The sequence below is a fragment of the Alosa pseudoharengus genome, unplaced genomic scaffold (genome assembly GCF_046254945.1).
Source record: "Alosa pseudoharengus isolate Yale_2024_CS ecotype anadromous, Long Island Sound unplaced genomic scaffold, YU_APseudo_1.1 YU_APseudo_1.1_scf_13, whole genome shotgun sequence".
NCBI lineage: Eukaryota > Metazoa > Chordata > Actinopteri > Clupeiformes > Clupeidae > Alosa > Alosa pseudoharengus.
The window spans coordinates 35859384-36003562 of NW_027468598.1; the positions used below are offsets into that span (position 1 = coordinate 35859384).

Sequence of the window (144179 nt, forward strand, 5' to 3'; positions counted from 1 at the left end):
AGAGAACAAGATTTTACTAATAACATACATCATCTTCAATTATCACATACATGCCACATAAGTCATAATTTTACAGTTATCAATACAAAGAACTTTTAATCAGTACAAAATGTATGCACTTGAATCTTAAAATATAAATAACATACAAATACATATATTTTTAAACCCATGTAGCAACCCCAATCATTATTGCATGGTTACCTGGCAGTACAAGTAAGCCATTGCTGCCTACCTTGGCCTTGTTTGTGCTATGGGCAAGAGGCCCGAGGAGTCAGAGTGGAGGAGGGAGGGCGCGTCAGCTATAAATGGAAAAAAAAGGAATATTGAGCCAACATACAGGGCATAGCTAACGTAAAGGCAGGGCCTGGTTACGGCAAGACAGAACAACAGCTGTAGGCGTCATTGCTGCGCTACGAACACAAACACTCAACTATGCTACTTGCTAGGCTCATTAGCATGCATCGCCTACCTTGATGAACATGGGTAGCCTACTAGTCAAATGTCGGGTGGAATAAGGCAGGATTCCAGGGAGCTTTCGTCACACTGCAGTGAGAATGGGCCATACAGAACAGCACAATCAGCCAACATCCTTAAAACCCACCATAAAGCTAAACAGTATGCATCATCCCCCCCTTACCGTCACTAACCAAGCAGCCCAAGGTTTGTTTGTTGGTTAGCAAGAGAAACAAACATAGCTAAAGCCCACCGACTACGATACTGCAGTTTAAGGTGAATCACAACCGCATACGTTAGCCTAGTATAAAAGTCTACCTACCGATGCCCAGCGTGAATTAAGCACAAGAAAACGCTCCTGTCCTCCAGGGTAGCCTACTGCCAGCGAAGGCAACTTTCATCCTACGAGCCTCACAGAACACCATTATATTTCCAAGGAGTGATGTGCCCATTGGTTCCGTGTCATGTCCACAGGTGGGCACAATTAGTGTGCGCCTAATCAGTAGGCGTGCTCAAACACACTCCGGCGTTGAATGTTCACCGTCCCGGTGAACCGTCTCTGGGTGGCTCGGGGGGCAAGGGGTTGGAGCGTTACGGAGTCCTGACGTTGCATCATGGCCCAGTTCATGGAAAACAGACAGCGGTAGACGGTGGGGGTTGGAGTGCTGGCCAGCCGTACTACCGCAAGAGCGTCTAATGCTGGGCTGATGGTCTAAGGCTGCGTCATCCAGGTTTGGCTCTGGGGACAAGTTCTGTAGGGCCTCTGCTGAAAGGTCCAGCTGGAGGCATCAAGGAAGGCTCCCCTGGAGATGGACTGGTACAGTTGGGAGCAGGTCCTTCCCCAGTCTGCTCCATGTCAAAACCCACTGGGACCTCGGCTATAGGGTTACCACTGCAGGATCCATCATGTCGCAGCGTTGAAGAGTGCTCATTTGACAGTGGGGGTGGCCTTATGCTGTTGGGGTGCAGGGGGTGAGACAACACGTCGTCCGATCCGGCACTGGCTGAGGGATTGTTCTCCTCTGTAAGGATTAGACTTGCAGGGGTGACTGCAACAGCCCAGAGGTCATCTTCAAGCTCGTCAGAGTCGGGCGCCCCACTGGGGGCTGAGGGATTTGAGCGGAGGGTAGCAGCAACAGGGGGTCGGGTAATCATTACTGGGGCTACTGCCAATGGGCCATCAGCATCTGGCTGTGGTAGGGAGCTGTGGGTTGCATCGTTGGGCCGGCCATTGGGTTCACCAGGGACCAACTTTAACTCTGCACGGTGAAGCACTTTTCCTGGGCCCTAATCACCCACAGGCCGAACTTTGTACAAGGTTCCCACCTCATCTAGGCACTCTAATACCTCATGGATGGCAGGGTTCCAGATGTCTTGAATTTTATGCCGGCCCTGGAGATGGTTTTTGCGATACACAAGTGTACCTCTGAGCAGGGTGGGGGCGGGCTGGTTGTGATTCCGGTTGCGGTAGGCAGCAGCACTTTCCAATTGCTGTCTGGCAGTGCTATACACAGCTGAAAGATGTTGTGCCATCCAGTCTGACGGGTCTTGGTAAGGCGTATCCTCTTCAGAAATCCCCAATAGCTGGTCCACTGGGAGCCTTGGTTTCTGCCCAAACATGAGCTCGTAAGGTGAATGTTGGGTGGAGTGGTGTTGTAGGCGAAGAGGAGCTGTGGCCACTTGCGCTTTCTTTCTGGAGGCAGAGTACGTAGGAGGTCATGGACCGTGCGATTGAACCTTTCGCACTGCCCATTTCCCTCAGGGTGGTAGGGGGAGGTACGGCTCTTTCGAACTCCATACAATCAGCAGAGCTGGGTTAATAACTCACTTTCAATACATCGCCCCTGATCTGAGTGAATACGCTGATTGTCATGTAAGCCAGTCAGGACCTCCTCCCTCAGGACTACTGGTAATAGCAGTTGGAATACTTGGGCCCTAGAGGGAGGAATCTGAATTTCCCGATACAGTACACCTCCACGCTCCCTGATTCGAGACCATTGTTTAGTTAGTTCTCGAAGTCCCTCCGGTGCGGTCCTTAGCTCTGCCGTCCTAGGTGGGTGACCCCGTCTCCAGAAGTGCATGAAGGCAGAGATACAAGGGTCGGTGGCCTGCAATGCCTGAAGGTCCTCTTTGCTGCGCGAAGGTGCTGCGTCCACTTCCTCTGACCTTGCCTCCTGGGGGCCCAACCCAGGAGTCACGCCAATCTGTGCACATTGTAAGGGGACTGGAATACCTTGCACAAGTAGCTCCCGCTCCTGCTGCAGTGGTCTGGCCACCTTTGATGCCTCCCCACCCGGGGGCCCAGCCCAGGTGTTGCAGCTAAGGTGATGGTGCTCACCTCTGATGTTTCCAACCCTCGGGACTATGATTTCATAGTCGAACAGGGCCAGCTGAGACACCCATCGTTGTTCGACAGCTGCCAATTTTGCTGACCGCAAATAGCTGAGGGGGTTATTGTCCATATATACAGTGAACTTGTGGCGAGGAGATACTCACGGAATTTCTCCATTACTGCCCATTTAAGGGCTACAAGCTCCAGTTTCATCGAGCTGTAGTTCGACATGTTTCTTTCACTAGGACGTAGCCCCCTGCTGGCATATACAATGGGCCGTCTGTGCCCGCCCTGTTCCTGCGACAGCACTGCCCCCAGCCCGGAATTGCTTGCATCCGTCTCCACAATGAACGGTCGAGTGAAGTCTGCATACCCTAGAACAGGTGCATGGATCAGCCGATTCTTCAGGTTTAAAAAGGCATCTTCACAGGCTTGGCTCCAGTGTTGCTCAAATGACCCCTGAACCCTTGGGCCTGGTCTCTTCTTGGTCCCCTGTAGAGCTCCAACCAGCTTGTGTAGAGGGGATGCCAGACCAGCAAAGCCCTCTACAAACCGTCTGTAGTAGGAGGCGAAGCTCATGGCCGCTTCCATTCTGCCACGGCCCAAATTTTTTCTGGGTCTGTGGCCACCCCCGCAGCAGGTATTATATGTCCCAAGTAGCTCACCTCGGTTTGGAAAAAACTACACTTTTTGAGCTTCAACTTCAGGTTATGCTGCTGAAGTCTGGCCAAAACCATCTCTAAGCGTTCAAGATGTTGACAGAAAGTGGTGGAGAAGATAACAATGTAATCCAGGTACAGTAACAGTGTGTGGAAACTTAATAATGCCAAATAACGCCAAATATGCGCTCCATCAGTCGCTGGAACGTTCCTGGAGCGTTACATAATCCAAAGGCATTCTATTGAACTCAAACAGCCCAAACGGTGTGCAGAAGGCTGTTTCCTCTTTGTCCTTTTCGCTCACCGGGACTTGGTTATAACCACTAGCTAAGTCCAAAGTGCTAAACAAAGTGGCTCCACTCAGGGCATCCAAGGACTCCTCTATCCTAGATAGTGGGAATGCATCCTTGCGTGTTTTTGGAGTTAAGCTGGCAATAATCCACACAGAGTCGAATTGAACCATCTTTCTTTTGCACCACCACAATCAGTGAGGCGTAAGGACTACAGCTGGGCCGGACTATGTTCTGGTCTAACAGCTCTTGGACATATCGCTTGACTAAGTCATACTGCGAGGGTGGGAGGCGGCGATACCGTTGTCGCACAGGGGCATCATCAAGCAGGGGGATGGTGTGCTGGACAAGAGTGGTGCATCCCAGATCACTGTCATCCCGACTAAAGGTGCCACAGTACTTCTCAAGCAAAGCCTGAGTGTCCTGTTGTTCTTTGTCAGGGTGGGCCAGTCCAGTTGTGAGATATTGACACCATCATTGGCCTCAGCATTGACTGACTGAATGAAGACTACCTGCTCGCCATGAGCTTGCTGATGTTCAAAGTGGATGGATGAGTTTGCAGCTGGTGACATGGCCATATGCAGTTCTCCAAGCATGGTCTTCGGCCGAAGCCACTGATCATGGTTCCCAATATTAATAACTGGCACCTGAACGCTGCCACAAGTGATTTAGAGGTAAGCTGTAGGCACAAGCAAATTGCCCGGCAGTTGGCCATCCGCGAAGGACACTGGTTCTAAGAGAGCTGAGGACAGTGTGGACCCCAGACCCTGGTGGCAAGTGGCTGGAACTAACTTCATGGACCCAGCCGGCACTCGTACTGCGGGGCCCTGCTGTACTCTGACCTGGCCCACCCTCCCCGTCTCTAGGGCATGTTCCAGCTGTTGGCATTCTAAAAAGGCTTGCTGCCACCCTCTGCCTGCCTGTTGGACATCAAGAGATTGAAACAGGGCACTTCCATGGTTTACAAATAATTCTTTGAAGCAATTCCGAATGATGTTCATGCCAAGGATGCCAGGAACGGAATCCTTTTGGGACTGGGCAGTTGGGTCAGCTGGGCTCTTGGTAACCAAAATGCCCATTTTAGGAAGAGTCCGGCCAAGCAGATGTACATCTAACTCGAGATACCTCAAGTAGGGTATCTCTAAGCCATTGGCAGCCTTTAAAGTAAGCCAATTACAGGGCTGTAAGCCCAGCTGAAGGCGGGGGGTGCAACTGATGTTCAAAAAATTTCTGTGTGATTGTGGTCACCATTGACCCAGTATCTAGTAAGCAGGCCACCGCCACACCCCCAATCTGAGCCTCTACGACCGGACATCTGCCAATGAGCTGTGATGTGCCTACTGAATGGGAGCCCAAAGAATCCCCACCCAACGTTTGGGCCATAACATCAGGGGGCACTAGTTTTCCTGCGGTTGCTGGGCAACAGAATTAGAGCCTGCCGCCACCTGAGAACTGGTAGAAGATGCTGGGCAGAAACGAGCTATATGGCCAGGCTGGGAACATCGTAAGCAGATGGGTTTCCCCTCAGCGTTAAACCGATAGCGAGGACCCCGGGTCGGCGTCTAGATGGCGGTGGGCCAGAAAAGGAGGGGGTGTCCAAGCGCCGTAGGATGCTATCCAATTGAGCCTGTTGTTTTCGAAGGCTCTCTTTTACTTCTGCCAGTTCGTTAGTGGGCTGTACCCTCACTGCACTGGAGGCTGCCTCCAAGTCTTGTATGGCATGGGTGCTAACGGAGTGGGCACGGGGTCTAGGGCCACTGGAGTGCTCCCCCTCTTCTACCCAGCGTATGCTTCACTGCGAACATCCAGGAAAGTGAGGGTAGGATGAAGTCGGACTTGACGACGCAATTCTCGCTTTAGCATACCATCTCGCACATTCTCCACAAATTGGTCACGCAGGACTACTTCTGGGTGGGCAAAACAAGCTGGATCTCTCCTCTTCACTGCTTCTAGCAGGTGCCAAAGTGCATGGGAATACTCCCTCAAAGACTCCCCCTCAAGCTGCCGCCGCTGGAAGAACTGCTTCTGGAGGCTAATGTAAGACTGAGAACACCCATAGATGCTAAGAAGTATCGAAAATATCTTGTCAGGCTCATCCCTTTCAACTACAGGACGAAACTTGATCTCGGCCCTGGCCTCTCCATCTAAGGGACCGTTCGTTATTTATAAACGGGGTCACCGGAGGAAAATAGGGGAGGGTCATGTCTTTTTATTCTTTGTTGAGGGGAGGGTCACCTAACTTTTTTTTGTCTAGGAGGGAGGGTCACCCATCTTTTGTATTAATGAAAACATTCTCTCTCCTGCCAACAAAAATGTGTTAGGCCTACGTTCCAAGTAGCAGTGCGTAATTCTGCTTCATAAAGTTGAACAAATACATTTGGTCATATAAATAGCCAGTTTATGGTCTACAGTGTAGTTGGTAATTTGTGGTAGGCCAACTTGGAGTGAATATACAGGGGGAATTCTTTGTCTAGCTGAGTAGCCTGGCAGGTGCGCACGTAGGCATAGCCTACGGCCGAACACCGCAAGCGCTAATGAATCTTGCTCTCACGACAACCACGTCGTTAACTTAAATAGGCCTAGGTTAACATCACTCTGAGTTCGCATTCAAGCAAGCAAAACGATGATTTGAATACATCTGTTTCACTGGAAGGGCAAGGGGTAACAACAGGACAACACAGAGACAGGCCAGAATGCAGGACTAATGTTATGAGTAATGAGTATTACAGTAATATGGGATATTCTACGGGAAAATATTAAAACGGCAAGACAGCAGGGAAACGTTAAAATGATAAGCTCCCAAATTGACGCTCGTCTGAGAAATTGAGTTTTGGATAATGTTCAGCTTCGGCAGCTTTACAATGACTGAGGAAGCCTAGAGACGAGTCCATAGCAACAAGTTCATGTGTTGAATTTGTTATTACCCAGTGTGCTTTGTTGAATGGTCTCAATGCTTTATTGTTTTATTTCATGTGAATACTTACTAGAGGAGTAACTTTTCAAGTAGGCTAATGCAGTTGCAGGAAGTGTGCATTTAGTGTCCATGCTTATTGTGTTTCCACAACAATGTTAGGGAGTAAATCTACTAGAGCTTAGATCGGGCCCAAAAAATCAAGCCCGACCCTACCCGACCCCGTGCACATTGTGCCCGAGCCCGACCCGGCCCGACACATTAACTGTAATTATGAGCCCGAGCCCGATTTAAACCCGACATTTTTTAAATACGTGGGCCATTATAACTGACGTTCTCAACTACAATTCTGTTGTTCATCTTAAAGTCTTTTTGCTGTCATAGGTGAACATCGTGCGCACTCCAAACTGCTCGAAGTTATTTCTCCTGTTTTCATTTTTTTTCTTTACATCTTAAAGCTTCACGTTGCACTTAAGCTACACAATAGCCTAGGCCTACAGCACAGCATGCCCGGGTGATGCGTGCGAGTGGAGAAGCTGCGCATGACACGTGTTGCGCAGATGACATTACAAATTACATTTTGTAACTCTGAGCCTAACTTGTAGGCTATAACGTTGTATACACCTGTTACTTAAGCCTAATTTGATAAATATAAGCTATAATATTTCTGAGTCTGACTATGGCATAGCTTTAGCTCCCCACCCAAGTAGGCTAATGATTAAAAAAAAAAAATGCTTGATCAAGGACCCGGCCCGGCCCGAGGATAGTGGCTGGAAATATCGGCCCGACCCAGCCCGCGGGTCGGGTCGGGTCAAATTCGGGCTCGGGCTCGGGCAGAGAATCTAAACTCTAAAATCTACTGAAATGGCCACCATCTTGGTGAAGTGTGATGTGTAAGATCAGAAAGCAGAGGTTGATTTTAGGATGGTAGCATATGTTGATGTGTTATCATAGCGTGTAAGAGCGTGGGCGGAAGACATCGACAATAGGCCGGGGAGGGTCATGTCATTTTTGAAAATGCTGCTGGAGGGTCGTTGAAAATTATATTGCAGGCAGGGGAGGGTCATGCAACTTTTGATAGAAGCACTCAAAATCCCTCCGGTGATCCCGTTTATAAATAACGAACGGTCCCTAATAAATCAAAAACAATCAAAGCTTGCTCTGAACGAGACATGGGTCGTGAAGACAGATGTCGACGGGCCTCCTCCACCCAGTCCTCTGCTGTTAGGGAGTCGTGAGACAATTTCCCAGAAAATCTAGGGCATTTACGTTCACGAGGTATATAGACTAGGGCTTGAAAACGAAATTATTTTTCAAACGTTCCGTTCCGAACGGTTCAGGTGGCCTATGTTTAACGTTTTCGTTCTTGCATGCATTCCGCCACCAACATATCGGTCCTGAACCGGTTCGGAACGCAAAATATTGTTCGTTCTTAAAGTTCCGGCAGTGTTTGGCGGGCCTATCAAGTGTATTTTTGTGGACTTTACCTTAGAATAGACATACTCATTATTTCCCCTTGATTTAGCCTATACCGTTAGCCTGGCGAGCCAGACCCACATTAAAATGTAGGGTCTGGGCACTCACCGTTCGCAGTGCTCAGTCCGAGGGGCGGGATAATCAGTTGTCTTTCAAATTCCCTCTGCACGCAATATGACGCAATAGGATATTTGTTTTCAAGTAGCAGGGAATTCAAGCCAAACCGTTGCAACTCTGCCATCAATCATTATGTTAAGCCCACCAAACGACTCTATACACGATTTCAATGTCCTGATTAAGTTTCGATTTCTGGAGCTCACAAGCCAACGGAGAGTTGCTAGACTAGCCCTGGCAGCAAATGTAGATTTCTAGATTTCTAGGCTACCTATACCGTAGCTATGCCCAAAAATAATAAATCACAGGCGGCATCCAAAAACATTCAGATGGGCTATCCATCCCATAGCCTACAGACTTACTGTAGGCCTAACCTATGCCTATAAATAATTTCTTATCAAAAATATTTCTGGATACGTGCTAAACTCCTTACCTGGTTGTAGCCTAAGTTTTATCCATATGGAGATCTTCAAAGGCTTCCGCTATAATTCCAACCCTGTTTATAAACGAACCTGTCTGTTGCTGACAAGGCCTATCTCAAATTTCCCGTTTAACTCTTCTACATAGAATAGGCTATAATTGCGCAAACATTTCAAATCCCGACTTTAAAACAAGGAGTGGACAGGCAAAATAGGCTATTACGCATAGGCTACAAACAATTTCCATATCAGTTTCAGTAGCCTACGCTACGAGCTGGCCTAAGATCCGAAGTGGCAGACGGATAGGTTACATTACAACAGCAAGACAAAATATACACATTTGGACCAAAGGTCCATTTATTAGTTCTTTTTTTCAAACTGCAGAAATTAAATTATTAGGCTGTTCGCCTACAATCAAACGAGTAGAACACTTAGGATATGCTTTTGGGAAATAACCCTTGTGTGAAAGAGAGAGTGTGGGCCCACATTGTTTTTTGTCCTATGTGAGTGATGTTCGAAAGTATCTAATATGATTGAATTGGTTGCCATTGACTGGCCTTAAGCCAGGCTAAACGGTTTAGCATTGTATTGACAGCCTTATGGATCGTTTAATATACAATTGACTTGTCCCAAAGTCAGATTAGATTAATCCAGAATTTAAATTTATCTAGTATTTATACTATTAATCATACTCTAGTATTTCTAAACCTAAACTTAGCCTATCTATTCATACTTAAATATTTATAAATATAGGCCTACCTATTTAATTATACTGTATACTACTAAACCTAAACTTACTTAACTTAATCATATTCTGTTATTATAAATTAAACCTCTTAACTCTGCTGTTATATTGTTTTTATTGATTGTTTTTTTTAAATCCTGTTACCCTATTCATACTTATCTAGTCAGTTGGTAACTGATTGTAAATTAACTATACATAATTTATATCTTCATTGTTAAACATACAGTATTTATATTTCACATTTATATATGTATTGTTATTTATATAACTTTACCATATCCATACCCTTTTTATAGAAATAAATTAACAGCCATTGGTATCAAAACTGGTCTTGATGAGTGGATATTTATGAATTGTTCAGAAATGCTCATACTTGGGAATTTGATTTAGCTAAGCTCTTAAAAATATTGACACAAAAAGTAAGGAGAGATCCACCTTAACAGAACAGGCCTTTTACCTTAAGTGAAACTGTAAAGAGCATTACAAAGATATGAGAGTTTTAACAAAGTTTGATTGAGAACAGTGTCACAGTGCCTGCTATTTCCTCTGTCCCAGGATGTGTATCGTGCTAACAAGCTAAAAGATGCAGTGTCAAACTCACATAAGTAGAAGCCCTTTCAAAGATCAGCATCCTCATTAATGACCTGTGCTGAAGTGGAAGGCCATTGTCCAAATATCTTGAACTCAGAGTTTCTCCCGAAAGGCTTTGCACAGCAAAACGTAGATGAGGGGGTCCAGGCAGACGTTGGTGGTAGCGAGCCACTCTTAGTCACCTTCAGTGAAGCCCACTGACAGGTAATCTTGTTATCCACCTGACGGTGAACGTAAGGGAAGCGTGTGATGTGGTAGGGGGTGAAGCAGACCAGGAACACCGCCAGGACGATACACACTCGAGCTTTGATCTTTCGTCTTCCATCTACGTCTGTGCTCCCAGATATTCGGTATGACATGATGACCCTCTTTGAGATGCACGTGTAACAGAATCCCATGACAAGACACAAGGAAAATCACACTGCACTCGAAAGTTACTACTTTATGGTACCGTTTCCCAAACTTACTCTTTATGGACATGCACACTTCTGCTGTGTCATTTGTTGGCTGTTATTTGTAGGCTGTACATTGTTGAACATCATGGTAGGTATGGTATTCACACTGAGCAAGAGAGTCCAGATAATGATGACGGCCACCCTGCCAAACAGAGCACTTTGGCCAAACAGTTTCCCAGCGGGTCGAACGATCTTGAAGAAGCGGTCAAGGCTGATGAGACCCATCAGTATGATACTCATGTACAGACAGAGGTAGAATAGTGAGCTAACATGGCAATCGAGCTTCATTAATCCGTCGGAAGCTCCAGGCAAATTACTCAGCGCCTTTAGCGGGATCATCAAGGTCATCAGAAGGTCAGCCACCACAAGGTTCTTCAGGTAGACAATGAATGCGGATTTGGCCTTTAGTTTCCAGGAGATGCAGACTGTCACAATATTTAGCACAAGAGCAGGGATGAACAGCGCAAAATAGAGACAGGCCATCACCAGGTTGAAGAAGTTCATATCGAGTCCACAGATCACAAGCAGAGGAGATGCCATGACTTCAGAGTGCTGTCTGGTGTGTTTGAATGTGACCACAAAAGTGCAAGTGCAAGCAAACCCTTGGTGTGGTTGGTGTGAAATTGGTGACGGTACGTGTCTTTATCTCTGTGTTGTTTATAAGCACTCTAAGAACGCTAAGCGTTCTCACCCACACCTATTTACGTAGCAGACATTGCATGACTTCTGAGTGCTGTCTGGCGAGTTTGAATATCTGTGTAACTCTTTATTCCTCTGGTCTATGATTACATGGTGAATAAGACAATAGTTGAAGTGAGAGGTGGTTGTGGTGGTGGTGGTGGTGAGTTATGCCTTGGATTCAGTGCTGTCCATAAATATCCTGTCCTGCAGCTCAAAACTAATTTTCTGTGCCTGCAATATGGGTGTGCAGAAATTGACTGTTTTTGCAGCCAGGCATGCAGCATACATTGGGCAATCGTGTTGTCTTGTTTGAACACACTGCTCGGTCACATTTTGTTTTCATTGTGTTGTTCAGCCTAAATTGCATAGTTCAACCAAACACTACCATGTTGTCTACATAATAAGGGCAACTAACATATTCTGACAGTTGTCTGAACCACTACACTACCAGTTGTCTTGACTAAAATGAATTAAGTTCAGTGGACATGTGGTGGTTGTGAAGATGATCACGTAGCTGACCAATGTGTTAGAAACAGATGCAGACTGAGCAGATAAGGAAGGTGTGAGAGAACCATGTGATCTCCCAGCCCCAGGGGTGACATAGGGGTTAAGAGAGAGAAAGGGTGGGTAAGGGAGCATGAACATACAGGAAGCATTTTGTGGGGGCAGCCGTGGCCTACTGGTTAATGGTTGCCAGTTTGATCCCCGACCAGTAGTCCATGGCTGAAGTGTCCTTGAGCAAGGCAACTAACCACTCACTGCTCCCCGAGCGCCGCTATAGCAGGCAGCTCACTGCGTCAGGATTAGTGTGTGCTGAGTGTTTTTCACTAATTCACGGATTGGGATAAATGCAGAGACCAAATTTCCCTCACGGGATCAAAAGGGTATATACATGGATTTCTGTGTCACGAAAACATGCGTGCGCAACTAAGGCAGAAAGCACCATAAAACAGCATAGAGCAAGGCTCTCCATGAAAAGAATAAAATGAGTTTTTGTGCTGAAAACTGCACCAATTCGAAATCACGATGGTTAGAGAATGTTCAATATGTTCAATATCCCTAACGGAATGCATGTCTTCGCCAAAAATGACAAAATACTGTAACGATTTGATAGCGACACACACAGTTGTCCAATCAAAAGGTTTATTTGCTGAGAACGAGAGCAGGGACACAGACACAGATCACAATGCACACAGGGCAGGTCAAGAAGACACACACACTACACCAACAGGGGAGGTCGCAGCCCCCCACACAAAAAGGATCACACATGAGGGAAAACTAAAAGGGAAACATGTCACAATAAAGACGCTAACATTACACTCAAAACTAAGGAGAATTAACGACATAAACCCCCCAAATGTTCGCTCTCGTATCCCAGGATGCCCTGCGCGGGAGAACGCTAACACTGTCTTTTTGCGCCGACGCTACATAGCTCCCCCAACAAGCCATTGCCGTCCTCGGCAACAACCACGAGGTAGCCACATGCTAGTGTCGGCGCCCGCCACTCAGTCCAGTGCGACAGTACCGCCAAATCACGTGGGGTGCACACGCCGCAGGAGCTCACTCAACGGGGCGCCACGCTGCTAGCAATCCAGTTCGGGCGTGCTAGCAGTCACGTGTCCGACCCCGCTCGTCACCAGCTCCCTCTCAGCAGCCGCCCTCAGGCTGCACTTTCCGCGGCGTGTCACCACAGCACTCCTCCTCTCCTGGCGGGGCCCTAGGTGGCCTTTCCAACCGTCGACACTGTACCAAGCACCGGGGTTCGAGGGGGGCCAGATGAAGCTGCACCAACGCCACTCCGCTCCGTCGAGTCGCCGACCAGGACAGACAGGCACCGACTCCGCAGCAACCGGACCGCGCTGAGCTCTCCCGCTGCAGCTACCGTCTTCGGCGTCCCTCCTCGTGTTGCCTCCTCGCAGAGCCGTCCTGCTCTGCTCCTGGCCCGTTCCACTCCTTCGCGGCCTCGGCGAAGGCACGACCCCCGAGATGGCCATGCTATCGAACTCCACACACAAACTTTTTTCAAAAGGCGCCGGCCAACAGGCCAACTAGAACGGGCGCCCACACAGCACGGTGCCTCTCACACGCACCCAAAAGTTTTAAAGTTCAGAGTTCAGAGGGCATTTCCGTCGAAGCCGCCCCACCGTCGTGAGTTCGCTGCCCTCAGCGGCTCCGCCAACCGTCCATCGTCTGGGAACCTCTTCCTCGCCGCACTCCCTCGGCTCTGCTCACGCATCGCGGCTCGCAGTGGAGTCAGCGCCCAGGCCAGCGTCGTCTTCTCCGCGACCGCTTCTTCCGGCCAGATCTCCTCCAATGGCAGCAGGCAGGTACCGGCGACAGCTCCTCTCCTCCGGCGGTAGTAACGATAGAAGGCCCGAGCTTTTTAGTAGCCCTTACAAGGGCTCTCTCTGGATCCTCTTGCGTGGGCTTCCACCCAGTGGTGAGGTCTCCCGCTCCCAGCTTCTCTCGCTGAGTGGAGGCCATGTCCGAAAGTCGCTTCTGACACCAATGTAACGATTTGATAGCGACACACACAGTTGTCCAATCAAAAGGTTTATTTGCTGAGAACGAGAGCAGGGACACAGACACAGATCACAATGCACACAGGGCAGGTCAAGAAGACACACACACTACACCAACAGGGGAGGTCGCAGCCCCCCACACAAAAAGGATCACACATGAGGGAAAACTAAAAGGGAAACATGTCACAATAAAAACATTACACTCAAAACTAAGGAGAATTAACGACATAAACCCCCCAAATGTTCGCTCTCGTATCCCAGGATGCCCTGCGCGGGAGAGCGCTAACACTGTCTTTTTGCGCCGACGCTACAATACAATGTTATATTAATAATGCAAATGAACGGCAAACTCTGAAATATAGCCTAAAATGAGATGTTATTATCATTGAAACAACAGGGGTATACAAAAATTCCGATTGTAGCTTACAGCAGCCGACTATTTAGGTTAAGTTTATAACGTTGTGGACGGCCACCAAGCGTCTTCTGCCCCACGGCTGCACGCGCATCTAGTTTTGTTGGTAAACGGGAAACCCGTGTATATACTTATACTTAACAAGCAATACAGGAAGCCACAACAGTGGGGGAGTTTTTAGATGGGCAAGCTGACGCCTTGTCATCTGATGTCTGAGATCTAGCGCTGCAGTTCCCACGGCCTTGACAGATTTTCCCTAGAGCTGATGCCTTTTCATCGCCTCTCTGAGACCTGATTCTGACTGCAGAGGATATCCTAATATGGGCACCACGCCCTGGTCAAAATCTCAATCTTCTACACACCCAAAGGCTGCAATGATGGCATCAATATTAAACAACAACCATTGTTGATAACACATAGGAAAGCAAAGTTGAAAATGAGGTCTTTGTTTCTCCAAAGGGACCTCTCACTACTTCCTCCCCTTCCCTGTGCAATTTAAATTCTCCCAAACGCGCATCTCGTCGGTCATTGGTTGAAACACTTTATTTTGCCTTTGAGTGGGTTGCTAACCCTTATTGGTAGCATCTGTTTTTGTGTACAGATCTCGGAGCCTAGGCTGCCTACAGAGACACGTTTTCTGACGGCCTGCTTATGGGGCAGACAGCTAGCGGATCGGTAGGAAAGATTAGATGAATGTGATCATTTATGTTTGAGCCTTTTTTGGGCCTGAAATCGCCGATACAACCTTTAAGTTGACCTCAGCTTGGATTAGAGGAAGGCTATTTCACAGCTGAAAAACATGAAATAGCTGTCCTCTTGTCTCAGCCCAAGTCCAATTTAAGTTCAACATAAGATCTAGTGTTTCCTCTATGTTTATTTCAGCATGGCGGCCCACCACAGTTTAATTAATACCCCCACGGTATCCAGGGTTGCCAACTTTGGGTGTTTGGCTGGAGTGAGATTTTGTGAAGTCGTAGTGCGTGTGCGTTAAATTTTTCCCTAAACCTAATTTTAAAAATGTCTGTCCCCAGACTTTTTTGCTATGTACAGTATAATCCATGATTTAAGTTTCTTCAAAATGTACAATTATTGATTGCACTTGAAAACAAGACCAGTGTTTTAACCCTGTGGCATGGAAGGATTATGAGCCACTGGGCCCCTGGGCACAGACATGAAAAGGGCCCCCCTGAAAAAGGTAGTAGCTTAGTAGAAAAAAATGAAAAATAACCCCTTAAATGATGACTTCTGGCGAGTTTTGTGGAAAGAAATTGACAGATTGAGACTTATGAATGTGTGTATGAGTGTACGTATGTATCAGGGATGCAAATAGCCTAAAATATTTTTTTCCACCCACCATTGTGGCTGGTGGATTCCAAAGTCTACCAGCCACTAGAGATACAGTATGAACATTTGATGAAAAATTATGACCAAAATGATCACGGTTATTGGTATTGCAATATGATTAAAATGTGGTGACTTTTCTTCTAAACCTACCATCAATGTTGGACAGAACTCATAATTGGCCTGCCCTCCATGCCCAGTAGCAACAAATTTAAAGGTCAACAGAACAGCTATAGTGTCATAAAAGCCGTGTGGCTCCTTTAAGACCCAATCCACTGGTGTGAGTTCTGGAGCCATCCAACTTTATCTAACTCTATACTATCCTACATCATCTGATTTTAATATTATGTTTAGGCTACAGTATATTTAACATTTAACATTTATTTTCTATTTGGCCTGTTATGAACTTATGCATTGACCAATATAAGCACACTTTTTAAGACACTTAAATACATGCATGCTTAGCATTTTGTGAAAACAAATCATTATGGCTACATCCACAAACTCTTAGCCATGAGCTATATATCCTCTGATTTTAATATTTACACATATGTAGGTTTTGAAATGGTAGCACAGGTAAGCACAGCTCAGTTGTAAGACACTCAAAGCCCAAAATTGGAGACCATATAGAAATGTGCTACCATTTCAAAACCGGATTACTCTGGAACGGCTTATTGTACTTGTGATTGCATTACACCTTTGTGTTCGGTAAGGTCTGCTGTTTATGTTTACGGTTTGTCATGTGTGGAACGAAAAGTTTGTGAGATATTCCTCCTATAGGAATTGAAATGAGCGCAGAGCTATAGTAGCCTAATATGATTATTTCTTGAAAGTTAATTTATTTTTCTCGCGAACCGTTTATCGCAGCAAATAGCGGCTATAGCACCTTATAAAAGATGAGAAAAAGTTATTTCATGTGATGTCTGTGAGGCTACTTCGCGAGTAGTTCCTATAAGAATGGGCGGCCACAATTTATGTCGGTCTGCCTCATGTCTAAAGCAGCATGTTCCGTGAAGGTGCCGCGGACCGGATTAAAATAGCCTGGTCAGCGAATCAACAATCAGAGAAAACTGCGCTGAGAACGTTGTAGGCGGATATTAGACCTACCTGCTGTTGGTCTAGACATATCTATGCCTTAAACTCGTATCCTGTCATTTAGAAACAATGCTGTGGTCTAGTCTAGTCATCAACAAAAAATGAACGGATTGCAAAAAAAAAAAGAATGGATTTGGCGTGACATTTCTTGAGTGTGCGTGAGAGCGTGAGATTGGTGCTGAAAGCGTGAGTGTCACGCCAGAAGCGTGAGAGTTGGCAACCCTGCGGTATCAGAATCAGGGCAGACGCACATTGTAGTTGCAGTTGCTTTTTAAATAATCCTGCCGACGTATCCTCCACTGCTGGCTGCCGCTCACATTGCAATTTAACAACAAGTAGCCTAAAACTAGTTAGAGGTTATGGCCCGTCCAGTTTCACTTCACATATATTGTATTGATGTAGCCTATTTAAAACATTAACTTTCCTCTCAGTGTTTCCTCTTCATTTAGCGGTGCCACTGCTTCAGAATTAGGGGAAACGCAAAATATTGTCTGGAAGCATAGTAGGCTAAATGCCCTCCGCTGGCTGCTGAAAATTGCAGTTTAACAAAAAACAGCAATGCTCATTCGAGGTACCTGTCTAGTTTTATTCCATAAATATATTGTTTTTATAGACTTTAGTGGCATGCGCAATCAAGAGCTTCCATGTGCTACGCATGTTTGTCAACATCGCAAAACCTAAAATTTTTGCACAACTTGGTGGAAAGGTGTAGCACAGGCTAAGGTAAACCCATTCATTTCTGAAGATGATCGTATTGAAAGTACATGTATTTCCCATATCGTAGCCTATTAGCTTGCTCGTAACAACAGCAAAAATGAAACTGGAGAGTGGATGTCTCCGCGAAGACACCACTGTTACATTAGATGTGCACTCAATCGCGAATCGACGCAGTAAAAAAGCAACGACTGGTAGTAACGAATTTAAATGGCAAAACTTGGCCAAAAACATTTTGTATGCACTCGCGGTGATGGCCTAGTAGACCTAATGTGAATCATGGACTATAAAGTAAAGGAGATTTGCACCAAATAAAGGCAGTGTTGTGGGTTGTGATTCTACAACATGTTGGCACAAAACTTAATTTCTGTCATAAAGGAAGTAGCCTAAGCTAAGCGTTTCTCTTTTTCAACGTGAACTACCGGTAGCCTATGTTCAAGCGTTCAAGTCAAATGACATGTGGTTTAATGCATGGGTTAACGTGATGTGAGTCAGACAGAAGATGGGCCTGTCTTCTCTCTTCTCTCCTGTTCCTCTCAAGTCACGTTAGGCTAAATGCTGTGATTAGCAACTAGAATTAAAAAAAACATCCCGGGAGTGACACCCGACCCCCAGTTTATTCATACTAGCCTTGTAACCTTTTTTTTCTTGTGCGTGGGGGGGGGAGGGGGGGGGGGGGGCTATGTGTATGGCATTATTAAATTAAGAAAATAGCTTACCAAATAATTAAATTAGCTTTAGTTTGTCCATGATGGACTTAGCACCATGCCTCCTATGTCATGCAGCATCAGAGCCTGTCTCTTGTCCTCCCTGATTTCCTTAACCTGCCCCTTTAAACTCTTAAATTAAGCTCTGGTAAGTATGTATTAATCACCTAACTTAAAGAAACGTAGATAGCTTAATTAAACATATACAAAAAAATAAATACTTTCAGGGTCAATGTAATTATTTTTCCTGCTGAAATGATTGAGCACAGGGTTTCTCAGGACTGTTGGTTATATTTTTGTTGTCTATTTCATTACATACATTTTTACTTGCAGAAAAACATATTCAGAAAATATTTAATATTAAATTAAATAGCCTAAAGAAAAGAAGGTTTAGCATTTGTACCTAAAATAACATTAAAAGTTACAGGATACTGTAGGTTATATAGTAGGATTATATATAACAGTCACCAAATCATAAATACTTCAAAATCCTTACAAAAGAATACAAAGAAAACTCTGTCTATTGTTTGCTGTTTCCCATGCTGTGAATCATGCTAACAAGCTAAATGACACAGAAGGAGAAGCCCTTTCAAAGATGAACCTCCTGGCTATTGACCTGGTAAGAAGTGGAAGACCATTGAGGAAGTATCTTGAATTCATAGAGTTTCTTCCGGAAGGCTTTGCATAGCAAAAAATAGATGAGGGGGTCCATGCACACATTGCTAGTCGCCATCCACAGAGTGATGCTCTTAGCCACCTTCAGGGAAGCCCAGTGGCAGTTAAACTTGTTCTCCACCTGATGGTGAACGTAAGGGAAGCGTATGATGTGGTAGGGGGTGAAGCAGACCAGGAACACCGCCAGAACGATAAACACTCGAGCTTTGATCTTTTGTCTACAATTGACGTCCCTGTTCCCTGATTTCCTGTGTGACTCAATGACTCTCTTCATTATGCCTAAGTAGCAGAATCCGATGACAACAGACACAACAAGGAAAATCACACTGCACTCGAAAGTCACTATTTTATGGTACCATTTCCCAAGCTCACTCTTAATGGACATGCACACTTCTGCTGTGTTATTTGTTGTAGGCTGTACATTGTTGAACATCATGGTAGGTATGGTATTCACACTGAGCCAGAGAGTCCAGATAATGATGACGGCCACCCTGCCAAACAGAGCACTTTGGCCAAACAGTTTCCCAGCGGGTCGAACGATCTTGAAGAAGCGGTCAAGGCTGATGAGACCCATCAGTATGATACTCATGTGCAGGCAGAGGTAGAATAGTGAGCTAACATGGCAATCGAGCTTCATTAATCCGTCGGAAACTCCAGGCAAATTACTCAGCGCCTTTAGCGGGATCATCAAGGTCATCAGAAGGTCAGCCACCACAAGGTTCTTCAGGTAGACAATGAATGCGGATTTGGCCTTTAGTTTCCAGGAGATGCAGACTGTCACAATATTTAGCACAAGAGCAGGGATGAACAGCGCAAAATAGAGACAGGCCATCACCAGGTTGAAGAAGTTCATATCGAGTCCACAGATCACAAGCGGAGGAGATGCCATGACATCAGAGTGCTGTCTGGTGTGAAGAGAATGAAGGTAGATCCAAGGCACTCTGCTGATAAAAAAAAGTCCTTTATTGAGTGGTCACTGACGCAGCGACGTGTTTCCACTCAAACAGAGTCTTTATCAAAGTGGTGACTGGTGTGCTGTCTGGTGTGTTTGAATGTCCTGTGAAACTCTTTGGTCCGAGGTCACATGACTATGTGACATGAAAGTGTACGTGTGAGCAAACCCTTGGTGTGGTTAGTGGGAAATTGGTGACAGTACGTGTCTTTTTCAAAAAACACTCTGTCCAGCAGCTATTTAAGCAGCACACATGTGTCCACACGTGTTGTTTGAACACATAGCTTGGTCAAATTTCATTTTCATTTTGTTGTTCAGTAGCAGCACTTAAGTAGTGGTTATCAGCCTAAAGCAGATCTAGTCCCACCAAACTCACTACCATGTCATCTCTATATAATAAGGCCAACTAACACGTCAGATTTCTCATTAAAATAGATTAAGTTCAGTGGGAATCTGGTGGTGGTTACACTGTAAACAGATGAAGGCTCAGCAGTTAAAGAAGGTGCTAGATGAGCATGGGAGATGACACAAAAGTCAATCGAAAGGTCCTTTAGGCCAGCGTTTCTCAAACTATGGGCCGCGGACCGGCACTTGTCCGCAATGTGGAGACTGCTGGTCCGCGGAGCCGTGGAGTGAAATTAGGCCCGGTGCTTCGTGTGATAATGTGCTGTGCAATTGATCAAGGAACTGCGGACCAGAAAAAGAGTGTTTCTGCAATCAGGAGGAAATGCTAATTCAATGTCATTAAACATAGAGCAGTTTAATTAAGTGGTGGTATGAGCGTTCATTCAATGCATGCGTGTGCGCGACAGAAACTGAAATTACCTGATAACGTTGGTAGCAAACCTCTGCTTCAACCTGTCGGAAGGCTATTTAACTATTTATCGGCATTGAATAGAACTGTGGATTCTTGCAACTTCCATAGAAACAGAGCAGAGACTGTATAATTCACTGTCTAGCATTGAGTAGGCCTCTGAGTATAGTCAAATTTGAATATAACGTGGCCAAAAGCTATTGTAGTCTTATTAGTCTTCCTAATTAATCTCCAGATCAGAGATTTACGCTTATCTGCTCCGCTGTTTACCATACACAAAAGCTGGTATTATGTTTCCTGAATCCTTACATTCAGGCATTGAAATGAAATTTCTTTAAAAAGCATGTACTTTTTTTCTCCATTTGCCTTCCAGTGTATGATGCTTACATGAGGGAAACATTCCAAAACAATAGCACCCATATAGTTGCTGTTCTTTTGAGAAGTATTTTCATGCAAGCATCATGAACTAGTGCCAGAATTACATATCAGTCAATTCTCAAACATTAGGCCTACTTCTCTCACGTGGCTTTCAGAAGTAGTGGTTTTAAAGACTAAAGATTAACTTCTAAAACTAATCTTAAGTTAGTTTTTACATTATACATCTCTTCATGGCCTTGAAACAGCTTGCATGCATCTCTACCCCCTGTGGTTCTTGTCCGATATAATGAAATAATTGAGCTCACCAGCTTCCTGTAGCAGAGGCACAGCGCTACCATGTATACAGCCATGGCATAATCCTTTTATCTCACTCGCCATTTGTCTTGTAACATGCAAAAAACACCTCTTGCCAGCTAATTGTTGGAGCAGAAGTAACCCAACGGAACACTTTAGTTACACGTCCAATGTAGCCCCCTGCGAGTTTCCTTGGCGACTGGGCAATACTGACTCAAGTGACTCACACAACCCGGATCAATTTAGTGAGTGACTCAGAATAACCTGAATCCTTAAAAGAAACCGAGTTTGCCAGCTCTAACCACTCCTCAAATTGAGGCACTCCCATGTATTCAGCCATACACCATTTATCTCACTCGTCTTGTAACACATAAAAAACCACCTCATGGAAAAAGGTTAAATAGTTGATTTTTTTTCAGAGTGCAATAAAGTAATGTTCTACCTTTCAAACTATCTACCATAAGAAATGAAGATCATTTTATTAAAAACTTAAGATTAGATTATCAAACACGGTTATTACCTGTGACACATGATTCCTTGCTGCCTCCCATAAACAACAATGTATGCATTCATATAAATATGAAAATAATAAATGTAAGGTTTGAAATAAAGGAAGGTTTGAAAGGTCTGAAATACTTCAGTTAGGAAATCTGAACTGGATGAAACGCATATAAGAAATTATATTTTATATTTCATTATATTTCACATACAAATAGTATACTATACAGAATACAAAATAATATACATACATAAAAAAAAAAATAGATTCCCCTGAAATTCAGAACTGTTCATCAAAATAAGTGTTCATGTCAAGATCGCAAATGAAAGGTCAAAAGAATAGTTTCTGCAAAACAATATGAAAGATGATTTAGTTTGCAAAAATGTGTGTGTCAATATAACAAACCCAAAGATGCAGCCTCACAGTAAGGAGAAGCTGTAAGCGCAGTACTGAACTCCCTTTCAAACTGAAGTGTCTGTGTTCTCCTGGGCTGCTGTGGTAAACCAGTGCCCAAATATCTTGAGCTCATACAACTTCTCCCGAAACGCTTTGCAGAGTAAAATGTAGATTAGGGGGTCCAGGCAGACGTTGGTCGAGGAGAGCCACAGAGTGAAGCTCTTAGTCACCTTCAGGGAAGCCCAGTGGCAGTTAATCTTGTTCTCCACCTGACGGTGAACGTAAGGGAAGCGTGTGATGTGGTAGGGGGCGAAGCAGACCAGGAACACCGCCAGAACGATAAACACTCGAGCTCTGATCTTTCGATTACCTTCCTTGTTTGTGCTTCCTGAATTTCGATACGACTCAATGACCTTTTTTGCAATGCACGTGTAGCAGAATCCAATAACGACCAACATAACTAAGAAAATCACGTTGCATTCAATAATTATGGCATGATGGTACTGCTTCCCCAGGTCACTCTTCATGGCCATGCACAGCTCGGCAGTGTTGTTTTGGGGATTTCCGCTCGTGAGGACCATGGTGGGTATGGTGTTCACGCTGAGATAGAGAGTCCAGATAAGGATGACGACCACCTTGCCAAACAGGGGATTGTGGCCGAACCTTTTCCCGCCTGGCTGGACGATCTTGAAGAAGCGGTCGAGGCTGATGAGCCCCATCAGTATCATGCTCATGTACATGCAGAGGTAGAACAGCACGCTGCTGAACTGGCAGGCAAAGGCACGCAAGCCGTGAGGGGCCCCGGGGATCTCGCTGCCGGCCTTCAGCGGGATGATCAAGGTCATCAGAAGGTCAGCCGCCACAAGGCTCTTCAAGTAGACGACAAACGCAGAATTGGGCTTCAGCTTCCAGGAGATCCAAGCTGCCATGATGTTCAGCAGGAGAGTGGGGATGAACAAAACAAAGTAGAGGCATGTTATCACGAGTTTGACCGTCTTCAGATCTAGCCCACAGTCCCGGAGTGGAGAAAGTGATGCCATGACTTCAGAGTGCTGTCTGGTGTGTTTGAATGTCCTATGAAACTCTTTGGTCCATGATCACATCTCGACGTGACACAAAAGTGCAAGTGCGAGCTGAGCAACCCTTGTTGAGTTGGTGTGAAATTGGGGACAACTTCCTCAACCCCAAATGAGGGACACTTCACTTCCACTTAAATAAGTAATTTTTTAAAAATATACATTTCTTTGACATAAAGAAATGACTTAATTGACATCATTTCACTGCATTTCTTACTTCCAGTAACTATATGCATGTGACAATAAACTTCCTTGTATCCTTGTATTTCTTAAGACCAGCCAGCTCATGCTCCATTCAAATACAGCCTATGGCTAGTCCACAAACTCTAACAATGTTTGTGCCACATTTATAGCACAATATTAACAATGATAAGTATACTATTTAAGTTGGTAAACAACCTTCATTACTTTGGAAATAGAAGTAGGCTATGTAATGGCATGATGCTAGCTAGATATTTTCTGTTTACAATTAAAAGAGAATTAGGAACCTGGTAGCCACCTAGCTATCTGAGTGGAATGTGTTTCGATTAGCATATCATGTGCTGTCCAACTAAGTGTTTCGATTAGCATATCATGTGCTGTCCAACGTTCTCACCCACACCTATTTACGTAGCAGACGTTGTGTGGCAGGCGCGCGGGAACCTATTTTTGACCAGGGGTGCTGAATAACAAAAATAATGGATGTCCGACGATTTAGATTAGATTAGATTCAACTTTATTGTTATTTATCTTCCTTACTGTTACTGCAATATGGGTGTGCAGAAATTGACTGTTTTTGCAGCCACGCATGCAGCATACATTGGGCGGTTGTGTTGTCTTGTTTGAACATGCTGCTCGGTCACATTTTGTTTTCATTGTGTTGTTCAGCCTAAATCACATCTAGTTCAACCAAACACTACCATGTCGTCTGTATAATAAGGGCAACCAACATATTCTGACAGTTGTCTGACTAAAATTAATTAAGTTCAGTGGACATGTGGTGGTTGTGTCAAGCTGACCAATGTAAACAGATGCAGACTGAGCAGATAAGGAAGGTGTGAGAGAACCATGTGATCTCCCAGCCCCAGGCGTACTGGGGTGACATAGGGGTTGAGAGAGAGAGAGAAAGGGTGGGTAAGGGAGCATGAACATACAGGAAGCCACAACAGAAAGGTGGAGTTTTTTTGGCCTTAATGGAGATGGGCAAGCTGACGCTTTTTTTATCTGATGTCTGAGATCTAGCTCTGCAGTTCCGACGACCTTGACAGATTTTCCCAAGAGCTGATGCCTTTTCATCGGCTCTCTGAGACCTGATTCTGACTGCAGAGGATGTCCTAATATGAACACCACGCCCTGGTCAAAATCTCAGTCTTATACACAGCCAAAGGTTGCACTGATGGCATCAATATTAAACAACAGATGTGTATTTTCTTTGAAAGTGAATAAATAACTGTTTAAAACCATTGTTAATAACACACCGGAAAGTAAAGTTGAAAATGAGATCTCACCTGTTTCTCCAAAGGGACCTCCCACTATTTCCTCCCCTTCCCTCCCGTGCAATTAAAACTCTCCTAAACGCGTATCTTGTCGATTATTGGTTGAAACACTTTATTTTGCCTTTGAGTGGGTTGCCAACCCTTATTGGTAGCAACTGTTTTTGTGTACAGATCTCGGAGCCTAGGCTGCCTACAGAGACACGTTTTTTGACGGCCTGCTTATGGGGCAGACAGCTAGCGGATCGTTAGGAAAGATTAGATGAATGTGATAATTTATGTTTGGGCCTTTTTTGGGCCTGAAATCACTGATACAACCTTTAAGTTGACCTCAGCTTGGATTAGAGGAAGGCTATTTCACAGCTGAAAAACAGGAAATAGCTGTCCTCTTGTCTCAGCCCAAGTCCAATTTAAGTTCAGCATAAGATCTCAAAATACTTTGTTTTCTTCTCAATCTATTCATATCTGGCCTTATTTCTCCTAAGGGTCCCTCTGGAGAAACAAGTGAGATTTAAATAAGACGTGATTTATTTCTCATGAGGCAGAAAAGATGTTTTTGAGACAATACATTTTCTTTTGGGAAGAAAGATGTGTTTCCAGTTCACCACTGTTTACGGCCCTTGGATATGGAAAATGGACTTATAGGGCCTAGACCCATTCTAAATAGAGAATTGGTCTGGTGTTAGCAAGGCTATGTGTATGGCTTTATTACATTAAGAAAATAGCTTACCAAATAATTAAATTAGCTTTAGTTTGTCCATGATGGACTTAGCACATTGCCTCCTATGTCATGCAGCATCAGAACCTGTCTCTTGTCCTCCCTGATTTCCTCAACCTGCCCCTTTAAACTCTTAAATTAAGCTCTGGTAAGTATGTATTAATCACCTAACTTAAAGAAACGTAGATAGCTTAATTAAACATACACACAAAAAGAAATACTTTCGGAGTGAAAGTAATTATTTTACCTGCTGAAATGATTGAGCACAGGGTTTCTGTATCAGGTCTGCTGGTTATATTTTTGTTTTCTATTGTATATTTCATTACATAGATACATTTTTACATGCAGAAATGAATAAAACATATTCAGATTCAAATATTAAATGTTTCTACTTTTTACATCAGAAAATATGGTTTAGCATTTGTACCTAACATAGCATGTTAAAAGTTATATTTAAAATGTTAATATATAAAAGGTTATATAGTAGGATTATAACAGCCACCAAATCATAGATACTTCAGAATCCTTACAAAAGATCATAATATAAAGATAACTCTGTCTATTGTTTGCTGTCTCCCATGCTGTGAATCATGCTAACAAGCTAAAGGATGCTAAACTCACAAAATGAGAAGCCCTTTCATAGATGAACCTCATGGCTATTGACCTGGTAAGAAGTGGAAGACCATTGAAGTAGTATCTTGAATTCATAGAGTTTCTTCCGGAAGGCTTTGCATAGCAAAAAATAGATGAGGGGGTCCAGGCACACATTGCTAGTCGCCATCCACAGAGTGATGCTCTTAGCCACCTTCAGGGAAGCCCAGTGGCAGTTAAACTTGTTCTCCACCTGATGGTGAACGTAAGGGAAGCGTATGATGTGGTAGGGGGTGAAGCAGACCAGGAACACCGCCAGAACGATAAACACTCGAGCTTTGATCTTTTGTCTACAATTGACGTCCCTGTTCCCTGATTTCCTGTGTGACTCAATGACTCTCTTCATTATGCCTAAGTAGCAGAATCCGATGACAACAGACACAACAAGGAAAATCACACTGCACTCGAAAGTCACTATTTTATGGTACCATTTCCCAAGCTCACTCTTAATGGACATGCACACTTCTGCTGTGTTATTTGTTGTAGGCTGTACATTGTTGAACATCATGGTAGGTATGGTATTCACACTGAGCCAGAGAGTCCAGATAATGATGACGGCCACCCTGCCAAACAGAGCACTTTGGCCAAACAGTTTCCCAGCGGGTCGAACGATCTTGAAGAAGCGGTCAAGGCTGATGAGACCCATCAGTATGATACTCATGTGCAGGCAGAGGTAGAATAGTGAGCTAACATGGCAATCGAGCTCCATTAATCCGTCGGAAGCTCCAGGCAAATTACTCAGCGCCTTTAGCGGGATCATCAAGGTCATCAGAAGGTCAGCCACCACAAGGTTCTTCAGGTAGACAATGAATGCGGATTTGGCCTTTAGTTTCCAGGAGATGCAGACTGTCACAATATTTAGCACAAGAGCAGGGATGAACAGCGCAAAATAGAGACAGGCCATCACCAGGTTGAAGAAGTTCATATCGAGTCCACAGATCACAAGCGGAGGAGATGCCATGACATCTGTGCTGTCTGGTGTGAAGAGAATGAAGGTAGATCCAAGGCACTCTGCTGATAAAAAAAAGTCCTTTATTGAGTGGTCACTGACGCAGCGACGTGTTTCCACTCAAACAGAGTCTTTATCAAAGTGGTGACTGGTGTGCTGTCTGGTGTGTTTGAATGTCCTGTGAAACTCTTTGGTCCGAGGTCACATGACTATGTGACTCGAAAGTGTACGTGTGAGCAAACCCTTGGTGTGGTTAGTGGGAAATTGGTGACAGTACGTGTCTTTTTCAAAAAGCACTCTGTCCAGCAGCTATTTAGGCAGCACACGTGTCCACACGTGTTGTTTGAACACATAGCTTGGTCATATTTCATTTTCATTTTGTTGTTCAGTAGCAGCACTTAAGTAGTGGTTATCAGCCTAAAGCAGATCTAGTCCCACCAAACTCACTACCATGTCATCTCTATATAATAAGGCCAACTAACACGTCAGATTTCTCATTAAAATAGATTAAGTTCAGTGGGAATCTGGTGGTGGTTACACTGTAAACAGATGAAGGCTCAGCAGTTAAAGAAGGTGCTAGATGAGCATGGGAGATGACACAAAAGTCATTCGAAAGGTCCTTTAGGCCTTTATGGTTGAGATCATATGGACAATCAAGTTGCCTGTAACAAAGGGAAGTAGCTCTTGCCTTTGAGAAATACCTTGAGTTAAAAATATTTATTCACTATTAGCCAATAAATCGACCAAAATGGGACATCCATAAATGGACACCAGTTCAGTGTTTTTTTATTTGCTAGTTTGGTTGTTGTCTTTTATGCTAGTACTTTGGTGTTAGATTGTCCATAGTTATGTTTAAGGACATGTCAAATACAACTGATACAGTACATTTAAGATGTCTTTAAGTGGAACACACTGCAAGATTACCTTATGAAAGCACTTCCCCTTTCTGCTCAAACAATTCATAAGGAGTCCCTTAGGGCTGCAGCTATCGATTTTTTTTGTAATCGATTAATCTAGCACTTTATCGATCGATTAATCGGATAATTTTTTTTTGCATTTTTAAACAACCAAAACAAATAATGCATAACGAAAATGACATGGCTGTAAAATGATCAAGCAATTGGCACAGAGGTCATTATTCTAACTCCAACATTTGGCTCCAAAACTAAGCCCATTTATTGCAATTTACCCATTTAGTGTTTATAAGTGCCAGTGACAACAATTAAATAATGTTCAAAATGCTCTCTGTAAAATTGCAGCCTCTTGTGCATGACTTGAGCAAAGCTGTCCATACTATGTTGTGAAGTGCTGGGAGGGAGAAGAGGGAAAGCAATTTAATGTATTAATATGCACAACAAGTTTCATGCTGTAATCTAGACTTGACATCAAAGTAAATATCTGTTTTATGTAGATTTCTACACCTGCAGCATTAGGCTACTAACAAATAATGTTACCATTAGGCTACTAAAAAATAGCCTACCATTAGGCTACTAACAAATAATTTTACTATTAGGCTACTAAAAAAAAAAATTCTGGGGTGAGCCTATTTGCTATGGCAACCCATCAACCTGTGTGTGTGTGTGTGCACGCGTGCGGTGCGTGAGGGAAGATGAGGGTGCATGCATGTGTGTATAAAAATGGGTTCTTTTTTAGGCATACTGTCTTGCAATTGAACGTGAATAAGTTTACTACTTAAAAACATAAAAAGCTAAACATTATATCACGACATCGCTACAAATACAGTATGTGATTAAAATTAGCCAACATCAATGTAGGCTATAGGCTACGTAGATATGATAGATAGGCTAGATAGATTGATAGATAGCCTAATTTATTGACGCTTGGTGAAACAGCATGGAGTGCATGTTTTCGGTTCAGATGCTTGTTCTTTTCCTTTTTTGAGTAGGCCTATGTAATGATCCCAAAACTTTAGACATTCTCTGACATTTATGGACATCTTGACTCCACCATCGCGCCAGCTAATTCAGAACATAGACATAATCTATGATTCAGACTCTATCACGATTCACGCGCTAGCGGTGTGCTTCCCGAACAACGGAACAATAAAATCCCTGCGCGTATAGTGCGCGTCATAGGAATTTAACGAGGCTTCGAGGCAGGGTTTTTGCCTCGAGTAATTTTTGTAATCGAGTTATTCGAGTAACTCGATGAATCGTTTCAGCCCTAGAGTCCCTCAACATTAGGAGTAATGATTATGAAAGCTTGTTTTGTAAGTGAGAGTGCTCAGACAGTTGCTCAATATGTCAAAAGTTAAAGAAGAATTCCGGTGATTTTCACACACATCTCTGTTTGTCTGTTGGTACGAAAGAAAATGAAAACAATTGGTGCTACCTAGCTTGAGTTGCTGCAGCCAACAGCTAGACTCTGCGGCCATTTTTAACATCAGTATTCGGTGACCTCGACACAGAGATCTACAGTACAGGACAACATTTTGGACACACCTTCTCATTCAATTTGTTTCCTTTATTTTCATGACTATTTACATTGTAGATTCATCAAAACTAATAATGAACACATGTGGAATTATGTACTTAACAAAAAAATGTGAAATAACTGAAAACATGTCTTATATTCTAGTTTCTTCAAAGTTGCTATTTTTTTTTATTATTTACCATATTCAGAAAGCCATAACTTGACAAATATTCATCTGTGGGCCAAATAACTTTGCATTCATTCTCAGTTTTGATGCCTTCAGTAAGATTCTACAATGTAAATAGTCATGAAAATAAAGAAAAACACATTAAAGGTGTGTCCAAACTTTTTATGAACTAGTATCAGAATTACATATCAACCAAGTCAACTCTCTACTACTAATGCTACTTTTTTTTTATCTCACATGGCTTTCAGAAGTAGTGGTTTTAAAGATACATCTCTTCATGGCCTTGCCACAGCTTGCATGCATCTCTACCCCCTGTGCCTCATATTCGATATGAGGAACTACTGTAATTGAGCTCACCAGCTTCCTGTAGTTGAGGCACAGCGCTACCATGTACTCAGCATACACCATTTCTCATTTGTCATGTCTGACATAAGAAACACCTCTTGGAAAAGGGAAAAAGGATAAATGGTTGTTTTTTTTCAGAGTGGGTCTTTAAAAGAACAATAAAGTAATCTTCTGCCTTTCCAACAATCTACTTTAAGAAATTAAGATTAGATTATCAAACACGATTATTACCTGGGAGAAATGATTCCTACTGCCTCCCAAAAACAACAATGTATGCATCCATATAAATATGAAAATAAAACATGTTTGTAAGGTTTGATGATTAACTGAAATACTTCAGTTAAGAGATCTGAACTGGATGAATCAAATATAAGAAATGATATTTTGTATTTCATTATATTTCACATATAAATAGTATATTATACAGAATACAAAATATACATAAAAGATCACAAATGAAAGGTTTAAAGAATATTTTCTGCAAAACAATATGAAAGACAACAGAGTAATTTAGTTAGCAAAAATGTGTGTCAATATAACAAACCCAAAGATGCAGCCACACAGTAAGGAGAAGCTGTAAGCGCAGTACTGAACTCCCTTTCAAACTGAAGTGTCCTCTGTGTTCTCCTGGGCTGCTGTGGTAAACCAGTGCCCAAATATCTTGAGCTCATACAACTTCTCCCGAAACGCTTTGCAGAGTAAAATGTAGATTAGGGGGTCCAGGCAGACGTTGGTCGAGGAGAGCCACAGAGTGATGCTCTTAGTCACCTTCAGGGAAGCCCAGTGGCAGTTAATCTTGTTCTCCACCTGACGGTGAACGTAAGGGAAGCGTGTGATGTGGTAGGGGGCGAAGCAGACCAGGAACACCGCCAGAACGATAAACACTCGAGCTCTGATCTTTCGATTACCTTCCTTGTTTGTGCTTCCTGAATTTCGATACGACTCAATTACCTTTTTTGCAATGCACGTGTAGCAGAATCCAATAACGACCAACATAACTAAGAAAATCACGTTGCATTCAATAATTATAGCATGATGGTACTGCTTCCCCAGGTCACTCTTCATGGCCATGCACAGCTCGGCAGTGTTGTTTTGGGGATTTCCGCTCGTGAGGACCATGGTGGGTATGGTGTTCACGCTGAGATAGAGAGTCCAGATAAGGATGACGACCACCTTGCCGAACAGGGGATTGTGGCCGAACCTTTTCCCGCCTGGCTGGACGATCTTGAAGAAGCGGTCGAGGCTGATGAGCCCCATCAGTATCATGCTCATGTACATGCAGAGGTAGAACAGCACGCTGCTGAACTGGCAGGCAAAGGCACGCAAGCCGTGAGGGGCCCCGGGGATCTCGCTGCCGGCCTTCAGCGGGATGATCAAGGTCATCAGAAGGTCAGCCGCCACAAGGCTCTTGAGGTACACGACAAACGCAGATTTGGGCTTCAGCTTCCAGGAAATCCAAGCAGCCATGACGTTCAGCAGGAGAGCGGGGATGAACAAAACAAAGTAGAGGCATGTTATCACGAGTTTGACCGTCTTCAGATCTAGCCCACAGTCCCGGAGTGGAGAAAGTGATGCCATGACGACAGTCTCCTGTATGACAAATGCCCACAGTGTGATTGCTATTATAGCTCCTTGGTCAATGGGAGATCACGTTACTGTGGCATATTTCAGTTAAAGCCACCTAACTATTGCGAAGATGTGGAAAAGCACGGTGCTATTCGTGATGACATCTGTGAAATACTTTCGTAATTGGCAGGGACACATCCTGTGCTCTTAGACATCCTGGTCTGTACTCTTACAAAACGACACCAAATGTCTTCACATTCACCATTAGTCTATAGCACTGAGTCTTAGATGTGACCAGTATATCAATATGTATGATAAGTTTAGACTTTTGCGATGTCTTTATCCACTGTTATCTAACAGACCTGACAAATGAAATAGCAATCTATCCTCAATTCACAATCTATCACAGTGTCAGCGTCATTGGTAGGCCATAGGGGGCCAGGGCCATCCAGCCCCCCCCCCCCTCCCCCTCCCCCCAACTGAGTTCTCTCCCAAAAGAAAAATTATGCGTTTTTGACTGCAGAATGGCCCAATCTGTCAGAGGAGGCTCGCTGAGGCGCTGTGAATGCAGAAGACAAGACACAATCCAAGTCAGAAGCAGAGTCGGATATCAGAAAAGCAGGCAGGTACATTTAGGGTTGCCACCTGTGTCTGACAAAAATCCTGGACATTTTGACCATCGACCTTTTTGTTTGTAAGCAACGGTGCCTTTCGCACATCTAACCCAAGATAAAAACCGTCATTCTAAGCGACAATTGTATAGCTAAAATTAGTAAGAATGACAATTTCTAGTTATTTGTTTAGTAAATTGCTTTATTTAATAGCAGACCTTTATTATTTTGTTATATTTTCAACAGTTTTTAGTTGTGGACACCTGGGGGCAGTATTGAGAAAAAAGGGGGAATACATAATTAGGTTCTGCTTTTTTGCTTATGTGGAATAAACTTTCCTTTCTCTGTCTCTCCTTGTCCCACACACTCTCCGTCTCCACCTTACCATTTCTAATTCCACGGTGCGTGCCCCCACCACCACCACCCATGTTATGCACAGACTGGAATCAAACAAGATTCAGTATTTACTGGGATGATCTGACAAATGAAACTAGAACTGCAGGGTTTAAGTACACCAAGTAATTCAATCAAACAAGGAACAGGTGAAGAAAACAGAGAAGTGGCGGGAAAAGGACAAGGACAGGAACCAAAAAAGGAGATGGGCGGAGCTGTGAGCACATGACAACCAACACATGGAAACAAAACAAACGGAGAACTGTCAGAACAATGACAGATTGGGGGAGACCAGGGGTGGGTAGAGTACTATTCACCTTATTCCGCGCGCATACATGGGGGCGCTAGCTTTGCCCACATTGTCTCCGAACTTCCGTTTGAGCAGTAGCATCCATTGCGATACATTGAGATAGCAGAGCTCTATCGAGATGACGGGCATCATATGTTATGGGTCATCCTAAAGTTAGGAACGTTTATTTAGGATTTTGGTGACTTAAGACATTTCTGTTATACACCTTTCCTATCTGAAGTTAGGAAAACACAGACTTTGGAGCGGCTGTTCTGTAATGACTTTCTAAACTAGTTACCATAGTTACCAAACAGATACGGATTTGCGAGTTTCTCCATGATACAGCGGCCACTGCCGCATATCGTCTACCCACTCCATAGGGGTGAATAGCCTTGGGTAGCGAAGTACAATTGCAAATCTGACCTCCTGATGGCATTTGTCGTTTTCCTCCCAAGATAGCCTCTCTATCCTCTTCTGCTGTGTTATCCCAATGAAGCTAACTAGACGTAGCTAACCGACCGGAAGTTTAAAGACAATGTGGAATTTTAAAAAATGGGCGGGGCTGAATAAGGTGAATAGTTACTAAAGTATGTACTTTAGTAAAAGTACATTTACTCCCTTCAAAAAGTACTAGTAAAAGTAAAAAAGAATAAGAGAGTTAAAGTAAATATTCCCAACTGAGAAATCTAGTCAAGTAAAAGTAAAAAAATACTTTGTCAATAAATTACTCAAGTAACAAGTTACTTTTTTGTACATTTTTATATTTTTGATGGCCCTTTAAAGGGATAAAAAAGTATCCTTTACGCCTGTTTGCTTTTCTCCTCTGTAGGCTAGTCATATAAGTATAAGTAGGCCTATATATACTCTTTTGATCCTGTGAGGGAAATTTGGTCTCTGCATTTATCCCAATCCGTGAATTAGTGAAACACACTCAGCACACAGTGAACACACAGTGAGGTGAAGCACACACTAATCCTGGCGCAGTGAGCTGCCTGCAACAACAGCGGCGCTCGGGGAGCAGTGATGCGTTAGGTGCCTTGCTCAAGGGCACTTCAGCCGTGCCTACTGGTCGGGGTTCGAACCGGCAACAAGTCCGAAGCGCTAACCAGTAGGCCACGGCTGCCTCCAATATATATAGGCAAACATATTTTAACAGCCCACTTCAAATATATTTTATTTAATATACTTTAATATTATTTGACATACTTTTGTAAGCTATCTTGTCATAGCCAGAATAAGCATTAAAGGAACACGCCACCCAAAATCAGTAGTAATATATTGTAATGTTTCACCAAGAGCCAGAGTTTCATGAACTGGTTTATTGTCACCAAAGCACACAAAGCAGCATATAACACACAGCAGCCCGTGTCAGGCCCAGAACTCAAAGAGGCAGAACTTCCTCGAACCGTAGCCTATATTCCCCGGGGGTCCCGCCCCCCTCTCGCCAGGCTGCCAACCATGAGCGTGCCCGGGGTTATGCATAGCACGGTCGCTACAATATGTTCTTACCTTAACTTTCACGAGTTGAGTCGTACCTCTCCCGCGTCGATATGTGCACTCAAACGCTCTGGCGCGCGGCGCGAATGTGTTAGCATGTTGCTATGCTAGCGGGCTCTGCCGTGGCCGTAGAGAGAATAAGATGGCATTAATCAAACACATACACGTTTTCCCTACTTAAATACAGTTGCACAAGTAGTTGATTAAAAATGTTAGGGCACACAACATGAAACGTGATGATTTTCCAAGCGAATAAACAGGAGAACTACAATGTCTGGCGCAATAGCACTTGGGAGTACTTCGACCTAGGTAGTAATATTAATTAACACCTAATTGTAGATCCTATCCACCACAGAGTTTAGAATCCATGCTTGATCGACCCCTCAGCCTCCCCCTCCCCTCTGAGCGAGAGAGAGGCACACACACTAGAGATGCGCTGATGGGCTATTATTTCAACCATAACTGCATAGCAAAACTTAATCCATCCATCAGCAAAGTTTTTTTGACCAGGGCTGTCCCACTGTGAAATTGTGAAGTGCATGAGGGCTCACTCTCACCCTATTTGTCTGATGAATTAAGAACAAATCCATAAGAAAGACAGGGCCCTGGGAACATAGGACCCTTTTTCATGTTCCCATTATCTACCATATTAATCTAGGGAACATACGACCATGGAAACATATATAGGGATGACCCCTGTGGAAAGACAGTACTGGACATTTAGATGAAGGATCACTATTTAGATGTCCTTTACTGTACTTCGTTTAAAAATCGGAACACCGATTCTAACACGGGTTCTAATACATTTAAACTGGTATGCCGTGGTCCACCTTACCAGAGACCATGTTGTGGTCCGCTTGATCACAGAATTTATAGTTTCCCCTATACCCACCTCGTTTTAACCACTACACCTGCTTCCACCATAATTCCTGGTAATAAATTGTATGTTTCAAATTATGTTTCTCCGTTTCTCATAGATCTTTCACATTAAAATGGTGGCCCTAAGAGGTAAAACACCTACTAAAGATGCTTGTTTTTTGTTGCTCATTCTAGCAGTTTAACTAACTTCGTGTGACACTACCGTTCGCTAAGAAGGTGGAGTGAGCTGACCTGAGGCTGCGCAGCGCTGAAGGCAATATGTAAAAGTGTTGAAGGCGGGACAGACAGACGTAAGAAAATAGACCTTGCAAAATGCAAACATGCGTGCAATCAAACAACTGCATATAGGCCTATGCCATATACAAAAACGTGACATTATTGCGAATTAAATTTAATTTAGTTTGCATGCATTTTTTTTTTAAACTCATGTCGGAGGCTACGGCCCGGTTAGGAATTTCCCGCGGCCCGGTGGTTGGGGACCGCTGAAATAGACCACTGTAAATGTTAGTTTAAACACTCAAACTTTTCAGGTAGGCTAGCACTAGCCAACAGGCTAACCTTTAGCATTTCCGACATTGTATGTCATTACATAATGCAGCTAACATTAGCCTACATGCTGCAACACAGGTATGAAATATATTATGTTTTAGTGAGTGTCCAAAGGGGTGAAAGCCACTTTAAATCGGGTCACATTATTGACTGTTGTGTGTCCGAGAGTCAGTTTGTGGGTTTTGTAAGGGTCAGCAGCATGAGGGACAAGACCTAAAAAGTTGTGGTGAGTTAAGCAGGGTGGATGGTAACGTTAATGCTGCTAGCAGTGCTAGTTAACATTAGCTAGGCTACTGTAGCCTTCATACTGTATGATTCATATCAATCATTAACCTAGGAATACTTCGTGCATTTAATGAACATTTTGTGTAATAATTCACGGCAAATTAATAAACTGAATATGGTGGTCCAAGAGCAGACCATGCACCAGTCCATGCATCAGCCCGACTGAGCAGTGATGACAGCATAGGATGAGTCAGGTAACGTTACGAAGCACTGCCGTTAACGTTAACCGCTTTCACACACACACACGATATAAAATACACGATGATAAATATAAAATTCAATATCAAAACACTATTATTTACACGATTACTCCTGAAATAACTGCTATTAACTGCACATTCACTATATAAAAATCACTGTTTGGAGGAAAGGGTTCGCGTGCTGTAGCCGGTTTTGAAATAATTTTGCGCGGTTCGTGCATTGCTTATATATTATTCAGTGAGGAGCGGTGGTTTATGGGATGAGTAGTTCCTTTGCTCGGAAATGAAAATATGTACACAGTCTTGTACCTTTTTTTGGATTTTCTCTTCGTTTTTTCACTCGAAATGATATGTTGTATGCTTATGAGTTATGCCGTAGCTGGTTAGCCTAAGACATGCTGTAAAACTCTTTAGATACGGATTTTTCCAAACGTCAATGGGACAAATGAATGGGAATCTTACATCCGGCACCTAACCGCGTTTTGGCTGTGGGCGGGACTGTGCAGCTCTATTAGTGGTGCATGTGTGAGCATCAGGTAACAGTCAGGAAATGGACAGTGTTGGTGGTTAAGTGAGAGTGCAAGAAACTTAAGGCAAAATATAGGCCTATGTAGAATTGCACTTTAGAAGAAGTATGCGATACACTAGTGAGGAGAGCTGTTGAATTTGGCTCACATTTTTTCCAGTGTGTTGAGGAAACACTCCAATTTGCCAATATAAGAGACTATCATCTCTGTTCAATGGAATCTTCGAGATACTGCTGATCTGAATTTGACCTATAGTTTATTAAACAGAGTAGGAACCCCAGCAATGCTACACAGGGTTCACAAAGTTATTAGAAGGAGGGGTTAGGATAGGAGTAAGGAAGGGAGGATGGACAAATAGAGAATTGAGATGCACCCAAGTTTGCTCACATGTTGTGAATGTAAATTAGTGTAGGTGGCTCCAGATTCAAAATACCACATGGATGGGGAGCACCCTTAAAAGAAAAATCTGTCGATTTTTTTTTTCACATAGATCTCTGTTTCTCCAGGTCACTGAGTACTGTTGGTACAAAAAAAATGAAAACAACCCCCTGTGCCTCATGTCCGATATGGGCAGCTAATAGAGCTCACCAGCGACCAGCACCCCACCCACTCCTCTAGTTGAGACACTCCCATTTACTCAGCCATGGCATACACCATTTATCTCACTCGTCATTTGTCTTGTAACACATAAAACCACCTCATGGAAAAAGTTTAAATAAATGATTTTTTGGGGGGGGGGGGGGTGTATTTAAATGAATCATTTTCTACTTTTTCAAAAATCTACCTTAAGAAATTAAGATTAGACTATCAAACACGATAATTACCTCCAATTGTTACCTCCAATAAACAACATGTATAATGCATTCATATAAGTAAGTAAGTAAGTAATTCATTTTAATTTGTATAGCACATTACATTACAAGTGCTTCACAGTTAAAAAGACATCGCTTAAAAGATGATTCAAGCACCAACTACAGCTGACACCTCCAGACACAACCAAAACAAAAGAGACAGACATATAAACAGACAAAATACAAGTGGCATCAAATCCATAGTTCCACAGGCTGAACAAACTGTTAAAAAGCAAGTCTGAAATATGATTTTTTCCCCGTAAGGTGTGATAAAGAAATTCAGAACTGTTCATTAAAGTAAGTGTTCACAGGGGCGTAGCAAGCATGAGGTATGTGGGTGTTATAACGTACACACTTTTGCTGGAACACGATTCTATCCCCCACACTTTTTGTCAGATTAAAACTAAAGTAAAAATATGGAAATAAACGCTCCCGTAAAGAGTTGGAACCGTACCTACCATAACACACACACACAGAGACACAGGTCTGTTGATTTGATTGAATGGTCATCTAGCCAATCACATCAAGTTAGCGTCAGTGAAGAACTAGAGCCGATCTGATCATATTCAAAGTGTGCGTCTTTCAAGCAGGGCTCCGAACCGGTTCAAGGACCGAAAAACGAAAACGAACGGAATTTTACGAGGAGCGGAAACGAAAACAAAATGGTCTTCAACTGTTCCGGAACAGAAACGTTATTCTGAAATCCACAAAACCGGTTAATAACGTTTTTTTTTTCGTTCTCTATATATTTTATAAAATTTCACAAAAGCATATCCTAAGTGTTCTACTCTACTGTAGGCGAACAGCCTAATAATTTGATTTCTGCAGTTTGAAAAAAAAAAACAGAATAAATGGACCTTTGGTCCAAATGTGTATATTTTGTCTTGCTGTTGTAATGTAACCTATCCGTCTGCCACTTCGGATCTTAGGCCAGCTCGTAGCGTAGGCTACTGAAAATCTGATTTGGAAATTGTTTGTAGCCTATGCGTAATAGCCTATTTTGCCTGTCCACTCCTTGTTTTAAAGTCGGGATTTGAAATGTTTGCGCAATTATAGCCTATTCTATGTAGAAGAGTTAAATGGGAAATTTGAGATAGGCCTTGTCAGCAACAGACAGGTTCGTTTATAAACAGGGTTGGAATTATAGCGCAAGCCTTTGAAGATCTCCATATGGATAAAACTTAGGCTACAACCAGGTAAGGAGTTTAGCACGTATCCAGAAATATTTTTGATAAGAAATTATTTATAGGCATAGGTTAGGCCTACAGTAAGTCTGTAGGCTATGGGATGGATAGCCCATCTGAATGTTTTTGGATGCCGCCTGTGATTTATTATTTTTGGGCATAGCTACGGTATAGGCTAAATCAAAGGGAAATAATGAGTACGTCTATTCTAAGGTAAAGTCCACAAAAATAGACTTGATAGGCCCGCCAAACACTGCCGGAACTTTAAGAACGAACTATATTTTGCGTTCCGAACCGGTTCAGGACCGATATGTTGGTGGCGGAACGCATGCAAGAATGAAAACGTTAAACATAGGCCACCTGAACCGTTCGGAACGGAACGTTTGAAAAATAATTTCGTTTTCAAGCCCTGCTTTCAAGGCTGTGCTGCTGCTTGGGTCTGCATTATAACTTCTGCAGTGAGCAGATTTGAGGTAGAATTGAAATGATAATTGTTACCCCATTATGCTAATTTAGTAAACCAAAATTCACTGTCTGACAATTTTTATCACAATGTAGAAATGCAGGGAGTCAAAGTGAAAGCGGGGGTGCGCGCACCAAGGCACTTGTTGTTTCTGCAGAAAGGCCCTTGGCTACTGTTCTCAGAGCATTATGCTTTCTCTGTCTATGATCTGCATCTTTTCTCAAACTATGGGCCTTCTCAACAATTAGCCTACTGGTCCACGTAGTTGCGAAATTAAGTTATGCCCGGTGCTCCACACGTCTGATCATTTGCAGCAAGATTGAATGGTATGGAACCGCGGACTGAAAGAAAAATAAACTAGGCTAAAAGTTTCCCCCAATCAGAAATACTTATTAATTTGGTGTCATGAACTATATAGACATAGCCCAGTCAGCAAACATACGTCTCCAAGACGCTTGGAAAAGATCTGAACAGCTTACATCGTGTTCCATTTAGAACGTAATATTTGATCTGATCTTACAAAGTCGGCGGCATTTCACTGTCAATGTGTGTCGTAGTTCTACATCTACTGGAGATCTTAATGTCTTAAATACTGTGTTGCCCCCTGCAGGTAACCCCCAGAACCTAGTCAATGTCAGACGTTTCTCAGACACAACCTTAGGCCCAGGCAGTTAAGACCCACGATACCCCCAAGAGGTTATTGCAGGTAGCAGGGACCTACTGTCGAGCAAAGTTGCACGTCTTCCCTCTGTGGCGCATACAACCTATTACCCCTATTTTATATATATCCCCCTTGGAAGTTGATCAGGCTTCTTCTTTACTTTTGAGCACTCTAGAGATGTTAACAAAATGCGGCGCATATCCACTTGCAGATTACAATGTTGTAGAACATATAAAAAGAGTACCATATTTTAAGTCGCATCAGTCAAAAAATGCGTCATGAGCAAGAAAAAAACATATATAAGTCGCACCGGACTATAAGTCGCATTTATTTAGAAATGTATTTCACAAAATCCAAAACCAAAAACAGAGACTATGTAACTGGATTATTGAGGCCAAAAAGATTAATGAAGATGAAGGAGTGAAGGCAGCCAAGAGGAGGGCAGGAAGGTAATTGCAAAGCAAAAGATTCACTGAAAGAAAATTCCATGAGGTGCACCAAAATGTATCTAAAATGTGAATACAACAATGATAGACCTATAGGCCCGACCAGGGGCGTCACTAGACCTTATTCACTGGGGCACGTGCCTTAGTAAAAGTCTCTAGTGCCCCAGTAAAATTCTAGCGCTGCTCTCACTGGAAACGGCATTCATGAGCGCATCTCCGTGCCTGCTTTAGTCATGACTCGAGCCTGTCACTTACCAGCCAATAAAAATAAAAAAGGGAAAAAAAGAAAGGGGCCATAATAGCCAATCAGAAAATAGCACCTCTGTAGCTGGGTAAGATTGAACGCAACATCCAATGAAAATCGTTCACATGATTCTTCCGAGTGTTTCGTTGTATTGTGGAAACTGCTGGAGCTCATCACATCACTTTGAGCGCAGAGTAAGTCGTCCCCTGTTTTAATGTTACAACAAATTCACAGCTTGTTTGACAGAAAAAATGACAAGTTGATCGCTGTTAGAGAATGTTGCCCACATAATTAGCATCTGTTTTTCAATGCTTAGCGTCATTGTAGCCTAAATTTAGCAACAGTTTACCAGCTAGTGCTCTCTCCCTCACACACACACTCACACCATGCGTAGGCTGCATGCACACATGCGGAGAATTAATAATGATTTACGTATACTGTAGAGAGAGTCCTGTAAAAGTAACTTATACTGTTTGTGAAGCTGTCCTACTGTAAAACTAAACATAGCCTTCTGATAAACTATTCAGAGATGTGAGGACAGTGAGGAGAGATGAGGAGGATGAGGGAGGTATGATAATTGCCCACATTAACGATAACATTAACATTTATGTTGGTAGCCAGTGCTGTGATTTGATCTATGGTTTAATGGCAAACTTAAATAAGTTTGCTGCATTTGCAAATGTAGCCTATAATAATCTACACAGAATCAGAGTCTGTGTTTTTTTTTTAATGTAGGCTATTGGGAGTTGGGGGCCTGTGCCCCAGCAAAGCTCTAGATCTAGAATCGCCCCTGGGCCCGACGGTAATTGTAAAGCAATTTACAAAAGATTCACTGAACAAAAATGCTGATGATACATGAAAATTTAGCTAAAAATGTGGAGAATACAATGCAATCAAGCATTCTGGGTGATGTGGAGTCACAAGCTGGCAGCAGATTAAATGCTCACGATAGAAAAAAAAAGACTTTTTTAAAAGGACGTGACCGAAGCTGAGGCAAGCCATGGCAATAGGCCTATAGGCCCGACGGTATTTGTAAAGCAATTTACAAAAGATTCACAGAACAAAAATGCTGATGTGGTACATGAAAATGTAGCTAAAAATTTGGAGAATGCAATGCAATCAAGTATTTTGGACGATGTGGAGATACAAGCTGGGAGCAGATTCAATGCTCGAGAGAGAAAAAGATGCGGGTTTAAATGGACGTGCAGACCGAAGCTGCAGCAAGCAGGTGATATTTAGAAATGTATTTCACAAAATCCAAGACTAAGAACAGACAGACTACGTAACTGTACACATTGAGGCCAAAAATATTGAGAATTCCACAGGGAATGTTAATGAAGACGAAGGAGTGAATAGTGGCAAGAGGCAAGCCGAAGGCTGCTGACAAGGCCCGACGCTAATTGTAAAGCAATTTACAAAAAAAAACACTGAACTCAAATGCTGATGTGGTACATGAATATTTAGCTAAAAATGTGGACAATGCAATCAATCATTTTGCACGATATATTGGCACAGGCTGTCAGGGTTACGAATATAGGACCCATGCGCAAGACTCTTTCCGACAGAAAACTGCCATAATTTGACGATTTAGGTATGCACGTGTGTTAGTGCAAGCACTAATCTCTGACTGAAAGTGCACAGGACTTGTGCATTTAAGAGCGCTCTCTCGCGGCTGTAGACGTAATGTTTCACGTAGGGTTCATGTCAGTTAATATAAATTAACATTTAAAAACATGTTCAATTATATATTTTTTCATATATAAGTCGCACCTGACTATAAGTCGCAGGACCAGCCAAACTATGAAAAAAAGTGTGACTTATAGTCCGGAAAATACGGTAAAAGGAGTAAATCCACAAATAGAGGGAAAGAAAATACAATAAAAATAGTAAATCCACAACTGGAGAAAAAGGTCGGCCGATTGTCGTTCAGCACTCGCGGTCGGAACAGCAGGTGTGATATCTGCGACAGGTTCTACGGAGTTTCGGTCCGCGACTCAACCTGGCACAAAGTCCAACACTTTGCTTCTCAACGAAGTACGGAGGACAAATTCTAACAACCGCACGCGACATCATAAGGCAAAAAACCCAGCGAGTTGAAGGAAGGAAAAAAGAAGAAGCAGCCTATACTAGGTAGCCTTGTCCTCCCCCACACATTCCTAAGGCAAATCAATCCAACTTTCCCACGACAGTTTAGAACCTTCTAGAAGATGCAGGAACATTCCCACAATGCAGGAATATTCCCACGATAGCTGGGAACATTCTCACGGTAGCTGGAATATTCCCACGATAGCTAAAACATTCCAGAAGTCACAGATCTTAACCAACAATTTGAAAATACACACGTTACTTCTCCGGGTTACATTTCGGAGATGCTAACATTACATTCAGTAGCCTAGCCTACTGTAGGTTTACAGATAGTTTCAGAAGTTACACAAACAGTTTACATTCAACAACAATTATAACAATGTGACACATTACATTTAACAATGTAGCCTTTTACAGTCATCAAGAGAGATCGGTTGCATTTTAACAGGTTACAAACATTTATTACATTAACCCTTATCCAGAGGTGGAAAGTAATGAAATAAATTTACTCACGTTACTGTATTGAGTAGTTTTTATGTATATTTTGTATTTTTTAAGTAGTTTATAAAATCGTTGATTACATTTTGAGTGAAGTATTGTACTTCGCTACATCAAAAATCCCATCCGTTACTTGAGTAAAAAAAAAGTTAAGACTAACGAAAACAGAAAGGGAGAGAAAAAAATCGCGCCCTAAACCACTAGCCCAATGTTTCCCAAAGTCTGGGTCGCGACCCAAGGGTGGGTCGCAGGAGATTTTATTTGGGTCGCCAGCACAATTTATGTTGTGTTATAGGCCTAACTGATACCATTGTCATTTGATACCAGGAAAGCTAACAGTTTTCTATTAGGATGTAGTTTGTTAACTACCACAGTCACGGTTTTGTCATAAAAGCTCATGAAACTGGCGCATGAAACTGGGGCCGAACGCATCGCAGAGGGGGTGCCAGAGCATGGATATCTACCCCTCAAAATGAAACCGTTCTGTGGGGCGCCATGCCATGTACCTCGCAGTTGCGAACTACAAGGGACATGAATCCGCCTATTTGCACGAACATTAACAGATACCATCAGATACCACAGATTAAAGATTATACCGATTAAAATCTAGACCATGCTGTCAACTAAAGCAGACATCCATAGACCGGACATAAGGCCATTCAATTTGCATGTAGATTCGATTTTAGATGCAATCTTTAAAGTTAGCAACCTCCTCACATTCTTATTTCTGATTTAAAATGCACAACAGTGCATTATATTAGGCTACAATTTAAATGGACATTTTAAGCACTATTCCTCTCGTTTTCTACCTCGCTAACTCCAAAGTAAAGGCCCATTCTTCCGGCTATTGCGCAAAAGCCTCTTGTTCTGATATAACGACTATACAATATAATATAATACAACAATACAATATAACGACTTGAGTTATTTGCTGTTTACATCGGAATTGACGTCCACAGTGTTATGGACCCATTTGTCTGCAACGCAACGTAGCCTACAACATTTTTTTTTAGAAATACAGGAACAACTTACTATGCAGACGAATGACGACTGCGCAACATCCGAAATTTCCCCAATCTTTTCAGTAGTCATTTCCAACTTCTCACGCTGATGGTGCTCAAAATGCAACACAACCGTGTTCAAAGCAGGATCTATCTATCTAGATCCTAGGCTATAGCAATGTATGCTTGGGGAAGGCATAGACAAGTTGGAGAACCTGTGGCCTAAAACAATATTGGTGGTGAAATGGGTCGCGATGGTCTGTCATTTTTAAAAAGTGGGTCTCTGCACTTGGTACTTTTACTTGAGTACAATATTTTCGTACTTTTTCCACCTCTGCCCTTATCTCACAATGTAGGCTAATCTGGATACAATTATTTAAACAGTTTAAGGCACTTTACACATTTCACAGTTACTAAAGTAATACTTGTCTTGATACATTTCATTCATCATTCATGCAATCTCACATCTCATCCTCGTTCTCACGTTAATTCAAACACCTCACGGTTTATTATGAGGTCACGGTATGCTGTTATGGCTCCATTTCCATTCTTTATTCACATTCAATAATAATCTAGTATTTATGAGTTCAGGGCAATCTGGCCAAGTAATCCAGCACATTGTTCATCATCTGTAACAACACATTCATCCACTTCCACACTTTCAGGTGAACTTAATTCAAGAGTAGGCCTAGGTTGCAAGGCCACTGGTTTAACATTACGATTCAATTCCTGATCAGTTTCTTTCCTAATTTGCCTAATCATATTTCCTAGGTCAGACAGATTACCTTGATAGCTAGCGCTGAATCTAACCTTTCTGCGTTTTTGCCTTGTAAGACGTAGGCTATTGGTTTTGTGCTACCGCTCTGCGGTCCATACGGATGGTGTTCAGGCAACACGTCAATACGATTGCGTTCCTTTTAGAACATCTTATTTTGATTTTACAAACGACACATTTGAGTTCTACATCTGAGAACTAAGATTTCCAGTATGTAGAACTCAAATAGAACGCTTATAAGCGCTCATGCAATGTGTGCGTCCCTGCAGCAAGTGAAACTGGAGGCACTGTAACGTGGGCTAGAAGCAACAATAGTTTAAACAACATTGTGGCTTCCTGTAACTATCAATGGAAACAGCTTAGAAACTGCTAGTGCTAATCATAATCTTTAAATTGACATTAATTAAGCTGGCTATATGCAACCCAATTAATTTATATCCCCTTTGCATATGTTTGGGTAAACTTCAAACATTTTTGAATTTGAGCTTACAGTTCTGTCATTATTATGTGTGTTCTTTACATTAATTTAATAGGTATTATAGTTAGGCATATTAATAGTCCAGTGATACCTCGAAATTAGGCTGTTGTCTGTTAGGCAATGTATTGTAGCCTGCTAACCCATATGCACAAAACATAATTTCTGAAATGATTTCTTCATTTATAACATGAGATATGTTTCCATGTAAGTTAGTGTCAAATAGTGAAGTGATAGCAGGTAGATCATGTACTGTAGGCCTACATGTCACACGAGACACAGATGAGGGGCGCTGCTTGTTCTGTCCCTCCCAAACTGCATTAAAATGGTGTGTTTAGCAATCAGAATTTAAAAAAATATTCGGGGGAGAAACTCCCTGACACCCGCCAATATAGTCCGCACCCCTCTCAGAAAATACTTACAACGTCCCTGTTATTTATAATTTGGCCAGATTGTTTTACTTCCCTATTCCACAACCCCCACACTTTTAAAAAGCTTGATACACCTCTGAGTGTTCATGTCAAGATCACAAATAAAAGGTCAAGAGAATATTTCTGCAAAACGACAAGCAAGCAACAGAGTAATGTAAGTTGCAGAAACGTGTGTGTTGTGCCAATACAGCAAAGCCAAAGATGCAGCCACACAGTAAGGAGACGCTATGAGCGCAGTACTGAACTCCCTTTCAAACTGAAGTGTCCCCTGTGTTCTCCTGGGCTGCTGTGGTAAACCAGTGCCCAAATATCTTGAGCTCATACAACTTCTCCCGAAACGCTTTGCAGAGTAATATGTAGATAAGGGGGTCCAGGCAGACGTTGGTCGAGGAGAGCCACAGAGTGATGCTCTTAGTCACCTTCAGGGAAGCCCAGTGGCAGTTAATCTTGTTCTCCACCTGATGGTGAACGTAAGGGAAGCGTGTGATGTGGTAGGGGGCAAAGCAGACCAGGAACACCGCCAGAACGATAAACACTCGAGCTTTGATCTTTCGTTTCCCCTCCTTGTTTGTGCTTCCTGAGTTCCGGTACGACTCAATGACCTTTCTTGCAATGCACGTGTAGCAGAATCCAATAATGACCAACATGACTAAGAAAATCACAATGTTTTCGATAACTATGGCATGATGGTACTGCTTCCCCAGGTCACTCTTCATGGCCATGCACAGCTCGGCAGTGTTGTTTTTGGGCTTTCCGCTCGTGAGGACCATGGTGGGTATGGTGTTCACGCTGAGATAGAGAGTCCAGATAAGGATGACGACCACCTTGCCGAACAGGGGATTGTGGCCGAACCTTTTCCCGCCTGGCTGGACGATCTTGAAGAAGCGGTCGAGGCTGATGAGCCCCATCAGTATCATGCTCATGTACATGCAGAGGTAGAACAGCACGCTGCTGAACTGGCAGGCAAAGGCACGCAAGCCGTGAGGGGCCCCGGGGATCTCGCTGCCGGCCTTCAGCGGGATGATCAAGGTCATCAGAAGGTCAGCTGCCACAAGGCTCTTCAAGTAGACAACAAACGCAGATTTGGGCTTCAGCTTCCAGGAGATCCAAGCTGCCATGATGTTCAGCAGGAGAGTGGGGATGAACAAAACAAAGTAGAGGCATGTTATCACGAGTTTGACCGTCTTCAGATCTAGCCCACAGTCCCGGAGTGGAGAAAGTGATGCCATGACGACCGTCAAATGTCGACGATGAGATTGCTATTATAGCTCCTTGGTCAATGGGAGATCACCTTACTGTGACATATTTCAGTGAAAGCCTCCTAACAACTGCAAAGATGCGGAAAAGCACGGTGCTATCTTTGATGATATCTGTCACATACTTCTGTAATTGCCAGTGGGAGGGACACATCCTGTGCTCTTAGACATCCTGGTCTGAACACAACAACAACAACACCAAATGTATTCACATGAACTACAGTATTACTCAATGCCGAGTTTTAGATAGATAGATAGATAGATTGATAGATAGATAGATAGATACTTTATTGATCCGCAGGGGAAATTCAAGAAACATGTTTTAGAAAAATGTGCATGATGCATGATAAATTTTAACTAAAAATAAACTAAATTAAAATGCAAAAGTTACCATAAGGTTATTCCGTGTCAAATCAGATAAGGTTGTCTCAGATTTTGTTAAAACTTTATCAAGAATTGGGTCTTAATGTTATTTTCAGCCCTTTAAATTACATCAGTTTTACAGCCTGAAAATCACATTATTTTGGAAGAAATTTTTGGCCATTAATATCACAAAAGTATTATTCATAGGTAGCCCAACCTTTGTAGGGTGGAAGAAAAACATGTTCTCAGTATGACTGGCCCATTACAAGTTTGTATGGCATTTTCATTGATTTTCTACAAGGCTAGATTTGGAAAAAAGTTACATTAATATAAACTTGTTCTTGTACGCATTTTGTATCAATCTTTATTTATTTCTTGTCATACTATATTTCATTAATGTTGTACCAATATTTGAGATCACCACATATAGTAGGCTTGGAGATTTAAGGATTAAACAAAGGGAGGTTGTGTTTTTCGGTCAATTTCATAGGGTGAGAATGGTATGTGTGGTAGGTAGCAGGCACTTAAAAATCAATTTGAAAGTAGCTCAGTGTACAGTATGGGTGTTTAGTGTACAAAGTGCCAATGTTGTACTATAGATAAATAGAGTCCAAACCATTGTTTTGCTTCAGGGACAAGAATAGCAACACATTATTATGCAATGTCTAAGTAAGTGTGTTTGTGTATTCATGAAACATAGTATATTACTGGCACTTTATACAGAAAGGGATTATGAACTGAACTATTACCACATGTTCCTATTAGCTACATACCATTTTAGTCCTATGAAGATTATCACACCTTGTTTTATACTTAATATCTTCATGTGCATTTGTTACAGACCTCAAATACCAACACAAGGAGACTGGACTGCATAATCAATCTTCCCACACCTGCACACTCATCTGCACTTTTTTTTTTCCTGCTGCTGATATGCCAACTCCACCCCCACTGTGTGTGTGTGTGTGTGTGTGTGTGCGTGTGTGGGAGTGTGTGTGTGTTCACCCCGATTTCTTCCTGGACTATGCATAGTGACACTTTGAGACACCTGGACACTTTGAACACTTTCTCCACTTTTTCCAGACTCTTTTTAGCTGATCTTTGCTATGTACCACTCTGTACACAGCTGTGGCACATGTGATGAACCACTTTTTTTCTTCTCATCACAACCACAGCTGTGTTTGTGCTGTGTGTGTGTGTGTGTGTGTGCGTGTGTGTGTGTGTGTGTGTGTGTGTGTGTGTGAGAGATCTAACTTTGGCTAGATGTATGTAAGTGTGTGCTGTATGTGCAATGATGTGTGTAATGTATGTGTGTTTGTTTATTCTGTATGTATGTATGCTACTGGACACCTTAATTTCCCTCGGGATTAATACATGATACTCTAATCTACTCTACTCTAAATATTGGCTCAACATTAATAAAGTATTGATTTTACAGACCAAATAATGATGGGTGTCATGTGGATACTAAAAAAGTAGTTTAGAAGACCTTAAATGTCACCAGTTTTGCATTTTGTTTCATATCTAGGGCCTCATATAAATGTAATGGGCATGCAGTACAAACATTTAAAGGTCCAAACATATTGAGACCCTGTCTGTCTTCCACCCTACAAAGTTTGAGCAGGCTGGGAATAATAATTTTCAAGATATTAATGGCCCCCAAGATAAGGCATTTCTGAGAGTGTAAAAAGGTACAAAATCGAGGGTGAAAACATGTATGAAAACATTGGAATTTAACAAAAATATTTTGCAGGTCTTAGTTTTGGGACCTAAGTATTAGGTAGACAAACTTTGAGCAAAATCTGAGACAGTGCAGCAACCATTTCCCTGGATTTTGTCTGATTTGACACGGAATGACCCCATATTTTCTAACGTCTTCATCCACTATTATCTAACACACCTGACAAAGGAAATAGCAAGAAACATACCGTATGCTACAAAGACTACTAGTAGGCCTAATCTATCCTCAATTCACATTCACATACTCACACAGTTTAAAATGTAAATGAAACATCATTACATTACATTACATTTGGCTGACCCATTTTTAGCCAAAGCGACTTACATATGTCAACTATATTACAAGGGATAACATTGTCCCCGGACCAACTTGGGGTTAAGTGCCTTGCTCAAGGGCACAACGGTGGAAGCTGGGAATTGAACCGTCAACTTTCAGGCTACTGCACACTAGCCCAGTTCCTTAACCGCTACACTACCACCGCCCCATCATAAACAAACAAACAAAAAAGTTCAACTAGGAACTGAAATGTCTTAAAGGAACACGCCAAATTTGTTTATTCGCTGTCTGCCCCGGAGATAGATAAGATGATACATACCCTTCTCATTTCTGTTCATGCAGTAATTCAGTCTGACAAAGGGCAGAACCAACTAGCCTATAGCTCTCAAAAGTGTCAAAAGAACTCATTTTCCCATTTGCATATTTATACAGTTTTAAACAGATTTAAACAAAGATTCATCTGATTTATTTTTATGTAATGCAGAAGAGTGGTAGTCTTTTGGAACCTAAGCAGAAGCTTGAGGAGTATTTAGAGGGAGTGCACAAAGATAGGGAGAGGTTCAGGGAGATGGTACTTCCTGCTGATATCCCACCTATTGGTGAATTAAGTAGCCAATGCGACGATAGTCCACCAAGGTGGAAAGAGGTGCAAGAAGTAATAAAACGTGCAAGGGCCTCTTCAGCCCCGGGACCTAATGGAGTGCCCTACCGGTTGTATAAGAGTGCACCAGATGTTTTAAGATTTTTATGGCAATTAATGAAGATAGTTTGGAAAAAGCAGAGTATTCCCAAGGCTTGGCGGAGGGCTGGGGGAATATTTATTCCCAAAGAAAAGGACGCAGTGGAGATTAATCAATTTAGGCCAATTAGTCTACTGAATGTTGAAGGGAAGGTTTTCTTTAGTGTGGTGGCACGGAGACTGACAAATTACCTTGAAAGGAATAAACTAATTGATACCACGGTGCAAAAAGCTGGAATTCCTGGCTTCTCCGGGTGCTTAGAGCATACCAGCATGATTTGGCACCAAATTCAATTAGCAAAGCGTGAGAAGAGAGACCTGCACATTGTGTTCTTGGATTTGGCTAATGCTTTTGGGTCTGTGCCGCATAGTCTGTTGTGGGAGGCCTTTGATTATTTCAGAATCCCAGGTAGCATTAAAAGCCTAGTAAAAGCATGCTTTCTGGATATTCAATTATGTTTTACTACAGCTGATTACACCACAGGTTGGCAACAACTTGAGATAGGAATCATGGCCGGATGTACCATCTCCCCACTTGCTTTTACAATGGCAATGGAGGTCATTATTAGGGCCTCAAAATGGGTAGTGGGCGGGGAGAAGTTGCAGGGAGGGCCACGCCTCCCCCCGATTCGGGCTTTCATGGACGACATGACAACCTTGACGACAACCGTTCCATGCACCAACAGGTTGCTGGGTAAGTTAAATAGTAATCTGCAATGGGCCAGAATGAAGGTGAAACCAAGTAAGTCTAGGAGTCTCTCAATTATTAAAGGGAAGGTAACAGATAAGAAGTTTGCTATAAATAAGGAGGTGATTCCCACAGTTCTGGAGAAACCAGTGAAGAGCCTGGGAAGGTGGTATGATGCAAGCCTTAGTGATAAATCACAGGTTGAAGACTTGAGACAGGTCACTAGGCAAGGTATTGCAAAAATTGACAAGTCGGGGCTGCCAGGTAAGCTCAAGCTGTGGTGTTTGCAGTTTGGTTTGTTGCCTCGGCTAATGTGGCCATTGACAGTTTATGAAGTTCCTCTGTCAAAGGTAGAGAGGTTGGAAAAAATGATCAACTCCTTTGTCAGAAAATGGCTCGGAGTCCCACGCTGCTTAAGCAGTGTAGCCTTGTATGGGAAGGGTATTGTAGAGTTGCCAATATCTAGTCTGACAGAGGAATTTAAGTGTGCTAAGGCTAGATTGGAATTGACTCTTACTCAGTCCAAGGACCCAGTGGTGAGGAAAGTTGCACCCTCAGTTAATGCAGGGAGGAAGTGGAACCCAGAGCAGGCAGTTAAGCAAGCTCAATCAGCATTGAAGCATAGAGATATAATGGGCCATGTGCAGCACGGGCGCGGGGGTCTAGGGGTGGGTGCAAGTAAACCCTTGTGGAGTAGGGCTTCTGCAGGAGAAAAGAGGAAAATGGTAGTGGAGGAAATGCATAAACAGGAGGAGGCTGTAAGATGTACTAAGGCAGTGTCGCAGGCAAAACAAGGGCAGTGGGTGAACTGGGAAGGGGTGGAAAAAAGACAGATTAAATGGAAAGATCTATGGGGCATGGAAGCTAGTAAGATCAGATTTATGTTAGGTGCTACATATGATGTGCTCCCATCTCCCAAGAATTTAAGTCAATGGTTTGGTGAGGATGATAAATGCATACTTTGCTCGTGTGTGGGCAGTCTCCACCATATCCTATCAGGATGCAAGGTAAGTCTCACCCAGGGGCGGTATACATGGCGTCATAACCAGGTATTGAAATGTGTGGCAGCGGCAATAGAGGATAAAAGAAGAGAAGTCAATTCATTAGCAGCTAGTAAAGGGGTAAGGCAAATTAACTTTGTACGTCAGGGGGATAAACCTTGTTCCGCGAAGGCCAGGTGTAAAACCGGCCAGTTGAAAAATGGGGCGGGCTGGGAAATGAAGGTTGATCTTGGCCAGCAGATGGCGGTACCTCCACATATAGTGAGTACTAAGCTACGTCCTGACGTAATTCTATGGTCGGATTCAGAGAAGATAGTTTACTTCATTGAACTCACTGTTCCTTGGGAAGACAGAGTGGAAGTGGCCAATGAGCTGAAGAGAGCTAAATATACTGAAATAGCAGAGGAGGCAGCTAAGCGAGGTTGGAGTGCACGATTAAGGCCTATTGAAATCGGTGCACGTGGGTTTGTGGCCAGATCTGCTATTGGCTTGCTGTCTGAATTGGGCATTTGTGGTCGAAGTCTAAGGCAGGTGGTTAGTAACATGTCCTTAGCAGCAGAACGGGCAAGCGAATGGTTGTGGGTAAGGAGAAGTTACCCTTCCTGGGGCGCAAGCTAAGGTAAGCTAACTGGCTCATTTGTTTTGGTGGTGGGTAAGGAGAAGTTACCCTTCCTGGGGCGCAAGCTAAGGTAAGCTAACTGGCTCATTTGTTTTGTGTTTGTGATGGACTGTGCCTAGGTTGATGGTACTTGGCTAAGGTTCTTTATGGTTTATGGTTCAGTCCACATCAACGGGACGGACCGACCTAGCCAACTTAAACCATGCCTAGGTTGGTTAAGGGTATTTGGATGCTTGTTGTGGTAATATGGGGCAGCATGGGGCGTAAGCTAACTGCTAACTGCTGGCTAATTTGTTTTGTGTTTGGGATGGGGCCTAAGATAATGGGCTAAGCTAACTGGCTAATTTGTTTTGTGTTTGTGATGGGCTGTGCCTAGGGTGATGGTACTTGGCTAAGGTTCTTTATGGTTTATGGTTCAGTCCACATCAACGGGACGGACCGACCTAGCCAACTTAGACCATGCCTGGGCTGGTTAAGAGTATTTTGAGTATTGGATATTTCAATGTGGTAATATGGTGGTAGCATGGAGGGGAGTGTCTCCAGGACGCTGGTTTCACTGTTAAGCCTTCATGAGGTGTCGTGGGCCTAACTTAACGAAACATCGGTGAATGAGGGTGCCCACTTGATAACCCCAATGACATGCCGCATACTATATAGGCTACTGCTGTTGGATAGGCCATTTGCATTGTGCTTGTGACCATTTGTTGGCGGATTTGTGGGTAGTGTGCTTTTTAAAGTTAAACTTGAGCAGGGGCTTCTGAATGTGTTTTTACCTTGGATTTTGGCACAAGGGATTTTAACATCTAATCCTGTGTATTAATGTAATGCTGAAGCTAGCGTAGGCTAGTGACTGCTGTGAATAGGGCAGCTGGCAACTAGGGAAAGACCTTGTGACAGCACGGAAAGACGGCTGACAGGAGGGAATAGACCCCGCCGGGGCTACAATGGGTTAGCAGCTCATTGTGGCAGTAGCCCAGGCTTCACTAAGCTATGGGCTGCACCCTACTAAGCTACAGTACGACATAATGAAAAAATACCCCTAGAGTCAGCGAGAGCAGGGGCGGAAGATGACTCACTTGTGATAGACATGGTTACTGACCCTGGAACGAATTTGATTACGAGTAAGGAAAACATGTTTGTGGAAGCCACTAGTTCAGAGAAAACTGAGAAAAAGCTGCAGATGTGTGTGTGTGGTTGGCAGAAGGTTACAAGTCTAAAGGGCCTGAAAATTCATCAAGGGAAAAAGAAGTGCTTGGTAGAGGGAACACAGGGTCCCCGCATTGATAGCTATTTCTTAAGAAGTGCATCAAGTCAGTCGGTTGAAGTCCAGCGACAGGAAGAAACCCACAGTTCGCAGGACATCAGTACCCCTGTTGTTGAGGTAAGTTCTAGCACTGAGGCAGAGAGAGAGGCCAGTCAGCTAAGGAGGGAGAAGATTAATGGTCATAGGCCTGGGGTTAGATGGCCAGGCGCAGCAGAATGTAGAATGTGGGAAGACGTTAATAGTGATTTGGTCAGTATCCTGGGTCAGCTCAAGGGGACGGCTGAAAGCAAATTAGAGAAAATGGGAGACATTATTTATAGCTATGGTAAGGAAAGATTTTGGACTATTGAGAGAAGGACAAAACGGCTACATGAGGTAGTTAAATCTAAGCGCCAGCAGGAGATAGATAAACTTATCAAGGAGAGGAGGCAGCTTAAGAAGCAGTGGAGAAAAGCTACAGATGATGAGAAGGAAGGTATTGACTGTCTACAGGCAGATGTGAGGGAGCGGTTAGTAGTGCTAAGAAGAGCTGAAAATATTAGGAAAAATAGGAAGAAGAAATCACGAGCCCGACTAGCATTCTATAAAGACCCATTTAAGTTTGTTAAGTCTTTATTCGTAATGCAGAAGAGTGGTAGTCTTTTGGAACCTAAGCAGAAGCTTGAGGAGTATTTAGAGGGAGTGCACAAAGATAGGGAGAGGTTCAGGGAGATGGTACTTCCTGCTGATATCCCACCTATTGGTGAATTAAGTAGCCAATGCGACGATAGTCCACCAAGGTGGAAAGAGGTGCAAGAAGTAATAAAACGTGCAAGGGCCTCTTCAGCCCCGGGACCTAATGGAGTGCCCTACCGGTTGAATAAGAGTGCACCAGATGTTTTAAGATTTTTATGGCAATTAATGAAGATAGTTTGGAAAAAGCAGAGTATTCCCAAGGCTTGGCGGAGGGCTGGGGGAATATTTATTCCCAAAGAAAAGGACGCAGTGGAGATTAATCAATTTAGGCCAATTAGTCTACTGAATGTTGAAGGGAAGGTTTTCTTAAGTGTGGTGGCACGGAGACTGACAAATTACCTTGAAAGGAATAAACTAATTGATACCACGGTGCAAAAAGCTGGAATTCCTGGCTTCTCCGGGTGCTTAGAGCATACCAGCATGATTTGGCACCAAATTCAATTAGCAAAGCGTGAGAAGAGAGACCTGCACGTTGTGTTCTTGGATTTGGCTAATGCTTTTGGGTCTGTGCCGCATAGTCTGTTGTGGGAGGCCTTTGATTATTTCAGAATCCCAGGTAGCATTAAAAGCCTAGTAAAAGCATACTTTCTGGATATTCAATTATGTTTTACTACAGCTGATTACACCACAGGTTGGCAACAACTTGAGATAGGAATCATGGCCGGATGTACCATCTCCCCACTTGCTTTTACAATGGCAATGGAGGTCATTATTAGGGCCTCAAAATGGGTAGTGGGCGGGGAGAAGTTGCAGGGAGGGCCACGCCTCCCCCCGATTCGGGCTTTCATGGACGACATGACAACCTTGACGACAACCGTTCCATGCACCAACAGGTTGCTGGGTAAGTTAAATAGTAATCTGCAATGGGCCAGAATGAAGGTGAAACCAAGTAAGTCTAGGAGTCTCTCAATTATTAAAGGGAAGGTAACAGATAAGAAGTTTGCTATAAATAAGGAGGTGATTCCCACAGTTCTGGAGAAACCAGTGAAGAGCCTGGGAAGGTGGTATGATGCAAGCCTTAGTGATAAATCACAGGTTGAAGACTTGAGACAGGTCACTAGGCAAGGTATTGCAAAAATTGACAAGTCGGGGCTGCCAGGTAAGCTCAAGCTGTGGTGTTTGCAGTTTGGTTTGTTGCCTCGGCTAATGTGGCCATTGACAGTTTATGAAGTTCCTCTGTCAAAGGTAGAGAGGTTGGAAAAAATGATCAACTCCTTTGTCAGAAAATGGCTCGGAGTGTAGCCTTGTATGGGAAGGGTATTGTAGAGTTGCCAATATCTAGTCTGACAGAGGAATTTAAGTGTGCTAAGGCTAGATTGGAATTGACTCTTACTCAGTCCAAGGACCCAGTGGTGAGGAAAGTTGCACCCTCAGTTAATGCAGGGAGGAAGTGGAACCCAGAGCAGGCAGTTAAGCAAGCTCAATCAGCATTGAAGCATAGAGATATAATGGGCCATGTGCAGCACGGGCGCGGGGGTCTAGGGGTGGGTGCAAGTAAACCCTTGTGGAGTAGGGCTTCTGCAGGAGAAAAGAGGAAAATGGTAGTGGAGGAAATGCATAGACAGGAGGAGGCTGTAAGATGTACTAAGGCAGTGTCGCAGGCAAAACAAGGGCAGTGGGTGAACTGGGAAGGGGTGGAAAAAAGACAGATTAAATGGAAAGATCTATGGGGCATGGAAGCTAGTAAGATCAGATTTATGTTAGGTGCTACATATGATGTGCTCCCATCTCCCAAGAATTTAAGTCAATGGTTTGGTGAGGATGATAAATGCATACTTTGCTCGTGTGTGGGCAGTCTCCACCATATCCTATCAGGATGCAAGGTAAGTCTCACCCAGGGGCGGTATACGTGGCGTCATAACCAGGTATTGAAATGTGTGGCAGCGGCAATAGAGGATAAAAGAAGAGAAGTCAATTCATTAGCAGCTAGTAAAGGGGTAAGGCAAATTAACTTTGTACGTCAGGGGGATAAACCTTGTTCCGCGAAGGCCAGGTGTAAAACCGGCCAGTTGAAAAATGGGGCGGGCTGGGAAATGAAGGTTGATCTTGGCCAGCTGATGGCGGTACCTCCACATATAGTGAGTACTAAGCTACGTCCTGACGTAATTCTATGGTCGGATTCAGAGAAGATAGTTTACTTCATTGAACTCACTGTTCCTTGGGAAGACAGAGTGGAAGTGGCCAATGAGCTGAAGAGAGCTAAATATACTGAAATAGCAGAGGAGGCAGCTAAGCGAGGTTGGAGTGCACGATTAAGGCCTATTGAAATCGGTGCACGTGGGTTTGTGGCCAGATCTGCTATTGGCTTGCTGTCTGAATTGGGCATTTGTGGTCGAAGTCTAAGGCAGGTGGTTAGTAACATGTCCTTAGCAGCAGAACGGGCAAGCGAATGGTTGTGGGTAAGGAGAAGTTACCCTTCCTGGGGCGCAAGCTAAGGTAAGCTAACTGGCTCATTTGTTTTGGTCGTGGGTAAGGAGAAGTTACCCTTCCTGGGGCGCAAGCTAAGGTAAGCTAACTGGCTCATTTGTTTTGGTGGTGGGTAAGGAGAAGTTACCCTTCCTGGGGCGCAAGCTAAGGTAAGCTAACTGGCTCATTTGTTTTGTGTTTGTGATAGACTGTGCCTAGGTTGATGGTACTTGGCTAAGGTTCTTTATGGTTTATGGTTCAGTCCACATCAACGGGACGGACCGACCTAGCCAACTTAAACCATGCCTAGGTTGGTTAAGGGTATTTGGATGCTTGTTGTGGTAATATGGGGCAGCATGGGGCGTAAGCTAACTGCTAACTGCTGGCTAATTTGTTTTGTGTTTGGGATGGGGCCTAAGATAATGGGCTAAGCTAACTGGCTAATTTGTTTTGTGTTTGTGATGGGCTGTGCCTAGGGTGATGGTACTTGGCTAAGGTTCTTTATGGTTTATGGTTCAGTCCACATCAACGGGACGGACCGACCTAGCCAACTTAGACCATGCTTGGGCTGGTTAAGAGTATTTTGAGTATTGGATATTTCAATGTGGTAATATGGTGGTAGCATGGAGGGGAGTGTCTCCAGGACGCTGGTTTCACTGTTAAGCCTTCATGAGGTGTCGTGGGCCTAACTTAACGAAACATCGGTGAATGAGGGTGCCCACTTGATAACCCCAATGACATGCCACATACTATATAGGCTACTGCTGTTGGATAGGCCATTTGCATTGTGCTTGTGACCATTTGTTGGCGGATTTGTGGGTAGTGTGCTTTTTAAAGTTAAACTTCTGAATGTGTTTTTACCTTGGATTTTGGCACAAGGGATTTTAACATCTAATCCTGTGTATTAATGTAATATGTTGATATGACCTTCCTATTTAGAGTTACATGTGTCCTGTAGGTTCAGTTACAACGCTTGCAATTCTCAGTCAGATCTGTAGCATAAACAGAAGGAGAAACAAGAAAAAGGAAGTGTGAATCATTACACAGTAATTGTATCTGTCAGTATTTTTGGCAACATATTTTTCTGTGTGAGCCCGTGAGGCCCAGTAGTATTTATAGGAAGTTTTTGCATCACTCCTGTGGCTCTTATGACATTAGTCTATTGCTTTACTGTGACATAGCAATATCATCATGGGCAATATCAAAACAGCTTGATTTGGTAAGATGTTTTTTACATCATTATCACATTGCTCTTGTCAGCATTTTTCAATGTTAGTTAGCTGTGCAATTGGATATGAGCTAGATATTCAACATAATAGCCATCAACTCACAAATTCACATAAAATACAATGCACAGTGCTAGGGCCTATAGACCCTTTCAAGAGAATTCCATTATCAGCATCATAGTTGGCCCCACAAGGCTTCAGTTTTAACATTCCATATGTTATCTTAATGCAGAGGAAGTAGATTGGGAACCAAATAGAACGTTCAAGCATTGTTTTTGTTTTTATTGTTGAAAGGGCCTATTCAGACCGCAAGCGTGGTGACTGCGGGTCAGCTGCGTTAACAGTCCGTTTTCATTTTGGCGCCCACGTTAACAGGTTAGAGCGGGCACTCATTAGGTTGATTGTTAAAAATAAAATCATTTATTCATTGTGGGCATTTCTGTTCTTGTTCCTATGTCAACATTGAAATCAAGCCAGAGTAAACCTATAGGCTACACTAAGTTAAGACAATAAAACAGCCTGGCACAAAATGCATCCAGCTGGATGAGGTGGCGGGTGGGTGCGCAGGCTTTGATGCATGACAGTGATAATAGGCTATTAGGTAATATTAACAATAATATTATTTGCCTAGTATTAGAAGCCTATTAATATGTAAAGAGGCTATTAGGCTGCCATTTGTAGTATTAGCCTATTGGCTTTAGTGGACACAGTAGGCCTTGTGGTAATAAACATTGTAGTAGGCTATAGTAGAGCAGCAGTAGTCCTAGGCAAACTTTTATATTGTTAACAAAACAACAACAAAGGATTAATTATTATAATACCCTCTCTGTCACCAAAGGGCAATTCATTTGGTAAAACAAACAACACATTCTAATAGGTTTCTTCGGGCCTACTTGACTTGACTTGATGTTTTCAGGTAGTGTCATAAAGCCCTTCTCTCCTTTTATCTCCTTCATAATGTAGGCTATCTGGCTGTTTGATCTTGTGCCCTGTGGCTGACAACTCGAAATGAGCAGATCCAAAATAGTGAGTGTGTGTCTGCAGCGAGTGAATTCACAGAACCCTCTCTTTGCCCCTCTTGGGCAATACTGACTCAAGTGACTCACACAACCCGGATCAATTTAGTGAGTGACTAAATCCTTTAAAGGAACCGAGTTTGCCAGTTCTAACCAGCGCCCCACCCACTCCTCTAGTTGAGGCACTCTCATATACTCAGCCATGGCATACACCATTTATCTCACCCGTCATTTGTCTTGTAACATAAAAACCACTTCATGGAAAAGGGAAAAAGATTAAATAGTTTATTTTGTTTTGCCAGAGTGGGTCTTTAAAAAATAAAACAATAAAGTAATGTCCTACCTTTCAACCCATCTACTTTAAGAAATTAAGATTAGATTATTTTGTTTAAAAATGAAGACTAGATTATCAAACACGATTATTACCTGTGAGACATGATTCCTTGCTGCCTCCCATAAATAACAATGTATTCATATACATATGAAAATAACAAAATGTTTGTAAGGTTTGATGATTAACTGAAATACTTGTACGAAATCTGAACGGAATGAAACATGTATAAAAAATATGTTTTATATATGTTTGTCTAATTATATTTCACATATAAATAGTATATTATACAGTTAATTAATATTAATATTAATATAATTAATATACATCAAAAATAGTTAAAAAAAAAAAAAAAAGATCACAAAACTTTTTCTGCAAAACAGTATAATAGATAATGTCAATTATTTTTTAGAAACGTGTGTGTCAATATAACAAACCCAAAGATGCAGCCTCACAGTAAGGAGAAGCTGTAAGCGCAGTACTGAACTCCCTTTCAAACTGAAGTGTCTGTGTTCTCCTGGGCTGCTGTGGTAAACCAGTGCCCAAATATCTTGAGCTCATACAACTTCTCCCGAAACGCTTTGCAGAGTAATATGTAGATAAGGGGGTCCAGGCAGACGTTGGTCGAGGAGAGCCACAGAGTGATGCTCTTAGCCACCTTCAGGGAAGCCCAGTGGCAGTTAATCTTGTTCTCTACCTGACGGTGAACGTAAGGGAAGCGTGTGATGTGGTAGGGGGCAAAGCAGACCAGGAACACCGCCAGAACGATAAACACTCGAGCTCTGATCTTTCGTTTCCCCTCCTTGTTTGTGCTTCCTGAGTTCCGGTACGACTCAATGACCTTTCTTGCAATGCACGTGTAGCAGAATCCAATAATGACCAACATGACTAAGAAAATCACAATGTTTTCGATAACTATGGCATGATGGTACTGCTTCCCCAGGTCACTCTTCATGGCCATGCACAGCTCGGCAGTGTTGTTTTTGGGCTTACCGCTCGTGAGGACCATGGTGGGTATGGTGTTCACGCTGAGATAGAGAGTCCAGATAAGGATGACGACCACCTTGCCAAACAGGGGATTGTGGCCGAACCTTTTCCCGCCTGGCTGGACGATCTTGAAGAAGCGGTCGAGGCTGATGAGCCCCATCAGTATCATGCTCATGTACATGCAGAGGTAGAACAGCACGCTGCTGAACTGGCAGGCAAAGGCACGCAAGCCGTGAGGGGCCCCGGGGATCTCGCTGCCGGCCTTCAGCGGGATGATCAAGGTCATCAGAAGGTCAGCCGCCACAAGGCTCTTGAGGTACACGACAAACGCAGATTTGGGGTTCAGCTTCCAGGAAATCCAAGCAGCCATGACGTTCAGCAGGAGAGCGGGGATGAACAAAACAAAGTAGAGGCATGTTATCACGAGTTTGACCGTCTTCAGATCTAGCCCACAGTCCCGGAGTGGAGAAAGTGATGCCATGACGACAGTCTCCTGTATGACAAATGCCCACAGTGTGATTGCTATTATAGCTCCTTGGTCAATGGGAGATCACCTTACTGTGATATATTTCAGTTGAAGTGACTAACTACAGTATGGCGAAGATGCAGAAAAGCACGGTGCTATTTGTGATCTGAAAAAAGCAATTTCGCAATTGCTGGTGGCCGGGACACATCCTGTGCTTTTAACCATCTTGGTCTTGCTCTTACGCAACAACACCAAATGTCTTCACATTCACTATTACTCTGTAGCACTGAGTCTTACAAAAATATACTGTATCAATATGCATGATAAGTTTCAACTAAAACAAAAAAAATGAAATTGCAAAGGTTACCATAGTGTTACACACATTTATAGACTTCTGTGACGTCTTCATTCACTGTTACCTAACACACTTGACAAAGGAAATAGCAAGCAACATACTGTATGATAGATAAGGCCTACTTGTAGTCTTTGCTATCCTTAAATTCACATTGTATAACCTACTCACACAGGTTTAAATGTAAATGAGACATAATAAGCAAACAAACCGAATTGTTTAACTAAAAACTGAAATGTCTTCAAGAAACACGCCAACATTCTAGGAAATTTGCTTATTCACTGTCTGCCCCTGAGTTAGATAAGATGACACATACTGTACCCTTCTCGTTTCTGTGTGTGCAGTCTGATGCACCCACTGGTAGCCTAGCCTAGCTTAGCATAGCTCATGAAAGTAGTCTATAGCTCTCAAAAGTGATAAAAGAAAAGAATTTATCTGATTTACTTTTTGGGCCATATCTTACACCCAGCGCAACATGACGTTAATAAGGTGTAAGTCTTATTCATATCGTACACCCAAGTCAGAGATGAATGTTGCGCCATGCGCTCCACTTTCATTGAACATTACCCCAAGGGTGTGTCAAAGAAAAAAGAAAGGTGTGGTCAGGTGCTTGATTCAAAAATAGCTATTTTACACCGAAATTTAAAAATCATGCCACTAACCAAGAAAAACCTCGTCTATAGCGAAAAGCGCATTTAAAGCACAGTGGTAAAGACAGTCAGTCATTTGAACATTGTGGGATAAGTTTTGCTTTTTTCAGGCTATGTTTTCAATTATAACCCCTTGTCAGTCAATAGCCTCTTCTATACACTTTTCTCTCTACCAATGCATCTAAAACAGTCAAAAACAGTCATGCTCCTACCCGTGAGAACATCACATAATGCAGTTGAAGGCATTCCGGGCATGCCTTTGAAATGTCAGACATGTTATTCTCGTATTTTAAGTCAGTGTAGCATGAAAATGATCTTGACGCTATTATTTTCAAGTAAAACGTTTTAAAGTGAAAAAGAAAAGGAATATTGTTGGAACAATTTTGTGATGTTGTCTTTTTTCTTTAAAGGTCCCCTGTGTAACATTTTCAGTTGTTTGTTAACAAAATCAACATTTCCCATTCATAAATGTTGCCCTATTCATGTTTAATTACCACCACCACCAATTTAAGGCATTCCTAAGCATAAGGCTTAGAAATCCTTACATTTACATAGCGTAGGGGCAACTCTCCATGTACATGCACCATTTTAAAATAACTGGCCAACAAGGGACACGAAATAATAGGGTTAGGGTTATATACGAGGGACACATACAAATTTAGGAACCCATTTTCTACAAGCCACATGTCTTTCTAACATTCCGACATTGAAATTGTATTTTCCAACTAAATAAATAAAGAGAAAAATAACTTTGTTTGTGATCTGTCACGTCTCACTTGGTCTCCAGTCTCTAGACCCAGAGACAGGTGATAAACTAACCTAACATCGTTTTGCTAGAACTACTAGACTACAACAACGTTTCTGAGCGTGTGTTATTTCAGGTTAGTTTGCAACAATATACAAGTTTAACCAAAGTCCTTAGCTGCTACCTATCTAGCGAAGATCACTAGTCGTTCCTATTCTTGGAACTGTTCCGTTTACTGTGCTAACGTCAGCAGGCAAAATTAAAGTATTTATTCTGTGTCCGAGTGTTTCATTGGCATCACACACAAGCAATGGCAATACAAAAGTACACACAATTATATTCATATTTTGTTGTTGCTTATTCAGAGAAAAGTTTGTTTTGACGTGCCTAGGAGTCTGGAACTAGTGTCAGTTTTTTGATGTGTGGCGGCTACCGTAGTTCTAAACGAGGCAGCGCTTGGGAGGTTGGTTGCAATATAACACCTAGCCACTAGATGGGAGAAATTCTTACACAGTCTCATAATAGCCGAGTGCAGATGCAGGCTTTATTCTGCTAGTCACACACAGGTTTTAGTAAAAGCAAGTATTAGTGCAATCATGTAAGCCGATTTCTTCAGATGCATTGACTATCAAAATACCGACGCGCTGTTTGATGTTGCACTGATGTCTCTTAAACTGAATGACAGATGTAATTCTCATTGGTTTAAAGGATGTACACCCAAAACATCCCCATGACTGATTAAGATACAGAGGAACAACCCTTTTGATTGATGTGCCTGGTGTCTGATCACAAAATTACGCCGTTAAATTAGCGAATGTGGACTGGACCCGCCTGAAATGTCTTCACACGTTGCTTCTCTGAACAGCCATTTCGGATGGGTAAAATAGGGCCCTTTATGTCCTTCATGCCAGCGCTGCCTGGAAGACGACGTTGGGGGCTTAACACACCGAGTAACATATCTGGACAACACAGATGTTACACAGGGATTTGACATTATGTCCACGTTGTTGTTTGTTCACGTTCTGTTGATGTCATTTTGCAAATGTTTAGTCTCTATGTCATTTTATTTATGTCATGTCAACTTCAAAAACTCCACATAGTGCATTTAAAGCTATGACAATTGTATGTATCAAAGAGTCATATCAAAGATCATATCAATCATTAAACCTTAAAATCCTTTAATAAGAAGCGCAAAATCTAAATTTATTAAAGACATCATAGGACCTACAAATATTAGGACTACAAATATTTCAACTTCTGAATGAAGGCTATCAGAGCTTATAAACCCAAACTCCACCCAACAGTCAACATGTACACACACTATACAAACTCCACCCAACAGTCAGCATACAGTATACACACACTTCACCTTCCTCCGTCTTGTTCTTTTTTAAAATGAGGTTGTTAAACTGTTTTGTCTTCAGAAAGTTCTGAGGCTAACAATGTTACAAAGAGAGAAAATGGACAACGCTGCCATTACTGCTGTATCCATTGCTTATTAACAGAAAATGAGTTTCACTTAATCAGACATTATATGAATTAAGCATTAATTAATAGTTCACCTGATCAAACTATCAAATGAATTTGTTGCATGGACTGAACTGCACATACACTGAAAAAAAGGAGAAGCTCTTGACACAGGAAGCTAACAACTACACCCTTTCAAACATACATGTCTTCTGTATTCTCCTGGGGTGTAGTGGAAATACAACGTCCATATCTTGAACTCATACAGTTTCTCCCGGAAAGCTTTGCACAGTAAAATGTAGATGAGGGGGTCCAGACAGATGTTGGTCGAGGAGAGCCACAGAGTGATGCTCTTAGTCACCTTCAGGGAAGCCCAGTGGCAGGTAATCTTGTTCTCCACCTGACGGTGAACGTAAGGGAAGCGTGTGATGTGGTAGGGGGCAAAGCAGACCAGGAACACCGCCAGAACGATAAACACCCGAGCTTTGATCTTTCGTTTCCCCTGGAGGTTCTTGTTCCCTGAGTTTCTGTATGACTCAATGACCCTCTTTGCAATGCACGTGTAGCAGAGTCCAATGACGATTAACACAACAAAGAAAATTCAGTTTCAGAAAATGCTAACCCCATGATGGTACTCCTTCCCCACGTCACTCCTCATAGCCATGCACAGCTCTGCAGTGTCATTGGTTGGCTTCTCACTAGTGAGTACTATGGTTGGTATCATGTTTATGCTGAGTAGCACTACCCACACGACTGCAGAGACCACTTTGCCAAAGACGGCACTTTGGCCGAGTAGTTTCCCACCGGGCTGCACAATCGTGAAGAAACGGTCGAGGCTGATGACCCCCATGAGAACAATGCTGACATACAGGCAGAGATAGAAAAACACAGCGCTAAACTGGCAGTTAAACACTTGTAGTCCCTGTGGCGACCTCGGAAGCCCATCAACAGCCTTCAGCTGGATGATGAAGGTCATCAGAAGGTCAGCCGTTCTTCAGGTAGACGACAAATGAAGATTTGGTCTTCAGCTTCCAGGAGATCCAGGCTGCCATAACGTTCAGTATAAGTGCGGGGACAAACAAAATGTAATAGAGGCAAAAAACCACAAGGTCGATGGTCTCATTGTTGATCCCACAGTCCAGCTGTGAGGAAGGGGAATCCATGACGACATGTGTTCTCTGTGGTCAAAGATAACAATCATATGGTCTTTAGAAACTTTTGGAGATGAGTTTACAAAGGCATTCACAAATCATGTCATGTGCAAATATGCCCTCAAAATTCCAATGATCATGTCTTCATATTTATTTATGGTTATACAAGTAAACCACTGAACTAAAGTCACTTTTAACACTATGTTATGTGTGCTACAATATAATGAACAATAAAAGCACAAACTGCAATTATTTACTTACGTAAACCGTGTCAAGTTAGCAACAACAACATGTGAAGGAGACTTGCAAGAGTTCTGCAAAAAGTTTGTATTAATAGTTGTGCATGTGTCCACATAACATAACAGTCAGGAAGTGACAGTGTTGTTGGTTAAGCGAGAGTGCTGGAAACCTAAGTTGTATGTATGTAAAATAGTACTTTAGAGCAGTGGTATATGTAATCTATGTAATATGCAGGACTATTCAGTATGCCTACTTAAAAGGCATCACCATTTTAGTATAGCCACTTATACACAAATAGGCAATTATGACATGAGATATGAGCTATTTATTAAGATGCAACAGCCATATGAACACTGTTCTCCACGACCCCCCCCCCCCCCCCCCCAGTAAAATAGTCCAAAATAACAGTGTTCACATTTTGTGAATGTAAAATCACTTAATCAATGATTTGGTCACTTAATCAATGATTTAGATTTAGATTTATAATTTACAAAGTTGCCCAGACACAGACAACATATCAAATGTTAAATTACAAATTTAACTACTGGTATTTCATGGAAAATATATGTTCATTTTGAATTTGATACCAGCAACACATTTCTGTTGGGACGGTGGTAACAGAATGCTGAAAAAGTTGTGTAGTGATGAAGAAAATAAAAGGATAAATGTTTAAAATGAATTAGGGTAACTGGCATCATGATTGGGTATGAAAAAGAGCATCCCAGAGAGAGAGAGCCAGAGCCTCTTAGAAGTAAAGATGTAGGGTTATTCATCACTCTGTAAACCTGTGTGGACAAATGATGAAATTGTGAAGTATTTGGGGAGTTCATCATCTACAGTACATAATATCATTAAAATATTTATAGAATCCAGAGAAACTTTGCAAAATAGAGATAGAGTTGAAAAACAATATTGGATTGCCGTGGTCTTTTGGACCTCAGATGGCACTGCATTAAAATCAGACCTGTTTCTGTAAAGAAAGTCATTGTATGAGCTCAGCAAAACCTCTGATAACCATTGTCTATGAGCATAGTTTGATACTCAATTCAGAAATGCTCCTGTAACCATGCAACAGCCAAAATTGTATTTAGACATGAGACAGAAATACCAGCGTCTTATCTGTGCCTGAGCTATTTCTCGGTAGAGGAATCCAGGTGCTAAAATGGCCTGTCTGCAGTCCAGACCTGTCAAATTAGGTGCATCATGGAATGAAAATCATGATTAAAAATACCTCATACTGTTGAGGAACTGAAATCCTATATCGGGCTGGAATGGGCACATTTAATTCTCAAAACTCTAACAACTGTTCCTGTTCTCAGTTCCTAAACATTGTATATATAGATATGTATACTTCTAAGCCCGCTGGACTCAGTCAAGACCAACAAGAATATTTGGCGAGACCAAAACCTATGCCCCCAATGGACCGACAGTGGTCCGCCAGCCTCTTGCTATCTGGGTTTGATCATTTTTATAGCCTATAGTTAACTTTGGCCTTGGTGTCTTGACATGTGGCCTTTGTGCCCCCCCCCCACACCAAATATGCCTAACTGAAGTGGCCTTGCCCCTACAATGGTGAAATTCCAAGCCTGGTTGAAAGGATGCTAAGCTCACCAATGGCTATACCAAGCCATTTATTTAGGCAGACACAGATAACTATGTGGCCTAACACAAGGATGAGGCGATGAAATGAAGTGATGCAGACACATGCAATACACACTAAGGGTAAATGTTGTCAACAAGAGGATCAGCACAGCCTAGGACAGGGATGCCAGGGTGAAATTGGACAGGGGGCCAGATTTTTTTCAAGTGAGACCTCAGGGGGCCGGATTACAGTTTTGGACTGAAAAGGCCAAACACTGACTCAACACATGGATAGATAGGCTATTTGAAATTATTCATGAAGGCCTACACATCAAAAAGAAATTGCATTGGCACCAAAATAGCCTCACGATGAGGCCTACAATCACATAGCCTAAAGCAGGAGACAGTTACCCTCTAAAAACATAACATTTTACTATCCATGCAAGTAGCCTACATTTATAAATTAGAAATGCAACAAAATAGACTAGGTGCCAACAAAACACATTTTATTATAAATAACACAAGTGTAAACTGTTAATTACTTTTATTATATTTATTGAAGGCTTGCACATGAAAACACATCAATGTATAATTAGGCCAATTGCAGTAGAAGAAGGCTAGGCCAAGTAGGCCTAAACGAGTCACAAAAAAAGTATACACCAGAATAAAGTAGTCCAACAATAGGCCATGTGATTGAATATCCAGTAGGAATTAGTAAAACAAAAGGGTTCTTGAGAAAATAGCCAAATATGAGCTATCTAAAAACATTAAATTGGCTCAACAACAGATGAGGCACATTAACTTTGCCAGTCATCACCAGTCAACCCCAATCCATATTTCCACACACCCATATGCCTATGGCACTAGCCTACACAGGCTATCAGTCAAGCCCAACCCCTTTTATTCCCTCCCACCCATATCACGCTGGATTATGGTAAATGGGGAACCAGCCTACTTCAACTACATTTTACTTGTCAAAGCCAGGCACCTTTTAACTTTCATCAGCTTGTCCATATCGGGGGCAGTTTCTGGGCAGTGGCTATTTTCATAACATTAACCGTGAATTGATTGTCAAACGCTAGTCTACTCCGTCAGCACTACCGGTGCTGCTGCAGCTGAGGCGGGCAGTAGCAACAGACCAACTGACGGATTCCACCAAAAATTAAATAAAAATAACATTTAAAAAATAAGATAAAAATAAAATAATATATTCTCTCCTTATCACCTGCAGGCCGGATGTGACGTACAGTCACATCCCTGGCATCACTGGCCTAGGAGATACCTACATTGACATGATTTAAACATAGAACACTAAATCCACTTAATTACAAGACAAGGATACATCATTCCATTCACATTCAGGACACAGGATTATAGGAACACTCATTCAACAGGGCAAAGGTAACCAACCCACCGACATTATAGTACAAATGCTTTCATAGAACTGCTGTGGATGAAACACAATAACTTGAGGAATCACTTTGACTCTATTTCATTTAAAAAAATGCCATTTAAATTATGTACACACAGATGATCCATAAAACCTTTAGTTCAACTTGAAAGTAAAGTTATCATTGAAAGCAAAGGCTGATCAACTGGATGGCAAATCATTGAACAAACTCTTACAAAAGATTAACTGGATTATATTATGCACTAATACAGTATTAGCTTTTGTACTCATGGACGATTAGGAAATGTGCACTTTCAATCACGTGAAGTGAGTCCCTCTGCCACTGCTGCCACAGTCTGATGTGAAAATGCTGTCTTCACAGTGTGCTGGGAATTCCACTTGTTCAAAGAGAAGTCTCCTCACTGTTGGCAGGGGCCGTACTGGAAAACCATTGCCCAAGAATCTTGAATTCACACAATTTATTCCGGAAGGCTTTGCAGAGCAAAAAGTAGATGAGGGGGTCCAGGCACACATTGGTTGTGGAGAGCCAAAGGGTCATGGTTTTAGCAGCCTTCAGTGAAGCCCAGTTGCAGTTAATCTTGTTCTCCACCTGCTTCGGGACATAAAGGATGCGTGTGATGTGGTAGGGGCCGAAGCAGACCAGGAACACCGCCAGGACGATAAACACTCGAGCTTTGATCTTTCGTTTCCCCTCCTTGTTTGTGCTCCCTGAGTTGCGGTACGACTCGATGACCCTCTTCGCGATGCACGTGTATGAGAATCCAGTGACTACTAACACGACAAAGAAGATCCCATTGCAGATTGTTATAACTGCATGGTGATATTGCTTCCCCACGTCACTCTTCATGGCCATGCACAGCTCTGCACTGTTGGTTGTGTTAGGCTTCTCACTAGTGAGTACTATGGTTGGAATGGTGGTTATGCTGAGTAGCACTACCCACACGACTGCAGAGACTACTCTGCCAATGAGAGCACTTTGGCCGAGTAGTTTCCCACTGGGCTGCACGATCTTGAAGAAACGGTCGAGGCTGATGACCCCCATCAGAACAATGCTGACATACAGGCAGAGATAGAACAGCACACTGCCAAACTGGCAGTTAAAGGCTCGGAGTGCCAGAGATGACCCAGGCAGCCTATCAGCAGCCCTCAGCGGGATGATGAAGGTCATCAGAAGGTCAGCCGCCACAAGGTTCTTCAGGTAGACGATGAATGAAGATTTGGTCTTCAGCTTCCAGGAGATCCAAGCTGCCATAACATTCAGCAGAAGAGCGGGGATGAACAAAATGAAATAGAGGCATTTAGCCACAATCTTGACGGTTTCAAGGTCGATCCCACAGTCCAGTAGTGGAGAAGGTGAAGCCATGACTCCAATGCACTGTGATTAAAGACAATATTTATCTTAAATTTGACATATTCAGAGACTTATGGGAAATATTTGCAGTTAATAAATCAGCTTTAGTAGTATTACATTAGGGTAATAAATAGCATACTGTACATTCATTTACAGATTCCCTTGTCAGGCTCAACCCACTACAGCACTAGCCTCTATACTGCTGTCATTTTTTATTCTTGCAAATAGCTAAATCTTGTTTGCTTCATATAAAACAATATACATTTTCTAATGCTGAGATTAATCTTTTCTGTTTCTGCCTTGGTGAGCAACACAGGTCACTGTTCATGATCCATGTATGTACATTAACTAACCCATAGCCCTGCAACTTTTGAAAGAAATCCGGAAAGAAAACTTTTGAAAGAAATCCGGAACTTTTGAAAGAAATAAGGAAGGGTGTGTGTGACTACAAGAGATGTCATCTATATCTCATATTTGGGCAGTAGAATGATTATATTTGACACATAATATATAATGACCACACTTATAGAGATAAAAGTAATACAATAGTCAAAATAACACCGGTAACACTTTAGAACAGGGGTCTCAAACTCCAATTCCGGCCCGCGACCTAATGTCAAAATAATATGTCATTTGGCCCTTGAGGGTATTTTTAATTGCTACCAAACTTTTCTTTGGTAGGCTTTGGTAGGCTATGTTATTCACCTATTCTGATTCTGAAGGTGAATATCTGTCTTTTGGAGATTATGATGGACTATTGACAGTGATAGTCACGGTGAGTTTGTGAATAGAGGTGTGTCTTTACGTGTATACGACGGTGTCCAGCATACCATGCTTATTTCGACCCTCTGCTCAATATAGCTGGAGGTGGCAGTGGTAATCGTGATGATAGTGTCCGTAATGGACGTGGTACAGACAGCAGGTGTAGTAAAAATAGGGCTCTGAAGAAATACAAAGTCACCCACGATAGGAACTGATTTGACCAGGGTACATTATTGTAGGCCTATAATAACGGTTTGTGGTTATAGGCTAGTAATAGTTTACTATTGTTGGTTTACATCTTAGGCCTACTGTTTTCCTGTTAATTTGTTACATGGGTAATGTGACAAAAAAGAAAGTAAACCTGCTCAATTATGTTCAACATCCAGTAGCCTATTTACTGAAAGGTGCATAATTTGAGGTGCTTGCTATCCAGTGGCGAATTAGATGGGTAAATTTACCCCTTTCATAAACTTTTGTTTATATAGATTTTTATATTTACAGTAGGACTTTATCTCTGACCACTTTCAAACCTTTTGAAATTTTGATGTCAAAATCCAATGGTGTTGTTTTCTTAACCCTGGCGCATAAAGTTTGCCATGCAGGTTTAAATAAGTTATGAGAGGAAAATATTTTTATTTGGTGTGAAATACACACATACCTGTTTTTATGCTTTTTGTTCGTTTTATAATTTGTATTAATATTTATTTTTTTATTATCATTATTTATTTATTATATTTATTATTATTTATCATTATTTTATTTATAAGCTAAGGTTGCTAGCACAGGTGTCTAAAAAGAGATAAAAACACTTGCACTTTCTGTTTGCAGTTTTGTGTGGTATTTGAAAAAAAAAAAAAAAACATTGCATTTTCAGAAATAGCCGGCCCTCCAATCAGATGACGTTGGCAAAAGTGGCCCCCAGCTCATTTGAGTTTGAGACCCCTGCTTTAGAATAACATGTGCTTATTAGGTAATAACAGTGCATAATAAGCAGTTAACAATTCATTACTAACAGTTAGTAAACTGTTGTTATCCTTTAATAACATTAACTAACTGTTAACATGCAGCTTGTAAGTGTTAATAAGCAGCCTTTTAAGTTACTTACAAGCATATTTGTTAACAGTTGTAAGTGTTAACAAGCAGTTTGTTAATGCTTGTTAAAATAATAACATGTGCTTGTTAAGCACATGTTATTCTAAAGCGTTTCCATAACACCTTTAAAAAAATCCAGATATTAAAAATCTGGAGCATGTGTCGAAAGGTACTCTTGACAAAAATACATCAGAAAATCCACAAGTAAGTAACTACCCGTACAAGAGAATTATTTATTTTTTATCTTATTTAGTGAACATGAAAGACATCTGGTAATGTCAGACTTGTTAATTCTCAGTAGATGATATACAACTGTGGGTTTATCAAAGCACATTATACTCATGTGATGAAAATATTCTCTCACATACATGACATGCACACAAACCATTTATGACTAAAAAGCTCAAAACCACAAAGTGGTCTGGGTGTACCCCATTATAACTTATTATTAAAGTGCAACATTGTCCTTTTATACAACATTTCAGTTAAGCAGAAAAACTGATTAATAGCCTTACCGTGTGATGTTTGCATGTCCTAAGCAGACTTTCAGACTGGCAAGACTTCTGCAAAATGTTGTCGTAAGCTGTGCATATGAGAATTGCATGACAGCAAGGAAGTGACAGATACGGTGGTTTAGTGGGGAGTGCTTCAGAGAATAAGGGAGTGCTCTCTATCTTCAGAAACAAACACAAAGCAAACAAACAAACAAATGACCCCGTCACAGATATCCGCATAGTTTGGACTACTACTGTATAATAGTCTGTGTTGGTCTCTGGTTATGTGGATTTTAATGGGCACTATAATAGTCCCTGATGGTCTCTATAGTGTTATTAATGGTCAAGGCATGAACAAGGCACCTAACCCCTCACTGCTCCCCGACAACCGCTGTAGCAAGGCAGCTCACTGCACCGGGTTATGTGTGCTTCACCTCACTGTGTGTTCACTGTGTGTCTGTGTGTATCACTAAATCACGGATTGGATAAATGCAGAGACCAAATTCCTTGTATACGGAAGTATACTTGGCCTATAAACCTGATTTACATTTACAGTACATCATATCACAGGCAGATTACGATCTCTGTAAGGTCATTCTCTTGGTTTACATTTTTGCTGTGGGTAAAGAAGCCAGCGTCTTTTGGCAGAGGTGAAATGTGACATGACTGGAAAGTTTACACTGCAACAAAATTCTCGACCTAAATGTCTTGAGTGTGTCCTCTTCACTTCATTGGTTCAGTTCTACTTTCAGCAACAGTGGTTTGTGCCAGTCTCGTGTCTGCAAACCTTACCACAGAAACAGTTCCTTCACACAGCGCAAGCCAAGGCATTTTTTTTTGTTTTGTTTTTTCAAAAATGAGTTGTGAGTGACAGATCCAGAGCTCCCTTCCTTTCCCGTGCAGGATTAGGTGTATGAGTAGAAGCTGAGAAATAGAAGTGAACCTACAGAGGGCGCTATGGGTCTGGGGAAAACAGGAAGGGCTCCCTTCTGCTCTACCCTGTGCATTAACAGAGACTTTCTAATGAGGAGACCTGGCACTCAAAGAATCCTCCATAGAAATGCATGGGGTTAGTTCATAATGTCGATATGGCAGTAGTCTCTACAATACCAGTGGTATTGAATGGTTCCTAGAGTGTTGATGAGTGTACATATTGTAAATGTGGATAATACAGTGTGATTTTCGAATGTTAAAAGTTGCAGTTGGTGAATAAACTCTTTTGAGAGGTGGATAAACTATTAAGAGGTGCATAAACTCTATTTCTGACATTTCAAAAGTGGATAAACTTTGTTTACTTGCGTTTAGCCTCCACTATATCCCTGCTACCGGGGGGGTCTGTGAAGTCCCATTCATGCCCTGGTAAAGCAGTGCTTTCACAGTGAAGTGTGCTGCCATCATTTAAAATGATCACTTATCCAATAAATGAATCTTAGTAACATTAGTAGTATCTGTTTTTAAGTTATGACTCAATTCTTTTAGGTTGTTTAGTGGTGTTCACCACAGAAAGGAAGGATGCTAAAGTTCATCAGATTATGATGCAGATAAGTTTGATACAAGCACATCAGATTATGATGCAGATAAGTTTGATACAAGCACACACACACACACACACACACACACACACCCTAAGGCACAAACTCAATAGATGAGTAGCTCATGTCTTAGAGGACATCTTGTTCTTGGCTAACGAGAGGCAGCAGCTTGTCAGTATCTTCAACTTTCTTCTCGCCGTAAGTCACAATGTCTGAGTTTTGTATTTATATTTTATGAGGGGCAGCCATGGCCTACTGGTTAGGGCTTCGCGCTTGTAACCGAAGGGTTGTCGGTTCGATCACCGACCAGGAGGAAAAATGTGGGCGGGGGAAGTGGTTGAGCACTGGTGGTTGAGCATCTTACATGTCCACATCCACGGCTGAAGTGCCCTTCAACAAGGCGGCTCACTGCTCTGGGTTAGTGTGTGCTTCACCTCACTGTGTGCTCACTGCTCTGGGTTAGTGTGTGCTTCACCTCACTGTGTGCTCACTGTGTGCTCTGTGTGTATCACTAAATCACGGATGGGATAAATGCAGAGACAGAGAAGTATACTTGGCCTATAAACCTGATTTACATTTTTACATTTACATGATGAGGTCTGACCAAAAGACCATTTTAATGTGATCATGACGAGAGCAGACATGTTGTGCAAGAGCAGGCCTGTTGTTATGCAAGCATGCTGTGTTCCATGTTTTACATAGAACCTGACCTGCAGCCGATGTAATATTTTAAATGCAAATAGCAAATATGCAAACGTTTCCATAGAAATGCAACGGTTTACTGTATATCAGGTTCTCTTGGATTTCAGACGGACATTGATACACTTTGGCTTTATGTGCCTGTTGTTTGGTCTACTGTAGATACAATGAATGCATCTGAATACATAGACTTCTCATCAGCAAAAGAGGACTGCGGCATCAATAAGGATGTGGTTGACAAGATGTTGCCAGTCCTCTACTTCCTGCTCTTCATCCCGGCTCTGGTGCTGAACGTGGCTGTGACGTGGATCCTGCTGCAGCTCAGAACCAAGTCCACCTTCATGGTGTACCTGAAGAACCTGGTGGCGGCCGACCTGCTCATGACGCTGGTGCTGCCGGTGAGGGTGGCCAGCAAGCTGCCCGGTGCATCCCTGGGGCTGCGGGCGTTCACCTGCCGCTTCGCCAGCGTCCTCTTCTACCACTCCATGTGCATCAGCATCGTGCTGATGGGATTCATCAGCCTGGACCGCTTCTTCAAGGTCGTCCGGCCCGAGGTCTGTGGCAGCTGGCTGGGCCAGAGCCTTCTCTTTAGCAGGGCCGTCTCCGCTGCCACCTGGGTGACCATGCTGACCGCTGCCGGCCTGCCCACAATAATACTGACCAGCAGGGCACCGTCAAACACTTCCCTGGACTTCTGCATGGACATGAAAACAGAGGTAGGGAGGGACTTCCACAAGGCGCTGGTTTTGGTGTTGAACTGTCAGTTTTGGGTCGTGCTGGTTTTGATCGGGTTCTGCTACGCCTGCATAGCCCGGACGGTGGTCCGGTCGTACCGCAGCTCTGGGAGCACGAACGAGGAAGGGAAACGTGAGATCAAAGCGAAGGTGTTTATCGTGCTGGGGGTCTTCCTGGTCTGTTTCACTACGTACCACGTCGTACGGATCCCTTACACTCCGCTGCAGGTAGGAAAACAGAACAGTTGCATGAGGGAATCACTGAAGGTGGCCAAGGACTTTACTCTCTGGCTCTCGGCCACGAACATCTGCCTGGACCCACTCATCCATTTCTTCCTGTGCAGAAGCTTCCGAGAGAAGCTGTCCAACCTCGGAATACTCAGGAGGTTCTCAACCAGTGCCTCAGGGACCAATGAAGACTCGACCAATGACTGAAGAGGGGCAGAAGCAGATTGAGCTTTCATACATTGTATATTGACTAATACTGATATACTTATATAATATATACTTATATATGATGCTGAGTAGTCTTTTCTTATATTTAGTAAAGAATATTTCATGGAATACAAAACTTGCATCTTTTCTTTGTATATCATTGTATTCGTCATCTTTTAATATTGCCAATGGACTATCAAAGCTTCACCTAATTAGATGTTTAGAGCAGAAAATGATGTTTCCATGCACCGGCTGGCTATTGAAAATATGCCAATATATTCATACAACATATTTACATTTTAATTTATTATGTATTATGTTTTTTTTAAAATTTCCGGTATGTTTCACTATTCAAAAGAGAAAAGTAATGTTTTGTAATGTAATAAAAGTCTAATAAGGACCATTCTGGGCTTCTCGTCCATGAAGAAGTTCGATGGTATGCAGACTCATGCAGTGGCCATGTGCCCACTCAGACTTGAGTTAAGTTTTAAAGTGATACCTAGATAGATAGATAGATACTTTATTGATCCCCAAGGGGAAATTCAAGACCTAAAGTCTTTGAAAATGACAAATTTAAGATAATAGCATTATTATTTTTTTCTCCCCAGCCTAATTGTGCCCACCAAAACGGGTTAGTTTGCGTGACAGCCCCGGACTCCTAGGTAGTTCTGCTGAACAGGAAGAGAAGAGAGGAGGGCTGTGGTCAGATGACAGTCCAGATAAACAAACCAACAGAGCATATCCTTTTGTTTATCATGCTGAGGAAAGAGGGTGAGATGACTCATCAGAAGTCAGAGTACAGCGCTAAAGAACAAGCCTTTTCATGTACTTCAGTATGCAGTATGCAGTATTAAAAGAGTGAGGCTTTGAAGATGAAGCCTTTCATGTACTTCAGACAGTATGCAGTGTTAAGAGTGATGCTTTGAAGATGAAGCCTTTTGATGTACTTCAGACAGTATGCAGTATTAAAGGGGCACTATGATCTACATATTTTATTTTCACAATTTCTATCTATAGGCCTTCCTTATTTATGGCTATATATTAGACAATTCGCCTTATTCACCCATGCGGCCATTACAAGGCTGAGGGGTACACTTGCCATTACACTTCAGTCCAGCAGATGGTGGTGGCAATGCACTCCGTTTGCAAACTGCTAAAAAAAACTCACTGAAGAAGAAGAACAGGCCAGTAAACCCTTCTTTTTTGGTGAGCTTTTTTTTGGCAGTTTGCAAACTGAGTGCATTACCACCACCATCTGCTGGACGGCCGCCGGGTGAATAAGGCGAATGGGTGGATCCCAAACATCTATTTGTAATGAGTGGATCCCAAACATCTATTTGCAATGGGTGGATCCCAAAAATGTATTTGCAATGGGTGGATCCCAAAAATGTATTTGCAATGGGTGCATCCCAAAAATGTATTTGCAATGGGTGTATCCCAAACATTTACCGGTATTTCCGTGCAGCCTTTACGATTTGAAAAACGACTGGGTTTCTACTGATACAAAGCTTAATGATAATCGGTGAAGTGTTCCTTTAAAGCAACACAATGCAGTTCATTTCCCCTTGAACAACTTCTTCAAACTCATTCTGATGCTACACTGACTTGATATGGAGAATGATATCTCTGGCATTGCCAATGTGTGCCTGGAAGACTCAATTTTGCACTACGTAATGTTGTTGATTGGGTAGGACCATGACCCTTTTAGTGGGTTTTTGACAAACTAGATACCGTTTTAGCGCTAAAAGACTTTAAATATTGACACCATAGATATCACCATAGATTAAAGGGTCACTGTTACTGCAGTTGACCAGTGAGGAGGCTCTGGGAACCTTTGTCCCGTACTGTAGCCATGGGGATGGTGTCGCTGGTTAAGATGAGCACCTCAACCTCCATCTGAAGTGGCTTTTCCCAGTAGGCAGTGGGTGCTGCTTCACAGAACAGATCAGTATCACCTTAGCTCTGTGGTAGAGACCAGAACCTTCTGCAGAACACAGTGCCACTGAGATGCTCAAGATAGTGGTGGTGATGCTTTTCTTTCTTTGGTGTAATTGTCCTCATTGCAACCTCATCGAGAATATAACTAAAGCTGTGACTCCCACTTCTGGCCACATCCTGCACTGTAAAGTCCCCACTTCAAACTTCCATTCATTTCAGGGTAGCATAAAAGCATGTAAAATATAATCTTCAAACATGAATTAATGTATTGATTAGTTCATTCGTAACACCTTGAATAGATCCAACAGAGGAAATTAGATCTCCAGATTTTGTTCAATATGTTTTTTTAATGATTATTTTTCACTATGTTTGTGATTGATTTTCATTTTGATGCATGACCCTTTGACATGCACCCACAAACAGGTTGTATCTGCTAGCATGTCATCGCATTATGTTTGAGTGTCCATAAAGTGTTACATGCACAGACACACACACACACAAGATGAATAAAACTGTACCTTGAGACGCTGCCACATATTTTGAACAAATAATTAGAACTTCAAGTAAGCGTTAAGAGAAATAGGGATTTTACACAAACAACAATTAGCATAAACAGCTTTCATGAAAAAGTCATGTTATGTCTTCATATATGTTTGTTGTTTGCATGGAATGCATAAGCATATATACATATTGTTGAGTCCACAGCAATAGAACACTGGCTTCTTCAGCCATTGCTAAGGTTTTCATTGATCTCAGTCATGTGGTTGAGAACCTCCTGAGTATTCCGAGGTCGGACAGCTTCTCCCGGAAGCTTCTACACAGGAAGAAATAGATGAGTGGGTCCAGGCAGATGTTCGTGGCCGAGAGCCAGAGGGTAAAGTCCTTGGCCACCTTCAGTGATTCCCTCATGCAACTGTTCTGTTTTCCTACCTGCAGCGGAGTGTAAGGGATCCGTACGACGTGGTACGTAGTGAAACAGACCAGGAAGACCCCCAGCACGATAAACACCTTCGCTTTGGTCTTACGTTTCCCTTCCTCGTTCGTGCTCCCAGAGCTGCGGTACGACCGGACCACCGTCCGGGCTATGCAGGCGTAGCAGAACCCGATCAAAACCAGCACGACCCAAAACTGACAGTTCAACACCCAGACTGTTACCTTGTGGAAATCCCTTCCAACCTGGGTCTTCATGTCCATGCAAAGGTTGCGTGAGCTTCCTGAGGGTGTCTCGCTGGTTAAGATCACGTTTGGCAGGGCTACCGCCCCTAGCATGACTGTCCAAGTGGCGATGGTGACGGTCCTGCCAAAAAGCAGGTTCTGGCCGAGCAGGCGGCCACACGGCCGGACGACCTTGAAGAAGCGGTCCAGGCTGATGAGACCCAGCAGCACGATGCTGATGTCCATGCAGTGGTAGAAGAGGACGTTGGTGAAGCGGCAGGTGAACGCCCGCAGCCCCAGAGATGCACTGGGCAGCTTGCTGGCAGCTCTGATGGGCAGTGTGAGCGTCATTAGCAGGTCAGCTGCCACCAGGTTCTTCAGGTACACTAAGAAAGTGGACTCGGTTCTGAGCGGCAGCAGGATCCACATCACTGTGACATTCAGCACCAGAGCCGGGATGAAGAGCAGGACGTAGAGGCTCGGAACCACCACATCGACCATGTTGTGATTGATGCCACAGTCCCCATATCCACGCACGGAGGAGTTGTCTTGGTACTCAGATGTGTTCATCATATCTATGCAGTAACAGATTCAGACAAAGCTAATTGTGCAATAATAACAGAGCATGCAGCAGAGCAAGTGATGGATACAGGTTTTATTTCTATTAAAACTTAGGCGATGTAAAACAATGCAATGAATATTTGATCAGGTTTCATGTAAAACCTGCAATGGCATCACTCATTGTTTAGTGTTGTTAAACAATGTAATTTTCATGTAAAACATCTAATATTTCATATTTAATTGGCAAGTCTCAAGGAATGAATAAAGTTAGGTACACTCACATGTCTCTCAGCAGCTGACAAGAAACAAGACCAACATGCCCCTGGTGAATTGAGTTTCTTATGTATGTGTATGCCTTTTGGTTTGTAGGTGTGGATGGGAGGAGGGTGAAAGTCTCTGAAGTCTTGTTCCTACTCAGTGTGGTTGACAGGTTTAACCTCGTTCACATCCTGTCAACATAATTATTCAGTGAGAGCCCTAATTGAAAAAAGACTTGCAATAATATCAAACATGTTTGATACTGTCATCACGCCAAGTCTAGGAAAAGACTGACTCGGACTGACTTAAAACTATTAAGAGCTAGCATAAATAGCAGTCTACTTTGGTTGAATATTCCATTACAATTAATCATAGGCTACCGCAATTTAATACCATTGTTAGCTGTGTTTATATTGCAATCATGCCATATCAGTGTAAAATGTAGCTCAAATGAAATAATACTAATAAAAAGACTTAGCGTATTAAGTGTATTTTATTCAAAATGTGTGAACTCTGTGTCTTTGCATACACAGCTCAAGTTGTGAACAAGCAATATCCTACAAATAATTTGAAGTTCTCAAACTATGAGAGTTTTATGAACTGCTGGCAAAAACATCTGAAAAGACCACTTTCACTCACCTGATGATAACTTGTGAATTGTGAATTTGTATAAACATTTGAACAAGTGAATAAAAAATAGAAATAATTATCCTAGAAAGTCCCCGGTTAAAACTTTTAGCGCCCCCTCAAACTGGCTATCAATATATTATAATATAATATATTTTAAGTCAATTTAGTTTCCACCAAATTCCCCAGAAGTCATCATTTAAGGGGTTATTATTCAAAATTTGTCACGGGGAGCATGCAGGCCCAAAAGTATTTTATCACATGGGGCCCACATTCTCCAGCAGCACCCAATCAATAATTAGTATTTTTGTAAAATGTGACCACCTATTTTTGAATGTGATACCTTGACTGGTAAAGTATATGAGAGTATATGTAAAGTATATGTGTGTGTGTGTACTGCGTATGGTTGTGGGCCTATTTGGAAGAAAGTCCAGTAAACCTTTTCTGATTTTCATTTGTCGTTTTGTCTTGATTGAGATAGAATGATAGTGAAATAAAGAGTGTAGTGCTGGAGAAGTGGTGTGTGCTCTTCCTACACATAACAATGAAATAACTTTTTATCTTGGGTTAGGATTAAATAACAAATAATTGTGTATAGGCCAGTGTTTTTATTGAAGCAAAAAAGGAACAAAGTATCCAGTAACTTTATACTTGATTTGAATTGTAAGCATTTCTACACTTTCTTACTCAGAAAGTTAAGTAACAAAATGACAGTAAACCGTTACTTTATAATTAGTTACCCCCAACACTGAATTTCGAAAGGTTGCCGCTGCAGCTCGAAGTAGTGTTGGTATTAAACAAATATTGTGAAGGTATTAAAAAAGGTATTAAAAAGGTATTAAATTAAATTTAAGAATTTCTGTATATACCCTGAAGATAATTTTTTTTAGCCTTAGGGGAAGGCCCAGGAGAATTTTTTTGGCCTGGGGGGAGGGCCGAGGAAAATTATTTTTTCCTGATCCATGATATTTTTTTCCCCTGATCAATGATCCGTTTTCGATATTTTAAAAGGTTTGTAGGCCAAAACATGACAGAGTGGGCGAGTCCAAAAAGTCGCAACCCTACCTGAATCTCCCACAACTCCCCTCGTAAGCTTGCAGGTCCGCCGCGGTTATGAGTCATAAACCAAATATTTTAATGATATTCGGGTCATTTGCGGGCGGGTCAGTTAAAATTAATTAAATATATATTTTCTACAAATAGGCCTACTTAAAATATCACGAGAAGGCTAGCATCAATACAGTAAAGCATCAATACAGTAAGTCAACAGTAAAGAAGCTGAAGACGCGAGTTAAAATAATAAAGACACCCCTTCAGGAAAAGCGATATAGGCTATGGGAAATATTGGGAAAAGTTCTTAAAGATGACAGTAGTACAAGTTATGGTCTATGTAGGCCTACTTCTTGCGAAGCCATTTAAAAGTATGACAGCCGAAACGGGCAGCCTGCAGGAATAAATCTTATGGCACAGACTACACAGTCATATCTACCGGTATGTATAGGTATAATTTTTGAAAAATTTGACCAGGGGGGAGGGCCAGGCAGAACATTTTTAACCCGATCGTCTGGCGACCGGCCCTCCCCCCCCCACAGTCCCTAACATAAAACATGAAATTCCATGTAATCATTGGCAAAAATAAAATGTGTTTTCCTCTTCATAAAACTAGTTACTGTTGTAGTCTAGCCTAGAAATATAGATGCGCCCCTAGCGGCAGCAAATTACATTTGCTGCCAGGGCTAGTCTAGCAACTCTCCGTTGACTTGTGAGCTCTAGAAATCGAAACTAAATCTGGCATTGAAATCGTGTATAGAGTCGTTTGTTGGGCTTAACATAATGATTGATGGCAGAGTTGCAACGGTTTGGCTTGAATTCCCTGCTACTTGAAAACAAATATCCTATTGCGTCCTATTGCGTGCAGAGGGAATTTGAAAGACAACTGATTATCCCGACCCTCGGACTGAGCACTGCGAACGGTGAGTGCCCAGACCCTACATTTTAATGTGGGTCTGGCTCGCCAGGCTAGTTGTAGTCAGCATGGGCATAGGTTTGCATGGGGACCATAGGCACTTGTCCACACTAATATTTTGGGTTGACAAAATTGGGTTACACTTTACTTGACAGTATCGACATAAGAGTGACATCACATGACACTGTCATGGACGTGTCATAAGCAAGTCATAAACGTTTATGACATAATGCTTCTGTTATTAAGTGTAATTCAGTTTTTGTCATAACAAGTTAGGGTTAGGATTAGGGTTAGAGATTAGGGTTAGGTGTCATGTGTTACTATTTTTTCTCCTCAGCCTAATGGTGCCCACCCAAACAGTTTGCTTGACAGCCCTGGATTCCTAGGTAGTTCTGCTAAACAAGAAGAGAGACATGGATTCCTAGGTAGTTCTGCTAAACAAGAAGAGAGACATGGATTCGTAGGTAGTTCTGCTGATCAGGAAGAGAGGTAGAGAGGGCTGTGGTCAGATGATAGTGCAGATAAACCAACAGAGCGCACAATGGAGAAGTTTGCCTCAAACGTCGACTTCCAGGCTGCAGCCTTTCAATGAGCATCGTCAAAACAGTAAACGTCTTCGACAGCGCCACAGTTTGTCTGAAAGCGTGGAGAGGAGATGAGATACTTGAGGTTGGAGGCTGTAAAAGCCGGCATCTAGCGCTAAAAACAAGGATTTGACAATAAAAGTGTTACACATGTACACCGATGTTTGGTATTGTGAGGATAATAATGACCATGGGCGTAACCATGGGCGCTGGGTCCGTTTGGGCCGTGCAGGAGGACTCATCCCTTGAGAGGTGAGCTTAAGGCGGGCACTGTGAGCCAGTGCTTAAGGGTGCTTAAGTCTGGTTCCCCGGGGGGGGTGGGCGAGTGTCTCTTGCGGGGTTAGAGAGCGTATTTTGTGGTTAGGTAGTATGAGGTGTCCCCCTGTAGTGCCCCCCTGTGGTGCCAAAGAGAAAAATCTGGCAAGTATAGTTTGTGCGACTCAGGCAGAAGATCATCTCCGCCAAGTTCGCTGCTAGGCCCCCAATTAATTAAATATATGTGTGCGATAAATTTCACAGCCTACCTAATGTTACCACATTTAAATATGCGGGGTGAATGTCAGCTTGAAAAATAATGTTATCAGTATGACTGATCATGGGCATTAAATGACAAATTGAGGTGTTTCCCAAATGTTCACCGATATCCTTGGGAAGTGACTGGTTCTTGTCGTAAACTTGTTTAATGCAGGCGTTTCATTTATCGATCATTCACTAAATGCGGTCTACAACTACCAACCTAACTGTTACCGTCACACAAGTAGCTCTAACAGAAGTAGCTCTAACAGAGGTGTCTTTGTTGTTAACGTTAGAAAAAATGCAATGATGGCAAACTGGCAAGTTACATTAACATGATTACAGGTAGATGAGGTCCATGCTACTGTACTGACTGTCTAGTGTTAATCCCCATGTACAGTCAATGTTTAATCCATGTTGAGATGACATACATTAAAGGGAAACTTGGCAACTATTTCAACGTAATAAACCCGTTTAGAAATCATTTGGATGGTTAACTCATTGAATGCCAAGCTGTTTTCGGGAGCTTTGTCCTAGAGTGCCAGCAATCTAGACCATTGTTGATGATTTTTGTACAGCCACAGCATATTCTGTGTTATAGCTGAACACATACAATGGCTCGTTTAAAAGGTGAGACTTTAAGCTCTCGGTGGGTGCAAACTGTGTATTTCTACACGCCTCTGTTCCTGAGAAATCCCAAGCTAAACAGTGGCTAGTTTTCATCAAAATCACTATTTTTTTCTAGAAATGGAGATATAACGTCTTTCTGTTACTTTTGTAAACTTTCCGGGAAGTGATCAGCGAGACCTGGCGAGACTGCCACCTAGTGATAAACCCACGAAAATGGCCTGGTTTTGACCTGACGTGCATGCGTCACTGATTCGACCCAAAGCGGCAACCGAGTTATGATAAAATGTCCAGATTGTGCGTTTTCATGAGTTTTCGATCGTCATATATTTCATTTCCATTAATCACAGAGTTCCCAAAATCACATATAAGGTGTGTTATAAGTATTATAAGTAGCGCTGTCAGAAACGAATGACTTTCTGCAGGAGCTAATGGAACCAACTTAGTATTTCGTAAATTACCCCACTAATAATTCCCAGAATGTTACGAAACTTCTACAGTAGTACAACTATGTTCTTTACTCATAAAACGAGGCATTGGAAAGTTTGTAAGTCCACCAGGAGTTTATTTAAATAACACAATTCGGCCATTTCTTTTACTGTCTATGACTGCAACCAGAGGAGGTGAGAACGAGAAGAGGTGTGGAAGGGCCGATACGTGAGGAAACACAAGAGCATCTTATGCAGAAATGTTTTCAGTCAGAATTGTGTGATTATTGGTCCAAGCTGCCAAAGTGAAAAGTTCCCTCCACGTTTGTCAACAAGTTTGTAGCAATATTTTAGCGACAATAAATGAGTAGAAAAATACCTATATCCTGAATTATCATGAACTATGCAAACTTTAAAAAAAATTGATGCCTGTTTTATTAACATGTTATATTTAAATAAGTTTTCATTCATGTCTTGACACATATTAAACATTACCTCATTATTAGACTCAATAAGTGGGAATAGTCCATGTTCATATGATATATTTAGGCTTTGGTATTTGGTATTCATACTCTCTGCAATTTGCGGGTCTGTTTATTCTAGCCTAAGAGGTGATCTGCCTCTCTTTGATTCCTCCATCATCCTTACATTCCTTCCTCGTTTCCTATACACAATTTACTAGAAGGGGTTAGGACATTAGGAAGGAAGGAAGGGAGGGAGAGGGGATGGAGAAAGAGAAATTTGCCCTCATAATAGCCTACAGTTGAAATGATTTGCCCACAAAATAGCCTACAGTTGAAATGATTTGCCCCCATAATAGCCTACAGTTGAAATGATAGGAGCTAGTTAATAGGACAGCTACGTACAAGCAGATGACAACAAATTCACTCTCCTTAGCTCACAAATTGCAACAAACAATCATTCGACTCCTGCAGCACCACTCCCAACAATGGGACCCTGTTACAAAAGGGAAAGTTTAGGACGACTAATCGCATAACGTAATCATGTCGTATTCAGTGATTGCAAAGGGGTTCAAAATCTTTGCTATAAATTTATTAAATATAAAATGAATAACACTTGTCAATTGACTACAAAGTGCACAGTTTAAAATTACATTAAACTACTAACAGTGGATGCAAAAACAGTCAACAGTACTGCCACCAGCCACCGGCAGCGCCAGATTACCCACAGCAAAAGCAGCAGTCCCAGTAAGCAAGCAAGCAAGCCCCAGCAGCTTCCGTCTTGGCCCAGCCCAGCCAAGCAGTTCCCCACACAGCAACCCACAAGCGGTCCAAAAGCAGCACAACGTCGTCCTGTAACAGTCCTTCACTGAAAAACCTGCCATTGACGAATTGAAACATTCGTCTTTCTCCTGCTATCCCTCTGCTCAGGGGCACCTGCAGGAATGAATGCTATGGTACGCACACCAAACTAAATCCCCCCCAGAAGGATTACAGTACTGAGACTGACAGGTCCGGTTGTCGGGCTAATGTGATGAGAGTATTCAAATACGGGATATTTTATGGGAAAATATTAAAGCTGGAAAACAGTGGGGAAAAGGTAAAATATGTGAGTAACCCGGAAAAAACGGGAGAATTGACAGCTACAAAACACTGGTTTCTTCAATCCCTGAGGCACTGGTTGAGAACCTTCTGAGTATTCTGAGGTCAGACAGCTTCTCTTGGAAGCTTCTGCACAGGAAGAAATGGATGAGTGGGTCCAGGCAGATGTTAGTGGCTGAGAGCCAGAGAGTGAAGTCCTTGGCCACCTTCAGTGATTCTTTCATGCAACTGTTCTTGTTTTTCACCTGCATCTGCGTGTAAGGGATTCGTACGATGTGGTACGGGACGAAACAGACCAGGAAGACCCCCAGCACAATAAACACCTTCGTTTTGATCTTCCGTTTCACTCCCTCATTCCTGCTCCCAGAGCTGCGGTATGACTGGACCACTGCCCGGGCTATGCATGTGTAGCAGAACCCGATCACAAGCAGCACGACCCAAAACAGCCAGTTCAGCACCAAGATCACAGCCTTGTGGAAATCCCTTCCCACCTGGGTCTTCATGTCCATGCAGAGATTGCGTGAGCTTCCTGAGGGTGTCTCGCTGGTCAAGATCACGTTTGGCAGGGCGACCGCCCCCAGTAGAACTGTCCAGGTGGCGATGGAGACGGTCCGGCCGAAAAGCAGGCTCTGGCCGAGCAGGCGGCCACACGGCCGGACGACCTTGAAGAAGCGGTCCAGGCTGATGAGGCCCAATAGCACGATGCTGATGTCCATACAGTAGTAGAAGAGGACATTGGTGAAGCGGCAGGTGAACGCCCGCAGCCCCAGAGATGCACCGGGCAGCTTGCTGGCCGCTTTGATGGGCAGTGTGAGCGTCATGAGCAGGTCAGCCGCTACCAGGTTCTTCAGGTACACTATGAAAGTGGACTCGGTTCTGAGCTGCAGCAGGATCCACATCACTGTGACGTTCAGCACCAAAGCCGGGACGAAGAGCAGGAAGTAGAGGCTCGGAACCACCACATTGACCATGTTGTGATTGATGCCACAGTCCCCATATCCACGCACGGAGGAGTTGTCTTGGTACTCAGAGGTGTTCATCATATCTATGCAGTAACAGAGAAAGGTAAATGCAGGGATTGGCAGTGTTTCCGATACATGTATTTAAAATACGTATTTCAGATACAATATAATACTTTGTAATTTGTATTTTATTGATTTGAAGAAAATTACTCTGTATTTTGTATCAAAATAATTTATTGGTGTGTATTTTTATATATTAAAAATACTGCAAAATACTCTCTGCAAGACATCTATGTAATGACATCATAAAAGCGCAAAATGATGCATGGAAGCTAATTGACCTGTCGCTAACCCCCGCCCCCCATTGTTATCGTCTGAAAACTCGGACAAACAAACAAGACTTGATTAGAAATACATTGTTGACAATGGCAGCTGGCAGTATATGAAAGCAGGCTTTGAGGACGTTTTGATCGATAAAATGATTTACTTTCCTCCAGAAGTTATCAAAAGGGACTTAATTATGCTATGGAGGGGTGTATTCAAAACTTTAGAATACATACAAGGTGACGAAGTTGTGGAGAGTAGCCGTGCAAATCACCGTGCAAAAACCACTGACGTTAATGCTAGCTAGCTCGCTAGTGGAAGATTGATACTAAGATATGTTAGGTTACGTTAATATTTGATGTAGTAAGAATATAGTAGTTGGTTAATGAGCATTTTCATCTTGGGATTTAACAGGGAACCTGTGCCCACGTTGTTGGCTTATGGTGCATTCAGAGCACCTCGGAATGACAAGGACCGCCCCCATGGCTACTTTGTTTTTCCGACAGCAAGTGTTCAAGTGCTTTGCCATGGAATGTGTGACAAACACGGATGCCACAACAAAGGTTAAAACAATACTCACTAATCCTAAACAAACAACTGTATTTGCTTAAAATATAGTGTAAGATGCTCGTGAAAGAAAGATATGCAGCTTTTCAGGTGATAAAAAGGGCAAATTCCCAAGTTCACATTAAAACTGTTGGACATGAAAGGCCACATGGACTACAAACGAACTACAACGTGACGACAAAAGTGATGACGAGCCCCTAACTGGTCAACTCTGTTAGCAAAATCTAGCCCCAGTTTCCGACCTCTGACTCACACATTAAGTGACGTGAATGACGCGGAATGATGATGTTTTCACTCGGAGAAAGGTTTTTACGAAGCCCATGAACTTGAACAGGTCTTGATTGGTTGTATAGTAGTTTGAGCAGGCTCATGACTAGAGTTGACTAATGAATCGTTGTGTTGAAATGAGCTTTTTGCCAATCTATCTGTTATATAGGCTGATAATTATTTTTAAATCAAGTAAAATAAAATGGCAAATACTGATCCTGGATTAAAATTTCCAGTATAGCCTTTCCAGCCTAAAAAAAAAAAAATCTTAGCTTAGGGGACCCGGACCTATGTGGGAGTTTGTTCACCTTTTTGACAAGTGCTCCAAAGCAAATTGAGAAGCAATGATAAAAAACGACACATTTTCTGTGGTCGCACATAAAGGACTTACAAATAGGAAGCGACATGCGCCGCACTCGCTGCAAGGTTGGGCTGGGTTGAGCGAATGGCCAAAAGATTTGTGTTTTGGTAACGCTATTTCTGCTACTTACTTTATGGTACATATGTAGTCTCCACTTGCCCTTTTACACAAAAAGTGTGTGACATTTATTTACACATAAATTGTGTGTTTACGTGTAAACCTCACTCCCAATCCAGGTCACGTCACTAATGCCTTGTGCTGATTTGAGCTGCCCAGCCCTGCACTGATCTGGACTCGAACCCGCAAACTGCAGCACTTTGGATTCGGGAGTCAACATACTAACAATCGAGTTAAAAGCCCAGGCTGCTAGCTCTCCTACTAGCACAACTCTTTAGGCGTTGGGAAGACACAACATGCACAACATATTGCACAGCTATGTACCAGCTAGCTACCATTACACAACATGGAATAATAAGCAGACATTGGGGGGTGTCCTCATTTTGGCCAATTTGTCCTCACTTTTTAAAGACACTTGTCCTCCTTTTTAGAGTGTGGTTGGTGGTCACCCTATTTCTGTTACGTTATAGCATACATACTCCACTTTCCCTTTTAAACAATTTTTTAGAAAAAATCTTGCTAGTGTTGCTGTGAACACATTGGATTCATAGAGGGTATATTACAGTACACATCTTGCATAGTGTACCTTTAAAGGGGAACTTGGCAACTATAAACCCGTTTAGAAATCATTTGGATGGTTAAATGACCTGTCCCGGTGAAAATGGTGACTTTCCTTTGCATGGAATCATTGCCTCAATATCAACAAATCAGGATGTAGGCTATGAATCTGATGGAATTTAGTATTGGCCATCTCCAAAATGCACCAGAATACAGGAAATCACATCAAACAAATTAAAACATTTCTGGGGGAGGACCCCCAAACCCCCCCTCCCACATACGAAACTGAGTGGGGGGCCCTTAATACATCTGGGCCCGGGGGCCCGAAAGTTCATAATCCGCCCATGGGTGTAGCAATGTGTTCAAGCCTTAAGTCATATGACAGTATGGACATTATCTTACATTATGCAATTTTCCTTTCCAATCACACAAAGTATCGCTCTGTTTAATGATGTGAACGATGTGTAAACACACAACAACTACCATCATTTTTTAAGCCGATGTTTGGGCTTTTTGCCTTTATTGTGACAGGATAGTGAAGAGAGGGACAGGAAGTGAGTGGGAGAGACATGTGGTGAATGCCAGGTCGGTCTCGCTTGGACCCAAATGTGGTATGGGCGCTGTAGTGTCACAGTGCCTCCCAAAAACTATCATCATAAAGCATAAAATAAATATGCAATGCAATAATTATTTCATAATTTATAGTACAGTATAAGAACCTTTCATTTGGATACCAGATTGTTAGGCCCATTTTCAACACAATGTCCCACCTTGATCAGAACTTTTCAATATGCGTAATGTACGCACAACATTGTGCTTGTTAAAGATGAATATTGTCTGATGATTGATTGTTTATTGGTTTTCGAAATCCTCAAATATATATCGATCTTTAAAATCCCATAACGGTTGGGATCTACTCACGACACATGATTAGAAGATGTAATAATCAGTGTTCCAGCAAAACTTAGGCTATGTATACAAAATGCAAGTTAATATTTTGGTCAAGTTGTATGTAACACCTGTAATGGCATTGTTTGATGTTGGAGATGTTCCTATTGCTCATGTCATATCTAATATTTAATATTTAATTGTTAGAGTCAAGGAAAGAATAAAGTTAGGTATACTCACATGTCTCTCAGTAGTTGACAGAAACAAGACCAACACATCCCTGGTGAAATGAGCTTCTCATGTGTTTGCCTCTTTATTTGTAGTTGTGGATGTGGAGCGTGTGAAAGGCTCTGAAGTCTTGTTCCTACTGTCCTACTCAGTGTGGTTGACAGGTTTGTTGCCCTGTTCATTTAAAGTTGGCCTGTTTATTTTGTACATTTATTTATATTTATAAATTACCTGATACCACAATGTAAGGAATTTATCTCTTTACACAAAGGCTACAGCAATTTGTTGGTGCTGCTATCAATTGAGCATTGTATGCCTAGTTTACATTTATTGAATAATTTGAAATGATACTTTGAATTCTGAAGAAACACTTCTTTTATATTTGTATATGTGCTCCATGGCTGCCTCTGATCAGAGTGACAGCCAGTGAGGCCTACATATGTCCTCTTTCAGTGCTCCAGGACACTTACTTGTAGTTGAAACGATATGCATATTTAAGGGTAATGAAAGGATTTGGGATTTAATTACTGTAGGTGTGTAGCCTGGCTAGCGCCACCACTTCTCAATGAGACGTGGTCTGGGAACCAAATGTTCATTTTCTCGTATTTGAAAAAAATGCCCAGATCCGTTTATTAGGTGACACGGATGTCTATCAAATGCGTCTGTGCATAGCTCATCATCGTCTTGCTTTCCCCCCTGTTCTGTGATTGGTTCCCTATCTGAGGCAAAAATTAGGGCGGTAGTTTCCAGGCTGCCTTAGCAGCGTGAATCAAATCACGCGCAAGGCAGCATGGGAACACCCAGGCTAGTAGGTGTGACTAATTTGCGGGCCACTTGGGCCATATATATGCCAGGGACGATTTTTTTGTCCCAGTCCGTCCCTTTATAAGCCCATCAGTTTGATCGATTCGATCTAGTCATAGATATAGTAACCAACATTTTTTTAATGTAGCCTTAGTGTCTAAAGTTATGTGGAAATTGCAAGAAAACGAGTGAAAACAATTCCTTACTTTAACCATGCAAGTGCGTGTGTTGTTTATTAAAACAGTAGGAAAACTCTAACCTGACCAGATGAATTTCGTTCCGCCTAGCTCCACTCATCCATTTGGGATCGATCCATTGGAGAGGTGTTTCAGAAGGCTGGGCCTTATCAAAAATCCTTGCATATGTTTGGATAAGTCACTTGTCCGTCATCTATTGACGTGCTACTTCAACCACTCACATCGAAACCAACCCGTGACGCTGAGAACAGTCTCACAGTCGCTTCTACGCTACGTCACATCTATGAAACTCCCGCCCTGCGTCCTGATTGGCTCTACCATAAAATCTGGTGCCGAAATCACTCTCAACGGAAGCGATCCCAGATGGATGTGAGTGGAGATAGGCGGAACGAAATTCATCTGGTGAGAGTCAGGAAAACTCTGAATCAAAGACGATACTGTCCAACAACAAAAACAGCATGGAGTTAAAACATAATTTAGTCCCAGACATTCAAAGGTAAACTATGCAGTATTGGCAATTTCCTTACTGTTTTCTCAGTTTTTGCTTCTTTTTCGCTGGCTTTGTCATGACGAGTGTCTGAGAAACTCCATCGCTACCTTTTTCTAGCCGGTGCCTGGCGTGTATGTGTATTTGAATGCAGTAAAGCAATTCGTTACACTCGTACTTCCTGACACTGAGGCCGTCGGCCCGCCGGCCCACAGTTGCAAGGGTGGTTTTTCCGCTCACAGGCGCTAGGGGGAAGCGACACGGCCACCATTCAACCCGAAAAAAGTCATATAACCATTCCAATGACTCTGAAGCTGTTAAATGAAGGTAAATTAAGCTAAAAAAATGCTTGGAATAGCCTGCATAACACTGCATTTAGATGACAACTGTATGTAGAACCATGCTAATCTAGTTAATGGTGAATTAAGCATATAGCATTCACATTTAAAGCATTCAATAGCCTAAAGAAAGCTTGCTCAGTCAACTGTTAAAGTGTTCTCATAAAAGGAACAGCCGGCATACAGGATATTCCAAATAGGCTAGTTTCCTTTCACAGTGACAGAAATGTCACTTCTACTGCGACATATGAGTTTAAACCACGCTAAAATAGCATTTAGCTAGTGACAGGAAGTCACTCGTGACTCCCACTGGTGTTACTCTCTTTTTTCACCAATATGTGTGTGTGTGTGTGTATATATATATACACACACACATTGTTTTATATAATTTAAATGCTAACAATGACAAAGTAATTTTGTTTTCAAATAATACTGCTAATTTGATGTTATTTATCTCCTTTAAAAATGGTGCACTGTCACTTTAAGCAATGTGTCCACATGTTTAGTTCTCATAATGATCTTTTGCCAGTGTTCCAGTTTAGATGGTGAGCAGTTTAACTGGTGATATTTGCATAAAATCAGTGAATATTCAACAAGACCCTGCCTACTTCTTAATCTGCTCTGCCTCCGATAGTGCAGGTTTATATTAGGCTACATTTTCACGAAGTGTTTGCAAGTGAGACAATATAACAGATATCGCTGAAAACATCACCAGTGTATGTCTAATACATGTCCGTTTAAGCATTATCCACAAATATGACACATACTGAATGAATGGAAAAAATAAAACTAGCGATCTAGCTGGGATTCGAACCACGCATGGACAAGAAAGTTGATTGGATTAGCTTCTACATCATCTATACCACTACACTATGAGCCACTGAAATTGATGCCAGATTTCTATGTATATATTGAACTGTTAGTCAAAGTTAACACAGGTTAACATAAGTGAGAAATATACGCCCATGTTAACTGGTGCCATCACAATTTAACATGGGCATATGCAAGCCTCAAAACAACAAAATAGGTTCATCTTTGCCTCACATACCAAAACCTAACTGATGTACAACAAACTGGCATGTCCCACTAACACTTTATTCCGTTTTGGGGGTTAATAATATGAAATACGTCAGTCATGTGCAAAAATTATCATAACTTAGTGTCATGTCTCGGTGAAGTTATGCAGTGAGCTGTCTAATGATTTGAAGTGAACACATGAAACTTATTTTCTCCGAGTTAAATATTATTTAATTTGTTGGTCCTAATTTGACGACACAAAATGGTTATCATGGTAGCATATATTACAAAACTTTGATGAGAGAGTTTGATGACAGATGTTGCTGTTTCAGATTCCCATGTAGCCTAAATTAGAAAATAGTTTAGCCTACTTACTGCTCGTTCAGCAGCCTGTTGCAAAACATTCACTTAGCCTAGATGTTTGCTATAATGAATATCTTGATCGATTGACAAATAAGCTGTCACAAGACAACATAGACCTACATTCATTTAATAGGAACACCATGCTATTGTATAGATACAAAATAACCAGTGGTGCAATTGGTTAGCAGGGTGGACTATTGCTGCTAGCTTGCTATTTTAGTGAGCAGTTCGAGGCCTAAGTGATCTTCATAATTTTTGCTTTCTGCACAAAAAACGAGCAACGTCTGATGGGGTCATTTGTTACTGTTTGTGATGCAAAATTACTGAGGCAAAATTAATCTGCATTATTCAAGGCATGCATTCGCTGTGTTTGCTCATGTTATAGGCTATCACCAGTTAACATGGACATCAGGATAGCTAGTAAGCTAGTAGACTAGTCTAATAGACTAATAACAAGCATTGCTCTCTGTGGTGTAGTGGTGATAGTGCTTACTGCTTAGAACATTTTGCCTCAGTGAGACTCATGTTCGAAACCCAACAAAACCTTCGCTGATTTACTTTGACACATTTCCTGTTTGCACAACATTTTGTGTGGATGCTTAAGCAGACATGTATTATACATACATTACATTTTCGGCAAGATCTTGCTTCATATTCTGTCACGCACTGTAGGCTTGTGAAAATGTGAATCTCCAGCACTGGAAGGGCGGAGGCAGAGCAAAGCGTTGTTAACAAGTAGGCAGGGTCTTGTTGAATATTCACGGATTTTATGCAAATATCACAAGTTAACCTGCTCACCATCTAAACTGGAACACCAGTTCCACTCAAATATAAAGTATGGCTAGTGCAGTAAATGACAGAAGTAAGATCAACACGTCCCTTCAGAAAATAAGGTCAACACGCCCCTTGTGAAAATAAGCTTCTCATGCATTTGTGTGGCTTTTCTGCTAAACTTTAGCAGCAGAAAAGCGAAATGTAAACAAACATTCTCTGTAAGACGAGGTTGTGGTGGTGATGTTTTTTTTCTTTCTTTTCTCATTACAACCCTTATCAAGCGTATAAATAAAACTCTGAGTCCCACTTTTGACCACATCCTGCACTGTAAAGTCCCCACTTAAAACTTCAGTGACCGGCTGTCATTTCAGGGTAGCATAATAGCATGCAAAATATAATTTTCAAATATTAATTAATGCATTCATTACTCTATTTGTAATGCCATGAATATATCCAACAGGGGAAATGGATTTTTTAAACATGACAGTAAATTAACTTTTGAAATGAAAGACTTCAGACGATTTGTTCAATATGTTTTTTTTAATGATTTAATGATTCACTATGTTTTTAAATTGTTTTTCACTTGATGCATCACCCTTTTGTGGCATGAACCCCCAAACAAGTTGTAACTGCTAGCATGTCATCACATTATGTTTGAGTGTAAGTCCAGAAAGTGTTGCATGCACACACATGTACACACATCCACACAGAAATACAGACGCAGACATGCACACACACTCACATACTCACATACATGCACAAACATCCACAAAGAAATACAAACACAGACATGCGCACACACACACACACAGAAATGCACACTCACAAACAAAGAGGCACACAGTTATATGAACAGCTCATCTCACCTTAGACACGTTCTTATTTCTGTCAGCTAACGAGAGGTGTGTGGAAACCCCATAGAAGCAGCTGAAGAAAGATGGAGAGAACTGTACCTTGAGACGCAGCCACATGTTTTGAACAAAGAATTGGAACTATGAGTAAGAGTGATGACACATAATGTGCATCTGAGGAAGAAGGATGATGTAACTCAAACACAACAATCAGCACAAACAGCTTTAATGAAAAAAGCATCCATGTTATGTGTTTTCATTGATCCCTGAGTCATGTGGTTAAGAACCTCCTGACTATTCCGAGGTTGGACAGCTTCTCTCGGAAGCTTCTACACAGGAAGAAATAGATGAGTGGGTCCAGGCAGATGTGAGTGGCCGAGAGCAAGAGAGTAAAGTCCTCGGCCACCTTCAGTGATTCACTCATGCAACCGTGCTTGTTTTCCACCTGCATCTGCGTGTAAGGGATCCGTATGATGAAGTACGGGGCGAAACAGACCAGGAAGACCCCCAGTACAAGAAACACCTTCGTTTTGATCTTGCGTTTCACTTCCTCATTCCTGCTCCCAGAACTGCGGTACGACTGGACCACCGCCCAGGCTATGCATGTGTAGCAGAACCCGATCACAACCAGCACGACCCAAAACTGCCAGGTCAGCACCAAGATCACAGCCTCGTGGAAGTCCCTTCCCACCTGGGTCTTCATGTCCATGCAGAGGTTGCGTGAGCTTCCTGAGGGTGTCTCGCTGGTCAAGATCACGTTTGGCAGGGCGACCGCCCCCAGCATGACTGTCCAGATGGCGATGGAGACGGTCCGGCCAAAAAGCAGGTTCTGGCCGAGCAGGCGGCCACACGGCTGGACGACCTTGAAGAAGCGGTCCAGGCTGATGAGGCCCATCAGCACGATGCTGATGTCCATGCAGTAGTAGAAGAGGACGCTGGCGAAGCGGCAGGTGAACGCCCGCAGCCCCAGAGATGCACCGGGCAGCTTGCTGGCAGCTTTGATGGGCACCGCCAGCGTCATTAGCAGGTCAGCTGCCACCAGGTTCTTCAGGTACACTATGAAGGTGGACTCGGTTCTGAGCGGCAGAAGGATCCACATCACCGTGACATTCAGCACCAGAGCTGTGATGAAGAGCAGGAAGTAGATGCTCGGAACCACCACATCGACCATGTTGTGATTGATGCCACAGTCCCCATATCCACGCACGGAGGAGTTATCTTGGTACTCAGAGGTGTTCATCATATCTATGCAGGAATAGAGTCGGTAACAAATTACTTGACAGTATCGACATGATGACACAAGTTAATATTTTGGTCAGGTTTTATGTAGCACCTGCAATGGCATCACTTATTGTTATTGTTGGAGATGTTCCTGTTCATGTCATATCTACTGTAATATCTAATATTTAATTGGCAAGTCTCAAGGAAAGAATAAAGGTAGGTACACTCACATGTCTCTCAGCAGCTGACAGAAACAAGACCAACACGTCCCAAATGAGCTCATGTGTATGTATATGCCTCTTTATTTGTAGTTGTGGATGTGCGTGTGAAAGGCTCTGAAGTCTTGTTCCTACTTAGTGTGGTTGACAGGTTTGCTGTATGACTTCGTTCACATCCCCCGAAAGGAGGATAGGCCGGACACAGTTTTCTGAGAATATCTCAAGAACTGTAGGGCCTAGGATGACCTCCAGGGGCCACTCACACACACACAAACACACGCGGGTCAATGATGTGACATGCAGATTTTTGTGTCCGAGTCCATTACTTAGGTTTAAAATCATTTTAAATGATTCATAACAAGCATCATTTTATTCTATAAAGCCTGTATAATTTGAATAAAAGAGTAAACAGGATATTGCCTCATTAAGAGGATCCCCAGTGACCTTTACTGATGAGTGAAACATTTCTAAATCTCTCAAATATTGATAAAAATTTTAGCAAATTTTTCTTCATAGTTGGACTTGTACAGTGTACATGTCAGGTGGTACAACCAATGTAAAACTAAGAAAAAGTTATTTAATATAAAACTCTTTATTGTATTGGAACAATTAATGGATGAACTTGCTAGAAAAGTCAAAAGGTTATATAGGTGTAGTGTTGCACAGTGCACCGATACTACAAAAGTATCGCAATACCCTGAAATTAAAAAATGTCACAATGCCTAATTTTATTAGTATCGATACTTTTTTTTTTTTTTTTTGAGCTTTTATGCCTTCATTGCGGATAAGACAGTGGAGAGGTGGAGAGTCGGGGTGGGATCCGGAAAGGACCACGGGGCGGGAATCGAATCCCGGTCGCCGCCGTACAGTGCAGGTGCCCCAGCCAATTGCGCCACGGCTGGGGCCAGTATCGATACTTTTAAGAATAACCGTTTTGTTTTGAAGTAGCCTAACATGAGTGTGCACAAGGCATGTTTCTAGCGCCTCTTCCCATAGCCTGTGGCTGCGCATCTTTTCTCTACACGCACGTAGGCCTATGTGCAGCTGTCGTGCCATAAACGAGAGACATGGCTGCTAGTTTAAGTGATGCAACACATAATAATCCTTTCACACAAACATACGGGTATTTGTGGGCGTTTAAGTGCGTTTTGGGAAGGTAACCAGCAACGCAATGCTTTTGGAGGTGCAAACAAAGGCTACATTGCCATTGAGATCACATAGTAAGGAACCAAAAATGTGATTGTTTGCACCTCCATATGAGCGGTGACGTACGTATCTGACGTGAGTTTGTGTGAAAGAATAGGCTAATATCAAGTTGATTTGCTTCACTTGCATCTCTCAAGTTTGTGTTGCTAACCTATCTAGGCTGTGGGATTTATATTAGGTCATTTAGGCCTTAATGTAATTTAGAAATAGGCTACACAACCATGGCAAACTTTTACATCTGGAGAGAGCTCCTTGCTAACTATCACGCTAGCTCAGGTCACGCCTGTCAGTAGTGCTCACTAAAATCGTTAATGATTGCACTTGACACTTATCTCTGATCCCAGAAAGATTTTCTTCACGTTTTTTGAACATTTCTTTTATCTAATGACATAGAAAACATAATGAAATGCTTCCACATATCCTTATGCACTATGCGCAGCTTTTATTCACTAGACCAAAACCGTGAGACTGAAGGCTAATTAGGCTACTCTCATGTATTTCTTAAAGTGACAGGCACTCAATTACACATCACCAACACCACATTAAAGACATGCCTACAGTAAGTATAGGGCAATTCCATGCAAAGGTCATCCTTACCATGGAAAAAAAAGTTGTGCATACGCAAATAGAACTGTTGTTAAAATCTTCATTTAGGTCTATATTTTATTGTTTGTAACTGATCTGATTGAATTTGATGGAGATGACACTCTTTTTACATCATTAATATGGTGTGCAACCATACAGAAACAACATATTTCACATGGTAATATTATACATATTTCAAAAGTGGATAAATGGACCCAATGTTCAAACAAATTGTGTCATTTGACAAATTCCAGATTGACAAGGGAATGGTAGAGTAATGTCTATGCTCAGCTTGCCTTTAAGAGCACAACTCCTTACATTTGTAAGGCTTTTGTTTTTAAGTCAGCAAGTTCCATGGCCATGTCACATCCATAACGTTTTATAGCATTTGAAGTGTCAGGTCCTCTGTAGCTAATACCCACAGAGTAACATGAGTAAGGGCAGCAATAAACTAGATGTACTGCATAGCGGTACAAAATATGACCGCCTCTCAGTCCTGCATATTCTCTTCGCAAAAATAAATCACGCTTGTCAATTTGTCTCCATCTCCTACTCCTGCAACTCATGTGCATGTAAATGTGTGCATATGTGAGTTTGCTTTTGTTTAAAAGAGTGTGTGTGTGTGTGTGTCTGTGTGTGTGTGTCTGTGTGTGTGCATGTGCGTATGCGTGCCTGTGTTTGTGTGTTTATGTGTGTGTGTGTGTGTGTGTGTGTGTTTGCATGCCCACATGCGTATGCGTGCCTGTGTGTGTGTGTTTATGTATCTGCATTCATGTGGGTGGGTGTTTGTGCATGTGCATGTGTGTGTGTGTGTGTGTGTGTGCTTGCCTGTCTATCTGTATGTGTGCGACTGTGCGTGCGTGCGTGCGTGTGTGTGCGCGCATGTGCGTGTGTGCACGTGCGTGTGCATGTACTTTATGTGTGCAAATCACAAATGAGTGGGTATGGAATAGGTTCATGCGGGCTCTTGAGACTAACATACCATAAATATTTTGTCATCTTGGGTGCAACGGTTCAGGTAGGGCTAGTTATTTAGGGGAGTGGCCACCAAGTTTCATGTTCCCTGGTGTTTCAGTAACCCGGGAATCACTGACCAAAATTGATGACAGTAAAAGGAAAAAAATAAATGTCTTTTTTATATTTTAAATTACTTGTTGTCCTGATTCTTCCTGTGGATCTTAGTGGGCACTGAGGAAGCAATAATTTCATCGCTAGTTTTTCATGATTACTATTTCAATTGTTTCATATAAAAATTCACTACTTAATTATGTGTTTTATGTAGTTTGTCGAGGACTGGTTCAGACACGTCACATCCATAACGTGAAACCGTCACATCCATAACGCCAGTTTTTCCTACATAATGCATTACGAAAATGACGCATAGTTTCAAAAACACACTTTTTGTGTTCATTCAAGTCTCCTTCATGGTACATATATCATAGTTTCGGCAGTTTCCTTCAAAATTCACAGAGTTTGTAGAAAACCTGTAATCTCTCACAAAAGTGTGTCCATTTCATGTCACATCCATAACGCTGATAAAATGCCTTGTATTCTTAGGATGAAATTGATTATATGAAATTTGAGGATTTCTCAGTATTCAGAGGACAGAGGTTGCATTAAAAGTTATGCAAATTAATTCACTGATACTAATTTTGCCCCCACTCTAAGGCATTTTGTTTACCAATATGAGTCCAATTGTCACATCCGTAACGCTGGAACTGCCCTATACTTTAAAGATCAATATGAAGTTTTCAAATTACTAAATATGGTTAGCTACTAGTTATTATGCAGATATACACTACTATACATTATTAACTAAATGCACTTTATATTATGAATTTCAAAATATATTAAAATAAAAACATATGACATAAGCCATCATTTTCTGTGTGTGTGTGTGGAGGGAGTCAAGCAGAATCTAGGATGGCCACTGGTGTGAATGATCACACTACAGTAGGCCTATATTCAATATGACTGATGACGTCAAGGTGGTGGTCCAATACATTTTTAAAAAAAGTATCGAAGAAGTATCGAATTCGCAATTCTTGACTTCGGTATCGAAACATTAATTTTGGTATCGTGACACTATATAGGTGTCCAAGAAGAAGCCTGTAATTTGAAATTAGTAGAAAAGTCAGGTGGCACAACCACAACCAAGTCAGGTAGTGCAACCAGGTAAAATACTAATTTAAACCAAGAAATAGATTAAAGTGAAGAAATTGTTTAAATATGTGTTGTACCTATTATTCTATTAAACAATATACTTTTTTTTTATTTGTATTTACGGTATTCACATTTTAAATGCAAAGTTGGACGTGTGGGCTTTTTTTTTTTTTAAGAAACTTTTGGTTGCCACCTGGGTGTTCCCATGCTGCCTTGCGCGCGATTTGATTCAGGCTGCTAAGGCAGCCTGGAGACCATGGAGCAAATTTTCGCCTGAGATAGGCGACCAATCACAGAACAAGGGGGAAAGCAAGACGATGATGACCTATGCACAGACGCATTTGATAGACATCCGTGGCACCCAATAAACGGATCTGGGCATTTTTTTCAAATACGAGAAAATTAACGTTTGGTTCCCAGACCACGTCTCATTGAGAAGTGGTGGCGCTAGCCAGGCTAGTTGCCACCTGGCATTTTTTAGGTGGTGAAATTGCAAATACAGTCTAAGAATGTATAAACCCCTGTAGATGTTGAACAGCCTTTAAAAGCAGTCTTACAACATCAAAATTCTAGCAGATCTAGCTTTACTTACAGTGCTCCACTTAATTGGGAACGCATCATGTGCACGCAGGAGAGAGACAAAGAGATTGGCAGATTCCATCTGGCTTGTCATTGTGTATCTCCTTTTTAATATAATAAACTTTTAAGGAAATCATGAAGGCAACAAAGATGAGGCTACAGGAGGTTGCAATTTGCAAGGTTATCCGGTTCCAACAACTAACCATTTTTAAACTCAGATTGGTGAGAGGGATCTTCATTATAGGCTGCAATCAATGTGACTTGAAACATGGACAAGAATATAAAGACTACTTCTAGTCTACTTCTTTGCCTTAGTTGAATGGAATTGGTGGGTCTTCAATAATTTGTTTACCAAGCATTTTACATTAAGCACATGATAATCGCCTTATTCACCCGGCAGCCAGAACAAGGCTACAGGGTACACTTGCCATTACACTTGCCAAAAACCTCACTGAAACTCACTGAACCCTTCTTCTATTTCTGTGAGCTTTTTTTGGCAGTTTGCAAACAGAGTGCATTACCACCATCTGCTGGACTGAGGTGTAATGGCAAGTGTACCCTGTAGCCTCGTTCTGGCCACCGGGTGAATAAGGCGAATGCAGAGTCGACTGAAACACATTCACATAGCTAGGTGGCTACCAGGCTCATAACTCACATTTAATTGCAAACAGAAATGTGAAGCAACTTGTCATTACACATGTCCATTTCCAAAGCAATAAAGGCTGCTTATAACAACTTAATATTGTGCATATTATTGTTAATTGTTTGTGCTATCAATGTAACTCAAACAAAAGGCTTGTAAACAAGAGCTGGCAAAAGGGCATCATGGGAACGTAAAGACTCAATGCTCTTAAAGTGACAATGCAAAGTTAAACAGCATTTCTTCATAAATGAATGTTTAAAAACACACAGTAACGTTCTGTATATTATAGGCCTTTTATTTTACTTTAGGTGTTTGAATTATCATTTAAATGTTTTAACAAAAGTTAAAGTATTACAGTATTTCTATCACAATTTATCAAACTTTGACCTTTTGTCTATTTTTTTGTCTTGTTTTTAACAAGATTCTGGCTATGAGTGTTCCTTGTACTGTATCATGAGCCATCACTGCACCAATTACATTCTACTGTTGTTAGCCTTAAGCCTAGCTCAGTCATATGCTACACCACATCTTTGTTATTAAATAACACCAGAGGATTATAATGTAATAATATAATATATCTGCATTTTTTTATATCCTGATATAAAAAGAGAGAATACTGAATGTCTGATATTTATGACAGCACACTTTATGCAGATTAGCCTATAGCCTAGGCATACTATTTCTATTACAACTCTACCTCTTTAATTCAGCTGTCTGGTTGAAGCCTGGACATATTGTAAACAAAGTAGCACAGTTGGCTAGCTTATCATAATCTACTGATTGGACTGTTCAGCTTCCCCATGTGTGTTTAAAGGATAATTCCGGTGTGATTTTGACCTAAAGTGTGTTGAAACATGATACCGAGTGTGAACGTATGTCTCATAGCTCACCTCGGCTTGTCCCCTGCACTCAGAAATCTGGCGCTAGTTAGCCAATGCTACCAACAGTGTTTCGTTGTGGTGCCTCGGGCATCGGCCTAGCCATGCAAATAAATCACTGTTTTACACCAATTACGAGGCTCAAAGTAGCTCCATACTTCATTGGTAGACTTCCGAGGGCCTTGACATTTAAAACGAGACATGGAGAACTTTGAAAAAGCACTGGTAGTTTATTTACAAGACGATTTATACAGACAGTACCTTAAGGAATTTTACCGTTCGACGCCATCTTGAATTTAGTCACGATAAGTCGAGCGACGAATATGAACGAACAGGTATGATAAGGGATCAGATTCCAAAAATGCATGGATTCCAGTTGGGGCTACTGGAAGCAACTGAATCCATGCATTTCCACTGAATTATTATGACCGCCTTGATGCCTTTTTTTTTCTTTTTCGCATGCCCAAATTTCCGTCAATGATTCCCGGGACACTGAAGGACCGGGGTACACGAAACTTGGTGGGCATGTAACCCCACATGGATAGCATGGAACCATCGTTTTTCGTTTTGATCTGTAGCCCCCCCGCTGGACTGGACCCCCAAAAGGAGGGTAGGGCAGACACAGTTTTCTGTGAATATCTCCTGAGGACCATTTTTTTTTGTATGTTGATCTTAAGGGGCCATGTCAACCCATTCCATAACAACTCATTTCTTGTATAGCGCCACCTAGTTAAACACAAAAAAGTAAAAATGAGGTGTTGTAATCACAGGTATCTGTGACCTAACATAGTCAAAACTGCACGAAATTGGAAGTGTAGGATCATTATGCACGCCAAGTTTCGTGGAATTCCGTTCATGGGGGGCCACACAATAAATTAATTTATGTTACTATACACCAACTGGCCTGTAGGTGGCCGGAGACAATTTTCTGTGAATATCTCGAGAACCGTAGGGCCTAGGAGGTCCACCTTTTTTATCTATGTTGGTCTTAAGGGGGCATGTCAACCCCGTTTTTCGTTTTGATCTGTATCCCCCCCGCTGGACTGGACCCCCCGAAAGGAGGGTAGGGCAGACACAGTTCTCTGTGAATGTGCACAAACAGATACACACACACACACACATACATTCACAGTAATCATATGTATGACACATACTCACACAGTAGACATATGTACGCTTGCATGCACAGGCACATACGCAGGCACACACACAAGCACGCACGCACCCACACACACACACACACAAACACACACATAACATAAACATGTACATGCACACAATTCAAGAATTTCTCAGAATTATGAACAGGCAAGATGGAGGTGGGGTTGTATAAAATGAATTTTACATGTGAAATCTATAAACTAATCATGTTTTGGTACTTGTTGTCTAGCAGATATCAGTGAGAATTGAGTGTGGATAATGCAATTTAGTGAGACAGTTAGAATCATATAGGCCTTTCAGCGTGATTTATTTTTGTGGGAAAAATGTGCTGGACTGGGCGGCGGTCATATTTTGTACCGCTCTGCGGTACATCTAGTTTTTAGCTACTTTGAGCCTCGTAAATGGTGTAAAACAGTGATTTATTTGCATGGCTAGGCCGATGCCCGAGGCACCACAACGAAACACTGTTGGTAGCATTGGCTAACTAGCGCCAGATTTCTGAGTGCAGGGGACAAGCCGAGGTGAGCTATGAGACATACGTTCACACTCGGTATCATGTTTCAACACACTTTGGGTCAATATCACACCGGAATTCTCCTTTAAGTTTCAAGGTAATACTTGTTCTCATTGAGACAGGCCCTTTTGGGAAACATTGGTATTGAGATGATCAGTCAACTTGAATGCAAGCGTTTTAAACATCTTCTATGCTTGCTTGCTTTCACGATTATGAATGTTTTATTTGGATTGTGTTGGGCGAGTTGCGCATGTCGATTGAGAGGGAGAGGGAGGGACAGTGAGAGAGCGGGGCAAGAAGAGGGGGTTTACTTCTATACTGTTTAGTAAAGTTGAACACAGTCTACAATCAAAGCAAAGAGAGGTATGAAATTAGGATTTATTTATTTGGACAACGTAAGCTACCGGTTAGTAAGCGGGATATGTGTGTTGCTTATGCAGCCTCGTACGCTGCAAAGCACTGCGTTAAACACTAGAAAGGATGTGCCGCGGTTCTGCCTTTTCACACTGCGACACAGGTTCGTGGATATGAGTGTCGCGATTTCGTTAGTGGCCTGGGCCATGGTGCGTACTATGGAATACAACCCTAGCAGCGCCCCTGCTGGAAACCAAGGCCAAATGCCAGCTAAGTTAATAGCAATAGCAAACAAATACGTACACAGAGGCAAGTTGACTACAGAGGGCATTCTGCCTTTTGTGACTGAGAATTCCTCTCCTGCTTCAGGTATGCAAAGGGGCTGGCCTTACATCGACCACAATGATCCACGACAACCACACTGCTCTGCAGAGGAGGTGAGATGCTGTCTGCTGGAACTACAGGGGCTGTTCACATGGGGCCCTCACTGTGTGGCATTCACTCACATGGGGCCCTCACTGTGTGTCATTCACTCACATGGGGCCCTCACTGTGTGTCATTCACTTCACATGGGGCCCCTACTGTGTGTCATTCACTTCACATGGGGCCCTTACTGTGGCATTCACTTTACATGGGGTCACTGCTGGCACTAGTTTGCAGGACCACATTCAGTCCAGAAAGGGGATGTTCACATGGAGCCCTCATTGTGTGGCATTCACTTCACATGGGGTCATTGCAGTCATATTCATACACTCGGACTATGAGGAAATTTAGATACACTCACATGCCTCTCAGTAAATGACAGAAATAAGATCAACATGTCCCTTCAGAAAATAATAATACATTTTATTTTTATTTGTTACATAGCGCCTTTCAAAGCACCCAAGGTCGCTTTACATACTAGACATTTACGCATAAGACAAAAGATGCCGGACGGAGCGGCGTATTCGCCAGCGTTCCCGTGACATCAAGACAAACAAACAAATTTACAAAAGATGCCTGATGGAGCGGCGTAATCGCCAGCGTACCCGAGACACCTAACGGTAGACATACAAGACAGACAACAAACAAAAATTAACAAGTAATAAAATAAATAAATAAGAAATTTAAATAAAAAGTCAGTGTTAACTTAGTCCAATTCAGTCCAATGGCAATGATATGGCGTAGCTACAGCTGTGTCTTCAGACCAACCTGGAGGATTTAATTGTAACGTTACTGTAACAGGCCTTCAGTAAGTGACGTTAGTAGGCCCTACTTGTAACAGTTAGACTGCCGTCTAGATCACTGTAAGCATAACCAAAGATCCTTGATGCTCCGCTTTAACCCTCTCCGGCATAACCGTCTGAAGTCGTGGGCGATCTTGCAGATCAGCAACTCGGTGGACTTATGACAGCGACAGTTTGATGCTCCGAGAGATTGCAGTTCTTAGCATCTAGAAGCTAGTCTGCACAATCCAGACTCCAGGCAAGGCAGATGGCAGCTCGCAGGTCTGCAGCAGCTCGGTGGCCGCGATAAATCTTTCGCAGAGTAGCATAGGTCCAGCTGTCCCGAGAAATCTCCTCGACCAGACAGTGAAGTGCAGGATGGAAGGATGTCAGTCCAGGGCAAAAGCTTTAGAAAGCGTTAGCCATAGCAAGCTCCCAATGGACCAACGTTAACGACATCACCCGACTTGGCAGCAGTAATGTGAAAAGGGACTAAGAATAACACGAAAACTATCAAAAATAACGTAAATAAAGAGAGAATGCATTTAACTACACAAATCAATAAAAAAAATTAACATGACATTACATAAAATTACGAACATTACATAAAACCAAACAAAATCATGATGCCAGACGGAGCGGCGTGTCTCTCCAGCGTCCCCGTAAACCTAGAAAATAAGATCAACACGCCCTTGTGAAAATAAGCTTCTCCTGCATGTGTGTGCCTCTCTGTCAAATGTGGCTCTCCCTGTCACTGGGGTTGCAAAATTCCGAATTTTCAAAGTTGAACTTTCCATGGGAATTAACGGGAATAAACTGGGAATTTTTAATATGGCAAGTTGGTCTATGACAGGGAACTTAAATGTAGTGGACAAACCCCATCTTACAGCATAATATTAGTTAAAACAACCTGATTTAATGCAATTTCAGTCAAATTTCTACCCTGCACATATGTCAATAACATGAACACAGCAATCACCATAGACTACTAGACATAAAGGAAACCTATGGTGCGTTCATGTGCATTGGGGAAAAAATCCAGTAAAACCGTCATGGGAATAACTGGTGTAAAACTGGGGGAAGTTTGTGAACAGAGTTGCCCAGTTTATCCCCATTCAAATGGGTGTACGTCATTTTGCATAAGCTCTAACGGGATGATTAATAACCATATGCTCATATTGCCTGTCTGATTAATCTTGACAACTTTATAAATAATCATAATCTATGAGGTTTGGGGTGTTATGTTGTGTCATTATTTTATATATATATATATATATATATATATATGTATATGTATTTTATTTGTTTTACCATTTTCTGGGATTCTGAAAGTCAGATTTTGTTGTTGAGTGGCATGCTGTATCTTGAGCAGTTCAGTGGTTTTAGTGTTGCTAGCTTAACATGCTAGTAAACCATAGGCAGGGAAGGGAATTCTCACTAGCATGCTAGCTAGCTTTGTATGCTAAGCTATGCTAAAATACTGAAACGATTTGTAGACACGTGTCAGGGCTTTGTTCAATGCAAGCTTTATTGCGCGAAACAAGGGCAGGGACACAGACCTCGAACACAGTACACACAGGGCAGGTCAAGCACACACACACGCTACACATACAGGGGTGGACGCAACCACCCACACAAAGAGGATTACACACAAGGGAGAACTAAAAGGGAAACATACTACAGTAAAGACGCTAACATTAAACTAATAAATAAGGACAAATACAGACATAAAACCCCCAAAGTTCGCCCCCGCATCCCAGCATGCCCTGCGAGGGAGTTCGCTAGCATAGTCTTGCACGCCAACGTTACAATACGAACAAACAAATCATATTGCTTATTACAAAACAAAATGTTAATGTTTGTATATGAGACAGTTTGTATGAATTACCCAAAATTCCAGGTTAATTCTCATAATTTCCTTTAATTCCATGAAAGTTTCCAATTTGGAATAAACTTAACTTCCCATGGAAAGTTCCCGGAAATTTACCAGAATTTTTCTGCCCCTTTGCAACCCTAACTGTCACTGCTGTCACCTTCATGCTCTTGGACCAGAGAGGAGGCTCTGGGAACCTTTGTCCCGTACTGTAGTCGTGGGGATGGTGACGCTGGTTAAGATGAGCACCTCGACCTCCATCGGAAGTCTTGTGGCTTTTCTGCTAAATGCATAATCAAACATTCTCTGTAGGCAGTGGGGGCTGCTCCACAGATGTAGGTCAGCATCATCTTAGCTCTGTGGTGGTGACCAGTGGGGTATACTACGAAGCACGTTAGACCAGGGCTGCCAACTTTTCAAAAAACCTTGGAGTGAGATTTGGTGGGGCCAACCAAAATTTTGCTGCGTAAATTTTTGTTTGGCTCATTCAGCATTATACCGTACAGTAAAAAAAACGCACATCAGTGGTTCTCAGGTGTAGGGACCAGGCATGGACGGATTATGAGCTTTCGGGCCCTTGGGCCCAGATGTATTAAGGGCTCCCCACTAATTGTCGTATATGTGGAAGGGGGGTTTGGGGGTACTCCCCCAGAATATTTTTAATTAGTTTAATGTGATTTCCTGTATTCTGGTGCATTTTGGGGATGGGCAATACTAAATTCAATCAGATTCATAGCCTACATCCTGATGTGTTGATATTTGAGGCAATGATTCCATGCAAAGGCTTGGGCTTCAGGGCCCCCTGACACCTTGGGCCCCTGGGTCTGGGCCCGGAAGGCCCGTGCAGTAATCCATCCCTGGGACCAGGGTCCCAGAGTTATATGAACATTGGTATCAAAGGGATCTAGCCTACTACTAGGGCCATGGGCGTCGGAGGCATTGTGAAAGTGGGTGGGACATTTCAGCCGGGGGTATGGGGGTCCTCCCCCAGAAATTTTTTTTTGGACTAGATGCAATTTCCTGAATTCTGGTACATTTTAACAGGTTATTTAGATACTTCTATATAACAAAATAAAGCCAGCCTATGAAATTAATAAAAAGTAAATCATGTATAATTTAAAAATAACTCAATAGGCTACTTGGCTACGCAATAAGGTTTCCATTACAGCACCGCGGACGTTCAATGAACGTATAAAAGCGGATGGTTTGTTTGAAATCCCGACACATGGAACGTAATAGTGATCATCAAATACCTCCCCAGATTTCAGTGCCCATCAGTCCCAACATTTAACAATATAATCAAACAGTCCAAAAGTAAAAAATTAAATATCAAACTAAACCAAAAATGTCATGCTTTAGAAGGCCTACCAGTATGCCGCTCCAAGAAACGCATGTCTCAAAATAAAACTCGCATAAGAAATAAAGGGCTGTCTCGAATACAATCCTGCCCCTAAAGGCCTGTACTTTGTCTTAAGACCCCGGCCATAATTTGAGGATTTACAGTATCTAAGTAGACAAACTGGCTTCAGATATCCAACAGAGTGAATAGAGATTGTGCAGTCTTAGCTGTGGTTAGTGACGTGAGATGGGGAGTTTTACATAGCCTAGCGTAAACCTATAGGTTATTATTTATTTGGCATACCTATAAGGCTTTTTACCTTATCAAAAGTGAGGGGGACGACTGATCTCTTCAACACTGCGGGGGATTTGGCGCTTGTCACTGTGTGTGTGACAGAAGCGGAATGGGAGAATGCGTGTAACAAAAAAAAAAAAAGTTTATGAGCGATTTACGCGAAAATGGGAGAATCCAATGAAAATGACAATGAAGCACTAAACAGATGCTGAAAACAGCACTGGTATTTCGCACGGCAAAAGTGGGGGTGGGGGGTCCAAACTAACAATTTTAAAGAGTGGGTGGGTGTTTTGTAAGAATTTAAGAAATGTTTGTATATTTTGCATCAATCAGATGCACTTTCAAAATAAATTCAGAGGTCAGACTTGCTTATTTTTATGGAAATATTTGTGCTGTAGCCTAAGCTATTTTGCACTTCAGAATTATAACCATGCACACACAGGTGGAATAGTTATGGTGATATTGCAATAAGTTCACAACCACAAAAACATATGCTACATTTCACAGTTCAGAAATGTGTGTACATTTCAGCACTCCATGAAATTATGCAGAAGTGGTCACCTGTGTTATTCAGCTAGTTTATTTAAGATAATATATTGGTCATTGTAATGGCCAATGGAAATAGGGTTTTCCACGTGTTGTGTGAAGGGTTAGTGAAATATTAAACCGAGAGTAATGGGTAAATGCAAATATGATTAGCCTAAATTGCACGTCGGTTCAATGTTAATTCTCTCGCGAACCATTTATCACAGCAACTTGGCGCTAATATCATTGGAAATCTTAGATTCCGCACGTTCACATGATGTGTGATATCATATGTATAGGTTTAGTTTAGTTGAACCTCATCTGCCAGGTATTTGACCCATACTAGGTTGACACTTCAGCGTGAAAAATACTCAATAATACTCAAAGCATACCTGAAGCCGGGGAAATGCGGGGGGGGGATGCGCCTGGGATGGCTTCTGAAGTAGCATCGCAAATGAGAGAAAATTTAGAAAATTCCACAGACAGGGCGTGCTCTTGAACCCTCTCACCGTCTCTGAAAGCATAATCGTGGCTCAACAGGTAGATCTATAGATAGGCTAAACTCATTTTTCAGGCATCTGACCGACCGGGTTGACACTTCAGCGTGAGAAATCGGGGGTGTGGCGTGTGAGCGTGTGAAACTAATCAAATGCGTGTGTCTCACGGCCAATGCGTGAGAGTTGGCACCTATGCGTTAGACATATCTAGGCTATGTAGACATATCGAGGCTTGACAAAGCCTTGACTCAAGGGTATACGTTAAGTGATACTACGATTGCAGTTATGTGATATATTTGTCAAACTAGGCTTTCAGCTCAGATCTGTGCGCGTTCTCGGTGTTGGGATGACTTTGGCCAATCGTGTAACGTGGAGACGCACAAGACCGCCTCTATTTAAAAAGAATTACTTCCGCATTCATGAGCGATAGCTTAATCTACACTGCGGTGATTTTTTGTGTCTAACCTATAACATCAAATAAATCAATTGTCATCAGTTGTTGTATGGTATGCACGTCCATAGTGGGATATTTGCACGCACAGCACTATTAAAGCGCATTCGAGATCCAAAATGTTAGTAGAGGCGGAGCTCCACCTGTAAGATATATGACAGAATCCTACACGTGAGATAACTTCGTTTTTAAGACAATTGATTGGTCAGTGTGCGGTAGATTACACGATTTGAGCTATAATTTAGCACATAACCTCCTCCCGACCAGGTTTGGTTGACAGCATAAGATGCCATGGTGATATAGCGACACTAAAACAGATCCACTTTCGTGTCACAGCATAGCCTGGCTTTGAGCGCAACATACCTCGCTAACCCACTAATCGAGATTCGTACACCCCACAGACCCTTCTGCAGGCGTGCGACAAGGTTGTCGTGGTGATGTTTTTTTTCTTTCTTTTAGTTTTACTCATTGCAACCTCATTGAGACTATAAATAAATCTCTGACTGCCACTCTTGACAACATCCAGCACTGTAAAGTCCCCACTTCAAACTTCAATGACCGGCTGTCATTTCAGGGTAGCATAAAAGCATGCAAAATATAATTTTCAAGTATTAATTAATGCATTGATTACTCTATTGATTACTCTATTCCCTAGTCGAAATGCCTTGAATAGATCCAACAGAGGAACTGCTTTTTTTAAACATGAAGGTAAATTTACTTTTGAAATGAAATATTTCAGACAATTTGTTCAATAGGTTTTTTTATGTTTATTATTTAATTTAATTCATTGTTTTTCATTTTGATGCATCATCCTTTTGTGACATGCACCCACAAACAGGTTGTATCTGCTAGCATGTCATCACATTATGTTTGTGCATGTAACAGACACACACAAGCACACATACGCACACACACACACACAGAAACACACACACAGATGCACAAACATCCTCCCACAAGCACACACACACACACAGACGCACAAACATCCACCCACAAGCACACAAGCATCCACACACGAACACACACACAGAAATGCACACTCACAAACAAAGAGGCACACAGTTATATAAACAACTCATCTCACCTTAGACACGTTCTTATTTCTGTCAGCTAACGAGAGGTATGTGGAAACCCCATAGAAGCAGCTGAAGAAAGATGGAGAGAACTGTACCTTGAGACGGAGCCACATGTTTTGAACAAAGAATTGGAACTATGAGTAAGAGTGATGACATAATGTGCATCTGAGGAAGAAGGATGATTTAACTCAAACACAACAATCAGCATAAACAGCTTTAATGGAAAAGGCATCCATGTTATGTGTTTTCATATCTGCTTGTTGTTTGCATGGGACACATAAGCATATACACATTGTTGTTTCCACAGCAATAGAACCAGGGGCGTAACTATCGGTTAGCAGGGTACGCGGTTGCTTACGGGCCCGCATCACACTGGAAATACATGATTGACGGCCGGGCCCCCTATCGCAATAATCGTCACTCGCGACCGGGCCTTTCACTGTAAAACGGACATTGTTCAGAGCTTAACACAGCCCAGCATAGTCCATGTTAAGATCATCTTTGTTGGACCAAACCAGGTAAGAAATAAACTTGTTTGAGTTTAGGAGCAATGCACCTTGTCTAAAGTTATTCATTAGCCTTTAGGTTAATAGACTAATGACACCTATTGCCCATCTTAATGGTTTAAAGTTCACATATTCTCCATCAAATAGACTAGTTATACATTTTCGCGTGCAAAAATGCAACATACGGTTAGCTGTCTAATATTGTTCACGTTAATGACATTGAAAAAATATGCTTCTTGCTACACTAGGATACTCGCCGTTTTTTCCTAATTTGAATTTGAATTCTCAAAGTTTCATGTAGCTCACCTGTGACATCCATCACCTCTGCTCGGCGACTCACATCACTATTCCAGCTGATACATCGGACGCACCTATCTGCGCTCACACATAGCCTACTTTCGCTTTCTAAGAATATCAAAATTACGTTATATATATATATATATATATTTTTTTTTTTTTGGCAAGGGGGGCAGCTCAGTCAAAGCGGGCAGACGGGCAGATCTATTATGCGCTAGTGTTTGTGGCTAAATGAACGATTTAGCATAACATAATGACTCATTAATGCAATTTCATATAGTAGCCTAACCAGCAGTGTTTTTTCATGTGTTAGGCTATAGTGCGCCGTCACCATCAGTGTTTTTTCATGTGTTGTGCGCCTTCACCAGTATTTTTGTTTTTGTGGTGCACGTACTCCTGATTTTGTCAGTCATCTCATCTCTTATATGCTGTGTCTCAAGGATCCTATCCTGTCCTATTCATGGTAGCCTACTCGTGGACATTGTTATCACGTGCTGTAGAAGGGGGGCCCGCCTTGATAATCCTGCATATGGGCCCGGTGTTGGCTCGTTACGCCACTGAATAGAACACATTGATCCCTGTTTTCATTGATCCCTGAGTCATGTGGTTAAAAACCACCTGACTATTCCGAGGTTGGACAGGTTCTCTCGGAACCTTCTACACAGGAAGAAATAGATGAGTGGGTCCAGTCAGATGTGAGTGGCCGAGAGCCAGAGAGTAAAGTCCTTGGCCACCTTTAGTGATTCACTCGTGCAACCGTTCTTGTTTTTCACCTGCATCTGCGTGTAAGGGATCCGTACGATGTGGTACGGTGCGAAACAGACCAGGAAGACCACAAGAACGATAAACACCTTTGCTTTGTCAGTACATGTAGTTTGTACTGGGGTCTGATTGGGATATATCTTTATCCTGATCCTGAGTAATATTCATTCATATTTAATTACCATAGAATTGTGCGGGGTGGTAGGCAAGCTACCAGAGGAACCAGAGCAGTGTTTCTTATTGGGGCCGAGGAGACAACTAGTAAAATGTCCGGTGCTTATGTCATTTATCTGATAATATTTGATCATGTAGCAAAGGAGCGGTAGAAGTAGTCTATAGCTCTGATAGCATCTAAGAAAATCTAGGCTACACTCCGTTGGGAGGCAACTCTCTCAGTTCGCACAAGGCTACTTATCTTACCTCTGCAGAAGATCTACTTCATCTAGAAGTTTTAACATGCAACTGTGGACTTGATGAGTGTGTAAGGTTTCATTCAGCTGACGCTGGCACCTTTTGGGCCGATAGAATAGGCTATATAATTTCATTTGTTTGGCCAACGATCAGCTCAAAGGAAGGACAGTCAGCGGCCCATTGGCTCTATACTGACACTGGACTGACCCTAGCAACCATCATAGCAACCACTTTATTTTGCATAGCAACCACCACATATTTCCTGGCAACACCCTAGCCTCTTGACCACATCCTGCACTGTAAAGTCCCCACTTCAAACTTCAATGACCGGCTGTCATTTCAGGGTAGCATAAAAACATGCAAAATATAATTTTCAAATATCTATTAATGCTTTGATTACTCTATTCGTAATGCCATGAATAGATCCAACAGAGGAAATGCATTTTTGTTTTTCACTTGATGCATCGTCCTTTTGTGACATGCACCCACAAACAGGTTGTATCTGCTAGCATGTCATCACATTATGTTTGAGTGTAATGTGTCCAGAATTGTTGTATGCACACACACATTTACAAACAACCACACAGAAATACAAACACAGAAATGCACACAGAGACACACACACACACACACACACTCACATACATGCACAAACATCCACACAGAAATGCACACTCACAAACAAAGAGGCACACAGTTATATGAACAACTCATCTCACCTTAGACACGTTCTTATTTCTGTCAGCTAACGAGAGGTGTGTGGAAACCCCATAGAAGCAGCTGAAGAAAGATGGAGAGAACTGTACCTTGAGACGCAGCCACATGTTTTGAACAAAGAATTGGAACTATGAGTAAGAGTGATGACATAATGTGCATCTGAGGAAGAAGGATGAATTAACTCAAACACAACAATCAGCATAAACAGCTTTAATGAAAAAGGCATCCATGTTATGTCTTCATTTGTTGTTTGCATGGGACACATAAGTGTACACATTGTTGACTCCACAGCAATAGAACACTGGCTTCCTCAGCCATTGGTAAGGTTTTCATTGATCCCTGAGTCATGTGGTTAAGAACCTCCTGACTATTCCGAGGTTGGACAGCTTCTCTCGGAACCTTCTACACAGGAAGAAATAGATGAGTGGGTCCAGGCAGATCTGAGTGGCCGCGAGCCAGAGAGTAAATTCCTTGACCACCTTCAGTGATTCACTCGTGCAACCGTGCTTGTTTTCCACCTGCATCAGCATGTAAGGGACCTGTACGAAGTGGTACGGGGCGAAACAGACCAGGAAGACCCCCAGTACAAGAAACACCTTCGTTTTGATCTTGCGTTTCACTTCCTCGTTCGTGCTCCCTGAACTGCGGTACGACTGGACCACCGCCCGGGCTATGCATGTGTAGCAGAACCCGATCACAACCAGCATGACCCAAAACAGGCAGTTCAGCACCAAGATCACAGACTTTTGGAAATCCCTTCCCACCTGGGTCTTCATGTCTATGCAGAGGTTGTGTGAGCTTCCTGAGGGTGTCTCGCTGGTCAAGATCACGTTTGGCAGGGCGACCGCCCCCAGCATGACTATCCAGGTGGCGATGGAGACGGTCCAGCCGAAAAGCAGGTTCTGGCCGAGCAGGCGGCCACACGGCCGGACGACCTTGAAGAAGCGGTCCAGGCTGATGAGGCCCATCAGCACGATGCTGATGCCCATGCAGTAGTAGAAGAGGGTGCTGGCGAAGCGGCAGGTGAACGCCCGCAGCCCCAGAGATGCACCGGGCAGCTGGCTGGCAGCTTTGATGGGCAGTGTCAGTGTCATGAGCAGGTCAGCCGCCACCAGGTTCTTCAGGTACACTAAGAAAGTGGACTCGGTTCTGAGCGGCAGCAGGATCCACGTCACCGTGACGTTCAGCACCAGACCTGGGATGAAGAGCAGGAAGTAGAGGCTCGGAACCACCACATCGACCATGTTGTGATTGATGCCACAGTCCCCATATCCACGCACGGAGGAGTTGTCTTGGTACTCAGATGTGTTCATCATATCTATGCAGTAACAGATTCAGACAAAGCTAAATGTGTAAGAATAGACAGCATGTCTGCAATGGCATCACTCATTGTTATTGTTGGAGATGTTCCTGTTGTTCATGTCATATCTAATATTTAATATTTCTTTGGCAAGTCTCAAGGAAAGAATAAAGGTAGGTACACTCACATGTCTCTCAGCAGCTGACAGAAACAAGATCAACACGTCCCTGCTGAAATGAGCTTCTTGCGTATGTGTATGCCTCTTTATTTGTAGTTGTGGACGTGGAGCGTGTGAAAGGCTCTGAAGTCTTGTTCCTATTTAGTGTGGTTAACAGGTTTGCCTTATCACTTCGTTCACATCCCCTGAAATTTTCTGAGAATATCTTATGGCAGAACTGTATGGCCTTATTTTCTTAATATCTTATGGCAGAACTGTATGGCCTTGGATGACCAGCTTTGTTTCATATGTTGTTCTCCAGGGGCCCATGTCAAGCATCCCATATCCACTCATTTGAGGTATAGCGGCACCTAGGTAAAATCCAAAGGCAAAAGAGCATTGTAATCGCAGGTATCTTTGGTTGATAGGTTCAAAACTGCACGAAATTTGATGTGTAGGATCATTATGACATCTGAATACCTGCCCAAATTCGTGGAATTTTCTTTCATGGGTGGCCATATCAGCTACACACACATACAAACACATACACACACACATGCAGGGACGGACTGAGACTAAAAAAAGGCCCTGTACTTTGTTCCAAATAGGTCCACTACCATACGCAGTACACACGCACACACACCCTTGCTGTCTCACATACTTTGCCAGTCAAGGTATCACTTCAACTAGAAAATGTAATTTTGAGGAAATTACAGGTGCATGAAAATGCAAAACATATTAACATAAAATGCAAAACAAAATGGCGTTTACAAACGGAAGTTCGGGAGGAGCATGACGGAATTTGCCACACCTCCTTCGATCAGACAGGTTATTTATTCGCAGTCTGCCTCTACCTGCTGAAGTTGCAGCATCGGCGTCACTCCGCTTGCAAGATGCGTTTGGTCAAGCTAGGAGCCAAGTCGCGGTCACACAGATTGGCTTCCCCAGTGCCTTCTCGGGCATCCAATTGCTCGCCTATTACTGACGTTCTCAACGACAATTCCGAGTAGTTTGAGCTACAGAAATCTTTAGAATTATCTTAATGAATAATGCAACGGAGGACAAAGCATGTAAACTATGTTGTTTGTTTATTCAGAATGGAATGGAATTATTGCCAGCAGATTAACCTTTACTTTTGTGGCATTGTATTGGAGCTATGATAAAGTTATTATAATAGAGGTTCAAATAGCATTGGGCTTTGTCAGTTCTTGTGTGTACTGGCGGCAATCTGTGTGCGTGTGTTTGATAGTAGGCGACTACATCAGGTATTGCTTGTAGGCATGGACGGATCATGAACTTTCAGGCCCCTGGGCCCAGATGTATTAAAGGCCCCCCACTAATTGTTGCATATGTGGGAGGGGGGTTTGGGGGTCCTCCCCCAGAAAATGTTTATTTTTGTTTGATGTGATTTCCTGTATTCTGGTGCATTTTGGGGATGGCCAATACTTTAATTAAATAAGATTCATAGCCTACATCCGGATGTATTGATATTGAGGCAATGATTCCATGCAAAGGCTTGGGCTTCAGGGCCCCCTGACCCCTTGGGCCCCTGGGCCCGGTAGGCCCGTGCAGTAATCCATCCCTGCTTGTAGGCTACACTGCATGCCTAAGGTATTGGGTTTTTGGCAACGCCCCCTCTTCACATTTCAGTCACCCCCTGACTGGGCCAGGTCTGGCACCGGGTCTGAATGTAGGCTAAGCTGTAATTCAGCTTTCTGGCTTGTGCTAAGTTGATCTGGTCAGATCTAGGGATTCCTAGTTATTAGTGTGCTTGCTGAAAGCAGCACTGGTCCAAATCTGGAATGTCTGGCTGAAACCAGTATTTTGTGGACATTGAAGATGGTGTCACTGAAGAAGACTGTTGGCTGTTCCAATGTTTTCCATTTGAGAATAATGGAGGCTGCCGTGCTTCTGAGGACATTTAATGCTGCAGACATGTTCTTGTACCCCTTTCCCAGATCTGTGTCTTCACACAACCCTGTCTCGAAGATATACGGACAATTCTCTCGACCTTGTGGCTTGGTTTTCACTTTGGCATACACCATCAACTGTGAGACCTATAATGAGATTGTGTTCCTCTCCTAATAATGTCCAATGGATTAATTTAGGCACTGGTGGAACAAAGGGCCTGAATACTTATGTAAATGGAATAGTCTTTTTTTTTTATGAATTTACAAAACCCTCCAAACACCTACTTTTTTGTGGAGTGGACTTTTTTGTAGCTGACAGAAATAAGATCAACACATCCCTTGAGAAAATAAGATTCTCCTGCATTTGTGTGCCTCTTTGTCAAATGTGGCTCTCACTGTCACTGCAGTCACATTCATACGGTCGGACCAGAGAGGAAAGTCCCTGTTACTGCAGTCACATTCATACGGTCGGACCAGAGAGGAGAGTCCCTGTCACTGCAGTCACATTCATACGGTCGGACCAGAGAGGAAAGTCCCTGTCACTGCAGTCACATTCATACGGTCGGACCAGAGAGGAAAGTCCCTGTCACTGCAGTCACATTCATACGGTCGGACCAGAGAGGAGAGTCCCTGTCACTGCTGTTACCTTCATGCTCTTGGACCAGTGAGGAGGCTCTGGGAACATTTGTCCCGTACTGTAGTCGTGGGGATGGTGACGCTGGTTAAGATGAGCACCTCGACCTCCATCGGAAGTCTTGTGGCTTTTCTGCTAAATGCATAAACAAACATTCTCTGTAGGCAGTGGGTGCTGCTCCACAGATGTAGGTCAGCATCATCTTAGCTCTGTGGTGGTGACCAGACCCTTCTGCAGGCGTGCGACAAGGTTGTCGTGGTGATGTTTTTTTTCTTTCTTTTAGTTTTACTCATTGCAACCTCATTGAGACTATATATAAATCTCTGACTGCCACTCTTGACAACATCCAGCACTGTAAAGTCCCCACTTCAAACTTCAATGACCGGCTGTCATTTCAGAGTAGCAAAAAAGCATGCAAAATATAATTTTCAAGTATTAATTAATGCATTGATTACTCTATTTGTAATGCCTTGAATAGATCCAACAGAGGAAAATTTACTTTTGAAATGAAATATTTCAGACAATTTGTTCAATATGTTTTTTTTTTTAATGTTTATTATTTAAGTATGTTTTTTCATTGTTTTTCATTTTGATGCATCATCCTTTTGTGACATGCACCCACAAACAGGTTGTATCTGCTAGCATGTCATCACATTATGTTTGAGTGTAACAGAAAGTGTTACATGCACACACACACATGCACAAACAACCACACAGAAATACAAACACAGACATGCACACACACAAACACACAGACACACACAAGCACACACACACACACAGATGCACAAACATCCTCCCACAAGCGCACACACTGACGTGTTGCCAGAACACCGACCGTATGGACCACAGAGCGGTAGCACAAAACCAATACGTCTTACAAGGCGAAAACGCAGAAAGGTTAGATTCAGCGCTAGCTATCAAGGTAATCTCTCTGATCTAGAAAATATGATTAGACAAATTAGGAAAGAAACTGACCAGGAATTGAATCGTAATGTTAAACCAATGACCTTGCAACCTACTCTTGAATTAAGTTCACCTGAAAGCGTGGAAGTGAATGAATGTGTTGAAGCAGATGTTGAACAATGTGCAGGATTACTAAACCAGATCACTCTGACCTCAGAAATACTGGATGATGATTGAATATGAATAAAAGAATGGAAAATGAACCATAACTGCAACCAATGACCTCATAATAAATAATAAAGTGCGATGAATGAAATGTATCATTACAAGTATTTTAGTAGCCTGACTTTGTAAAGTCTAGGGAGTTATGTATGTAAAGGAATTGTATGTCTCAAAACTGTGAAATGGATAAAGTGCCTTGAACTGTTTAAATTAATGTATTCAGATTGCATTGTGTGAAGAGTTAATGCCATAAGTGTTTGTAACCTGTAAGAATGTAACCGATCTCTCTTGATGACTGTAAAAGTGTATGTTGCTAAATGTAATGTGTCACATGGTTAAAAATGGCATTGAATGTAAACTGTTTGTGTAACCTCTGGAAACTATCTGTAAACCTGAATGTGATGTATCGTCTCCGAAATGTAACCCGGAGAAGTATGTTAATGCGTGTCATCTTAAATTGTTGGTTAAGATCAGTGTCTTCTAGAATGTATTAGCTATCGTGAGAATTTCCCCAGCTACCGTGAGAATATTCCCAGCTATATTCCCAGCTATCGTGAGAATATTCCCAGCTAACGTGAGAATATTCCCAGCCATTGTGGAACTTCCAGAAGGTTCTAAACTGTCGTGGGAAAATAGGATTGATTTGTCTCAGGAATGTGTGGGGTAGGTCAAGTCTACCTAGTATAAATAGGGGTCGAACTAAACGAACGGGGCTGCTTCTTTTTTCCTTCCTTCAACTAGTTGGGTTTTTGCTTTATGATGTCGCGTGCGGTTGTTAGAATTCGTCCTCCGAAATTCGTTGAGAAGCAAAGTGTTGGACGTCGTGCCAGGCTGAGTCGTGGACCGAAACTCCGTGGAACCTGTTGCAGATATCAGACCTGCTACTCCGACAGAGAGTGACTGCAGAAGACCATCAGCTGACTTTTTCCCTTTATTGAGGACTTACTTTTTTCCCTTATATTCTCTTTTTTTTCCTATTTTGTGGATTTACTCTTTTTACATTTTCTACAACATTGTAACCTGCAAGTGGATATTACGCCGCATTTTGTTATCATCACCAAAGTGCTGAAAAGTAAAGAACTTATTTAACCTTGGCATCTAATTCTTCAAGCAGTATTTTTGTCTTTTCTTGGTCTTTCTACGAACTACGAGGAGGGTAAGATAACTTGTCTCTTCTGTGGTTATTCATCTGTCTTTTCTAAGACTTGGGTCAGCGTGACTTTATACGGAAGGACGGTAAAAAGGTCTCCACTCTTAAAAAACCTAAGCAAGAAGTAGCCTATAACCTGTGTCTCTAGATAACCTCTAGGGTCAAACATCTTCGCACGTTAGCCAACTGTTCGAGACCTAGGCGTAGTCGCTCCTTATTTCATAAACATCTCAATTAATCCATCACGGAAGCCTGATCAACTTCCAAGGGGGATATTCAAAAATAGGAGTAAATAGGTTATCTGCGCCGCAGAGGGAAGACGTGCGACTTCGCTCGACAGTAGGTCCCTGCTATCTACAATAACCTCAAGGGGGTATCGTGGGTCTTAACTGCCTAGGCCTGGGGTTACGTCTGAGAAACGGCTGACGTTGACTAGGTTCTGGGGGTTACCTGCAGGGGGCAACACAACACACACACAGACGCACAAACATCCACCCACAAGCACACAAGCATCCACACACGAACACACACATGATTTAACACAATCATAACAATCAGCATAAACAGCTTTAATGAAAAAGGCATCCATGTTGTGTCTTCATATCTGCTTGTTGTTTGCATGGGACACATAAACATATACACATTGTTGTTTCCACAGCAATAGAACACATTGATCCCTGTTTTCATTGATCCCTGAGTCATGCGGTTAAAAACCTCCTGACTATTCCGAGGTTGGACAGCTTCTCTCGGAAGCTTCTACACAGGAAGAAATAGATGAGTGGGTCCAGGCAGATATTTGTGGCCGAGAGCCAGAGGGTAAAGTCCTTGGCCACCTTCAGTGATTCCCTCGTGCAACGGTGCTTGTTTTTTTTACCTGCATCTGCGTGTAAGGGATCCGTACAATGTGGTACGGTGCAAAACAGACCAGGAGGACCACAAGCACAATAAACACCTTTGCTTTGGTCTTGCGTTTGCGTATCACATTTATACTCCCAGAGTTGTTGTATGAGTGCAACACCGGCCGGGCTATGCACGTGTAGCAGAACCCGATCACAAGCAGCACGACCCAAAACAGCCAGTTCAGCACCAAGATCACAGCCTTGTGGAAATCCCTTCCCACCTGGGTCTTCATGTCCATGCAGAGGTTGCGTGAGCTTCCTGAAGGTGTCTCGCTGGTCAAGATCACGTTTGGCAGGGCTACCGCCCCCAGCATGACTATCCAGGTGGCGATGGAGACGGTCCAGCCGAAAAGCAGGTTCTGGCCGAGCAGGCGGCCACACGGCCGGACGACCTTGAAGAAGCGGTCCAGGCTGATGAAACCCAGCAGCACGATGCTGATGTCCATGCAGTAGTAGGAGAGGGTGCTGGCGAAACGGCAGGTGAACGCCCGCAGCCCCAGAGATGCACCGGGCAGCTTGCTGGCAGCTTTGATGGGCAGTGTCAGCGTTATGAGCAGGTCAGCTGCCACCAGGTTCTTCAGGTACACTAAGAAAGTGGACTCGGTTCTGAGCTGCAGCAGGATCCACGTCACCGTGACGTTCAGCACCAGAGCCGGGATGAAGAGCAGGACGTAGAGGCTCGGAACCACCACATCGACCATGTTGTGATTGATGCCCCAGTCCTCATATCCAGGGACAGAGGAGTTGTCTTGGTACTCAGATGTGTTCATCATATCTATGCAGTAACAGAGTCAGAAAAAGCTAAATGTGTAAGAATATCAGAGCATGCAGCAGAGCAAGTGAAGTTATTTCTATTAAAAAGTAGGCTATGTATATATATCAATGCAAGTGAATATTTAGGTCAGGTTTTATGTAAAACCTGCACATCTCTCATTGTTTAGTGTTGTAGATGTCATATTTAGTATTTAATTGGCAAGTCTCAAGGAAAGAATAAAGGTAGGTACACTCACATGTCTCTCAGCAGCTGACAGAAACAAGACCAACACGTCCCTGGTGAAATGAGCTTCTCATGTGTATGCCTTTGTTTGTAGATCATAGACTGTATATGTAGAACAGTCTATGGTGTGCATGTTTGTGTGTAAGGGCGGACTTCAGACTCAGTCTTGTTCCTATTTACTGTGGTTGTCAGGTTTGCTGTATGACTTTGTTCACATCCTGTGTGAGGGCCCTACATTAGATGGTGGGCACAGTGCAGTTCTCAGTGTGTGCAAGTGTCTCTGGCATGAGCTAACGCTATCTTGTGGTGTGGTGTGTGTGAGCAGTGCAAGTGTCTCTGGCATGAGCTAACACTATCTTGTGGTGTGGTGTGTGGGAGCATTGAGCTCAACCACATGTCTGTGCTCAGGATCTTGCTCACACATTAGCTAATATAGTTTGCCTTGTTAATAGAGTTTGCCTTGCAATTCAATTAGGTTTAACTTAGACTTTAGACTTTGCATGTACATTAGGGCGCATTGTCTTGATTGTGTCAGTCTTCTTAGTCAGACAGAGATGATGGTTAAGTTTTTCCCATCAGGACAGCAATTCTAATATAAACCACTAGTCGGTGTATGTGGCCTTTTGCAGGTAGTGTGCTCTTGTGTTAAACTGGAGGGTGTTTGTGTACATTTTCCATAATCTGGTACAAATTGGAATTACTGCAGAATGAAAAAATCATAAACAAAGCAAAGTTTTGTCCACATAAATCTTTTATTTACATTTGTTTTTACAGCATTTACATGTTGCAGGGGGAAAACCGTGACACGGATATGAGAGTTAGGAGGCAAAGACGAGCTTGACTGTTTTTTTGTTGTTTTATTTGCTTGTGTAAATGTATAGTGAATAAGTGTCAGTACATGTTGTTTCTACTGGGGTCTGATTGGGATATATCTTAATCCTGAGCAATAATATTATTCATTCATATTTAATTACCATAGAATTGTGCCAGAGCAGTGTTTCTTATTTGGGCTGAGGAGACTACTAATCAAATGTCCGGTGCTTCTGTCATTTATCTGATAATATTTGATCATGTAGCAAAGGAGCGGTAGATGTAATCTATAGCTCTGATGGCATCTAAGAAAATCTAGGCTACACTCACTCCGTTGGGAGGCAACTCTCTCAGTTCGCACTAGGCTACTTATCTTACCTCTGCAGAAGATCTACTTTAGCTAGAAGTTTTAACATGCAACTGTGATCTTGATGAGTGTGTAAGCTTTCGTTCGGCTGACGATGGTACCTTTTGGGCCGATAGAATAGGCTATATCATTTCATTCGTTTGGCCAACGATCAGCTCAAAGGAAGGACAGTCACCAGAGCCTTCTGCAGAATGTGACAAGATCGTGGTGGTGATGTTTTTCACATTGCAGCCCTTATCAAGCTTATAAATAAAACTCTGACTCCCACACTTGACCACATCCTGCACTGTAAAGTCCCCATAACATTTCCAAATATCTATTAATGCATTGATTACTCTATTCGAAATGCCATGAATAGATCAAACAGAGAAAATACATTTTTTAAACATGACGGCAAATGAACTTTAGAAATGAAAGATTTCAGACAATTTGTTCAATATGTTGTTTTAATGATTGTTTTTCACTATGTTTTTAAATTGTTTTTCACTTGATGCATCGTCCTTTTGTGACATGCACCCACAAACAGGTTGTATCTGTTAGCATGTCATCACATTATGTTTGAGTGTAAGTCCAGAAAGTTTTACATGCACACACACACGCACACACACGCACAAACATCCATACAGAAATACAAACACAGACATGCACACACTCTCTCTCACACACACACACACACACACACACACACACACACACACGTACAAAAATCAACACATAAATGCACACACACAGAGGCACAAGCATCCCCACACAAACACTCACACAGAAATTCACACTCACAAACAAAGAGGCACACAGTTATTTACCTCACCTTAGACACGTTCTTATTTCTGTCAGCTAACAAAAGATGGAAACCCCATAGAATCAACTGAAGAAAGATGGAGAGAACTGTACCTTGAGACGGAGCCACATGTTTTGAACAAAGAATTGGAACTATGAGTAAGAGTGATGACATAATGTGCATCTGAGGAAGAAGGATGATTTAACTCAAACACAACAATCAGCATAAACAGCTTTAATGAAAAAGGCATCCATGTTATGTGTTCATATCTGCTTGTTGTTTGCATGGGACACATAAGTGTACACATTGTTGACTCCACAGCAGTAGAACATTGGCTTCCTCAGCCATTGGTAAGGTTTTCATTGATCCCTGAGTCATGTGGTTAAGAACCTCCTGACTATATCCGGACAGCTTCTCTCGGAACCTTCTACACAGGAAGAAATAGATGAGTGGGTCCAGGCAGATGTGAGTGGCCGAGAGCCAGAGGGTAAAGTCCTCGGCCACCTTCATTGATTCACTCGTGCAACCGTGCTTGTTTTTCACCTGCATCTGCGTGTAAGGGATCCGTACGATGTGGTACGGGGCGAAACAGACCAGGAAGACCCCCAGCACAATAAACACCTTCGTTTTGATCTTGCGTTTCACTTCCTCATTCCTGCTCCCAGAGCTGCGGTATGACTGGACCACCGCCCGGGCTATGCATGTGTAGCAGAACCCGATCACAACCAGCACGACCCAAAACATGCAAGTCAGCACAACGCCCACACGCTTGTGGAATTCCCTTCCCACCTGGGTCTTCATGTCTATGCAGAGGTTGTGTGAGCTTCCTGAGGGTGTCTCGCTGGTCAAGATCACGTTTGGCAGGTCGACCGCTCCCAGCATGACTGTCCAGATGGCGATGGAGACGATCCAGCCGAAAAGCAGGTTCTGGCCGAGCAGGCGGCCACACGGCCGGACAACCTTGAAGAAGCGGTCCAGGCTGATGAGGCCCATCAGCAAGATGCTGATGTCCATGCAGAAGTAGAAGAGGATGCTGGCGAAGCGGCAGGTGAACGCCCGCAGCCCCAGAGATGCACCGGGCAGCTGGCTGGCAGCTTTGATGGGCAGTGTGAGCGTTATGAGCAGGTCAGCTGCCACCAGGTTCTTCAGGTACACTATGAAAGTGGACTCGGTTCTGAGCTGCAGCAGGATCCACGTCACTGTGACGTTCAGCACCAAAGCCGGGACGAAGAGCAGGAAGTAGAGGCTCGGAACCACCACATTGACCATGTTGTGATTGGTGCCACAGTCCTCATATCCACGCACGGAGGAGTTATCTTGGTACTCAGAGGTGTTCATCATATCTATGCAGTAACAGAGTCAGGCAAAGCTAAATGTGTAAGAATAGACAGCATGTCTGCAATGGCATCACTCATTGTTAATTTTGGAGATGTTCCTGTTGTTTATGTCATATGTAATATCTAATATTTAATTGGCAAGTCTCACGGAAAGAATAAAGTTAGGTACACTCACATGTCTCTCAGCAGCTGACAGAAACAAGACCAACACGTCCCTGCTGAAATGAGCTTCTTGCGTATGTGTATGCCTCTTTATTTATAGTTGTGGATGTTGGGAGTGTGAAAGGCTCTGAAGTCTTGTTCCTATTTAGTGTGGTTAACAGGTTTGCCTTATCACTTCGTTCACATCCCTTGAAATGTTCTGAGAATATCTTAAGAACTGTAGGGCCTTGGATGACCAACTTTGTTTCATATGTTGTTCTCCAGGGCCCATGTCAAGCATCCCATATCCACTCATTTGAGGTACAGCGGCACCTAGGTAAAATGCAAAGGCAAAAGAGCATTGTAATCGCAGGTATCTTTGGCTGATAGGTTCAAAACTGCACAAAATTGACGTGTAGGATCATTATGACACCCTCTGAATGCATGCCAAAATTCGTGGAATTTCTTTCATGGGTGGCCATATCAGCAACACACACACACACAGACACACACACACACACACACACAGGGATGGACTGGGACTAAAAAAAGCCCCTGGACTTTCTTCCAAATAGGTCCACTACCATATGCAGTACACACTCACACGTCCCCTTGCTGTCTCACATACTTTGCCAGTCAAGGTATCACTTCAACTAGAAAATGTAATTTCGAGGAAATTACAGGTGCATGTAAATGCAAAACATATATTAACATAAAATGCAAAACAAACTTTTATTTGGAAACAGTTGTGGGCAGAGGAAACAGTTAGCGGGAGGCGGGAGTTGATGACAACTGACAGTTGAAATGGCTGAACAGTTAAATAGTTGAGTAGTTTAAATAGTAAAATTATTTAATAGTGAATTATTGTAGTTAGGACATTTTTTTTTGAAACAGTTGTGGGCAGAGGAAATAGTTGAACAGTTGCTTTTCTGGACCAGTGAGTGACATTTGGGTAATTTTCTGCGGCACACCTGATGATCTCTCACAGCACACTAGTGAAAAACACTGGTGTAATGGATGTTGATAGACAGAAAGTTGAATGGATGTTGATAGGCAGATTGCTTAATGGATGTTGATAGATAGTTTAATGGGTGGATGAGTGAATGGTTTGAAGAGGATGAATGGATAAAAAAAGTAATGTGCCTTATATTGCAGAATGGAGAGACAGAAAGAGTTGGCCTAGTTGAGCAGAAAGCAGTTGATAGCAACCAGCATAGCAATCACCACAACTAACCTAGCAACAGCCTAGCAACCACCTCAAGTACCCTAGCAACAACATAGCAACCATGTCAAATACCCAGGCAACAGCCTAGCAACCACTTCCACAGTTACAACCTAGCAACCAATATAGCAACCAATGAGTTTAACCTAGCAACCAGCATAGCAACCACCTCAAGTACCCTAGCAACAGCCTAGCAACCATGTCAAATACCCTACCCAACCACCTCAAGTACCCTAACAGCCTAGCAACCACCACAATGTCAACCTAGCAACCACCATAGCAACCAACAGGATTACCCAAGCAACCACCATAGCAACCACTTAATTTGGCATAACAACCAACATATGTACCCTAGCAACACTATTGCAACTATATTTGCATTATTTGTTTTTACGCTGTATGATATGTTACATCATATTTTTGCATTTTCATGCACTGTATTTCCTTTAGGAAATGCTTTTCTAGTTTATGTTAATATCTCAAAAAGCATAAAGTTTACAAAAACGAAAAATACATTCCTGAAGTGTGCTTTTCAAGACCTATGTTACAAAGTTTGAACAGATTTCTACGTTAAATGGTTGAAGCTAAATTAGACCCAGAAGAAGAAGAAGACTTCGGATAACAGAACAGTGCATTTTCATGGACTGTCAAAATAGATGGTCACATTTTACAAAAATAATAATTATTGATTGGGTGCTGCTGGAGAATTTGGGCCTCATGACATACAAACCTTTTGAAAAATAACCCCTTAAATGATGACTTCTGGTGATAAATTGACTATTAATATATTACAGTACATGCATTGATATCATATTACAATACAGCCCATACAAACCTACACAGGTTGTTATATTCAACTCATGTTAAACAAGTATATTGGGAGTTTGATCTCATCACATACTACATCAATGGAGTAAGCTTAGCTCAATTTAAGCACAGGTGGAACAAAGGGTCTGAATACTTACAGTATGTAAATGGAATAGTCTTTTATTTTAAGTATTGTGTGTAGATTGATGAGAAAAAAAATCCATTTTAAGATGATTCTGAAACATATCAAAATGTGGAAAACTTGAAAGGGTCTGAAAACTTTCTGGTTGCACTGTAACTTTTGACCCGTATGCGCTGATTTTCAAAAATGAGGTACTGCTAGAATCGTTGGATCAAGCTGAGTTCAATCAGTTAATAGCAATAGCAAACAAATACGTACACAGAGGCAAATTGACTACAGAGGGCATTCTGCCTTTTGTGACTGAGAATTCCTCTCCTGCTTCAGGTATGCAAAGGGGCTGGCCTTACATCGACCACAATGATCCACGACAACCACACTGCTCTGCAGAGGAGGTGAGATGCTGTCTGCTGGAACTACAGGGGCTGTTCACATGGGGCCCTCACTGTGGCATTCACTCACATGGGCCCCCTACTGTAGCATTCACTCACATGGGGCCCTCACTGTGGCATTCACTTCACATGGGGCCCTCACTGTGTGTCATTCACTTCACATGGGGCCCCTACTGTGGCATTCACTTCACATGGGGCCCTCACTGTGGCATTCACTCACATGGGGCCCTCACTGTGGCATTCACTCACATGGGGCCCCCTACTGTAGCATTCACTTCACATGGGGCCCTCACTGTGTGTCATTCACTTCACATGGGGCCCCTACTGTGGCATTCACTTCACATGGGGCCCTCACTGTGTGGCATTCACTCACATGTGGCCCCCTACTGTAGCATTCACTTCACATGGGGGCCCCTACTGTGCCATTCACTTCACATGGGGCCCTCATTGTGTGTCATTCACCTCACATGGGGGCCCTTACTGTAGCATTCACCTCACATGGGGCCCCCTACTGTAGGATTCACTTCACATGGGGTCATTGCAGTCACATTCATACACTCGGACTAGAGAGGTTAGTTAGATACACTCACATGCCTGTCAGTAGCTGACAGAAATAAGATCAACACGCCCCTTGAGAAAAATAAGATCAACACGCCCCTTATGAAAATAAGATCAACATGCCCCTTGTGAAAATAAGATTCTCCTGCATTTGTGTGGTTCTTTGTCAAATGTGGCTCTCACTGTCACTGCAGTCACATTCATACGGTCGGACCAGAGAGGAGAGTCCCTGTCACTGCAGTCACATTCATACGGTCGGACCAGAGAGGAAAGTCCCTGTCACTGCAGTCACATTCATACGGTCGGACCAGAGAGGAGAGTCCCTGTCACTGCTGTTACCTTCATGCTCTTGGACCAGTGAGGAGGCTCTGGGAACATTTGTCCCGTACTGTAGTCGTGGGGATGGTGACGCTGGTTAAGATGAGCACCTCGACCTCCATCGGAAGTCTTGTGGCTTTTCTGCTAAATGCATAAACAAACATTCTCTGTAGGCAGTGGGGGCTGCTCCACAGATGTAGGTCAGCATCATCTTAGCTCTGTGGTGGTGACCAGACCCTTCTGCAGAGTGTGACAAGATCGTGGTGGTGATGTTTTTTTTTCCTTCTTTTAAATTTTCCTCATTGCAACCTCATCGAACGTATACTCTAAATACTACTCAAACTCCCACTCTTGACCACATCCTGCACTGTAAAGTCCCCACTTCAAACTTCAATGACCGGCTGTCATTTCAGGGTAGCATAAAGCATGCAAAATATAATTTCCAAATATCTATTAATGCTTTGATTACTCTATTCGTAATGCCTTGAATAGATCCAACAGATGAAATACATGTTTTAAACATGACGGTAAATTAACTTTTGAAATGAAAGATTTCAGACGATTTGTTCAATATGTTGTTTTAATGATTGTTTTTCACTGTTTTATAATTGTTTTTCACTTGATGCATCACCCATTTGTGACATGCACCCACAAACAGGTTGTACTGTATCTGCTAGCATGTCATTGCATTATGTTTGAATGTCCAGAAAGTGTTGCATGCACACACACATGCACACATATGCACAAACATCCACACAGAAATACAAACACAGACATGCACACACACACACACACACACACATGCACACAGACTTACATACACAGACTTGCACACACACACACACACACACACACACACACACAAACATCCACCCACAAGCACACAAGCACCACACAGAAATGCTCACTCACAAACAAAGAGGCACACAGTTATATGAACAGCTCATCTCACCTTAGACACATTCTTATTTCTGTCAGCTAACGAGAGGTATGTGGAAATCCCATAGAAGCAGCTGAAGGAAGATGGAGAGAACTGTACCTTGAGACGCAGCCACATGTTTTGAACAAAGAATTGGAACTATGAGTAAGAGTGATGACATAATGTGCATCTGAGGAAAAGGGATGATTTAACTCAAACACAACAATCAGCATAAACAGCTTTAATGAAAAAGCATCCATGTTATGTGTTTTCATTGATCCCTGAGTCATGTGGTTAAGAACCTCCTGACTATTCCGAGGTTGGACAGCTTCTCTCGGAAGCTTCTACACAGGAAGAAATAGATGAGTGGGTCCAGGCAGATGTTAGTGGCCGAGACCCAGAGGGTGAAGTCCTTGGCCACCTTCAGTGATTCACTCGTGCAACCGTGCTTGTTTTTCACCTGCATCTGCGTGTAAGGGATCCGTACGATGTGGTACGGGGCGAAACAGAACAGGAAGACCACAAGAACGATAAACACCTTCGCTTTGGTCTTGCGTTTGCGTATCACATTTATACTCCCAGAGTTGTTGTATGAGCGCAACACCATCCGTGCTATGCACGTGTAGCAGAACCCGATCACAAGCAGCACGACCCAAAACAGCCAGTTCAGAACGAAAATCACAGCCTTGTGGAAATCCCTTCCCACCTGGGTCTTCATGTCCATGCAGAGGTTGCGTGAGCTTCCTGAGGGTGTCTCGCTGGTCAAGATCACGTTTGGCAGGGCGACCGCCCCCAGCATGACTATCCAGGTGGCGATGGAGACGGTCCGGCCGAAAAGCAGGTTTTGGCCGAGCAGGCGGCCACACGGCCGGACGACCTTGAAGAAGCGGTCCAGGCTAATGAGACCCAGCAGCACGATGCTGATGTCCATGCAGTAGTAGAAGAGGACGTTGGCGAAGCGGCAGGTGAACGCCCGCAGCCCCAGAGATGCACCGGGCAGCTTGCTGGCCGCTTTGATGGGCAGTGTGAGCGTCATGAGCAGGTCAGCTGCCACCAGGTTCTTCAGGTACACTAAGAAAGTGGACTCGGTTCTGAGCGGCAGCAGGATCCACGTCACCGTGACGTTCAGCACCAGAGCTGGGATGAAGAGCAGGAAGTAGAGGCTCGGAACCACCACATCGACCATGTTGTGATTGATGCCACAGTCCCCATATCCACGCACGGAGGAGTTGTCTTGGTACTCAGAGGTGTTCATCATATCTATGCAGTAACAGAGTCAGACAAAGCTAAATGTGTAAGAATATCAGAGCATGCAGCAGACCAAGTGAAGTTATTTCTATTAAAACATAGGCTATGTATAATATACATATATTATATATATCAATGCAAGTGAATATTTAGGTCAGGTTTTATGTAAAACCTGCAACGATATCTCTCATTGTTTAGTGTTGGAGATGTCATATTTAGTATTTAATTGGCAAGTCTCAAAGAAAGAATAAAGGTAGGTACACTCACATGTCTCTCAGCAGCTGACAGAAACAAGACCAACACGTCCCTGCTGAAATGAGCTTCTCAGGTATGTGTATGCCTTTGTTTGTAGATGTGCATGTGTGTGTGTTTGTGATGTGCATGTGTGTGTGTGTGTGTTTGTGGGGCCGGGGGGGGGGCTGTGAAAGTCTCTGAAGTCTTGTTCCTACCTAGTGTGGTTGACATGTTTGCTGTATGACTTCGTTCACATCCTGTGAGAGAGCCACATTCGATTTCTCAGTGTGTGCAAGTGTCTCTGGCATGAGCTAAAGCTATCTTGTGTTGTGGTGTGTGTGAGCATTGAGCTCAGTGTGTGCAAGCGTCTCTGGCATGAGCTAAAGCTATCTTGTGTTGTGGTGTTTGGGGAGCACAAGGTCGCTCAACCACATGTCTTGCTCTTGGATCTTGCTCTCACATTAGTTAATAGAGTTTGCCTTGTAATTAAATTAGGTTTAATCTTGCTCACACATTAGCTAGAGTTTGCCTTGTAATTAAATAAGGTTTAATCTTGCTCACACATTAGCTTATAGAGTTTGCCTTGTAATTAAATTAGGTTTAATCTTGCTCACACATTAGCTTATAGAGTTTGCCTTGTAATTAAATTAGGTTTAATCTTGCTCACGCATTAGCTAGACTTTGCCTTGTAATTAAATAAGGTTCAATCTTGCTCACACATTAGTTAATAGAGTTTGCCTTGTAATTAAATTAGGTTTAATCTTGCTCACACATTAGCTAGAGTTTGCCTTGTAATTAAATTAGGTTTAATCTTGCTCACACATTAGTTAATAGAGTTTGCCTTGCAATTAAATGAGGTTTAACTTAGACTTTAGACTTTGCATGTAAATTAGGGCCCATTGTCTTGATTGTCTCAGTCTTCTTAGTCAGACAGAGATGATGGTTAAGTTTTTCCCATCAGGACAGCAATTCTAATATGAACCACTAGTCGGTGTATGTGGCCTTTTGCAGGTAGTGTGCTCTTGTGTTAAACTGGAGGGTGTTTGTGTACATTTTCCATAATCTGGTACAAATTGGAATGACTGAAGGATTGAAAGATCGGAAGCAAAGCAAAGGTTTGTCCCCATAAATGTTTATTTTTATTTACATTTGTTTTTACAGCATTTACATGTTGCAGGGGGAAACCGTGACACGGATATGAGAGTTAGGAGGCAAAGACGAGCTTGACTGTTTTGTTGTTGTTTTATTTGCTTGTGTAAATGTATAGTGAATCATATAAACATGCTCAGTCTCAGTACTTTTTCTATCCGGATCAATAATATCTTCATTCAATTACTGATCCGGATCAATAATATCTTCATCTTGAGCAATGATATTATTTACTGACTTTATGAAACTTTTATTTAATTACTATGGAATTGGGCTAAACACTTCCATTTTAAAAACTAACTAAAATAGTCTGTTCAACACCACATCCAGTCTTACATGTCTAACTTGTACATATTGATGTCAAGAATGTGATCTCTATTGATTATTGATCTGTTAAACATATATTGAACATAAAAATGGTGGTGTTAAAGGTGCTCTAAGCAATCTAGGGTAACATCACTTCTATTGACATTCAAACAAAACAGAGAGCTAGCTCGTCCCTCCATCCCCTGCAACTGAAATGTTTGCTGTATGTGACAAGAAACGTTTTAGCTTAGAAACCGTATGACATCGCTTAGAGCACCTTTAACATAAAACGTGAAATCCCATGTAGTCACTGCCAAAAATAAAACGTGTTTTGCTTGTAAAAACTAGTTACTGTTGTAGTCAGTACTAACATTCATAACAGATTACACTGAGAATGCTCAAGTACAACAACAAAATCAAAGACAGGATAACTTGAATGCTTATTAGAACTTGATTAGAAACATATAACTTTCCAGCCTGCATACCTGCCTCTCTTGTTTTGACATAATGGAGAAACCACATGCACAATTGCAGGTTCCAGCCAAGCAATACCTCTCAGTGGTGTTTTGAAGACATTCCACACACGACTTTCTACTGATTTAGACGTTATTGTCTCTCTGTCATGGATCAAGAGAGAGTTCCCAATCCATGAAGCGCTGAGTCATGTTATTGTCTCTCTGCGGTGGACCAAGTGAGAGTTCTCAATCCATGAAGCGCTGACTCATGTTTTCCTCATGCAGTGGTTGTGTCCTGCAAGGATATCCATAGTGCAGAGGAGCCATGTCCAGGCACCACAGACCAGCAGGGACGACAGCTGCTTAACTGACATAACCTGAGGCACCACAGACCTGGAGAACTCTCATAACACTCTGCCGTATTACATGAAGGGAGGTGTCCGCAGACAGTTCAGTCAGCATCTGGTTAACCTTGTGTCCAGCTAATCAAGAGCACCGTTAATGAGTTCAATTAGGCACAGAGAGCAGAGGAGCATGAAAACATGAAGTGGCCATGCTGGAGGAACATGTGCGCTATCTGAGGTGAGGGGACCTGTACATCTCAGATTAACCCACCTGATTAACCAATGGTCTGCCCAACATGGAGAGCCACACCTGACTAACTAGACAGAGTTCAACATTGGGGTAAACACCAGAGGAGTCTCAAAAACCTAGTGCTAAGTGGGCTGCAAAGTTCCCTGTAACGTTCAGTGTGTTTGTAGTTATTTGAATGGAGAGCTCAGGAAAGAACTGATTAGACTGGTCACCTGGCACTACAGCGGTCCAGAAGAGTCTTTTTAAAAGCACGGTGGAGTTTTTTGCTCACTCTCAACGCGTCGTATCAATACCTACAGACTCACCCCTAACTTGTCACACATACTTGCGCTTGGTCAGCACCCCTTGTCATCATCTGTCAACACACCGGGTATTCCTTCAATCAATTTTGATCAATTTTCAATGTACGAGAGATTTGGATAGACTGGATTTCTGTAGGGAATCGACCTGACTTCACATAGAAAACTATAGGGGCTGTTATAGACAACTTAGAAAGTTGTTTTTACTCACAGGTGATAAAACATGATTAATATATGTACATTCTCTCCATAAGGCACCTTTATTGTGCATTATTATACGGCTCTTCACAATGCAAGTAGAACGCTCCATTGATTTGACTGGGATTTCCCAAAGTTCTACCGGTCATTATTTTTGTCTAAGGACCTCCAAATAATGACCGCTGTCAATGGCAACAGATTTTCATTCAAAAGTGAAGGTAGACGGTTGATCAGCTGTGTTCTAAAGAACGTTTGATTCAAGTTCAGCGTGTGTTGCAAACTATTTGTTTCTCAGCAAAAACCGCAACGAAACTGTAACAAATAAATGTAAAAGAGACATATTGTGGAGTTTATTTTTTCGTTTTGGCAAGTAGCCGTATAATAAGCAGGATGATGTATAGAACGCCAGTCATTATTGGGAAAATAAGTCCCTTCAGGGCGAAGCAAGACTCCTCCGCTGGCATCTCGGGGTCTGGTACACCCTGTCGGGACTTATTTTCCCAATAATGACCGGCATTCTATACATTATCCCTTACATAGCTGTGTAGTTGTCTGAGATGAAGAGAGAGTTAAGTGTATGAGAAGGCACCAGATTAAAGCTGACTGCTGACGCCTGCTCTCACAGCGGGCTGGAGGACTCCCTGTGGTGTGTGGTGGCCGTGTTGGTGTCAGTGCCGAGCTCACGGAGCTTGCGGCAACGCCCGGGGGCCAAGCGCAGCGTGCTGAAGAGCGTCGTGCGGAAGGACTTGCAGAGGAAGAAGTAGATGAGCGGGTCCAGCAGCGAGTTGAGCGAGGACAGCCAGAGCGTGCTCTCCTTCAGCTGGAAGAAGACCAGCTTGTGGCGGCAGTCAAAGAGTCGGCCGCGCGTCTGGCTCATGGTGTAGGGCACGCGGGCGAAGTGGAAGGGCACGAAGCACACGAAGAACACCGCCAGCACCAGGAAGACGTTGGCACGCACGCTCTTCTTGTGCCCGCCGCCGCCGCTGCTGCCCTGGGGGCCTCGGACGGTGCCCGCGCGGTTCTGGGCACTGGGGTCGGAGCCACGGGTGCGGGCGTACGAGTTGTAGAGCTCCTTGGTGATGAGCGTGTAGCACACCACCACCGTCACCAGGTTGCCCCAGAAGATGACCTGGCACACGTGGTTGACCACCTCGTGCCAGCGCAGACCAAACTCCGTCTTGAGCTCGCTGCACTTGAAGTGCGACGAGGCCGGCGGGCGACTGGTCAGCGCCACGTTGGGCAACGCCAGGGCCAGCAGCGTCACCCAGATGCCGGCCGACAGAAACTTCCGGCGATTGAGCCGGGCGGCGTTGGTGCCCACGAAAGGGCGCAGCGTCTTGCGGCAGCGGTCCACGCTGATGAGGCCGAAGAAGAGGATGCTGACGTACATGGTGAGGTAGAACAGCACGGAGGAGACGCGGCACACGAACACGCGCACGCCCGCCGAGGCCAGGTTGGCGTCCGCCAGGATCTTGAAGGGGAAGGTGAGCGTCATGAGCACGTCGGCCACCACGATGTTCTTCAGGTAGATGATGAAGTGCGAGCGGCTGGGGATGCTGAAGAACACGCACACCGCCAGGCCGTTGAGAGACAGCCCCACCAGGAAGAGGAAGGAGTACAGCACGGGGAACACCGTGGTCTTCAGCACGTTGTCACGGGAACAGGTCACATTGCCACTGCTGTTCGCCATCAGGGAGGACATCTCGGGGACCACTGGGTCATCCCTGCGTCAGAGAGACAAACGTCTTAACGACATCTTAAAGCCAAATGTAAATTAGAAAAGACATCTTAAAGCCATATGTAAATTAGTAAAGACATCTTAACGCCATATGTAAATTAGTAAAGACAGCTTAAAGCCATATGTAAAAGACAGCTTAAAGCCATATGTAAAAGACAGCTTAAAGCCATATGTAAATTAGAAAAGACATCTTAACGCCATATGTAAATTAGAAAAGACATCTTAAAGCCATATGTAAATTAGAAAAGACATCTTAAAGCCATATGTAAATTAGTAAAGACAGCTTAAAGCCATATGTAAATTAGTAAAGACATCTTAAAGCCATATGTAAATTAGAAAAGACATCTTAAAGCCATATGTAAATTAGTAAAGACAGCTTAAAGCCATATGTAAAAGACAGCTTAAAGCCATATGTAAATTAGAAAAGACATTTTAACGCCATATGTAAATTAGTAAAGACAGCTTAAAGCCATATGTAAAAGACAGCTTAAAGCCATATGTAAAAGACAGCTTAAAGCCATATGTAAATTAGAAAAGACATCTTAACGCCATATGTAAATTAGAAAAGACATCTTAAAGCCATATGTAAATTAGAAAAGACAGCTTAAAGCCATATGTAAATTAGAAAAGACATCTTAAAGCCAAATGTAAATTAGAAAAGACATCTTAAAGCCATATGTAAATTAGTAAAGACATCTTAACGCCATATGTAAATTAGTAAAGACAGCTTAAAGCCATATGTAAAAGACAGCTTAAAGCCATATGTAAAAGACAGCTTAAAGCCATATGTAAATTAGAAAAGACATCTTAACGCCATATGTAAATTAGAAAAGACATCTTAAAGCCATATGTAAATTAGAAAAGACATCTTAAAGCCATATGTAAATTAGTAAAGACAGCTTAAAGCCATATGTAAATTAGTAAAGACATCTTAAAGCCATATGTAAATTAGAAAAGACATCTTAAAGCCATATGTAAATTAGTAAAGACAGCTTAAAGCCATATGTAAAAGACAGCTTAAAGCCATATGTAAATTAGAAAAGACATCTTAACGCCATATGTAAATTAGTAAAGACAGCTTAAAGCCATATGTAAAAGACAGCTTAAAGCCATATGTAAAAGACAGCTTAAAGCCATATGTAAATTAGAAAAGACATCTTAACGCCATATGTAAATTAGAAAAGACATCTTAAAGCCATATGTAAATTAGAAAAGACAGCTTAAAGCCATATGTAAATTAGTAAAGACAGCTTAAAGCCATATGTAAATTAGTAAAGACATCTTAAAGCCATATGTAAATTAGAAAAGACATCTTAAAGCCATATGTAAATTAGTAAAGACAGCTTAAAGCCATATGTAAAAGACAGCTTAAAGCCATATGTAAATTAGAAAAGACATCTTAACGCCATATGTAAATTAGTAAAGACAGCTTAAAGCCATATGTAAAAGACAGCTTAAAGCCATATGTAAATTAGAAAAGACATCTTAAAGCCATATGTAAATTAGAAAAGACATCTTAAAGCCAAATGTAAATTAGAAAAGACATCTTAAAGCCATATGTAAAAGACATCTTAAAGCCATATGTAAAAGACATCTTAAAGCCATATGTAAATTAGAAAAGACATCTTAAAGCCCAGTATGCTGAAGCGTGATGGTCTCCACCCAAACCAACATGGAGCCAGGCTACTCTCTGACAACATAGCGTCCACACTGAGGCTTTGACATTCTGTAGAAAATATTACAGATTCACGCCCCCCAGGTATTGATTTGAATGGCATTATACATGTGGATGGGTCTGAGAATGTTTTCTGCAGGGTAACATACAATACTACTACCATAGATCAAGCTGCTTCATGCAATAGCATGACTTATGCTTATAGTTCTATTCCAACGTTGATTTCTACCCAACGTATAGTAAAAAGAAAAGACAAATTTAAAACTAGAAACCTAACAAATATTCTTTCCATACCTCAAAAGCCAGAGGCATTTTCAGCTAACATGGGCTTACTAAATATAGGTGCACTTACTACCAAAACCTTTGCAATCAATGATTTTATTAGTGAAAAAAAAAAAGGATTTTCTTTTTCTTGTTGAAACCTGGCTGACTTCAGACAGCGAAGCTGTTCTTGTTGAAACCTGTCCCCCAAATTATAATTTCTTCCACTCAATTAGACAAGGCAAACGAGGTGGTGGAATTGCCTCCATTCTCTCAAACAAATATAGCTGCACTAGAGTCAACTTTGGCGAATTCGCTTCCTTTGAGTAGCCTATATTGCCCTCACTCTGAAGGCTGACCCAGCTGTACTTCTATTAACCTTATACCGCCCTCCTAAACTATGCACTGGCTTTCTCGACCAGTTCTCTGAACTTATGTCGCTCATCATCACTAGCTATGATCGGATAATTGTAAATGGCGACTTTAATATTCATGTCAATAAGACAACTGATGCTAAAGCCAGTAAGTAAGTTACAGGTTCACCGTGCCATTCTAAAAGAAAAAATAGCAAATTATAATAGAGCTATTCGGAATGAGAGAAGGAACCACTTCTCTAAGGTAATTGCTGAAAACAGTGGAAACTCTAGGGTGTTGTTCTCCACCATTGATAGGCTACTGCATCAAACACCTTTTGATACACTCAGTCAGGCATCCTCTCTAAGATGCGAAGAATTTGCAGACTTCTTCAAAAACAAAGTCATTTCTGGGGGCGCTGTGGCGCAGTAGGCTACAGCGTCTGGTTCGAATCCAACCTGCGGTCATTTCCCGATCCCACCCCATCTCTCCTCCCACTTGCTTCCTGTCACTCTCCACTGTCCTGTCCAAATAAAGGCAAAAAAGCCCCCCAAAAAAAAAAAAAAAAAAAAAAAAAAAAACAAAGTCATTTCTATAAGGAAGGCTATTGGTAACACAAGTAATATGTTTGATAGTACACCCAAAAACAGCCCCCCAAAGTTAAGGTTCTTTAGCACTATTACTCAATCTGAGCTTGGTAAAATTATAACTCAAACCGGCTCCTCAACATGTGTTTTGGATCCAATCCCTACTAGATTCCTCAAAAATGTATATGATAGCTTAGCTCCCTTTATTCTCAAGGTAATAAATACCTCATTAGAAACTGGTATATTTCCAATTGCTTTTAAAACCGCTGTTGTGAAACCTTTACTTAAAAAGCCGAATCTTGACCATACCAATCTGAGCAACTACAGGCCTATATCAAATCTACCGTTCCTGAGCAAAGTACTAGAAAAAGTCGTTTGTAATCAGTTAAATACCTTCCTCAACAAAAACAGTAGGTTTTAGATCAAATCACAGCACAGAAACAGCTTTAGTAAAAATAGTCAATGATCTTAGACTGGCTACTGACTCAAACAAAGTCTCAATCCTTATTCTTCTGGATTTGAGTGCGGCATTTGACACCATTGATCATAGCATCCTAATTCACCGCCTTGCGAAGTGGGTGGGTCTCTCTGATAATGCTCTAAACTGGTTTCAAACCTACATTACTGGCAGAGATTTTTATATCAGTCTAGGAGATCATGTGTCTGAAAAACATGACTTGCCTTTTGGTGTGGCCCAGGGGAGCTGCCTTGGTCCCCTGCTATTTTCCCTATATATGCTTCCGTTGGGAAACGTCATAAGTCAGCATAATGTAAACTTCCATAGCTACGCAGATGATACCCAATTGTATATTTCTGTGGAGCCAACTAACCCAGATGGCCTTTGCTCCCTCACTGCATGCCTAACCTCCATTAATCAGTGGATGAGCAACATTTTTTTGAAACTAAATGATGATAAAACAGAGGTACTTTTGGTTGGACCAAAACTAAAGCGAGACATTGTTCTTAGTAATCTGGGGAACTTGGCGCACCAGGTCAAACCAAAAGTAACAAGCCTCGGTGTCATCTTAGATGCAGAGTTAAGTTTTAAGCCCCATATCAGTAAAGTTACTCAGACAGCCTATTTCCACCTGAGAAACATTGCCAAAGTGCGGCCCTTTTTAACTCAACAAGATGCAGAAAAACTAATTCACGCCTTTATCACTAGCAGGTTAGACTACTGCAATGCACTTTTCACTGGTCTTCCCAAAAAACATCTAAAGAAATTGGCACTCATACAGAACTCTGCGGCTAGACTTTTAACTAAGACCAAGAAGAGAGAACACATCACCCCTGTGTTGGCTGAACTGCACTGGCTCCCTATTTCCTATAGAATTGATTTTAAGGTTATGTTAATTACTTACAAAGCTCTGAATGGCATAGCACCTTCATACATCTCTGAGCTTTTAATATCTTATCAACCACAAAGGAAACTTAGATCATCCAATTCTAATCTTTTAATCGTACCCAAAGTGCTCCACAAGCAAAGTGGAGAAGCTGCTTTTATCCATTATGCCCCAAAACTATGGAACACCCTGCCTCTGTACATCAAGCAGGCGAGTTCAGTAAATATTTTTAAAAAAAGATCTGAAAACATACCTGTACAGGAAAGCTTTTAGTTAACTCATCTTATCCTGTAGACTACTTTTTCAGATTATTCTACATCTGCTGCCATTGGAGGGCGCAGCCAGCCAGAAGCAGATGGGCTCCCCCTATTAAGTCAGGTTCTGCTCAAGGTTTCTTCCTGGAATATGGGAGTTTTTCCTTGCCACAGTTGCCGTGCTTATGGGGGGTAAAGGGTTAAGGCTGTTATTGTTATATATTATATATATGTAATAATGTTATTTTCTATATTTTTGATATGTTGCTGAGTGGATCATAAACGGCCCCAGCAATGAAGAAAAGTGATTGATAATGACTGACTGACTATTATTGTGTTACATGCTTCAAATGTAAAGCACTTTGAGCTGCATTCTGTGTATGAAAGGTGCTATACAAATAAAGCTTATTATTATTATTATTATTATTATTATTATTATTATTATTATTATATGTAAATTAGAAAAGACATCTTAAAGCCATATGTAAATTAGAAAAGACATCTTAAAGCCATATGTAAATTAGAAAAGACATCTTAAAGCCAAATGTAAATTAGAAAAGACATCTTAAAGCCATATGTAAATTAGAAAAGACATCTTAAAGCCATATGTAAATTAGAAAAGACATCTTAAAGCCAAATGTAAATTAGAAAAGACAACTTAAAGCCATATGTAAAAGACATCTTAAAGCCATATGTAAAAGACATCTTAAAGCCATATGTAAATTAGAAAAGACATCTTAAAGTCAAATGTAAATTAGAAAAGACAGCTTAAAGTCAAATGTAAATTAGAAAAGACAGCTTAAAGCCATATGTAAATTAGAAAAGACATCTTAAAGCCAAATGTAAATTAGAAAAGACATCTTAAAGCCATATGTAAAAGACATCTTAAAGCCAAATGTAAATTAGAAAAGACAGCTTAAAGCCATATGTAAATTAGAAAAGACATCTTAAAGCCAAATGTAAATTAGAAAAGACAGCTTAAAGCCATATGTAATTTAGAAAAGACATCTTAAAGCCAAATGTAAATTAGAAAAGACATCTTAAAGCCATATGTAAAAATCTAATTAAAGACATCTTAAAACCATATAAGTCTAATTAGAAAAGACATCTTAAAGCCATATGTAAAAGTCTAATTAAAGACATCTTAAAGCCATATGTAAAAGACATTTTAAAGCCATATGTAAAAGTCTAATTAAAAAAGACATATTGAAGCCATATGTAAAAGACATCTTAAAGCCATATGTAAAAGTCTAATTAAAAAAGACATATTAAATTATGATTTTAATGACAAGTAATGTGTAGACAGAGAGTAACACACACCAAAGCACTATTAATGAGGTGCTGACCTCTGATGATAAACATACAAGTGTAATGACGTCACTCGTCAGGACCAATGAGGGAACTGGGAGTGGTCGAAGGAAATCGTGAAGCTGTCCGCGCGCTGTTGGAAATATATCAATTGATTATAAACCCCTGTTAAACCTAATAAATCTGACACAGCTCAATATTAGAAAAGTTTCGGTTCAATGTAACATTGCTATCCTTAGTGGGTTGGTACGCCCACAATACATATTGTTAATGAGAATGCCTAACTCGTTTTCTTGTGACACCCAACTGCCGATTAATTCGGGCGGTTCCTGAACATAACACGTATTGGTCTGAAGGTGGTCAGAGGTTACATGCTGATCTGGACTGCTATACTCAGGGTGCGATTTTTAGGGGGGGATGGTGAGGATTTCCCACCCTCTGGTTTTCCTATCCCTACCTCTGCTAAATTATTTTTATCGTCGGGGGGGACAACATTTATCCCCCTCTGCCCCTCATATTGATTAATGCTACTTCATATAAGTAAAGCGCTGCAACGTGAGAACAGTCTAGTAGGCTAGCCTACATAATAATCTGACATCAGAAATGCACCGTCACCGTCAGCACTGATGCTGCTGACACAGTGGCTGCGTGATAACTTAATTTGGCCTTGATCGTGCAGGACATTTCAGAATGTCGAGTGTGTAATCCATCATAAATGGCTAGGTTCAATGGAAAAGTTAGCTGGACAAATGAAAGAAAACGAGAAGGATTCAGTGAAGCATAATAATGTTTTAGAACCTTCAAAATTAGAAAACTGATGCAACTGAGATGGAGGACAACTGCACGTAGAGTAGAACGTAGGCCTATTGTCCGAAGGAACTTACATTAAATGAGGAGATATTTGCTGAATGTCACAAAAAGTGTTACAGAAATTGCTTGGCATCGCTTATTCAATGGCTCTCTACCGAAACACCTGTAGTTTGCGGAGGACGAACGAGAAAGCACTCGTTTGATAAATCAGCCAGTAGTAGACAAATAACTTTTAGAAATAATCTGTACTGCAAAAACGTATGTTGGTGGGTATACTATCTAGCGGGTGTTTTAACAGCTGCAAGAAATAGAAGCTTCATGATCTTTATGTTCTGGTTCGTAAGTTATTTTCATAAAACTTCAAGTTGCCCTATAACTTTACTCTCCAAACTCTTCACTGCACTGTAGGCAATTAACTGACAGTATGATAGGCTATTTATTTTCTGTAGGCTACAATAAACACGTTTATTTTTTCAACTTTTGCAATATTACGCACTTGGCTACTGAACGCAAATCAGCAGGAGAGAGAATGCACGTAGCCTACGCAGCGTGTAGCGCAATGTGTAGGCTATTTGGTTACCAACTAACACTGTTAGCCAATTCACTAACTTAAGACTTCAGTGCCATTATATACAACGTTTTTTACACAACAAATACAGAAAGGATGGAGGCAGCAAAAGCAGAGAAGTAATTTCAGATGGGGCAAGAACAAGGTGAATTTGTATGCTTGTCAAAACGTAGTCCTACCCTGCAATAGAGGAGCTGATCATCATACCAAGCACACTCGCTGTTTAAAGTCATACACCACGGTAAACTAAAACTAAAATGTTACAAAGGTGGCAAAAATAATATAGGCCTAGGGTATTATTAGCCATGACATTATTAGGCTATGAATCGATATTTTATTTATTTATTTATTTATTTATTTATTTATTTTTTTTTTGGGGGGGGGGCGGTTACAAACTTATTCAAAATCATCCCCCCCTCTGGTTTTTACACAAATCGCACCCTGGCTACTCATCAGCGTGTTAGACAGTCAAGCAAATTCCTATGCTACAGGGGGTCAGGCTGTGCTAGGTTTTCGCGATCAATCTAGGACCATCGCTGACCAACTGCCCACCGCT

General features: G+C 42.3%; 9 protein-coding genes and 8 pseudogenes across 19 annotated transcripts in view; 1 reads left to right on the forward strand and 16 right to left on the reverse strand.

Moving 5' to 3' along the window:
• Positions 1 to 10083: 10083 nt before the first annotated feature.
• On the reverse strand, positions 10084 to 10949 carry LOC143121413 (P2Y purinoceptor 13 pseudogene; annotated as a pseudogene).
• A 7557-nt stretch (positions 10950 to 18506) lies between these two features.
• On the reverse strand, positions 18507 to 19585 carry LOC143121414 (P2Y purinoceptor 13-like). The gene has a single exon (XM_076281775.1). The coding sequence runs from the start codon at positions 19479 to 19481 to the stop codon at positions 18507 to 18509; it is 975 nt and encodes a 324-aa protein (XP_076137890.1). The 5' UTR covers positions 19482 to 19585.
• A 2297-nt stretch (positions 19586 to 21882) lies between these two features.
• LOC143121415 (P2Y purinoceptor 13 pseudogene) lies at positions 21883 to 22965 on the reverse strand (annotated as a pseudogene).
• A 2733-nt stretch (positions 22966 to 25698) lies between these two features.
• LOC143121277 (P2Y purinoceptor 13-like) lies at positions 25699 to 26905 on the reverse strand. The gene has a single exon (XM_076281642.1). The coding sequence runs from the start codon at positions 26801 to 26803 to the stop codon at positions 25829 to 25831; it is 975 nt and encodes a 324-aa protein (XP_076137757.1). The 5' UTR covers positions 26804 to 26905; the 3' UTR covers positions 25699 to 25828.
• Positions 26906 to 30149: 3244 nt separating this feature from the next.
• LOC143121278 (P2Y purinoceptor 13 pseudogene) lies at positions 30150 to 31396 on the reverse strand (annotated as a pseudogene).
• Positions 31397 to 43839: 12443 nt separating this feature from the next.
• LOC143122138 (P2Y purinoceptor 13-like) lies at positions 43840 to 46977 on the reverse strand. Its single transcript, XM_076282951.1, has one exon. The coding sequence runs from the start codon at positions 46893 to 46895 to the stop codon at positions 45918 to 45920; it is 978 nt and encodes a 325-aa protein (XP_076139066.1). The 5' UTR covers positions 46896 to 46977; the 3' UTR covers positions 43840 to 45917.
• Positions 46978 to 59732: 12755 nt separating this feature from the next.
• On the reverse strand, positions 59733 to 60888 carry LOC143121279 (P2Y purinoceptor 13 pseudogene; annotated as a pseudogene).
• Positions 60889 to 67504: 6616 nt separating this feature from the next.
• On the reverse strand, positions 67505 to 72199 carry LOC143122139 (P2Y purinoceptor 13-like). The gene is made up of 2 exons (XM_076282952.1): positions 72098 to 72199; positions 67505 to 69752 (listed from the first exon to the last, which is right to left on the reverse strand). The coding sequence occupies exon 2, from the start codon at positions 69738 to 69740 to the stop codon at positions 68760 to 68762; it is 981 nt and encodes a 326-aa protein (XP_076139067.1). The 5' UTR covers positions 69741 to 69752; positions 72098 to 72199; the 3' UTR covers positions 67505 to 68759.
• A 2235-nt stretch (positions 72200 to 74434) lies between these two features.
• LOC143121280 (P2Y purinoceptor 13-like) lies at positions 74435 to 75493 on the forward strand. The gene has a single exon (XM_076281643.1). The coding sequence runs from the start codon at positions 74475 to 74477 to the stop codon at positions 75474 to 75476; it is 1002 nt and encodes a 333-aa protein (XP_076137758.1). The 5' UTR covers positions 74435 to 74474; the 3' UTR covers positions 75477 to 75493.
• Positions 75494 to 78137: 2644 nt separating this feature from the next.
• On the reverse strand, positions 78138 to 79142 carry LOC143121416 (P2Y purinoceptor 13 pseudogene; annotated as a pseudogene).
• Positions 79143 to 85279: 6137 nt separating this feature from the next.
• On the reverse strand, positions 85280 to 90007 carry LOC143121281 (P2Y purinoceptor 13-like). Its single transcript, XM_076281645.1, has 2 exons — positions 89980 to 90007; positions 85280 to 86740 (listed from the first exon to the last, which is right to left on the reverse strand). Exon 2 carries the CDS (start codon positions 86736 to 86738, stop codon positions 85737 to 85739), a length of 1002 nt encoding a protein of 333 aa, XP_076137760.1. The 5' UTR covers positions 86739 to 86740; positions 89980 to 90007; the 3' UTR covers positions 85280 to 85736.
• A 5027-nt stretch (positions 90008 to 95034) lies between these two features.
• On the reverse strand, positions 95035 to 102146 carry LOC143121282 (P2Y purinoceptor 13-like; annotated as a pseudogene).
• Positions 102147 to 114303: 12157 nt separating this feature from the next.
• LOC143121283 (P2Y purinoceptor 13 pseudogene) lies at positions 114304 to 115585 on the reverse strand (annotated as a pseudogene).
• Positions 115586 to 121108: 5523 nt separating this feature from the next.
• LOC143121284 (P2Y purinoceptor 13 pseudogene) lies at positions 121109 to 122540 on the reverse strand (annotated as a pseudogene).
• Positions 122541 to 124664: 2124 nt separating this feature from the next.
• LOC143121417 (P2Y purinoceptor 13-like) lies at positions 124665 to 125999 on the reverse strand. The gene is made up of 2 exons (XM_076281776.1): positions 125922 to 125999; positions 124665 to 125752 (listed from the first exon to the last, which is right to left on the reverse strand). The coding sequence occupies exon 2, from the start codon at positions 125748 to 125750 to the stop codon at positions 124665 to 124667; it is 1086 nt and encodes a 361-aa protein (XP_076137891.1). The 5' UTR covers positions 125751 to 125752; positions 125922 to 125999.
• Positions 126000 to 129906: 3907 nt separating this feature from the next.
• Positions 129907 to 131839, reverse strand: LOC143121285 (P2Y purinoceptor 13-like). The gene is made up of 2 exons (XM_076281646.1): positions 131758 to 131839; positions 129907 to 131502 (listed from the first exon to the last, which is right to left on the reverse strand). The coding sequence occupies exon 2, from the start codon at positions 131498 to 131500 to the stop codon at positions 130529 to 130531; it is 972 nt and encodes a 323-aa protein (XP_076137761.1). The 5' UTR covers positions 131501 to 131502; positions 131758 to 131839; the 3' UTR covers positions 129907 to 130528.
• A 997-nt stretch (positions 131840 to 132836) lies between these two features.
• Positions 132837 to 144179, reverse strand: part of LOC143122141 (P2Y purinoceptor 12-like) — a 13645-nt gene continuing 2302 nt past the window's right edge. For 4 of the 11 annotated variants that reach the window (XM_076282960.1, XM_076282957.1, XM_076282956.1 and 1 more), the window contains 2 exons: positions 142284 to 142378; positions 132837 to 136449 (listed from right to left, as the gene is read on the reverse strand). In XM_076282960.1, the coding sequence (XP_076139075.1) occupies positions 135345 to 136427 (1083 nt within the window). In that variant the 5' untranslated portion in view covers positions 136428 to 136449; positions 142284 to 142378 and the 3' untranslated portion in view covers positions 132837 to 135344. Of the gene's footprint in view, positions 136450 to 140936; positions 141120 to 142257; positions 142379 to 144179 lie in introns of all 11 variants that reach the window. The other 7 variants (XM_076282959.1, XM_076282962.1, XM_076282963.1 and 4 more) reach the window with 4 other exon arrangements.

Excerpts from the sequence above, each read along its gene's own strand:
- LOC143121414 (XM_076281775.1), bottom strand. The coding sequence starts at position 19,481 with ATGGCATCTCCTCCGCTTGTGATCTGTGGACTCGATATGAACTTCTTC.
- LOC143121277 (XM_076281642.1), bottom strand. The coding sequence starts at position 26,803 with ATGGCATCTCCTCCGCTTGTGATCTGTGGACTCGATATGAACTTCTTC.
- LOC143122138 (XM_076282951.1), bottom strand. The coding sequence starts at position 46,895 with ATGGCATCACTTTCTCCACTCCGGGACTGTGGGCTAGATCTGAAGACG.
- LOC143122139 (XM_076282952.1), bottom strand. The coding sequence starts at position 69,740 with ATGGCTTCACCTTCTCCACTACTGGACTGTGGGATCGACCTTGAAACC.
- LOC143121280 (XM_076281643.1), top strand. The coding sequence starts at position 74,475 with ATGAATGCATCTGAATACATAGACTTCTCATCAGCAAAAGAGGACTGC.
- LOC143121281 (XM_076281645.1), bottom strand. The coding sequence starts at position 86,738 with ATGATGAACACCTCTGAGTACCAAGACAACTCCTCCGTGCGTGGATAT.
- LOC143121417 (XM_076281776.1), bottom strand. The coding sequence starts at position 125,750 with ATGATGAACACCTCTGAGTACCAAGATAACTCCTCCGTGCGTGGATAT.
- LOC143121285 (XM_076281646.1), bottom strand. The coding sequence starts at position 131,500 with ATGATGAACACCTCTGAGTACCAAGACAACTCCTCCGTGCGTGGATAT.